General features: G+C 34.9%; 17 protein-coding genes and 1 non-coding gene across 24 annotated transcripts; 9 read left to right on the top strand and 9 right to left on the bottom strand.

Moving 5' to 3' along the window:
• On the top strand, positions 6,604-9,904 carry LOC18606377 (ACT domain-containing protein ACR8). Its single transcript, XM_007039953.2, has 7 exons — positions 6,604-7,019; positions 7,629-7,674; positions 7,830-7,944; positions 8,065-8,132; positions 8,235-8,801; positions 8,891-8,995; positions 9,100-9,904. Exons 1-7 carry the CDS (start codon positions 6,958-6,960, stop codon positions 9,460-9,462), a joined length of 1,326 nt encoding a protein of 441 aa, XP_007040015.2. The 5' UTR covers positions 6,604-6,957; the 3' UTR covers positions 9,463-9,904.
• Positions 22,577-27,489, top strand: LOC18606376 (AT-hook motif nuclear-localized protein 1). Of its 2 annotated transcripts, XM_018118338.1 has the most exons (6): positions 24,309-24,354; positions 24,429-24,485; positions 25,126-25,193; positions 25,407-25,538; positions 26,492-26,653; positions 26,832-27,489. In XM_018118338.1, the coding sequence occupies exons 1-6, from the start codon at positions 24,324-24,326 to the stop codon at positions 27,057-27,059; spliced, it is 678 nt and encodes a 225-aa protein (XP_017973827.1). In that variant the 5' UTR covers positions 24,309-24,323; the 3' UTR covers positions 27,060-27,489. The 2 variants fall into 2 exon arrangements, with proteins under 2 accessions (XP_007040013.2, XP_017973827.1); XM_007039951.2 differs by lacking the exons at positions 24,309-24,354; positions 24,429-24,485 and adding an exon at positions 22,577-23,367.
• Positions 33,727-36,954, bottom strand: LOC18606374 (ATP-dependent Clp protease proteolytic subunit-related protein 2, chloroplastic). Its single transcript, XM_007039948.2, has 9 exons — positions 36,619-36,954; positions 36,483-36,526; positions 36,299-36,371; positions 35,635-35,755; positions 35,198-35,335; positions 34,968-35,084; positions 34,547-34,615; positions 34,362-34,457; positions 33,727-34,072 (listed from the first exon to the last, which is right to left on the bottom strand). Exons 1-9 carry the CDS (start codon positions 36,660-36,662, stop codon positions 33,935-33,937), a joined length of 840 nt encoding a protein of 279 aa, XP_007040010.1. The 5' UTR covers positions 36,663-36,954; the 3' UTR covers positions 33,727-33,934.
• Positions 37,203-38,119, bottom strand: LOC108660422 (RNA polymerase II transcription factor B subunit 5). Its single transcript, XM_018116706.1, has 2 exons — positions 38,036-38,119; positions 37,203-37,552 (listed from the first exon to the last, which is right to left on the bottom strand). The coding sequence occupies exons 1-2, from the start codon at positions 38,068-38,070 to the stop codon at positions 37,375-37,377; spliced, it is 213 nt and encodes a 70-aa protein (XP_017972195.1). The 5' UTR covers positions 38,071-38,119; the 3' UTR covers positions 37,203-37,374.
• Positions 37,203-40,873, bottom strand: LOC18606372 (pentatricopeptide repeat-containing protein At4g22760). The gene is made up of 3 exons (XM_007039946.2): positions 38,609-40,873; positions 38,036-38,113; positions 37,203-37,552 (listed from the first exon to the last, which is right to left on the bottom strand). The coding sequence occupies exon 1, from the start codon at positions 40,413-40,415 to the stop codon at positions 38,685-38,687; it is 1,731 nt and encodes a 576-aa protein (XP_007040008.2). The 5' UTR covers positions 40,416-40,873; the 3' UTR covers positions 37,203-37,552; positions 38,036-38,113; positions 38,609-38,684.
• On the bottom strand, positions 41,332-43,962 carry LOC18606371 (probable protein cornichon homolog 2). Of its 2 annotated transcripts, none has more exons than XM_018116703.1 (4): positions 43,612-43,962; positions 42,873-43,054; positions 41,766-41,888; positions 41,332-41,667 (listed from the first exon to the last, which is right to left on the bottom strand). In XM_018116703.1, the coding sequence occupies exons 1-4, from the start codon at positions 43,681-43,683 to the stop codon at positions 41,631-41,633; spliced, it is 414 nt and encodes a 137-aa protein (XP_017972192.1). In that variant the 5' UTR covers positions 43,684-43,962; the 3' UTR covers positions 41,332-41,630. The 2 variants fall into 2 exon arrangements, with proteins under 2 accessions (XP_017972192.1, XP_017972193.1); XM_018116704.1 differs by having other exon boundaries at positions 43,342-43,838.
• On the bottom strand, positions 44,452-45,727 carry LOC18606370 (uncharacterized protein At4g22758). Its single transcript, XM_018118590.1, has 2 exons — positions 45,180-45,727; positions 44,452-44,785 (listed from the first exon to the last, which is right to left on the bottom strand). Exons 1-2 carry the CDS (start codon positions 45,577-45,579, stop codon positions 44,628-44,630), a joined length of 558 nt encoding a protein of 185 aa, XP_017974079.1. The 5' UTR covers positions 45,580-45,727; the 3' UTR covers positions 44,452-44,627.
• Positions 48,160-50,215, bottom strand: LOC18606369 (uncharacterized protein At4g22758). 2 transcript variants are annotated; one of them, XM_007039941.2, is made up of 3 exons: positions 49,646-50,215; positions 48,844-49,057; positions 48,160-48,577 (listed from the first exon to the last, which is right to left on the bottom strand). In XM_007039941.2, the coding sequence occupies exons 1-3, from the start codon at positions 49,976-49,978 to the stop codon at positions 48,438-48,440; spliced, it is 687 nt and encodes a 228-aa protein (XP_007040003.1). In that variant the 5' UTR covers positions 49,979-50,215; the 3' UTR covers positions 48,160-48,437. The 2 variants fall into 2 exon arrangements, with proteins under 2 accessions (XP_007040003.1, XP_007040002.1); XM_007039940.2 differs by having other exon boundaries at positions 48,160-48,685; positions 49,646-50,212.
• On the top strand, positions 60,698-65,339 carry LOC18606367 (methylsterol monooxygenase 1-1). Its single transcript, XM_007039933.2, has 5 exons — positions 60,698-61,286; positions 62,065-62,387; positions 64,158-64,305; positions 64,409-64,441; positions 64,899-65,339. Exons 1-5 carry the CDS (start codon positions 60,957-60,959, stop codon positions 64,977-64,979), a joined length of 915 nt encoding a protein of 304 aa, XP_007039995.2. The 5' UTR covers positions 60,698-60,956; the 3' UTR covers positions 64,980-65,339.
• TRNAK-CUU lies at positions 65,606-65,678 on the top strand. Its single transcript has one exon. It is a non-coding gene; the product is annotated as a tRNA-Lys (tRNA).
• LOC18606366 lies at positions 71,504-76,591 on the top strand. 2 transcript variants are annotated; one of them, XM_018117295.1, is made up of 2 exons: positions 71,504-74,134; positions 75,755-76,591. In XM_018117295.1, exons 1-2 carry the CDS (start codon positions 71,830-71,832, stop codon positions 75,796-75,798), a joined length of 2,349 nt encoding a protein of 782 aa, XP_017972784.1. In that variant the 5' UTR covers positions 71,504-71,829; the 3' UTR covers positions 75,799-76,591. The 2 variants fall into 2 exon arrangements, with proteins under 2 accessions (XP_017972784.1, XP_007039994.2); XM_007039932.2 differs by having other exon boundaries at positions 71,504-74,180.
• Positions 86,838-90,341, top strand: LOC18606365 (deoxyribodipyrimidine photo-lyase). 2 transcript variants are annotated; one of them, XM_007039929.2, is made up of 9 exons: positions 86,838-87,315; positions 87,701-88,041; positions 88,122-88,362; positions 88,535-88,623; positions 88,699-88,735; positions 88,924-88,982; positions 89,389-89,470; positions 89,558-89,629; positions 89,892-90,341. In XM_007039929.2, the coding sequence occupies exons 1-9, from the start codon at positions 86,992-86,994 to the stop codon at positions 90,063-90,065; spliced, it is 1,419 nt and encodes a 472-aa protein (XP_007039991.2). In that variant the 5' UTR covers positions 86,838-86,991; the 3' UTR covers positions 90,066-90,341. The 2 variants fall into 2 exon arrangements, with proteins under 2 accessions (XP_007039991.2, XP_007039989.2); XM_007039927.2 differs by having other exon boundaries at positions 86,839-87,315; positions 88,466-88,623.
• On the bottom strand, positions 90,501-98,393 carry LOC18606364 (SNARE-interacting protein KEULE). The gene is made up of 21 exons (XM_018117296.1): positions 98,166-98,393; positions 97,129-97,187; positions 96,922-97,003; positions 96,665-96,743; positions 96,114-96,164; positions 95,914-96,010; positions 95,675-95,707; positions 95,329-95,454; positions 95,068-95,256; positions 94,892-94,975; positions 94,705-94,803; positions 94,366-94,442; positions 93,894-93,990; positions 93,165-93,290; positions 92,990-93,085; positions 92,706-92,825; positions 92,512-92,589; positions 91,255-91,445; positions 90,979-91,069; positions 90,793-90,882; positions 90,501-90,706 (listed from the first exon to the last, which is right to left on the bottom strand). Exons 1-21 carry the CDS (start codon positions 98,236-98,238, stop codon positions 90,653-90,655), a joined length of 1,992 nt encoding a protein of 663 aa, XP_017972785.1. The 5' UTR covers positions 98,239-98,393; the 3' UTR covers positions 90,501-90,652.
• On the bottom strand, positions 101,672-103,655 carry LOC18606363 (IRK-interacting protein). Its single transcript, XM_007039923.2, has 2 exons — positions 103,444-103,655; positions 101,672-103,269 (listed from the first exon to the last, which is right to left on the bottom strand). Exons 1-2 carry the CDS (start codon positions 103,531-103,533, stop codon positions 101,917-101,919), a joined length of 1,443 nt encoding a protein of 480 aa, XP_007039985.2. The 5' UTR covers positions 103,534-103,655; the 3' UTR covers positions 101,672-101,916.
• On the top strand, positions 109,690-113,502 carry LOC18606362 (probable protein S-acyltransferase 14). Its single transcript, XM_007039922.2, has 7 exons — positions 109,690-110,103; positions 110,656-110,902; positions 110,990-111,081; positions 112,230-112,353; positions 112,432-112,517; positions 112,604-112,669; positions 113,072-113,502. The coding sequence occupies exons 1-7, from the start codon at positions 109,909-109,911 to the stop codon at positions 113,198-113,200; spliced, it is 939 nt and encodes a 312-aa protein (XP_007039984.2). The 5' UTR covers positions 109,690-109,908; the 3' UTR covers positions 113,201-113,502.
• LOC18606361 (myeloid leukemia factor 1) lies at positions 113,936-116,551 on the top strand. The gene is made up of 6 exons (XM_007039920.2): positions 113,936-114,108; positions 114,582-115,180; positions 115,263-115,343; positions 115,442-115,517; positions 115,634-115,726; positions 116,038-116,551. Exons 2-6 carry the CDS (start codon positions 114,602-114,604, stop codon positions 116,241-116,243), a joined length of 1,035 nt encoding a protein of 344 aa, XP_007039982.2. The 5' UTR covers positions 113,936-114,108; positions 114,582-114,601; the 3' UTR covers positions 116,244-116,551.
• On the top strand, positions 116,864-119,972 carry LOC18606360 (peptidyl-tRNA hydrolase ICT1, mitochondrial). Of its 2 annotated transcripts, none has more exons than XR_001927194.1 (7): positions 116,864-117,416; positions 117,744-117,803; positions 117,902-117,984; positions 118,933-118,997; positions 119,085-119,232; positions 119,340-119,410; positions 119,567-119,942. XR_001927194.1 is itself a non-coding variant. In XM_007039919.2 (7 exons), exons 1-7 carry the CDS (start codon positions 117,122-117,124, stop codon positions 119,655-119,657), a joined length of 699 nt encoding a protein of 232 aa, XP_007039981.1. In that variant the 5' UTR covers positions 116,881-117,121; the 3' UTR covers positions 119,658-119,972. The 2 variants fall into 2 exon arrangements, 1 of the variants encoding a protein (XP_007039981.1); XM_007039919.2 differs by having other exon boundaries at positions 116,881-117,416; positions 119,085-119,118; positions 119,567-119,972.
• Positions 120,268-121,358, bottom strand: LOC18606359. The gene is made up of 2 exons (XM_007039918.2): positions 121,133-121,358; positions 120,268-121,031 (listed from the first exon to the last, which is right to left on the bottom strand). The coding sequence occupies exons 1-2, from the start codon at positions 121,190-121,192 to the stop codon at positions 120,441-120,443; spliced, it is 651 nt and encodes a 216-aa protein (XP_007039980.1). The 5' UTR covers positions 121,193-121,358; the 3' UTR covers positions 120,268-120,440.

The raw sequence follows: 124,798 nt of genomic DNA, 5'->3' as shown, positions 1-124,798 counted from the left end.
TTTGAGCTGAGCCTAAACCTTAGCCTGGACCGAACGTTTATTTTCCGGCCCACCAACCATTTTTGTGGGTTTATCTGAACAAAGCTCATACTCTTGGGCAAGCTTCCCTCCTTAATGCCACTTTTAATTGTACCCGACATTGCTCGTGATCAGAAGAATCTCCCCAGCGACAGAAGTAAAAGCGGAAAGAAAACCAAACCCCCTCTTAACACATCCATCATTTTCAGGTTTCAAATCACATGTAGTGCTTACTACCCATTGGGGGGAATCCAAAGTTGAGTTCCTTCCCCTGTACCCAACCAAATTTAACATTCTTATGCCGCCAATTACGTTGGAGCCGCAACGTAGATTAAGGGTTCAAAAAACGAACATCTTCCCCCCCCTTCCCTCCCATGTTGTCTAAAAAGATAGTGTGTTATCTTCTTTAAGACATGAATTCATTGATAAACAATGTGAGATGCTACGTGATTAGGCAGCAGGTGGGGAGGAGACCTAATCAAAGATCTTAAGGGAACCACTCAAGCTTAATCAAGGTTCAATTTTGTGTGCCGAAAAAACACACCCTTTCTGTTGTCATGATTTTGTCAATCTACCCACCTGATCTTATACAGTTGAGAAAAAAAAAAAAAAAACCTTTGAAGGGCAAGCCGCAAGTGCCAACAGCCTTTCCCTGTGGGACTGTGGGCTCCTTCTCAGCTTCAGGCCTGCCTGTACCGCACCAATTGAAGAAAAACTGTGAGCAATCTAGTGGTTCCCACTTGGGATATTCAGGCCTGTTAACTGTTTAGAGGGAGCTCCACAGGCTTCAAAAGTAGCAGGGAATGTTTAGGCCGGTTGGTCAAACTGGAACTAGAAAGAAGGCTATGTTTTCTTCCTTTCGCTCTAAACTAAGAAGATCTTGGAGCTGGGTAGGACAGCAAAAATCTGCTGCATGTGCAGCACCTACCAGATCTCGTGAATGGGGCCCTCTTCACCTTTGGACGTGTAATTTCTGCTTGTCATACATACATATAATTATCGAATTTCATGTTCTTTTTTCTTTCGTATGTGGGATTCGGGATGACCTCAAAATGCCCTTACTTAATACAAGTTTAGGTAGATAGAAAATCAGGGGATATCTTCCTCTTCAAGTAGAATTGCTACTTTCAACAATTACAGACAATATTGTCTTCATCACACATCAAAAAGAACATCTGGCACAAGTGTTACTTACAAAGTGAGTTATCCTAGTAAATGCAATTAGTTGCACCTGTCTGCCAACCTGTTTCCCTGACGGCTATAAACACCATATATAACAAAGCCACGTAGCAACAATGCATTCCAGATTAAGATAATAACTAGATTAATTAAATTGACCCAAATATGTTATCATTCCAGTATTTCAATTTTTTTTATATATTGATTAAAGTATAATACCTCCATGAGCTAAGCAAAAAAAAAAAAAGAAGTAAAATACAAACTTGGTTAAAAAGCAACTTTACCTAATAACGAACCTTCTCTTAATTATAGTGTGAAATTACGTATTTTTATGTGATTATACCAACTCAATAAATATAAGTCATCGATTTTAAATGAAGGGTTATATCAGAAGACATTTTTCACTAGTTTTGCAATCAAAATTATGTAATGAGGGAATATCCTTGTTATTCAAATTAAACTAAAATACAAAAATGTCAGCCTTGAGGCGGTGGGAAATTTAGTTGCATCCGTAGGCGGGGGCGTGAAAGCATGACCAAAGGGAAATGAGGATCGTCTTAGGTCATTCTCATGTCACTGCATGTAAAACATTATTAATGATTGCGCCTATCAATCAAGACATATGAACACATAGCTAACCACTCATTGCTTCACTTTCACTCCTTGGAAAAATTTTACAAATTAAGTATGGTTTTTACCCCCTTTTTTTTCACATTTTACTATAATGATATGGTGTATTGTCTATTTTTACTTTGATTCAATTCCTTAGTATTACATAAACAAAAGATAACATCAAATCAAGCAATTCAAAAGAAAAATTCTAGTGGGAACAAAAAAAGGTATCTTTGCTACAAATCTTTTTTTACAACGAACAATGAAGAAACTTGTCACTTTCATATCACCCTATTATAATTACTTAGTTAAAAAAATGGTGGGACTTGTTGAAAACTTCATGCCTAATCATTAAAAAGGAAAAAAATATATATCAAGATTTGCTATTGGATGGATTGCCCAAATATTGATCAAACTTTGTTGTTGGTTTTTTTTTTTTTTTCATTTTGAACTTTTCTCCTAAGGGGTACATCATGAGTAGGCTATTGGATTCGATGCCTTGTGAAAGGGAGCCAAAAGGCCCACATCCCTCAAACCCCTTAGGACAGGGCAAAAGTCCCCATCCTAAATTGACTTGAATTTGCAGCATTTTCTTTATGGGTTCTGCCTCTGCCTCTGGCTTTGACAAATCAGTTTTCCTCCCCTCAACAACCAGATCTTTCTTCTTTTTTCCAGCTGGCCCGACTTGATGTAATAACTGCCAGCATCTATCGACTATCAATGAATGAACTGTTCTACACTATGGGATGCAAAAGAAATGAAAACATGTTAATAACCCCTTCATAAACATGAAAGTGCCCATTTATTTGCATTTATTTTTTCTTAGTTGTAAAGCTGTATGCATCTTGATGATGAGAAGCTAACTTATTCACAAGCTTCACCAAGAGGCAAGAAAAAAAAACAAACATGTCGAAAAAGTGTGGTGTTAAATGTTAATGACATTAATTTCATTAGGGTTCATAATAAAGAGTTAGATTCATTGTTGAGAAATTAGTAAACATTTGCATTTATTTTGGAAAAGAAAGTAGAAACTAGCGTTAATGAAAAATAAAATAAAATAAGAAGGAAAATAAATTGATTTTTATGCCTTCTTGTGTCTTCCATTTAGAGTATGTGACAAAAATAAATCAAAAGAAAATTGTTATTACATTGCTATAATCATGCAATTCACCTTTTCCCTCTTTTTTTTTTTCCCAATATAATGTCTATTTAGGTGTTGGTAACACAAGATAACATAAACTAACATTATACATAATTAATCACATTTGAAATAAAAGAAAAATGATTCAAAAGAAAAAACCCTTTCTTATCAAGTTATAATCAATGTAACAAAAGCTTCTCTGGATGATGATAAGTGATAGCCAACCGATTAATAATTTTAAACACACAGTCAAAACGTGGAAGTCACCATCCAAGGAGGCTTAAATAATGTTGTAAAAATTAAACCATTTCAAATCCCCCCCAATGCCCTAAAGTGCTTCAACCTCAAGAAATCAAAAGAGCTTGGTCCTAATCAATTTAAAAAAAAAAAAAAAGTGGGTCAGTTGAGTCATCAAGTCAATTGACTCAATTCCATAGATTTTTTCCATTTCTAAAATGTTTTTTTCAAATAGGTCAGTTATATATATTACAAACCAAGACTTGCAAGGCAAGCCAGATCCTGTAAAAACTTTGTTTGCTTTCTGTTTAAGTTTTCTTGGGTCTCTGCTGTCGCTCCAGTGCTTGCTCCGAAGTGGAAATATTTGCCCCCCGATTCAGATCAGACGGTGATATAAGCAATCAGTTGTTGTCCGAAATTGTAGTGGCCTTATCAAGCAAACCCTCCGTCATCATGGGGAATCTTTTTCAAGAGCATAAGAATATACGCCAGCGTGTTTAATTTTTTAATCAAATGGTCAACATTTTTTTTAATTCACAGGTAGCCATCAGGATTACATAAATACCCATGTGCTCCATTTTAGATTTTTTATAAAAAAAAAAAGATTGTTCTTTGATTCAGAATTTACGGGCTTTTTAATTAGAATTTGTCTCAAACTCAAAAAACACGTTTGATAGTAACCATAAGTGTTAAAAGTGATTGAAACGACCTAGTTTCAGAAGAACAATAAATGAATGTTGCTGTCTTTTGCTTTCCATTCAAGTAAAAACCGAACCAAATAAAATCCACGTGTTCTGAAATTTCTTTGTCATACCTTAAAACATGATTTTTGGGAAAGTGAAAATATTATTAATGGATACTACTGCGATGCATCTTGTGTGAAGGATAGAAACGTGCAACTTAATCTGCTGGATGATTAATAGTACTATTTACTTACTAAATCAGATTATGTGATGTTAAATATTTATTTTTATATATTCTATTGATTTTGTAAATTTTATATCTTTAAAGAAAGAAAGACAATGAAGCCATCAGCCCAGGCCATTGCTTAAAAATAATGGCCGAAGCATGAACTGAGACTAGTACTGGAGCATCACATGCACAATGTATGACCAAATCATTTTTTTCTTAAAACAGGAACCTAATTTGACGGCCAAGATCTTTTGGTTGAGAGAATTTAGAAGCCTTTGACTATGGAACGTGAAGAAGCATGCAATGTCCCAAAATGAGTAAGAACCATTCCAAATTCAATGCTCAATCAAATTAAAGATTTGGGCAAATAAATAAAATAAAATAACTATGATTTGTTTCACAAATATCGATTTTTTTTACTTGGAACTAGTTTAGTCCTACATGTTTAATCACGTCACAAGAAAACATGCTTGGAGTGTCTCACGGAGAGATCTGCGGCGCCGCTGTATCTAATCCTAACCCACGTCCCACTTAACTCCCGCCTCCAATGTGTGAATCCCATTTCGAATTTAGCGCCAAAAAGGTTCCATAACGGTCAAAAAGGCCAGGCCGTCCCCGACCACCACAAAAAAGAAGAAAAGCCCGAATTTCCTTAAAAGATTGAATTTAAATTTAAAAAAAAAATTAAGAAAGGACCCAGCTACCGACGTGCTGAGCTGTCATCCACGTGTCTCTTCACTTTCTCCTCGTACCAGACCCTTCGTTGCTTCAAAAGGCCACCAACTGTAGCCAATTTATGCTTAGAGTTATTCGCCCTTCCTAATCCTACGTACTTTTCCACGTCAGGCCACGTTGGGCCCCTTTTGCTTTTTTTTCTTTTCTTCCACTAATAAAATAGTTTTTCTTCCTTTATCGATGTGGATATCTCCGCGATGACGTGGCCCCCACTGCCGTCCCCAGTTTGGCGGGAACGTCACCGGTTTCCCGCCAAACCCGAACCCGAAGCTGGTCCCCTTTGGTTTTGGGGATAGACTTTTAATTCAAGTTTTAACCGCCAACAACTGTCACTTTTAACTGACGCGTCGTTTAGTACATTAACAGCTGTCGGTTTTCGGTTAGTGCAACGCACGTTTGGAGGGAAGAGACTCGAAAGTATTCAATGCCCTACTTGCCACGTGGCAGCGTCGTGAGGCAAACGTGGTTCAATGATCGTGAGGCGTTAAACCTTCAACGGAGAGTTTGATTTAAAAATGACGGTATTATTTTTTTTGTTTTTGGTGTGGCCAACGCTTCACTGTGGAGACGGCCACGTTGGAAGCGGTGCGAGACACGGTCTAGCTAAACCGGAGAACATGTTTTCTGACAACCATGCACGTGATTTGCAGACAGTGGGCCCTATGTGCGGGATGGGGGTGTTGGTTATGACAGCATGTCGTAGGACATCACTTGTATGATCGACAAGTGTCAATTCAACAATTCAAAAAATCAGTTTTTTATTAAAAAAGAAAGAAAAATAAAAAACCCTCAGTTTAAGGAGCAAGACATAATAAATCCGAAAGCGTGCCTCCACGACTATCTCTAAACTCATGCGCGCAGTTTTTGTGCCTTCCGACCAATTAAATGCGACCACGTGAGATTTACCTTTATATTTTTCTTATTGGACTAATTTGCCCTCTCAGAGATCGTGACCGTACTAAAAGTTCTTAAAAGGAATATGAATATGCTTAGTGCTTACGGTCGCCTAATACGATTTGTTCCAGCGTATGGGGTCGGAATCTTCGATTTCATAGCTTCCTTCTTGGAAAAGTACGATCGATCCAAACATTTTCTTAACGAATCAGAACAGTGAAAAAGACGGATGTACCCATTCAAAAATGAGCAAAACAGGAAAAAGTAGGGGTAAAAAGGGGAATCGAGTGGAATTATAAGCCAAGGTAAAGATCAAAGATTACATTACACCGAGAAGTACAAGAAAACCGGCCCAAAAAAGTGACAGAGAAAAAGCCGATTCGAGCGGGGTGTTGTCACGTGCGGACGTCATAATTTCCGTCGGTAAATTAAAAACTTAATTATCAAGCTAAGAAGGGTCCCATGTTACTAACGTGGATAGATCCATCACCGTTTATCAAAGAATTCCCTCCTCCTTTCATTCTTGAGTCGAAGACACGCAAAAGGGCAGTGGCCTCAGTACAGGTGGCATCCGAGCTGGACTTATGAACTACCCCGATTGGGGATCAAGCGACACGTGGCAGTAATTAAAGGTTACCAGCGGGAGTGTGTAGAAGTAGAACGTATTTGGATGTAAGAAAACCTGGTCAGCGCGGGCAGACTCATCGGGCAGGCGTTACTCACGCCATGCGACCCTCCCCTCTTTCATTTTTTATATTTTCCCCTCTCTCTTTGCGTATAATAGATGCGTGGTTTCGGTATTATATAAAATTAAAAAAAACAAAAAATAAAGAATATTAATTAATCTAAAATATATATATGTATATAAAGAGGAGCATAGAGAAGGAGAGGGTAAAGAACAAGGCGTGCTTTGCGCTTGGTAACTCGTTCTTTTTCTAGAGGAAACAAAAACAAGGAAAAACAGAAAGGAGAGAAGGAAGAGTTTGGTAGGGGTTGTTAATAGCGATTTAGTCGAAGGTATACAAAGTGGAAGAGTTTTTAGAGTATCTGGCATTTGGCTTTGTTTGATTCAGCCAAGAGCGTTGTTGGTTTCCTAGGTCTTTCGTGACATATAAAGGGTTGTTTTTTGAAGCTGTTTCTTTAGTGAAGTTTTCAATCGTTTTTGGGTTCTTCAAGAGACAGCAAGCCAAGCAGTAGAAGAACAAGAAAGAAAGAAAGAGTACAGAAAAATGGAGTGGCATGCTTGTCTTGATGAATATGAGAAGCTTGTTAGAAGGATGAGCACTCCCAGGTTTGTAGTCTTCGTTTCTTCTTTTCAAATCAAACAAAATTTCACAACTTATTTTTTTCTTGTGAGTCAGTGATTTTGCAACAAAAGGAAACAGTCGTGGGTTTTCCCGTTGGTTTTGCCTTATAACTTGTGCTTCCTGGGAGTCTGGGTTTGAGCTCTTTTTGGTTTCTGGATTTTCAGCATGATCATATGTTCTAAAAGCCAACAATTTCTTTTCATTTGTTTCCTCTTGCTTTCAGTGTTCTCCTCAGTTCTGGATTCAAGGTCTCTGTTTTCTTCTGGTTTTTGAGGTTTCTCTTTCCTCCTAATTTGGAACAATATCTCTCCAAACTTACCGAAATTAGTTAGCAAACTTTAATTTCTAAACCTTAACTGATAGTCACAAATTTTAATTTACAAATTTACAAATATTATCATTTCACAAAATTTCATAATAATTCTTTGACATTTTTTCCTTAATATTTTCCGGAAACTTTCAAAATCTTCCTTCCTTAAACTTTTCGAAGATCTCTTTCATTAAACTTTCTTGCTTCTAAAATTTGAGAAAACCTTACTAAGGAAATGAATTTCCGTGACTTGACCTTTCCTTGCTTTTTATTGTTTTTACAGGGTCGTGATCGACAATACCGTCTGCCCCACTGCGACTCTTGTCAAGGTTAGCTTCCACGAAACCCTTCAAATATGAACGCACCGAAAAAATTGTCGTCTTTTCTTTATTATTGCCCAAAATTTTGACTTATGGGTCTCTTTTTTTCCCTTTGATTTTTCAAAGCCTTCGACTCATTCTTTCCTCTTGCTTTGATTTCTCAGGTTGATAGTGCTAGAAGACACGGAATTTTGTTAGACGCTGTTCAGGTTTTAACAGATCTGAATCTTTCAATTAAGAAGGCTTACATTTCATCTGATGGCCAGTGGTTCATGGATGGTAAGCTAACTTTACTAAAAAAATTGATTTTTTAAATCAAGTTTGTTCTTTTAGCATGTTACTATTTCTGGGTCTTACTTGAAATTTCTGTTACTAACATTTTCCTTTTGGGGTTTGCAGTTTTCCATGTGACTGATTTAAACGGAAACAAATTAACGGATGAGAGTGTTATTAGCTACATTGAGCAGGTAGTTATTACACTTAAATTTTATTTTATTATTAATAATGGGATGCCCTTTATAGTAGATTAATCTGCCATAAAACTGATTTTATTTTTGTCTGCTTTGCAGTCCCTTGAGACCACTCAGCCCGATAGAGGCCAAGGGTTTAATGGCTTAACGGCGTTGGAATTGACGGGAACGGATAGAGTTGGTCTTTTATCAGAAGTATTTGCAGTTTTAGCTGACTTGCAATGCAATGTGGTAGAAGCTAAAGTGTGGACTCATAATGGTCGAATCGCCTCTTTAATTTATGTAAAAGACTGCAATTCAGGGTCCCCTATTGAGGACTCGCAGCAAATTGACAGAATCGAAGCACGATTAAGGAATGTTTTGAAAGGAGATAATGATATTCGTAGCGCGAAAACTTCAGTTTCTATGGCGGTAACACACACTGAGAGAAGGTTACATCAAATGATGTTTGCAGATCGTGACTATGAAAGAAAGCCTATTTTGCAACATAGGGCAGATTCTCCTGTGGTCACTGTACAAAATTGGGTGGAAAGGGGTTATTCAGTTGTGAATGTTCAGTCCAAGGATCGAACCAACCTTTTGTTTGATGTAGTTTGCACATTGACAGATATGCAATATGTTGTGTTTCATGCCACTATCAACACAGCTGGGGATAATGCATATCTGGTACTTAATTGTTTCATTATTTATCTTCTTTAAGACTTTGGATACATGACTTCAGTTTATTGACTTCAATTTGTTTAATCTTGTTGCAGGAATTCTATATTAGGCACACAGATGGAACCCCAATTAGTTCAGAACCTGAAAGACATCGTGTGATCCAATGCTTGCAAGCTGCAGTTGAAAGGAGAGCATCTGAGGTATATTTCTATTCCAAGTCATTTCCCCATTTGACTGTTGAATCTTTAATTTTTAATGTTTGTCCAATATTCCAAAGACTGATGCATTAGTTGTGTGATTTCAGGGAGTAAGGCTGGAGTTATGCACTGATGATAGGCAGGGTCTATTAGCAGATGTGACCCGAACGTTTAGAGAAAACGGTCTTAACGTGACAAGAGCCGAGATATCAACCACGAGGGACATGGCTAAGAACGTTTTTTTTGTAACAGACGCAATTGGAAACCTAGCAGATCCCAAAATCATTGAAGCAGTGAGACAAAAGATTGGTTTAGGGAAGTTAAAAATAAAGGAATTGCCATTGATTTATCATCAAAAGGCAGAAAGGGAGGAGCAGGCAGTAGGGGTTGGTGGGACAGTGTTGTTATCACTTGGGAGCCTAGTGAGAAGGAATCTGTACAATTTGGGTTTGATTAAATCCTATTCTTGAAGTGGAAACTCCAAGGCAGCAAATTGGTAGGAGATTTGTTCACTGCGCTTTGGTTGGCAAGTGGCATATTCTTTGCTTCAGGTTTGGGCTTTGGCCTTTGTGTACATATGAAAAAGGTGGAATTTGGTGATAGTTGTTGCTATAGTTGGGTTTGGTTGGCTGAATAGACAGAACCACACAGAGAAGATTGGGAGGCAGCTCCACCAATTTTTTTGTTACCCCCAATGCTTGGTTTAGGGGAAGGGAAGATTTGAATGGGAAGAGGGAAAACACAGGAAAAGTTAAAATGATATTGGTGGGGTTTGTGAATTGTGCTATAGATTTGTTGCTGTCAGAGAGAAAAGAAGATTAGGTAGAAGAAAAATATGGTTTATTATACACAACATTTGTACATAACGACTTTTAAGTATTAATTATAATGGTTGACTTGATTTTTTCTATATACTTCTGTCTACTATTTTCTGCTTGGGTCCATTTGTTTGAAGGGAGAATCTAGTGTTTCCTTTGATTAATATTATGCAGACATAAGGTCCTACCCTTGTAGATTAAAAGGAATCCTTTGCCCAAAGGGTAATCCATCCAGATGCTTCTTCTTTAATCACCACATCTAGAAGTAACACCTAAGCAAGTTGGAACCAATCAAAGCAAAAAAACACTCGGAACAAATGGTTGATTTTCAAATGGACAAAAGCATATTTTTATCTCAACTGGTTTTTACTCATGATGAAGGTAATTACACCTCTCCCACCCAAAAATTGTAAAAATATTAGTGTAGTGGGGGAGTACAACCAGCACCTGTCCACCCAAGCAACTACTAAGAACCAATCCAAGTGGCCTAAAATCCCAAGTTCGAACGACAAATGTAACTAGGGTCGAGCTGGTTCTTTCATGCAATTGGCCAGCCATTCAAACAGGTTGGGGAAGGTTAGGTCTAGTGTGCCTAACTTTTTAGATGCGGTAGAGTTACTACAAAGCCTTCAACAATTTAATAGCTGCATAGAATAGCAGTTATGGAAAGAAATTTATTGGTGGATGGTCTTTAATTATGAAATCCTAACGGTTTGTACCCGCTGCCGCCCCTATTACCTCATAAAGTCTGGTTAAATCTTTACATCTTTCCCGCTACCAAGTTAAAGAGTTTGCCCACCATAAAATTCATATCAATTGCCTTCAATATTTAACCACCATAAAATTTTAGTGTTACTGCTGTCCTTATCATGGTAAACTTGTACTTGTTGTATTCTAAAATGTACTATTAACATAGATATAAGCCATTAAGATGATTAACTTCTTTTTGTTGTGTTGCTAAAAAATCTAAAGAAAATTTAGTTAAAATCCCATTTTAATAAAGGAGGTTGACAGGCAGGGCAACCAATGGTTGAGTCGATTAGAGGTTCCCCATATGACACTTTAGATGATATTTATCTGATAACTTCTGAAAAAAAATTCGATCCTAAACTTCGGAGCCTATGGCTACTATCTAGCCCCCTGCATCATTTTTGCTTTAGAAAATTAGTAGTATTAATTAAAAATGAATCAAATTGGCAGTCAAGGAAGGCAAAAGTGCAAGGGGGAAAGACGGCTGGTTGTCTTTCCCATGTTTTTATCTGTCCAATGAAAACAACACCGTTCCCGACACTCAGTCGATCCCCTAAAGTGGAAGGTTTCTTGGTTGTAGCTTTGGATTCAACTCCTTTTTTTTTTTTCCTTTGTTTTTAATTTAATATTCCAAGATATTCCCTACAATATAAGATGTTAAATTCTGTTTAAAGATGTCATCTAGCTAATTAATTGGACAGCTTATCTTGGTTTGATTAGCAAATAGGAAGAGGCTATCCTAGCTTCTTGTAGTTTGGCCAGAATCTTATTATCCCATAACTAAACCACAAAATGTTGTTTTGTCAAAACTAGAAAATTCACTCAACACATGCAAAGAAACGAGCGCCTCAAACAGCTGTAAAGAATTTGGCAGTTTCAGAATTACAGAAGAAAATCAAATCTTGTCTTTGACCCGTTAATGTACAGGGTGTGAGTTGTCCCTCTCCTTTCCCATATAGAGAAAAATTTTTCTTCCTTTTTGTTTGTCAAACAGAGTACAAGAGACAATTTCTTTCTTCATCCCAACCCCAAAGCTTACGTCCTTTGGTTCAGATCCCTTTGTGGTCCACAATGGGAATTTGAAGAAAGAAATGGAAGTTTTGTCAATTTTAAGAGTGAAGTTGGTGGTGAACAACTAAGACACTTTGACCTTCCAAAACAAAGATACATGTTCTTAGCACATAGAAACTCGGGGTTAACAGTTAACCGCGTGAGCTTCGGGGTTAGAACTTAGAACCCCCCAAACTGGCTCACATGCCGGCAAGTGCGCCGGTTAATGTGGGTAGCTTAGCTGGCCCCTTTTGGCTCAGGGAAGAAATAAAGAGACACTGACACTGTTGGAGTCACATGCCCTCAGTGTGGTGCCCTGCCTGCTGACTACCTTCGACCTTTCTTCGCCTTTTTTAGTCTTATAGGCTCTGCTTTTTATAGACCTGTTTTTCTGTTTGGTCTCTCTTTCAAATTCTGTGGCTTGGTCTCTCGTAATTTGATGAAATTTGCGCATGAAATGAGGATCATTCTTTTGGTTCGTTTTAGGGCTCAAAAAGTAAGATAGTCAAACATTTAAGCTATTGCTTTTCATAATGTGAAGGGCTCTTTCTTCTTTCGTCTTCCTAGTTTTTGATTAAGTTATACTGGTCATTAGCTACCTATCACATTAGGGAATGATTTGAAGTTTGGTCGACTCCTACTTTCCAAATTCCAATGGAAATGCATTAAAGGTTGAGGATAGAGGGAGGGAAATATATTGACATTGTATTTAGAAGGTTCTTCTTGGGCTAAAATCAAACGAAAATGCTCTAATTTAAGTGAGGTAATTAACATGTATAATGATAGCATATAGTGACATTTTGGTATAATCAATAAATAGTTCCTAAATCTTTTACAAACATTCCCTAATTATTCTTGTTACTTCCTATAAGGTCGGGAATTAGAACTGAACATAAAAAATCCAACTTAGTTAGAGCTTTTTTTTGAGCTTGTGTTTTAATGGAATAAAAATAAATAAAAGAAGCCAAGCCTTGTTTATGAAGTGATTGTAAATCTTGCTTAAACATGATGCATGAATATATGATTGCTTTAATTTGTCCATTCCCTTAAGATATGTATATCCATAATTTAGGGATGGAGAATTTTGCTCAGGAAAGGAAGTCTAGTCCATCCATCTCATAGAATTTTATCATCCAATGTCCTCTTATAAGCCAAGCCAAGATCTTATATTATTGCCTGAAAAACACACCGATCAATGCATATAGAATTTTCAATCGAGCAGCTTGCATGGTGAGTTAGCATCAATTCATATGGTTTCCAATAGAATCAACTGTACATAGTTGTGGCCAGCTAGCATCAATTCATCCTCCATGGCTCCTTCCTTTATGGAATTTCTTAACACTGTTCGTTAGAACTTTTCAATTAGCATCTTTACACATGCTTGTGAATTACTTGTTATTTGTAAATACTAACATTAAGTATTCGGGAAAAAGATTCTCCCACGTGTAAAGTATTAATTTCAAATTAACTCATTGTGTAAAGTATCAATCTATTGGCTTTGTGTAAAGTATCCAATAGATTTATAGATACTACCTATAACATAACTGAGATTGATAGTGAATTGCATTGCATTGCATGAAACTTTATGCTAGGTTGAGTTTTTTTTTTGGCCCAAACGTGGCATAGAACCATCCTCGAATCTCATCTTTTGTAGTCCATTTTACACAAAAGAACCGCCATAATTCAATCTTTTAAGATGTCAAAATGCTTCTCGAACCATTATATTCCAGTCAATCAAAAAGTAAATATTAATTTCAAATTAACTCATTAGATTTAAAGGTCGTACGGACGGAATGATTATTAGAATAAAAGTGTATGAAAAATTTGCAATCATGATATAAGATTAATAACTCTTTTACAGATGATAAGGAAAATTAATGGTTAGTATATCCTTTAGCTAGTATTGGAGAAGTTTAAAAACTTTTCACAAGCATATTTATACTTCTATCACCCATTTAATTATTATTTAAGTAATAATAAAAGAGATGTCGACTTTTTCTGAATGTAAAGAAGAATCTAATTTCACATCCCGACAAGATAATTTCAAATAAAAAACAAGACAGTTTTGAAATAAAAATTCAGGAAACGGAAATTCTCCATCCCTTATAGATCCTCGGGAGGGCAAGGTTGGGGAGAAAATTCCTTCCTAAGACAGGGACGAGAATAGGGAATTCACTTCTTGCTCCAAACCAACCTTGTTGACATCCCTGTCGGTAAATAAATGGGTTAGGTTTAGCATAAACAAGTCGGAGGGGGAAAGAAAATTTGAAGTTGGCAAGCATTGATTAGATGCTAAGTTAACAAATCATGACATATATGAGGACAATTCAAACCATAATCAAGTACATATATATATATATATATATATATATATATATATATATATATATATATAATTGAAAAAAGAGACATTCAAACTCTACTTTTTAAATAAAAAGATCATACACTAATTAATAAATTAAATATTTAAATATATATATATATATATATATTTAAGAACTATTTATATAATTAAAGAGATTCTTCTACGTTCGACCTGCCAAAACATATTTAGTGACTAGTAATGCAGCAACTACGTGCCTCAATTGTAGCCACTGCATGGTGCAATTACACATATTAAGTTTCCTTTATTTGATATTTTTATTTTTTTCATAAAAATATAAAAATATCAACCAATTGAAAAATATTCCCGAACCCCTCCTGCCAGCATTTGTTCCAAAACGTATTGCGATTTTAAGTGTACCAAAAAAAAACCAACTACCCATGTGAAGTTGGACAGCAAAAAAGGGATGCCTCATGATCCCATTTCTCAAAGGACACTATGTATTCTGTTGGTTCTGTGAATGCGCTAGGAAAACTTAGGCAGCCCTGTCTAGTACCATTGCAAGAAAAAAAAATGGTTTTGGTTTCATGAATTTTCCCTTTCATTGCACTACTTGAATTATAAAGGTAATGTGTTTTTGAGGCTAGCTTTATGCTATTCGCATATATGTTTTCAAAGTTTTCAAAGCTTTACGCCTCAAACATTTCCTATTATGTATATGCCTTGCACATGGGGATTGAAATTGCTTTATTTCTGCAGCATATCCCTTTGTCAATAGAATTTACATAGACCCCATTTTTGTACCCTAAAAAAAAAAAATCAAGCCAAAAATATATTATTGAATGCTAAGAAATTTACATGGTTGGTTTGTATTGTTCTTTTCATCATTTATTACAACGAAAAGGATCCAGCTAATCCCACCCATGTCTCTTTTGAGTTGGTGTCTACTTCGAACAATATTTGCGGTTATATATCCTATTACCTACCTAGAAAAGACAGGAAAAAATCCAAAAGAGTAGAGTGTACGAACGGTACCAAAGACAACCTAATTTGTTTTAATGCAATTTACGTTGTTTTTTTTTTTTTTGGTGTTGTTGTTCTTTTTTAAATCTTTGTATTATCCACTTCAAATTGCAGAGTCTTTTATCCAGGTTTCTTTTATTTTGTGGTGGGGGGTTATAGATGTTTAATATATCAACAAAGCGAATGCTTTGTAGGCAGACTTGTTTGGATATGATTAGCCCTTTTCTTTCGTAATAAGATTCTTCTTTAATTTTATGCTTTAATTCGTCCATGGCTTTTCCTCAGATCCTGTTCACATAGTTTTGAATTTCTTTGTTTTATCCCACATGTCTGAAAGAAAGCATTTTACGTAAAAGGAGGTTCTTGGCCTCATCGACTTTGTTAATTAACTAACTGAAAATACTACTAATACAATAATGCCACATCTCCAAGAACATTTAGCAAAACCATATTCCAATTTTGTTGGAGACTTCTCTCTCTCCCTCTCTTCGATTTTTTTAATTTTTTATTTCAAATTTTTTTTTTTTTAAAATGACATTATCTTGTTACAGTAATTTTTTTTAAACATTTTAAAATAAATATTCTTCTGATGGGGCATAGTCAAGTGATCAGATAGGTAGGATGCGGGCGTAAATTTATTAACCAGCCTACATTAATTTCGTCATGAAAATTAGGTGCCCCTCAAAGTTTTGAGTCTGCGGGATATGTACTTTGAATATGGTAGTAGCTTGTTTTTGTTAATATCACATTTATAGTGGCAAGGTGGCGTTTGGTTCCCTTGCCTGCTTCGTGTAAAGTTGTAAATGCTCTTCATGCTTTTATGCCCTGCTGTGATTTACTAGTAACATTTATTGCCACCAGGTAGATAGGAATCTCAACACTCACTACCCCAATTGTCTACCTTCCAAACCCTCCTAATTTTAACCCACTGGGACAGTTCCTTGCCATTGATTAGAACTATCCAATAGAGCCTACAATTCTACCTACTTCAATGGCAGACCTCTTCTGCAGATATCATTTGGTATTACTGATATATGTAAATGAATTGAGTATTTAATGTCTTAAAATGTTAGTTCCAGTGGCAGTTCTTAAAGTATATATGCTACTAGTACTTTATAGGCAGGGGGTTCTCTATGTTAAACTATTGAAAAGGAAAGACTTTTCATCATTTGGTAATGAACTGCAACTACCATCTGATTAAGACCGACATATCTTACCACTTCTATTTAACAAAGCAAGTTTTATTATTGTGGAAATAAGCTAACTTGAGATGAGATATAGGCCTGCAAATGCGAATTAGTCTAGTGGTGTGGATTCAATTAGGACCTATGAATTGCAAGTGGTGCAAGGTTTAAAAATTTTAGCCACTGGGATTTCTTGTGTCAGGAAAGAAGATAACAAAGGGTCCGGCTATCAATTACCAGATACATTGGTGTGCATTAGAAAAATAATTTTGGAAGTCAAATGGCATAGTTAATTATCTGTTAAAGTGCATGAACGCTACGAGGATAACTACTCAATAGTCTGGGCCGGGTGCAGGTTACCATTGCAAATAAAGTTAATTAGCATTTACCCTAATTAATTATGCATCCAAATATGAACAAAACAACATGCCAAAAGGACAAGACATTTGGGGTTAAGGGCAATGTTACTGTCTAAAGGAGCAAAGTTGTTCTACTCATTAATTCGTTAATTGTTATTTCAAATCATACGGAGAAGACGACTGTATTTGTACTTCTCCAATTTCATCGGATGTCCCAATATAACTACATACATGACTATAAAACTAATATAGTTGTTTGTTAATTTTTATAATATGTAGTTGCCGGATTTTGACCAAATAATGGAACTAGCTAGGAGGACTCAAAGGAGCCTTGTTTCTGAGGGGAATCTTTGCTGTTAACAGTAAAGCTTGTTAGTTGTTTTCTGTTTGTAAGCAGAATCTGTAAGATGCTTGTGTTTGGCATTATCTAGTTGTAATAATTCAGGCATAGTTGAATTTTTTTTTTCAGCTGATGCAAACTTCATGACAGCAGGATTCAATTAATCGAATGTTGCCAACGAGATGCTTGATCAGATAAGTAGACTTTGGGGAAAGAAGATTCGGATCGAGCCATATTGTTGTCTAAAGCTTTGGACTATCCTATTAAAATTTACTACTTGTCTGATGGAATGTCATTACTCTTATGTCAAGTAGGGTCTTGACATGTCTTTTACATAAAAACAGGACTCATGAGAATGATCGGACTAGTTGATCCCCCAATGTCACAATTTCTTGTCTAATCTAATCACAATTTGAACTACCTGTCCTTTAAAATATCAATGTAACATGATCCATGTCTTTGAGCCAGAACCAAACTATGGGTTCTTAGTGAGGTTGCTTGTGGGGCAATTGGGCTAAAACTTGCAACAAACCAACCCATTCGAACTGCTGTAGATTGGTCTGAGATTGGGCCTCAAAGTTCAATATGAATATAGCAGATTAAAGCAGCAGTGTTGAGAGACGAAAAGACCCATCGTCATGATCAACAAGCCTATAGTCCGATTTTGCAATCTGGGTATCCCTCCAAGGCCTTTAAGAATAGATTTGGAATGGCATAGCTCAGCTGGTTAGGCCAGTGGCCAAGCACTTGGGCTTAGTGGATTGGCTAATATCAGGGCCTTTGGAATTGATAACATGACGGATTGTCATATACAGGACCTGCCCTGATACATGTTCTTGGGTTTTTGCTGGATGATGGACGTGATGCCGGGCCATACCTAACTGGCTGTCAATCCCTTGCGGCTGTTATGCCGCAACCAAATCTTAATTCTGAGTATCTTATCTTGTAAACCAGTACACTACTATTATCTTTTGCTCGAGTGAACTCTAAAAACATTCTTGTTTCTTTAGCAAATTTAGCATTCTTTCACTCTACACAATCAGGACTAATTTATAATATCTTAAGATATTTTCATTTTATCATGTGCTGTTCAGATGTTAGACTCATGTAATGTAACTCCTTCAAGCGATGAACGTCTCAAAAATTTCAGAATCGGCCAAGCTTTGAGCCAAGTGTAACAGTTTCCATGATCAAGGAAGTGAAAAAAAAATACAAGGGGGACGAAGGAACCCCAGGGAGTCACTCCGATGTTTGACCCTTACTGATTTTGACTCGCACAAGAAAGACGAACGCCTAGATTCGGTGTTTGTGTTGATAGGTGAGAATGGATTCCTTACTCATTTATAAACTGGGGTCAGACGACATGAAACTCCGAAACCAATTAAGAATCTCATGGCAAGGGGACAAGGACCCATCTGATCATCTGCCACTTTTGACTGATATTCCACTCCTCTTGACCGCCAAACAGAACTGCTGTTTCATTTCCTTTGGAACCTGCTTTCAAACTAAGATTCATGCACCATTCCATACGCAAGATCTTTGTGTTATACCAATATTTTAATGAATTTCTTCTTTTTTCTTAAAATTTCAAACTCATTTTTTAAAATAATAATATACATATATTTACTATTAAGTCAAATTAAATGATGATATAAATCTTTTTTAATTTAAAATTTTACAAATTAATTATATGTCTACAATATTCTATATTTTATTGGTTAAATTATTTAAAAAGTCCCTCTATTCAAAATACTAAGTATTTTCTTTAATTTAACTCATCTACTTAAAATCGAAATATTTTAATCTCTTAATTTTAAAAATTATTTTAATTTAATTTTTTAAATATTTTTTGTTTAAATAAATCGATGATAACATGACACTACCACGTCACCTTAAGACGTTGACATGGCACTGTAGGTCACACTTTGGATCCAAGATGTCATGTGGCACGCCAAAAAGCTGCCACATGGCACTCTTATTCTTCAAAACAAGATGTGTTCTTGCTAAAGTTCAACTTAAGACCTTTAACAAATATGTCAAAGGCATTACCACCGCACCCAAGATTTCTCTAATGATTATAACTTGCTTGTGTTTTATTTCTTTTCTGCTATCTTTTTATTTTTTATTTTTTTCTTTTTTTTCTCAAAATTACATCGTTTTGAAATATTTGTACACTTTTAAAAACTCTAGCTATTAAAATTGTTTGAAGCCTTATTCTCAAAAAAAGAAAATTCCAAAACGATGTAGTTTGAGAAAAAAAAAAGAAGAAAATAAGAAATAAAACACAAGCAAGTTATAACAATTAATAAGGGCTTGGATGTGGTGGTAAAAGCTTTGACATACTTGCTAGAGGTTTTAGATTTAAATTTCAGCAAGAGCATATCTTATTTTGAAGAATAATAGCATCACTGCCACCGTAACAGTTAATTCAAACGAAAAATAATTGCCATAGGTTGGAGTCTAAACCCTAAATCCTAAATTTAATTTAAACAAAAAATATTAGAAGGGTTAACTTGAAGTAATTATCAAAATTAATGTAACAGTTAATTTAAACAGAAAATAATTGTCATGTGACTTTTTTTTGATGACATGGTAGTGCCACAGTAACGATAAATTTAAACATAAAATATTAGAGGGATTAAATTAAAGTAATTCTCAAAATCAAAATAACGGTTAATTTAAAAAATATTAGAAGATTAAATTAAATTTAAATGAACTATATTAGAGGGATTAAATTGAAATAATTCTCAAAATCAAGGTAATGATTAATTTAAACAAAAAATAATTGTCATATGACTTTTTTGATGATGTGGCAGTGCCACTGTAATGATTAATTTAAGCAAAAAATATTAGAGGGATTAAATTGAAGTAATTTTTAAAATTAAGAGATTAAAATGTTGATTAATTTAAATGAAAAATATTAGAAGGATTAAATTGAAATAATTTTTAAAATTAAGGGGTTAAAATATTATGATTTTGAGAAAATGAACTAAATTGAAAAAAATATCCTAACAAAAGACTTCTTAAGTATTTTAACGATATTTTATTTCAAGAACGGTTTGGTTATTACTTTTTCATTATGAACATTATATTTTAAAAAGGTTGAAGTGCCTTAATTTAGTAGTAATGGTTTTATATAACTTTTCTTTGTTTAAGGGAAAACACTAGATATGTTTTGATCTTCCGAATTAAAAAAATTGTATTTAAGAGAAAAAAAAGTCAGTATCAAATGATACTCAATTAAGTTAAATTGAAGAATCATAATGATAAAAAATATGGGCAATCAAGTAGCCATATTCTGAAACTTTATTGGTAATGCCGGCAATTAACCTTTATTGATTAGTAAATTCATGCTGGCAAGGCTATTTAATAAATATATATTAAAAAATTAAAAATATTATAACATGAAAGTTAACTACATAAATAAATATATAAATATAATAATAAAAATTATATTTTTCAGCTTGGCAATGAGATTCCCAGTATTCCACCCCCTGACATAGACATGCAATATGAGCACCACTTAGCTTTAACCTCAAGTATTAATTTTTTAAGGAAAAAATTACAATTATTTTATTCTTATTTTCCCCTTTCAATGGGTTTGAAACCAAAAAAGTTAGGTCTGATTACCGACCAAAAATTTAAATAAATTAAAATAAGGTTGTGAAATCCACATAATTGTATTCAAATAATAACGACAATTATTAATTAATTAAACAAAAAATAATAAAAAGGAAATAGAAAGTTGTGGATGCTTATGTTCATCGAGCTCATCACCGATATTTATAAAATTTTCAAATTAATTAAATAGTATTTAGCAAGTTTGTTCTTATCTTTAACTAATTTCTTTAATATTGTTTTCTTGTTTTTGGTAACTTACCTTTCAAAATTTTGATAATATTATAATTGAAATTAATTGCATTTTTGTTGGGTCAATGCTTGTGGTCCATGCATGATCACAAGATTAAAATAGTTTTTTTATTTGAATTATGATTACTCCCATTTTCCATTACTTTTTTTTTAATAATATTTTGTTGGAAAATATATTTTAATTTTTTCTCTCTCCTCGCCTTTATTAGAAGAGAGAGAGAGAGAGAGGAGAGAGAGAGCGGTGGGGTTTGATTTGAATATTTCACAAGAAAGCCCTGCCGTTTCTTTTTTTTTTTTTCTTTTTGAAAAAGATATATTTGGCCTAGCCGTTACGACTCACCTATTTGTTGCGCATAACGTGTTGGTGATTTTCTTAATCAATTTCTTTTATTAATAAATCGGCACATTTTACCAATAATAATAGTATTTAATACACAAAAGGTGAATTGAATTATTCAATGAAAACAAAGTGATATAGGATACTTCTTCTGTACAAATAAAAAAAATTCCCCTCAATGTGAAGGAAAAAAAAAAGAAGAAAAAAGGCTGAAAGAGAGAAAAATATGCTTATTTATTTAGTCTATTTGTCTCAAATGAATTTCTCATGAAGCTAGATCTATTCTAGAAAAAAGGAAAATAGAAAATTATTAGCCCTAATTTTAAAACTATTATATATTCTCCCATTTCTTTGTCCTCTTCACTCTTTCCACAACTTGACCAAATAAAATATACTAAATACTAGTAGATGATAATATATATATATATATATATATATATAATAATAATATAGCCCATGAATAAAATTATTTACACCAGGTAGGAGGTAACATGATATCAACTAATAGTGTGATATTGTCATGCCTGTAAAAAGCACTTTTCACATGGGGGTGATGTTTGCTGAGATAATACTTGGTTGTAGAATTATGAAATGATCTTTTCTTCATTCTGACAAGTGAGATGGAGTTGTAGCTCAAGCATTTTTCAGTGTAACTTTCCTGCTTCTCTAACAAAGTGATGCTTCCTTTTTTTATAAAAAAAAATTGGGAAAATAAATGCTAGTGCCACAAAGGCCCAGAGTGGATAACAACATCTTTTTACTCAAGCAATAAATTGCTCTATTTCTTCTTCCTTTTTGTTTTTTTCTTCTATTTAACTTTTTTCAATTTTTATTTTTCCAATGATTTCTCCATCCCCTGAGTGGCCAAAGATTATGACTTTCCCATTCTATTATATTGTTTTTGCTTTTTCTTTTAATGCAAAAATAATTCAGAATTGGAATTAGGTTTTTCTTTCAGCTTTCATAATTTTAAATAAGGCAATACATTACATTTCCAAGCCCCACAAAAAAAAAAAAAAAGGGTCATGCTTTTGCTTTGCCTTAGCCAAACCCCAAAAATTTGCCTTTTCTAGGCAATTCCTTGAAGCCTTGGCAACCTAATTTTACTTGCCATTCACTCAAAATAAAAGAAAATAATTAACTATGGATTTAGTATAATATATAATAATATACACCCCCACTTTCATTGTCCTTTAAAAAATATAAAATAAAATAAAAATAAAGAAGAAAGAGAAAGAAAATCATCTACCCACTTTCATATTTTCTTTTTAATTTATAATTTTTTATTTACCAGATTCCAACCAAACACAAATATCAATATCTTAACATAGTAAAATAATTAATCATTACAAATAATAATATTTCATTAAAGCCCCCATTATTGAATAATTTCCTTGTCCATTAATTTTTTATTCTCAAATTCAGACAGACTTAAGGAAAGTTAGGAACCTAAATTAGCTCAACAACAAAAACAAAAACCTCTCTTTATTATATCTCATCATTTTTCTCTTTTCTCAAAAATCAAAAAGAAAAAAAAAATTCACAGAGAGCTCAAAATCAAATTCTTTTCCCTTTGTCCCTTCTCAAATCTCATTCTATCCTCCAAAAATAATTTACAAAAAATGTTTTCAAAAAAAATTAGAAACCCCTCCATAGCCTCTGTTTGAGTTTAACAGAAAAAAAAAAAACCCAAGGCTTTTAGCTTCAAAATCAACTCCAAAAACCTTCTCTCAGTATCAAAAACTCAATCTTTTCCTGGTTTTGAACTTAAAAGCTCTTCTCTTTCTGCTTAGTCTTTTCTTTTTCTTCAAAAATTTAATCTTGTTTTTAGTTGTTGGAGCTTAAAATCCAAATGGGTTTCTGATAAAACCTCAAAAAAAGTTAATTTTCTTTTATAAAGGTTTAAGCTTTAACTATGGAGTCAAGAGAAGCTGTAAGTACTACTACTACTACTACTGCCACTGGTGGGGTTACGGTGGTAGGATCCGATGCTCCATCGGACTACCATATAGCTCCAAGGTCCGAAAACTCGACCCAGAATCCGAACCCGACTCCTGGATCCGCTCCTCCGCAGCAGCCTCATCCGCAAACGGCGGCGCAACCAGTCCCGCCACCGGTTTCGGTGTCGGGCTTGCCGGTGAAGAAGAAGAGGGGAAGGCCTAGAAAATATGGACCTGATGGTTCAGTCACTATGGCGCTCTCTCCGAAGCCTATATCGACGGCTGCGCCCCCTCCGCTGATCGACTTCTCAGCCGGGAAGAGAGGGAAAGTGAAGTCACCGACGTCGGTTTCGAAGGCAAAGTATGAGCTGGAGAATTTAGGTGAGAAACAATTAGCCATTTTGATGGATACCCTTTTGAGTTTCAAGTGATTTGGTGGCTTGTATTCACGTTAAAAGTTGGATTCTTTGGTGTTTTATGGTGAATGGTTGTTTCGCTTTGTTTGTGATGTTTTAAAGTGTTTTTAGACTGTAGGGAGAGAGGAGGTGTTGAGTTTTAGGTGTGTGATAGTGTTGGGTAGAAGTGGGACCTTTAAGCTGGTGACTAGATGCCCCTAGTTGAAAGATCTCTTGATATGTGTGTATGTGGTAGTTTTGGAAGGATAGTGGGAGTTTTTATGGGTTGGTAATATGGGAATGATGGAATCTTCTTGTTACGAGTGTCCTTTGCCACTTGGCATCCTTTATGGGAAGAAAAATTTGTGGAAGGTACCTGCTTGAGGGCACCTGCTCAAGTCTGCCAAGTGATGGTGAAGAGACTTGGATAGGAAACCTGTCTGCTATTTGCTGGCTGATCTTTCTGCCAGATGGAGTAGCAGGAAGTTGCTTTTATGCTTAGGGTTATTGAGTTTGGATTTACTTTCTTGGTTGTTGGTTTCTAGGAATAATAACTCGTAAGCTTTTGATATTTTGTGGCTCTATGTCAGTTGCGTGATTCTTTCTACCATGTGGGGTAAGGATGAATAGCTGGGGCTTCGGTTTTGATTACTTGCATCTACTTTCTTTGATTTCAGCTGTGCTCATATATTTCGAGTTGAGTTTTTGAACCTAAAGTGAAGAATATATCAGCATATGCATTATTACTAGTTTAATTCTTTAGTCTGTCCTCCCACTGAATTCAGTGGTGGGGCACGTAGATCGAGTGCCTTGCTCTTTATATTAGCAAAGGAAGCAACTTCTAGGTATTGTAGTACACTGTTTTTGGGATATCAACTTGCAACTGAATAAGTTTCATGAATTTCCGATGATATTTATTATTTTCTCACATTGAGCTAGGCAATGACAGCTGAGGCATCAATGCTTGGCGTTAGTAAGTTTTCCATTTTGATTAAAATGTGCCAATTATTATACTTCCTTGAAAACTTCCTATTGATGCATTTTAAGGATGTAGGATTTCCTCTTCAATGTGTCCATGGCAGAAGGGTGTCTTGATGTTTTTTGGTACAATTTTATTTTCTATTACACCAGCTACATTCTACATTGTTTCATTGTTCCGTTACACTGTTCTCTTTTCCCGTTTCATTCAATCTGATTGTGTTCCCTTGAAGGATGCTTCATCTGCATCCATCTTCAAATAATTATTGTTTGTAATAAATATAAGCTGAAAAGGAAAATTTGAGATGGCATCATTATTTAGTGGTTTTACATACTACCTCTGAATAAAGAAAGAAAGAAAGAAATTAAATTTATCTACTATCTGTCATTTGTAATAAATATAAGCTGAAAAGGAAATTTTGAGATGGCATCATTATGTTAGTGGTTTTACGTACTACCTCTGAATAAAGAAAGAAAGAAAGTTTATCGGGTATCTACTATATAGAGTATCAATAGTAGTAAGAATAATGATATGCGTTTATGTTTTAAACTTTCTAGTGCTTTGCCTTGAGTTCCCTACTTATTCATTTATTGGGATTAAGAGCTTAATAAGGTGTTCAGAGGTCTAAATTTCCTAAAATTCCATGTGATAATTTTCCAGTTTGCTTTATGCAGTGTTTGCAATTGTTGTATGGTGATGGAAGATCTCTTGCAGAGAGAACTCCTACATCCCGTTGCTGATTTTATAAGACTTTGCTCTTTGTAGGTGAATGGGTTGCATGCTCTGTTGGTGCAAACTTTACACCGCATATCATCACTGTTAATGCTGGTGAGGTATGTTGTAAACATAACTGTTACCTCGAAGTCAACTTACGTTCTGCAACAAGGTTGCATGGTATTATATTTTGCATGAATGCAGGAACTCTGTAATTTCATTGCTGGAAAATATGGTTTGTGATTTCTGTGAGTGTCATTCTGATGTTTGGCCAATGTGAGGAACAACTCTTTAATTCATTATATCTGTGATTTTCTTTTTGGTTGTTTTAGGACGTCACAATGAAGATTATATCATTTTCTCAACAAGGGCCTCGAGCTATATGCATTCTCTCTGCAAATGGTGTGATCTCAAGTGTCACTCTTCGTCAGCCTGATTCTTCCGGGGGTACATTGACATATGAGGTAATGATCTATTTTTCTTTAATTCTAGTTCAGTTATGGTGACACTTTTGAATTATGGGTCTTAGCATGGATACTCATTCTATGCTTGTGCCTTTTACATTTGTTCATTCCCTTTGAAAGTTCAATTCCCTAGGAAAATGTAAAATTTGTTTATAGATTGATGCTTAACACTTTAATACATAAGACTCAATTTTTAACTATGTTTCTAGATAATTTCTTGATCAACATTTGTGAGCCGTTGCATGAACATCTTACTGACTCATGTGCGATGTGTGTGCATGTGCAATTTGTTTGCGTGTGTCATTCAATTTACTTTTCCTTATATTTCTTTTTGGAGTTAAAAAGTCATCTGAGCATTCATTTCCAAAGATTACATGTGTTAAAAATGTAATATCCCTTTGAAGGTATACATATAAAAGTATTAAAAGTTCCAGAAAGACCAACATTAATATCCTTGCTTTTACTCTCTAAGTTGTAACATATCCCCCTCTTCATAATAATTCTGGATTTTCAACTCTGATGTTCATCAATCCTATTTCTTTAAATTAGAACTGTCTTATCCACATGCTGGACATGGAATTGGTATTTGAATTTTTAGTTTCACTTGAAATGCGAATCTTAGTGCAAGTTGTAAGAAGCAATGATAGGCATGTTCTGTTTATGCTGAGGCTTTATTAGTGCAGGTTTCTTTACTTTGTGAGTCTTAAATGATTTGTTAAAAATGAGAAGAATTAGGAGTAAAATGTAAATATTGACCGATGAGTGTAGCCAAATGAGGCCATTGGAATGAGTGGCTGCCTGAAGAAAATGCATGTTAACAGGAGTATATCATTTATCCTATAGGGGTTTATCTACTTCCCTTAATCTGCCTATTTCTGGGGTCAAGTTTACTTTCTTTGTTTATTTTATCATTCATCAGCCGACTATCCCATCTTTTCTCAAACTTCTTGTAGGGTCGTTTTGAGATACTTTCCTTGTCTGGCTCATTCATGCCCAGTGATAGTGGAGGAACAAGAAGCAGATCTGGTGGGATGAGTGTTTCATTAGCAAGTCCAGATGGGCGTGTTGTAGGTGGTGGAGTTGCTGGTCTCCTAGTAGCTGCTAGCCCTGTGCAGGTTTGGCTCCTATTTTGTCAGAGCTGCCTTCATCCCTGTTTTTCTTCTCTCTCTATACCTCTGTTGTTTTACCCTCGTTTGGGTTTTTGTAACTTCCTTTTGACCAAATGGTTGCCTCCGCAAACCCTGGTGAAGACTGAACTTCCAAATTTCTTTCTTTCGGTTGGTTTTGAACCAGGTTGTAGTGGGCAGTTTTCTGGCAGGGAACCAGCATGAGCAGAAGCCTAAGAAACAGAAGCACGAGCCCATATCAGCTGCCACACCAATGGCTGCTATTCCCGTTTCTAGTGCTGATCCCAAATCAAACCTCTCAACCTCATCCTTCCGCGGTGATAGCTGGTCTTCATTGCCATCAGATTCAAGGAATAAGCCCACTGACATTAATGTATCTTTGCCTGCAGGCTAATCTAAATTATCTACCTTACCTTATTATCCAGTATAAGGTTTGATACTGACAGCACTGGCAATCGAAGTACAATTGATGAATCTCATTCTCACCTCTTGTTGTTGTTTTATGTGTAAGCTTATTGACCTCTCACCAGTACTGGCACGTTCATTTTCACCTGGGGTTTCACCCTATTTATTTTTACCAGTAGTTTAGTTAGTCAGCTGATTATGATTAGTTAGGCTTCTGCTGCTGTTTGTGTCATGTAGAATATTTTGAATGTAATGTTTACTGAGAGAGTTGGCCTTTCTTCCAAGTGATGGATTGTGATTTAGTAGACCACTGTCTTTTGAACATCTCAGCTTCATTCCTAATGGCTTGTTTATGTAGCTTCAGGCTCAGCTATGCGGTGTTGTAACTCTCAATTCTATTTATTATCGGTTCAAATCTTTGTCTTGGACTCCTAATCCCTATTTCAGACCCGGTCAAGTGACTCAAGTCCAAATGCATTTGCCTGTTTTCGTACATGCATGACAGTTACAAGTCTTTATCATCAAACATTCGCACAAGTGTATGATAGGCTCTAGTCATCAAACATTTTTTCTCAATCGCTTTGTAAGCAGTTAATATAAAGAAAAACCTCCCCATGTAACTTACCTTTCACTTAAAGTCTTCTGACATGTTGACAGAATCTAGTCGAGCAATATCCTTTTCATTCAGTTTATTACTTTGTTTGGTCAATTGGTTAAAAAGAGAAGTGGGAAAGTAATTGGCAAGCTGAGCAGCATCTGAATATTCTTCCACTAAACAAGTCAGAAAGAAATTTGAATTTTCAACCCAAACTATACATAGAAAGAAATAAATCACCTTAATACATATCCCTATATGTATTATATATATAGTTAAGAAACGAAAATTATGAGGATTAGTCTTTTTTAATAAAAATATTTTAAAAATAACTATCAAAATAAATTTAACTGTTTTTAGTCATATTAAGTCATGACTTGATAAAAATATCATTGAAACTATTTCAAATAAATTAAAACATTCATCACAATTTCTCTCTATTTGTGTTTCTGATTTCTCTTTCTCACCATCCCAGTCTCTCAAATTTTATCGATTTTTCTCTTCGATATTCGTCTGTTATGCTTTCGATTTCTCTCTCTTGCATTTTTAGATTTCTCTTTCTTGCGCTTTCAAGACACCAAACAATGATTTTGATGTGCTTAGGCGGGTGACTATTTGGAAAATTTGATTTTTAGGTATTTTGCATAAAACTAAAACGGTAGAAATGATCACAGATGTTTGAAATAACTTTTAATTGAATCAATTTGGACCTAGACACCAATAAACTCAAAAAATTGAAATTTATAAACTTAGGTTTTCAAAAGATTTATTTTTTTTAGTTGAAACAGGTGTTTCAGATAAGAAAATTTATATTTTGATTTATGAAAATATGTTAGAAACACTTTAATCGGTGCTAAATTGTCACAAAAACAAAAAAAAATAAAGAGAGTTGAGAGGATTTAAAGTTTTGGTTAGTAAATAAAAACATTTTAGACATTAAAGTGTAACAAAATGTTTTTAAATATGGCGTGTAACAATAATATTTTTTCAATATGACATGTAACAACAGTATATTTTTTTCAACATGACATGTAACAACTTTTTTTAACCATGACGTGTAATATGTTTTTGTACATGGCGTGTAACAACAGTATTTTTTTAATATGGCGTGTAGCAACCTAACCATAGCGTGTCACATGTTTTTGTACATGGCATGTCCCATATTTTTGTACATGATGTGTCACATGTTTATGTACATAGTGTGTAACAACCTAAGCATGACGTGTCACATGTTTTTATATATGACGTGTAACAACCTAATCATGGCGTGTAATATATTTTTGTACATGACGTATAACATCATAGCGTGTAATTTTATTAAGAGTAATTTTATCAAACTGGATTAAAAATAATTAAAATTATAAAAAAGATTATTTTTAAAAACATGTTATCTTTAAGGGTTATTTTTAAAAATGTCTCTATATAGAAAGAAATCTCTCTTACCAACATCACAAGGTTCATTACATGAATATAATAACTCTCCATTGCTCACCCTATAATTAGGCAAGCTTATGTCCAGATCATTGCAGTAAATCTGCTTGTATATAAACCCATTCTACATGAAAGAAATGAGAGGGAAAATTTTCAATTTCAAACCAACAACTTCAAAAATTCCTGCATTGCTTCTGTTTTCTTTTGTTCTCTGTTCTGATACTTGTATGTTAAACTGATTTAATGCTGGTTTGTTACATTTCATCATATTAGAGCTCCAGGCCCTTCTCCAATTGGTTCATTAGTCGAGGATGCTAGAGGGAAAATGATGGCTTTCCAATAAAACGAGATGGAAATAGAGCTGCTCGTAATTTAGCTCATGGGTTGCATATTCTGGAAGATACTTACTGGCTGGAAGAATGTCCTGATGTAGTTGTGTCCTTTGTTACTGCTGATTGTAGTACTGGTTATCTTGAATGAAATTATTTTCTTTTAAAAAATTAAAATGAAAAAGAAAAAGAAAATACCCACATTAGATCAACTTTTCTTTGAGCAAAGCCTTATACTCGTGAAGCAACCTGGGATCGTTTCAATCTTACTGTTTGTTTCATTCCTGCCAACCATTTTAAATCTTCTCTTATTCTACTTGTCACCTTTTATATCTGAAGTTCACTGCTACTTTCACGATTTTTTGCATCAGTTTATAGTCAAATCCGGGTTGATGTTCATTGCCTTTCAAATGATCATAGCCACTATCCTAGTGTCTAGTCTGTCTCATGATAAAAGTATCAGCTGGTTACATAACTTATGAGGAGAAAGAAGAGAGCAGGAATGGAAATGTTGATGATGCTGAAGAGTTTTCAATGATGGAAATGATACAAGAGGTAGTAGAAGAAACTATATGAAATTAAGGAGAATGATGCTTATACAAAAGATGATGACGAGAAAAGAAATAATCTGAGAACAATGGTGTTTCAGGCAACAATGTGAATGGTCATGGTTTTCATAAAAATCCTTCAGGGCATGAAATGAAGCAAAAGATCGAACAAGTGAAAATATGTGGCATTCGTGATCCTCTGGTTGTGAAGAAGATGCTGAAGACAATGGTGGAAGCGTGGAGAATGAAGATGTCAAAATTTAGGAGAGGAGGATCGAGGAGCTTATTGCCAGGAGTTACGATAGATGGAAGCAAGAGTTGCTAGAGGAGAAGTTGAACCTCTTGCCCATTGTGAATGACAGTTCAATATTATTTTAGAAATCCAGTGAGTGAAGCTCAACAAAGAAAACTCATGCCTACAATTTCAAGGCTGAAGGATGCCAATTAACATCATTAAAAAGCAAAGGCTTCACACCATCCGAAAGCTGTTAAGAGAATATTGCAAACCAAGGCCAAGATGGATCAAAATGAGGGGTCATCCAATTAGCTGAACCGCCTTCCTGTGACATTTGTCATATAAAATTTCCCCTTTTTTTCTAGTGGTCAGCAGGATTGAATTAAGGAAAGAAACTCGTTGCATCTAAACACCTCTAAGGATTCACCAAAATTGAAAATATATGACATAATAATTATGTAGTTATAGGATAAACATTGAGCATATACAAACAAGTATGTTATTAATGAGATTGAGTAAGAGATTTAATTAAACTTTAAATCTTTTGATAGATGATTTTACAAGGTTGAGTGATATGTATTATCTGTAAATTTCTTTGGAATGTAAAAACTCATAATACAATTGAATTGTCTATTTGTAACTGATCTACATATATATAGTAGCAGCGGAATGCTATTTTTCTTTTTAAAATCACAAATTCACTAATGGACTGACATTTTGGTATGACCAAATTAATATCAATTTCTCAAAGCTAGTCAATCACATAACTTCCTTGAAAAACTATTAATCATTCGAGTTGGATATTCCTTTTTACAGTTTTGATCACGATATTGACCAGTTCAACAACCAGTTTCTGGATTGGACTAAAGCAAAATGAGCATATTCACCACCCCAATTGGTGAATATAGAAAAACCAGGGATGTATTGTTGCTGTCAAAAAATCATAAGCTGATGAGCCTCTGAGAGGTGTGATGCTTGCAGCAGACTCGTGAGTGGACATCGAATAATAAATAAATACTACTAACAAAATCCAACTCACACCCAAAAGTCAGCCCCTGTCGACATCCAAAATTCGCCATGATTTGGACAAAGGCATTAGCTTATCAGATGCCAAGCACCTTGATCAAGTAATCCGTAATTTTGATGCCAGCTGAATGCTATGAATATACTATTAAGGAATAACTAAAACATTCTGCGACCCTTTCTCCGTTTAATTCTGTCACCGGCAACCACGTCAATGGCTCAGACTTTTTTTTTTTCGAAAAGCAGGAATATTATTACTCATAGTTTCTCACAAAAGAGAAAACAAAAAGCAAAGTCCTCTCATCAGTAGGACTTGCAGAGAAACACGAAAGTCGTCAGGATTGAAGATAGGCTTGACATCAAGAGTGAGAGACCTGGTGGCTCAGAATTTTTTGGTAGATTAGCCTTAAAAAATAAAAATATTCCATTCCCCTGTTAACTTCAAATCATCCAGGGATCCTATATTATTTAAACTGAATAACTCACAGTGATGTGATATAAATTTGGTACGCGTAAAGCTTTGTTTGACTTGGATGGCAAGTTTGATGCGAGGAAATAGGTAAGCCATTTTTCCTATATTCTTTTCTATGTTTATTCTTTTGTTTGGTTGATTTTTGAGGTGAGGAATAGTCATTCTAAGTAATGGCTATTCTTTAAAATTTTGGTTTACCCATTTCTCACCTCTCCACGTTAATGGCTATTTTATAATTATGAAATAGAGTAAAAAATTTATTAGACAAAAATGTCCCTATTTATTAAAAATAATTACAATCTATAAATAAAAATAAATATAAAAAATAAAAGAAATTACAATAAAACATTATATTAATTATTTAATAATAAATTTTTAATGTTTAAATTTTTAATGAAAATAGAAATTTAAAGATTGAAAATTCAAATAGAGAAAAAATAAAAATCATATTAATAATTTAATAAAAAATTATTAATATTTTAAATTTTAATGAAAATAAAATGAAAAGATTAAAAAAGAAAAATATTATTAAATTATAATGATTAGTAATTTTGTTTAATTTATTAAATTATAATCAAGAGTAATTTTGTAATTTTATCATTTATTCCTTAACTATTTCAAAATATGTTCTTACCAACTAAACATCACGAACCAAACTGTTTAATAATTATTTTATTTTATTTTTATAAAATAATTACTATATTTTATTTCATTCTACAAATTAAGCATACCGGTAGTTCTTTAAAACAAGTATATCCCATCTCCTTTGGAAACCTTAAGAGAGTAACCAAACCCTGGGTTTGGGATTGTGGTTACCGCAGCGTCCAGTCAGGTCCAAAAGTGTGAACTAGCTAAAGCTGGTTTGGGATCCTAGACTCGGACCAGGTCCGAAAATTCGTTCGTGTACATTACGAAGAGCAACCTGAACAATTTAAACTAGCCTTGCAAGAAACCAAACCTAGATAGTGTGTTAAAATGAGACATTGGTTTAACTAAAATTCGGGGTTACCAGGTGACCATGTCTAGCCTACTGATGCTCGGCGAGGTTTCAGATTGTGTTTTTTTACCAGGTTGTAGTCTTAACAGATTAAATAAAAGAAAACTTGCCTAGTAACTTCAGGGTTATCTTATCTTATGCTTGAAAGTCGTCATTGCTTGAAAAGAAGAAGAGATTGCTCCATTTCTTTCTGACTCATTGGAGCATAATATTTTAATAAAATACTCCGTTATATTTTCTGGGAAATCACCTCATCTTCTTAAAACCGACCCAAAAGTTCTATAAAATGCAACCCTCCTAACAAAGGGAGAATCAAGAAAGAATCGAGTATCTGTCTCTACACACCTGGATGAAGCTCGTCCACTCGCCGATACCAGCCCGCATAATTCTGTGTGTAGTTGCCCTTCTAGTCCTGAAATCTTTGTCAACCTCAATTTCTGAACGCTGCAATCCTGAATTCTCATACAATCCTCTTTCCCTATTTATATTGTTTAACGCCATAACCGTTGCCGTTATTGTTGGGAGCCATAAGCCATCTATAGATGAAATTGATGGATTCTTCCTATATTCGTGCTCAGTATATGGAGGACCTTTTATTAATAGTACTGAAAAGTATAGTGATGTTGATGACTTTGAAGATGATACTGCTAGTTCCGATGGTTACCACGCAGATGAGGATGATGACGATGGTTATCATGAAGATGAGGCTGAGGATGACAGTTGCAATGATGAAGGAGAATATGATGATTTGCAGAAAAGAATTGAAGCTTTCATCGCTAAGGTCAATAATGGATGGAGGGAGGAGAGATTAAGGGAGAGCTTGTGAACAGCTATGGATTGGGTAACTAAACGAACCACCAGACTGTTTTCATTCTAGAGGGTTATTTTTGCTTCATTCTTTTTTTTTTTTTATCAACTTCCTTTTTGTTTTTAATCGTTCCTCTAATGATATGTCCAATATTAGGGACCATCAGAGATATGTAGATAATATAAAAATAAATGTGTACATATGTATCCGTGACAGAGTTTTCATATAATAGCTTGTATTAACAAAGTTTAACTCTTTCAGAAAACTTCATCAGGAACATTAACTTCAAAGCATTCACATACAAGACTTTTTATGAAAAAACTGTAAATTGAATGCCTTACCGTAAAAGTGTGCAAATAAACTTAAGAAACTTACAAAAATGTGTTACAGCCATCAGCCCATTTTGATGGGGAAATAATAAAGAAACTAACCAAGGCCTGTTCCTGCATCCTTACGAGGTGCATCTGCCTTGATACGGGGAGGTCTGACAACACGATCAATGAGCCCATATTCAAGAGCCTCTTGAGCATTGAAGCGTTTCATCCTACTTAAGTCCTTGTTAATCTGCATGTGCACATTCAATATTAATTCTGTTTCTATACATAAAAAGATGAACATATCAACAACCAAGGAAAAAGAAAAACAATGAACTTTCTGCAGTGAGAGAAAACAAAAATTCACAAGGGAGATTTCTTGTTAATGTTTTTGTTTAGCCACTGCTCAATAGCTGTTTAGATCTGAAGTGCGAAAGGGAAAGCTGGCCTACAGCTGGCAATACTCAAATGAATCAAAAAGAATTACAGAAAGAGATTGTCGTAGTTCACTCTTGAGCTTGAACTATTAACATACTCACCTTCTCAACAGGCTGGCCTGTATTCTTAGCTAGCTCACTGAAAAGGTAATCTCTGATTCTAAGAAGCTCATTTGCTTCATTACGGATATCATCAGCCTGTCAACATTTGATAATTTCACAATCATCAGAAATTTTATAACACTGAAAAGTATAATATAGTTCACCATGACAGCATGCAGTCATACCTGACCACGAGCTGCACCAGCTGGAGACTGCAGAGCAATTCTTGAAAGAGGCATTGCAAAGCGATTACCCTTCATGTAGCAGAAAACAAGAAGAGAATGTTTTCAGGTTTCAGCTTTAAAAAACAAATGCATTGCAAAAGGCATAAACGAAAAATTCACAATCTAGTGGTAGGCAACAAAACAGCAATGATCTTCCAAACATTGGTTACAAAAGCATCCCAATCAGGTCAGGGGCGATAGCAGTTTTTTGGTTGCTAGCATTACATTCAGACCAACATAAAAGAAAATTTTAAGAATCGATACATAAAATTCTTAAATAGGGATAACTTCATGCATCATGCCACAAGAATTTATAGCCTTCACTTGCAGTAATAACACCACAAAGTCTATAGATTTAGATGGAAGACAAGAGAAACATTACTTTTTCTCCAGCTGCAAGAAGGAAGCCTGCTAGATTGTAGGCATAGCCCACACAGTGGGTGCCAACAGGACTCTTCAAGCTCTGCATGGTGTCATAGATAGCCAAGCTCGGAGTAAGCTGTAAACAGAGCCAGTCCATATCAGAATAGTGACCAAAAGATAAGAAACTAGAAATAGAAATATATTCACCAGCAAATCTTTAAATTTACCAAAAAAAAAAAAAACCCTTACATCTCCACCAGGACCATTAATGTAAAAATAAAGCCTTTTATTGTCATCAATACTGTCAAGGTATAACATTGTTGCCAATATTTGGTTGCTAAATTCCTCATCTATATGTTGTCCGATGAAGATAACTCGCTCTCGGTACTGCATCCAAAGTATGTCATTAGCCTCTAGAAGGCACATAATAGAATTTAAAGCTGGTGTGAAATTACAAGAAAACAAAAGATGCATGCAATAATCCAAATCTAGGAAAGATGCCAAGGGATATCTATAACAAATTACCAAGCCACTTTTAGAAACTAAAAGCAATTAATATAAAAGCAGGACAGTAAAAGAAGATTCATAAGAGTAGAAAGGGTGTAACACTTGAACCATCTCCTATGTGGTGATACAGGAAACATGACCCCAAACAGTATGATGTAAAATTAGTTAAGCTTACTCACTAGGGCATTCCATATATCAACCCATTGCCAAGTTCCTTCACCAGGGACTCTATAGGGAACTCGTGGAGTTCCTATAGGCATCATACCTACCCGTGACCTTGTTGGTTTACAATTTCGTGTTCTGCAGACAAAGAAATGCACAATGATCAAGAGGTTTAAAGAACGAATAGAAAACTTGAATTCCAAGTTGTGTATTATTCAATTAAGACTATATCAGATTAAACCTTTCCATCTCCATGAAAAAAAAACCAACAACAATAACAAACATGGCAGAAATCACAATCAGGCAGGCATAACAGATACACAATAGTCACCAAACATGCTAAACATCAAGGATGCTCAAGGGTGCAAGCTTTGAATCAAGCTCATCAAACATAACACTTAAAAGATGCCCTTTCTCTTTTCCTTGGAACCAAAAATAAAATTTAAGATGATACAGACAATTTTTACTTGCAAGGTGCACACTCTAAAATTCAAAATTCCAATTTATACTGCAAAGTGGCTCTAAACAGGCCCATAATCAATCTAAATAGGAACAACTCCAAATCTCCAATGACAAGCCAATTTTTGGAACTACCCTTTAAACCATTAAGCAAGATTAAGCTAATTGGAACCGATAAATAATGATCCAAACCACAGACTAAGACTATAAACAAATAATTACCCGCATTGGAGGCTTTTATTAACTCTGCTATAGAAGTCTGCACTCAAGTTCGGTCTCCCAGTTGCAAACAAACCTTTGAAAAAATCAAAATTGAGAGAGAAAAAAAATAGGGGTCACAAATTTAGAGTAGATAAAAGAAAAAAAGTAGTGGGATTACACTATAGAGTGCAGAACACGAACATACATGGAGATTGAAGCCTCAACCCAGAGTAAAGCTTAGTCCCACAACTGCAAAACAAGGAAAGAAGAAAACACAAAACACCCATGTCATATACGTATAAAAACACACCATACTTATTATACAGAGATAGAAAGCGAACCTGAGAGAAGGCTGATGAAGATTTGTATTAAGTGAGATTGCCATTGTTTTTTGGGGTTTGCAGAATACGAAGAAAAGTTATTAGGCAGAAGAAGAAGATTGAGAGAGGGTTGGGTGGTTGAGCAAGAATCCGATGCAGCCGTTACTATCTAGATATGTTGGATTAGATTTAGATAATAGCAAGAACGGACATGGGACCAGCAGATAGCTGCCTTTGTAAACGCACGAAGATTCGTATCTCTCGTTCGAGTTTGTTTTCGTTTAGGATAAATAAAGGGAAAGATCTCTGGAACTCGAACTCCGTTCACTTGTGTCTTCGTTATTTTTTAATTATTTTCTAGAATGCTTAGAATTTGAATTGGGCTTAACCAACCCGGTTCCGTACCTCTCCCTTTTTCTTTATGATTATTTGAAATATTAGAATCGTTACTTAATGCTTTACCTTAATTAATACTATGAATTAAACCTTTTTAGTACATATTTACCTCTGGTTAATAATCATCTTAATATTCATAAAAAAATCCATCTTAATCATAATAATAATATTGGATTAAGCCAAGAAAAGATCTTGGAATAGCCTAAGTATACTCGAAGAAAACCCAAATCCAAATATAGCCCTGAATTACCATATCAGGATTTGATATGAAAATGAATATGGAAGGTGAGCAAGTACTCATAGTGAGACATAGATTTTTCGTTTGGTTTCGTATCTAAACTCCATTAAAGAAGAAATGTATAACAGGAAAAAGAAGGGATATTAAGTTGGTTTCTCGTAGGAATTCTGGTCTCTGAACTCAGATATGGCACTCCGTATCATCTCAGCGGCGTGAGGTTGCACGAAGAAGTGAGTGTTATCCAGGACATGTATAATAAACTTCTGTGATGCCGGCATTGAAGCATTCAAATTGACGATGAATTGTGCCATGGGAATGTCACTGCAAGAATTAAGGAACAGAATCCTCTTCAGCTACAATGAGGAAGTCAGGGAGAAAGAAGGGAAAACCAGATGAAAGACATGATGAGCAATAAACAAATGGACTTATCTATGCAACTACTTTAACCATTTAAACTGACAGGCCATTAATTTCTTTCAGCTATTGCATCAGTGAGTTAACAAGTGTCAAGTGCTATACAAATAACATAATCACCAGGCTATGCACTTTACACAGGATAGTCTCCATTAGATCCTCCAATTCACTTATAGGATTTCTAGTACCGAATCAAGGCCTTAGAAACAGTACAGTCCTCATAGTTCAGTTGATGTATCTTAGAGCTTCAAAATGAAGCAGATGTTGCAATTTAAAAATGGACCGCCCATGCCAAAACTAACTACATGTAGACAACAAAGTTGAGGAAAAACAGTAGAGACAAGAATCAAACATTGAACCTTAAAATATAGTATAGTACTAATATCTTACCAGGAAATGAACAGTCCTTTGGTTGCGTTGACCATGACGAATCAGCACCTTAAAATCTGAACTGCTACACAGACCACACTACAGAATAAGAGCAAAGCATAGTTATATCATAGCTATCCATGGCTTGCACATTAATTTAAAATAAAAAAGAAAAGGAAAAAGAACAAGCATCTACTCTGATGCATCACACATGAAGAGTTTCATTTCAGAATTATTGGAACTAAAAGTCAAGTTCATTCTCTAATTAAATAAAACCAAGAAGAAGAAACTTCACATTGAGCTGCATCTCAAAAATGAAAAAGAATAAAGAAGAAAAAATACGGTGAAAAGGATGTATTCTATATCTCCCTATGCAGTTGAGGAACAAGAAGAACCTATATCTCCTGTTTGAGATAAACCACTCCTTCACTAGAGCAAAACACACAAACATAAAATTTTAAAACAACACTGAAGGATGTGATTCTGGGGTACATAAGAAAAGGAATTGAAATTCAGCATTGCCCTTGCACCCAAATTATGCAGTACTCCGTGCATCTTATTGAAGGAAGAGCTGGACATGCAATATCAACTCACCACTCCCAAACCATATTCTGAGTTTGATAGCCTCTATGCTAGCAGTATTTGCCTGTTCCTGTCAGTGGTGGAAGAATCAGGTTGATTCTGTCCAACTACAACCAGGTATCTTGGCCAGCTTCTTCCTTTCCATATTCTTTCTCAATCTTCTGGCATCGCGCCACCTCCCAACAGAGGCATAAATATTGGCAAGGAGAGAATAATAACCAGCTGTACCAGGCTCCAACTCAAAGCAATGCTGAGCTGCAATCTCTCCAAATTCAACATTGTTATGTAAGCTACAGGCAAGAAGCAAACCTCCCCAAACTCCAGTATGAGGCTTCATCGGCATGCTCTTTATAAGTTCATATGCATCTTCCAATCTCCCTGCCCTGCCCAAAAGATCAACCATGATTGCATAATGATCAGTTGAAGGCACAAGTCCATTGTCCTTCATAGAACTAAAGCATCGGTAGCCCTCTTCAACCAGGCCAGCATGATTATACGCAGTTAATAGCCCGGTGAAGGTAGCCAAATTTGGTTGAATTTGAGCATCCACCATTTTTTGGAACAACATGATGGCATCAACAGCCTTACCATTGATGGCACATCCCGATATCATTGCACTGTAAGCAACGACATCCTTCTTTCTCAGACCATGAAAGAGGTGATATGCCTTATCAATACTCCCACACTTTGCATACAAATCGATTAAAGCTGTAGCCATATGATCGTCCATTTGGATTCCAAGCTTACTTATGTATGACTCAATCCATGAACCAAATCTCAATTCTCTTAGTTGTGAACAAGCAGATATCACACTTGCCAAAGTTATCCCATCTGGCTGGATACAAACACCAGCTTTTAGCATCTCATCAAACAACTTTAGGGCTTCTGTTGGTTGGCTGTTTTGAGCATAGCAAGATATCATGGCATTAAAGGCTAAATGATCTTTCTCACCCATTTTATCAAAGAGTTCACGAGCAGACTTGACTTCCCCATGTTTAGAATACCCAGCAATCATTGTAATCCAAGAAACATTATTTCTTCGATGCATCATGTCAAAAAAGCTCCGAGCTGATTCTATTTCTCCACGTTCCACAAAACCACTAATCATCGTATTCCAAGAAGCCAAGTTTTTTTCTGGCATCTGCTGAAAAAATGAAAGTGTCTGATCCATATTTCCCATTTTTGCATACGCCGATAGAATTGCATTCCAAGATATAACATCTTTCTTTGGAATATCATCGAACACCCTATGAGCCTCTCCTAAATTCCCAGCTTTCAAATACCCAGATAAAATCGAATTCCATGAGACTACATTTTTCTCGGGCATCTCATCAAAAACCTTTTTTGCAGTATCCATATCACCCAGTTTCGTGTACAAATCCACAAGAGCTGTTTGCACAAAAACACAGTTGCAAACCCCATATCTATGAACCTGAGCATGGATTGAAATTCCTCCCGTTTTACATTCAGTCCTAGCACATGCTCTTAAAGCAGATGATATGGCATGTGTGGTAGGGTACAATCCTAGCTTCTGCATTTTAACATAAAGAGAAAAAGCTTCTGCAAACTGCCCATGCTGGGATAAAAACCGTACCGCACAACCCCACGAAAAAGCATCGGGCTTTTGCAAATGGTAAAGGATTTGTCGCACGTATAGGAAAACACTTGAAGAGTAGTTGTTAGTTGACAGAAGGAACTGATGAACCAATAGGGGCTGGAGGTGGTTAAGACTGCTAATAAGGATTTGAGCATGAATTTGTTTTGCCTGTTTGATAGTCAGCTGGTTATTTAAGAAGCTCTTTAGCCTAGGAACCAACATCAAATATACAAGGCCGATTAAAACGGGCACAAGTTAAACCACTTGGGTTTGCAATCTTAAGTTTCTAACCAATCAAAAGATCCTAAGTATGCTTGACCTATTGGGTGGCTCTCCTTATCAAACCAAAAATACTGAATACCAAAAGTGTTTAACACTTTCACAGTTTCATTTCGGTCTACACTCTGTTGAAGTGACAATTCAGCAGATTGTTCGATCAATTCTCGAGATAATCCTAATAAAAGATTAAACATAACAATCAATGCAAAAGAAAAAATTTTCCTTTCATACTTTAGAAAGTGATGAAAACCCTTCTCTAATAGCCAAAAAAAATCCCCACAGTGAAAAACAGTCAAAAATCAAAGCACTTTAATTTGTAATAAATAGGAACCCTATTATCACACATGGAATGCTTTTCGACCAAACAACGTTGGGTTCTAAAATTCGAGTTATGTAACAGAGACATACCTGAGAAAACAGAATGGAAAGTCAGTTTGAAGCAAAGGCTTGCGAACTTCGCTGTGCTTTAGAACTGGTTGAAAACCTTAAATGCGAGGCCTATGACGGGTTTCGTGTCGGGTCGGACCGGGTCGAGTTAACTTGTTTGTTTCACCTCGTATACAGTAAAATACAAATGATGTCGAACTATTTTTTTTTCAGTGGTAAATAATTAGTAGCAATGTGTTTTACTCTACAAATGAAACATATTTCATTGTATGATTGAAGGTTATTAGACTTTTGTTGTTCCTTTTAAACGTAAAGTTGGGGTTTAGCAAGCAAATTAAGAAGGATACATCTCCATCTGTTGTCGATTTGCCATTTTCTTGGATGATCAATCCATGTTCTAAGTGTTTCCAGTTCAGTTCTCAGGAGGAATAAAGTAAAGGCAAAAAGCAGCTAATTTCATTAAAAAAAAAAATGAAGAAGAAGCAGAGTTTGTTCTTGTTAAATTAGGAATTGAAAAGGCTCATTGTTTGAGAAATCCAAGCACGAGGCAAACTGAGTCCTCAATAACAAATACCGGATGCCTGAAAAATATATTTCACTAAAAATCAACTGAAATTCTCACAATCATACAACCCTGAAATTTATGCTATAATATATCAGTTACAACAGACACAGCTGAAAAAAGATTGAAAAAGAGCAGTGTGAATGGCCGATGCACGGTAGCAGTTTAGAGCAACAAATACTTCAAGTTCAAAAGGCCATTGTCTCCCATTACTCTTCTACATCTTCTAACGCGGACCAGATCATCCTAACAAATACAGATAAAAGATCCCATGTTAGCAGTTACTAAAACTAAAAGCAATTTGTTTAGAGGAAGCAACCTGTGTGTTGTCAGAAACAAATTACCAGAATATGGCAAAGAAGAGGAGAACAACGAGGTAGGCGAGTTTAAATAGGCGTTGCTTCTTCTCCCAATGGAGCAAGTTAAATATCTCTGTGACATCCACCAGGTGCTCTTTCCGTGTGTAACTGGTAACAAGAGAAACTTAGGAACCAAGCCCAAAGCATATACAATTGGAATAACGCTTGACAAATTATAATCCTTAATAGCAGTATAATATTTCTTTTTCCCAAGGAGTCAATTTTAATGCTTTAAGAGTCTCTATGCCCTGATCCATGATCAATATGATAAAAGTAAAACTTCATTCGAAACAAAAAAATACTGCAATTATGCAAGACTCATGCATGAAATCTTCAATAACAACAGAGGAAAGAAAGCTAATTTTAACCATAATGCAATTCTCAAATCCATCTAACTTGGCAGAAGAGATAGATAATATTGTTTGGAACTTCTGATAAATGTTGTTACTAAATTAAACTGAAAGTCATTACGATGCCCTCCTCCCCTCTCTTTTATTCTTCTCTCTCTCATGAAGATCATTACAACATTCCATTGTTTCCATTTATTAATATAACATTGTCTATATATATTACACTCTTAAGATAAATCACAATTTTCTTAACAATTAGTACTATAGCATGAGTCTCTAACCTAAGAGAGGTTAAAAGATAGCCAAAATCAAAGGCAAATAATAAGCTATTTGTCAATACCCAGGTTCACTACAAGGAGGTTAAGGATTCTGGCAAGTCTAGGGCTTTAGGAACATAACAAAATTTCCATTGTCATAAAGTTCCAATGCTACCTATATTAACTATCCATTGATGCATGTCTTTGCACAAGTTAGAAGTTATAAATCTTAAGAGCCAAAAGGCCCACCACTCATCACTCACATTATCAATCAAGCTCTTGGAACAAAATAGAATCAATCAACCAGATAAAGGCTTATTCCTACTGGACATTGGGTTGCAAACTCAATATAAAAGGGAGCTGCAGTGAAGAAATTGGAAATCAACCGTGAATCCAAGCTAGTGAAATCTATGATCTGACATTTTCCTCAAAACAGCCTAAACTAAAATTAAAAAGTAGAAAAAGAAAATGAGAGAATAACTTACAGTCTCACATTGTAGTATAAATATGGAGCACATAAGAGTGACATGGCCCAATGCCCCGTTAACAGGTAGAATAAGCACAAAAATCCTTGCAGGACATATTCCGGCAAGACCACTTTGTTTATCCTTGATGAAGAGTCATAAGGATTGATGTAATCAAACTCTAGATCAGCCAGGCACATGAGCTGCAGCAAAATTATCAAGCTGTTAAATTCTATTTTTCGTTCTCATATAACCTGGACATTCTACAGATGAACAATAACATGACTAAAGATCTACCCAAAACCCTAACTTTCTTTAGCCAAACTTCTATTTGTGTTTAAATCCAGAACAAAGCCCCAAAGACATTGAAACTAGTCTTTCAAATCAAAGGCAGTGAGATGACAATTTCAGGACTTCAACACCAGATTCTACTTTGACAATTCATAAAAATATCACTCCCGCAACAATTACAAAACTAAATGCAACATACCCAGCTAGCTGCAATCTGAAAATACTAGTAATTCTTTATCCCTTTTTCTGAACACAAAGACAAATTCTTTAGCATTTGTTGAGTGATTTTCTTGAAACTAAAATGAAGAATCAACTAAACAATCATTACCCACCAAACCAAGCCAATAGCAAAGCATCTTGGGCTTATGATTTTAACCAAAAGAAGGGATTGAAACAAAAATACAAGCAGACCCAGCAAAGAAAAAACAGAGGGAAACAAAGATTCTAGGGTTTAAGAGGGGAATTTGACCTGATAAACAAGGAGAACGAGAAGGGCAATGAGGATGAAGAAAGAAATAAGCCATATAAAGAGATCTCCCATGCCTCTCTTTCTCTCCCCCTCTTCCTATCTCTTCTCTTTTTCCTCTTCCCTCCCTTGGATTAATTTTCGTTTTGGTGATAAGAGGAGGAAGGCGCACTTGACAGCAGAGGCGAGACGGGATTTGGCTCTGCCAGGTGGGAAATGCGCCCTGTTTCGGATAGTGCTAGGAAGAGAAGATGAGGAAGATTTGGCACGATGAATTTCCTAAACGCCTGAAAGATCCGACCGAAAGCAGCAAAGCAAAAGTACTGTTTTGAGTTAAAGACTTGAAAGACTTCCAGTTATTTAAACTTTCTTACGACTTTTTACTGTTTTACAAATAAAGACAAGTACTGTACTCCCACCAGAACACAATTTCTTGGGAAAAATAAAAAAATTATGAATATTTAAATTAAATAAAAATTTTGTTTTTTTATTGTATTATTATTACCAGAGTCATGAAAAGAACGGAAAAAAAAAAACTATAGAGGCTAATGATGCATTCTTTCATTGATAAAAAGAAAGATATACTATTTCTTGGCATTCACTTTATAGAGGTACCACACTTTCTATCACAGCAAGAAAGGTATTCTTCATACAAACGAGAATTATGGTTGTTCATTCTGTCCATGGGGAAAGAGAAAGATGTTGCAGTGCCATTTTTTTGTAACTTTTCTTTCTAAATTTGGCTGACTTAGGCTACTCTCCTGCAAAAAGAAAATTAAACAAAGCACATGCCTTATTCAAATGTTACCCACTGGTGATATATGGTTACCCACAAAACCTATACAATATAATAAATAAATATCTATTGTTGAAAGTTAAGTGTATTTTTTCTGGACATATGTGCAAAGGGGAAATGATATTCTAAGCCTTAGTAAATATGAGAAAGAAAGGAACATTAACCATTCATGGTTAAAAATGACAAAAGTCATGATTCTATACATTCGAAAAAGTGAAAAGAGCTATAGCAAGAACTCCATAAACTTTGTCAATGGACTCATGGACTGACATGCTATCTTGGCCTCCTCGGAGCCGCAGGATGTGACAGAGGAAGAAGGCTTCAAATACAAGAAGAAATTCCTGGACCCCAAATTTATCAGCTTCTCCTCTGGCTCTAAGCCTGCACGTACCACAAAAATAAGTACAAATAATGACCACTAGAAAACGCAAATGCAAAGTGGCAGCAAGAATATTTTGTTTTTAAGAATTATATAATTTTATTGATTAGAATTAACTATGCTTTTTTCCATAATTAGAAAGCTAAAATGTAGATGCTGACCAATATTTTCCCAGTTTCTTAACATACTGATTGCTTATTCGCATTTTAGTGCAGCTCCCCTTATGATTAATTACTACGAAAACAACCCAATTAAATGAATCGATAGTAATTCTTTGCATGTAAAGATTATCAAACTATGACATGATTATGAAGTTTGTAGGGCAGAGAAAAGAGAAAATGTTTTAGATTCACAAAAACCTTAAGAAAACAGAGAAAAAGAACGAAAGAAACTTACTTTCCAGGCTGAACTGCGAATAATGAAGCTGGAAAAACTTAGGATTAGTTTCCTCCAGCAATGGCCGTCTCTTCTCTTTCACGTAAATTTCTACAGCAGCTTTGATCAAATCATTCACTGTATTCTCCGCTGGCATCACCACATGCACTGGCCCCAAGCTTCTGTCTATATTCACCTTCAGCAACAACTTTGACAGCCTTCGCTGAGATCCATCATCCACTGGAAACCTCGCCGGTGGCGACGTTGTCAGCCTTGTGGTTGAGGGGACTGCATTTAGGCCTCCTCGCCAGTTAACGAGGCATGAATGATGCTCCGGGACGGATGTCTGTATTGATCTTTCGGAGGCTGAAAGAACCCTGATTGAGCAAAGTCTCCGGTTACCTGAAGAACGAGGAACCATGGTGATCGCAAACGAGAGAATGTGACTTTGGCTGATATGATTGTTTTGAAAGGTTTTGGATTTTGTAGCATAAAGCAGAGGGAGGGCGAAAGTTCCAGGAAATTGTTCAGTTCTGGGACTGTCCCTAGAGTTCAAGCTATTTTGAACTCGCCCTGTTTGAAAAATACGGTATCCGTGGGATTTTAAATCAATTACCAATCCCTGTGAAGAACATTGTAAAGAGACTGTACATAGATGGATAGTTACCGATTAATTATTGATTAGTAGGTGCATTAACTCTATGAGTTGTATATTACTGTATGATTTGCATTGATAATCTATACTCCTCATCAGTCTTACGCCTGGCATGTCATAAATTTAATAGATTTTTACTTTCCAATGCACTAGAAATAGGTCCACATTCCTGCATTAATGACATGCAGTTAATAACATTCCATGTGAAGGAAAATTAAAAGAGGTGCATGAGAATGAGATAAGAACAATAGTCCCTAGTGAAGGAAATTGATTTGGCCTAAATACCGAAGGAGATAAAATATCTAAACATGTCACAATGGCAAAATCCATTGAATTAAATTTGAATGATAATTTTTTAATTTGATGTGCAAAGCAAAAGTAATTGAATGGTTTGATCTGATATTACTTGAAAGGCAGATGATATATATATATAATCGAATTTAGATTTAAAGTACTTTAAGAGTAATACTCGAACTCGAATTGAGTATTAAAAATATTTTTTAAATTTACTTCATAATTGAATATAGGATATCTGAATCTATATAATTGAGTTGGATACCCTTACATCAATAACCCATTTACAATAAAAGGTCTTCGAAGGAGGAGTGCTGTGTCCCTTTATCATGTTAAAAAGGCCTGTCCAGTCCAGTTAAGCAGCCTATTGGCTTATCATGAGGGGATTAATTTATTTAGTATGATTTGAGCATTTTTGGGAGTGTCTTCCCCAAGTAAAGACGGTCCAGGTACGTGGCTCACTTATTGTTTTTGCCAATAGTAGAAAGTAGAAACAAATTCGGACTTCATAGCAAGTTAGCAACAGTAGCAGCCATCTGCTTCAGGCCATTATACTGCAAAGTGCAAAGGGCATTGTTCCAGTGCCCATTCCCTTACTCCTTAGAATGACATGTGAACTGAACGAACCCAAACAAAATTAATCGACTAGGACCAACGTCTGAAACGTCCTTATTACAAAGAAAAGGGATTTAGATTTGAGAGTGCTAGTTTTCGGAATCTAAGCATTAGACTAACTCAAAAAAAGTGGGGAAGGGAAAGAGAGGAAGAGTAGATACTTGTATAAGAGTGTGACATTTATTTAGTAATTTTTTTTCAGTATTTGGTTGTGTACTTTATTTGCCAAGTAGCTCGAAATTGAAAAATAGAAAATCCTCAATATCTTAGGTTTTTCCGCCTTTGGTTACTGGAATACAAACCCAGCAACACATGAAGGGAACAGCTAGGATTTGGAATCTAATGCAGGCCACAACATGCGGGTGACACTAAAACGTAGGCACGTACCAACACATTAAAGATCCTTTGGCCTCCTTAACCCCTTGTTGCGAGCTGAGTCAGTTGAACTCTCCATTGTGGTCCGTTAACCTAACAGTTTCATCTTTTTTAAATGGTGCCTAACATTTCTTCGTAAATCTAGAGATTTCTTCTTAATATGGCCAAATCATAATGCAGGCCATTTAAGCCATTACGCACATTGATGATGGTAGGCCAAAGCCCAACGGTGTTCTAGCATCCGTGGAGGCTTCTCCCTCTTTTTGCATGAACAATAATAACAAGTCAAAAGGCTATTAGCAATGACTTTTTAGATGATGGCATCCTAAAGAGAAAGACAACCTAACTAATCCTCGTCCCTTCGTTCAAAAGAAAAAGGGAGTTAAATTCATTGCTTTTACATTCAGGTGCTTTTCCTGTTGGTTTAGATGGAACAGTTGAGGCTCAGCAACCCAACTCTGAAGAAAACCCTAAATTATTGACTTAACCTTCGTGCCAGCAAACCGACCAAGTCCTGAAAGCCTTTGCCGGTAGTAATGGTCAAATCCTTTCTTTTTCAATACAGGCTCACTTCCACGTGTAACATTTTTATTGCAAAGAAGCAGAATATTCGCTTATAATCATGATAAATTTATTCCGTCCAGGCTTAGATTGAGCCCATAATACATGATTCTGGTTCAATGGATTGTCAGAAAAGCCAATTTAAAAGACTATTACATTAATTTTTTAAGTCATCCTTATGGTCTTTCATGCAACTTTACCTATCTTTCATGTTTCTTTCTTTGATTCACTCCTTGCATCCATATTAACAAGTCCCTTCAAAAGAAAATGACTTTTCAGACATTGATTCATTAAAACCTGATGAAGAAACCATATGCAAGTTCATAACCAGTCAGAGAACAAACCCAAACTTGAATTCAGTTAAGATGAATGGTTTCACTGATTCAAATATTTGATGCTAAGCTGAAACTTATTTACAGGTCTGTCAATTTCCTCTGTAAGTACTGGAGCTTGAGATTCAAGTCATGTAACAACAAGAAATTATCAAACTTCAAAAGAAAATAAAATAAATTTTCCTTTTTCTTTTCATTTTTGAATATTAAAATGAACAATCAGCATCGTGTCCTAAAAGAAAATTGGGAAACCACAAGGTAATACTTACATTTTTACATGACATATATGACTGATGATGGTAAATAATAGAAAGCCAATCCCGATAAAAAAAAATGGGAGGAAGCAATCAAAAAAATGAGAAAATGGAATTACGAATCACCGTTGTTAGAGCAGCATGATAACATATAGGTTGTCTTACTCTAACAATGGTATGATCCTGGATATCCTCATCGCAAGCAAACCAATACCTTCCAGAGCCTACGCGTTCTTCTTACAATTTTGCTGAGTTTTCGAGCTATGAAAGCTGTAAGTAAATATGTTGGAGGTGGAACAGCTGGAGGAGAATTCGCTCCTTCTAAACCAATTTCTGAAACAAAAGAATTAGATGCTACATTGCTACTATTGTCACTGCTACTTTTTCTAAGATAGAAGCTCCTGCTACCAGCGTCCCCAATTATCAGTGATTTATCCAAACCTACTCAACCAAAAGCATCGAAATCTTATCAAATAAGTGTAACCAAAGATGGAAATCAAATAGAACAGCAGCAATTCATAAAACTTGAACAACATAATCAATCAACAGTTATCTGCAACCAAATGGATAGAAAAGAATGGAAAAATGAGACCGCTTACTTTGCAGGCTAAAATAGGACTGATGCAATTCCAATCCCGAACTGTGATAAAGCTTAGGAGTTCTTCCTTCTTCAGCATACTTGTCTACAACAACCTTTATAGTCTCTTCGACACTGGACCCCAATTTGACCATGGTCCGTACTGGTCCCGGACTTCCTTCGACTGATACATTGATTACAACCTTAGCATCTTTGTTGTACCCCTGCATCCCAAACTTCACAAACAATCCAAGATTTCAGTTCTTAGACAATTGCTAATGGTCAAGCAAGCAATCACAAGCCATAATATCTAAATCAGGTCATTGGATTTGGATCTTAATTGACTAATGGACTCTGGATTGGACACTGGACTGTTTCATGACAGCACAAGGGAAAATGAAACGATGAAATTCTCACTTTAATTACACCAAGTACAAACTTTAAACAAGTAATAAGTTCGCATGATATTTCACGAGCAGTTAAAGTGAGAGAAACGCGCATCCTAATGTCATGACTATTGATAGTTTGATAAAAGGATATTCTATTTCCATTTATTGAATATCTAAAATCTTCGAAGAATTTCCTCCAATTTTATGATTAGTTTCAAGGGTGTTCTTCACGGACTCATAGGTTTCGATCTTCATGAAAATAGTACCATAACTACCACGTTCAAATTCGTGTTATGCATACATTGTTACTATTCCATTGTTTTTAAAATCACTCAATTAAAATCAACACCGTAGGCAAAAGTTAGGCCATGGAAAACGAAGAAGAAAAAGAAACTACAAAGAAAAAAGGGGATCAAGTTTGACCAATGAGCATACCTCAAAACCCTGCTTTGGAGAAGAAGAAGAACGAGGAGAACCAAAACCCAAAATACAAGGAGAAGAACCAAAGACGTCAGTACAAGTTTGGGGCCTAAACAAAGCCCCTTCCACTTCAGACCCCAACAAATTACTCCTTTGCTGATCTTCAGCAACACTGCTCCAAAGACACGGCTCTGACGCACATCGCTTCAGAATCCTACCGTGCTTCGACGATCTCTTCGCTGATCGCCGATGCGGAGGAGGCGTCCGTAGCCTTGGTGACGGTGATGGATACGGCAGCCGTGGTCGCCGGCCTCTCGGTAGCCGTCGTCGAAGACTCTTCTCGGACATAAAAAAGGAAAGGGTCAAGATCAGTTGCTTTGTTTATAGGGCTCCTTGTTTCTCGATGTTGGCTTTGTTTTTCCTTCTTACTAGGAATTGTCTTGAGAAAGAAAGGCTTCTTGTAAAGAGGGAAGGGCAGTTGGAAGAGGTAGTTGGTTGTTTGCGTGGGAGTGAGGGATAGTTTTCCAAGTATCTAACTGGTTTGGTTTTTGTAAAGTTGCCCACTACCTTGTATTTGAATTGGAATTTTTTGAAGCTTGGGTTACTCGAATACTTTCCTTTTTGAAGACTTAACGTTACAGCTTCGCCATTAGCCATTCTCCTGTGAGGTGGGAACCACTTTCCAGTCCGGCCCACAGCCACTATGCCAGGCTAGCCAACCCACCCCCAAGATTATTATTTTTCCTTATATGCATTTATAAATAAATAAATTGATCGAATTTGAGCCCAAAAAATCCAATTTAAATACTATCGCAAATTAAAAAGGAGAAAAATAGTATTTGTGCAGGACTCTAGATTCAAATATTTAAGTTAGTAATAATAAAACTAAATATTTTTCTAATTACTTGTTGTTATTTAACTCTCTCTCTCTCTTTCTCCGTTTGATTGAATAAGAAGTAAGAATTGGGTAATATTCGACTTGGAAATGTCATTTTCAAGTGTCTTTGTTGTTTTGAGTTGCACCAATGAAGTCCAAACAAATTGCATGATTAAATATATAATCAAGTGTGATTCATTACTTAACCCTTAAAGCAAGGGAACCTTCCTCTTTTGTTTTGGCCCCCCAAAAGTCGTCCTTAGTGGCACCTCCATCTTTTGATTTTTTTTTTGGCCAAACCATCTTCTGATTTTCAATCAACATGCCATCAATTAAAAACAAACATTAGTATTTAAATTCTAATCAACGAGAATACGTATGCAGAATTCCTGTTGAATGTCCTGAAACTTACTTCATCCAATACAAATCAAAGTATTACCTCATCAACCGTGCCCTATATATAATATTCTCTGCCCATAGACTAAACCAAGGGTCACCATAATCGCTTCTTCAGAAAATAAAGGCAACAAGGGAAAACAATATATTATCTTTCTCTCTCTTGTCCCAAATCTTTCTTAATCATTATGGGCTTGTTTGGCAGTCAGCAAATTCCGTGGGGGTGGGTTTTCAGTTTCCTGCTTTCTACGATGGGCTGCAATGATAGATATTAGATACTGTCTTGAGCCTATGAAAACCTTTTCCTGGTTTGTAAACGTTTTGCGGACTTTGGTCTGGAACTGTAATAAGCCCTTTCCCTCGCAACAGCCCACTTGAAGTTGGGCCTTTAACCTAGTTGGTCCCTTGGACTTTGGGTCCTAACTCTTCAGACTCTTAGGCCATTGCCCATATTTGTATTAGTTGGCGCAAAGTTTATAAAAGGGGTTTGAAAAGAATAGAAAAGAAAAGACATTGATCTAGAGTAAGAAAACAAAATATTTTTACATCTTCATATAATCGTGACAGTTAAAAAAATTTAAGAAGAACAATTAATTTAATGACGAGTATGTTGTAAAAGAAATAATAAAAACAGAAGAAAATAGAGATATTGAGAATATGTTCTTTTAAGTATTACTGAAGCAATACTTAGAATGAAAAATAACTATGATATAAAATAAGCGTGGGGTGACCCCCTATTTATAGTTGAAGCCCTTTACGAATCATTGGCTATCACAATCTTCTACTAAGATATATCTCTAAATTATATTATTTTCTTAATAAATCTCACATTATCACTTAAATAAGAATTTTTCACTTAAATAATATCCACATGTAAATGAATCTTGAAATGTCTAGAATATGGATAATACATTTATCATTTGTCAAATTTACTTCAATTTGAATTGGTCTAATATGGTGTGATATGTCTATATTCCATAACATTCCCCCTTGAACGAAACACCATTGTGGTGGCCTAGTTGGATGTGCTATTACTGCCTTGTTAAAAACCTTAAGGCGGAAAAACTCAGTGAAACAAAAAACCAAACAAAAGGGAAAAAATAGTACAGTGCACTAAGTCTATAATTGCTCCCCTTCAATTGAACCATATTGCCATTTATGGGATCTACTGCTTCTGGGGGCTTACCACTTTTGGGGTAATTGATATTTTGCTACTTTAAGGGCAAATCAATCTTTCGTTGTATTCCCATGTCATATACTAATTTCTCAAATATTGACATTAGCAATGATTTGGTAAAACGATCTACAAGATTATTTGTGAAGTGAATTTATTCAACGTCAACTTGTCAACTTTTTTAAAGTTCGTGAGTATAGAAAAACTTTGGCCAGATATGCTTGGTCCTATCACTTTTAATATATCCTCCCTTAACTTATGCAACACAAGCAACATTATCTTCATAAATAATAATAGGAGAATTTGTAACTAGTGTTAAACAATAAGAATTATGAATATGCGTTATAACGGATCTCAACCAAACACACTCTCTTCCAGTTTCATAGAGAGTGATAATTTTGGAATGGTTGGATGATGTAACTACTAGCGTTTGCTTATTAGAGCACCAAGAAATGGTGATTTTGTTATAGCAAAATAAATAACTGGTTTTAGAGTGAGCCTTGTGCTGATTAGATTTATATCTTGCATCAGCCTATCCAACTAAACTATAATTAGTGGAATCCTTCGAATAATATAATCTCAAATCTATGGTTATTCGGAGATAACAGAAGATATATTTTATCTCATTCCAATGTTTTCGGATTGGCTCAAAACTAAAACATGTCAACAAATTTATCGTAAAAGTAATATCTGATATCGTATATTGTGCCAAGTACATCAAAGCCTTAATTCCATTAAGATAGGGTACTTCAGGACCAAGTATCTCCTCATTAGGTTCTCCAAGATGAAACGAGTCCTTTTAGGGATAAAATGACCTCACAACCATAAAGGTGCTCAATAGATGAGCCTTGTCCACGTAAAATGCATAAATAATCTCTCAATATATGTTGACTAATGAACAAGTATTCCATTTGCTTTGTGCTCAAGTTATAGACCAATATAAAATTTGGTTTTACCAAAGTCTTTTACTTCAAACTCTTTTTCAAATATTTAACAGTTTTAGATAACTCTTCTGAAGTTCTCATCAAATTCATATCGTTGACAAAAACTGCTACCATAGCATATCATGTTTTCAATTTCTTAATAAACACACATAGTCAAATAGGATCATTCTTGTATCATTCCTTAATTAGGTGTTCGCTTAAGCATTGATACCACATGCGATCGAATTGCTATAACCTGTATAAAGATCTTTGCAACTTTATTGAGAATAAGTTACGGGAATGTATGCTACAAACATTTTGAACTGCTCGAGAATTTTCATATAAATATCGAGTGTATGTAATATCACACTCGAGAAAAAGTGCTTGCTACAAAGTATGCTATATATCGTTACACTATCAAGTAAACAAACATCTTCCTTTTTCTTAGTGTTTCCCATTTACACTTGTATTAACAACTTCAGGTGTTAAAGTATCATAAAAATTTGCAAATTAGTCATGCAATTGAAAATTTCAAATAATAAATATGGAATCAATTTCATATTGTTTTTCATTGAGAACAATCAGCCAAGGGTAATATATAAAAAAAACAAAGAAAACAAAAATCCTTAGATCTTAAGTCTGGGCTATCCTCCACTATTTTAATGCCTTACCCTGGCTATCAAGGTCCTCGAAAAAATCAACGACTTCCAAGGATGTTCTTACTTCTACAGGAACAAAGGGAGTCATCTTAATGGAGGCATTGTTAACTTCGACGTTGGTCATAGCAGTAGAATTCTCAATGGCGTGAGTCTCAACACGCTTGCCCTTATCCTTCAAAGATGCCTAATATAGATTAACAAAGTGCTTTAGCATAAGACAAGTACGTAACCAATGTCCAACCATGCCACAACAATGGCAGATACTTTCATCATGCTTTTTCACGGGGTTCTTGCCCTTGTCATGATTTCATAGCAGTAGAATTCTCAATGGCGTGAATTTCAACACACTTGCCTTTACCCTTCAAGGATGCTTGGTATAGATTAGCAAAGTGTTTTAGCATACGACAAGTATGCAACCAATGTCCAGCCATGCCACAACAATGGCAGATACCTTCATCATGCTTGTTCATGGGCTTTTTGCCCTTGCCATGATTTGGGCAAAGGTTGGATTGCTTAGGGCAACTAAATCTTTCGCCATTTTTAAGTGGGTTATGCCATTGCTTGCATTCACGGCCCTTAAATCAGCTTGTTCTCTTACTAGAGCTATCATTTGCTTCAAGAAATGCTTTCGAGCCAGCAGGTTTAAAATCATAATTCTGAAGCAATAGTTCATTAGTCTGTTCTATAGTCAAGATGATAGAAATCAACTCTAAGTATGTCTTAAATTGATGTTGTTGTTATTGCTGCTGCAATGCAATATTTGAAGCATGAAAGGTGGAAAAAGTTTTCTTTAATAGCTTTGATTCAGTGAGCTTAACACCGCATAACACCAATCGAGAAATAATATCAAATAAGGTTGAGTTGTAGTAGAACACTAATTTGAAGTCTTGCAACCTAAGATACTGCCAGTCATATTGTGCTTAAGGAAGGATAACTATCTTGGTGTGACTATACCTCTCTTGAGCCTTGTCCATAGGATCTCAAGGTCTCGAATGGATAAATATTGAGTCTTTAAGCTCTCATGTAAATGACAACAAATGAAGATCAATGCATTCGCCTTATCTTTGTCATTTGATTTCCCGTCTATAGTAAGTGCATTAGCAAGACCTTGCCCTTGGATATGCATCTCCACATCAAGGCATTAAGACAGATAATTGCTTCCACTCACTTCCAGAATGTAAAACTTATGATTTTCGATGTTTATTATGATAATTTTTTTGAGGGAAGATGCACTAAGACAGATAAACCCATAATATTTTCACTAAATGAAGTTTAGCAAGGACTACTTGAAACAGCTTAGTAGTATTTAAAAAAAATTATTATCACTAAAGAAAATGAAGATTTCTTTTGAGGGAAGATGCAGTGCCTGGGCCTGAAGTGCAAAATTTGGTATGCTATGAGATTTTGACATTAAATCATTAACGAAACAATTAATGCGCAGTAATGTAAGAGTTTCAAAGTTGAAATGATGCTTGTAAAATAGTCCAGGCCGCCGAAAGAGATATTGGCCCACAAACTCATGGTGAATGCCGACATGCCTAACAATACAACAACCCCACATCACAACTTCAACCCCACGATACAGTTAAAGTTAGTACATATTGCATGCATAATTTCGAATATACCCTTTTTTTGTTGTTGAAGAGTTCTGAAAACCCTGAGTTATCCTTTGAGGCCAAAACGTGCAGATTAATAGTAGCAGTCACACTAAGAGCACCATATTCATCTCGCACGCTCGTCATTAGTAGTGTGTATGTATATACATATATATATATATATATATTTCTTTGGCACATTCTAAATCTATGCAGACTCATGACTCATCATAGCTGTACTTATAGAAAACGACAAAGAGAGGGAATAGGTAGGGGAGCGGGGGGAGGGCAATGGTTTTGGTGTGGTGAGAATCCAAACACCGAATGATTTGCACACGTCACATCATCATGGCCGCTGATCAAAACAATGGTGGAGGCAAATCATCAGCCTTCAAAGTGAAGTGGCTTCGGTCCACCCGCATGATTGGATTTTGATACGCATCCCCTTTTAACTTTTCCTTTTTTTTTGGCTCAAATCCAACACTGTTTTTACTGAAAAGATTAGGGTATGTCCCATTCTCAGAGGAAAATGATTACTGTTAATTTATAGTTAAAAATTAAAAAATTAAAAAAAGAAAGAAGAAAGAAAATACAGGGCTCACTCTGCCATGGCTGATGGCTTTCTACTTTCAAGTTGGTGAACTTTTATCATTTGGTCACTTGCATGATGTCACTGAAATGATCAGCACAGAGACCCATGCACACTGACCAGTGGACATCTGCTAGTTCAAACTCACTGTCTCCACATCCTTTGCACTGTCTTAGACCCGGTAATTAGCAATATGTTATTTTTCAATAGGTAATTCGTTATAAAAAATCAAAATATAATGGGTTTAAATTTTAAACATTTATGAACATTTTTGTTGTTTTTACCAATTTTTTCTTCAAAGTTTAAACTATTCAACACAGTCCATACTAATTAGGAATGAAGGTGTGAAAGTTCAAGCAACCAATGAACAATTTGAAACAATCATTGGGTTGCCAGGGTCAGTGACTCAATAGCAAAAGAATTTAGCGTGAAATGACTAATGATGAGGAAAGGGAATGAGAAGTAGAAACTGTAGATGGGAACTTATAATAATGGCAGTCTGGTCATGCTTCCTTATTTCCTCGCAAAACTCAATATCTATCTCTATCGATCGATATGTTCAAAAGTTATGAAAACAAAGATAAAGCACGACGTGACTTTCATCTTAGCTTTCCCCTCCCTTTTTTTTTTTTCTCTTCTACCACTTTTAATTACTACAACCCCCCCATTCCTATGACCAGCACTTTCTTCATGATTTGAAAGTCTCTTGGGACCCCTATTAATCATTTATTATAACAGTTGTCTCTTATTAATGCTTAATAAGTAATCGTGGGGGAAATCTATCACTGAGATATCGAAGGAAAAAAAAAAAACAAATGCAAGTAGCATAGGACAAAAATGAATGCCAACTCTAAAACCTAGGTTAGAAAGTCCTGCTTCAGAGATGGATTTGTACTTCAGATATAGCAGCCTAACAGGCTTGTTTCACATAAATGACGATAAAAAATAGAACTATTAAAAAGCGAAGCCAAATCCCCTGCCTCAATCTATGCCCTTTCTATGTTTCTTCTCTCACAGAGCCACATATGTCTAATTTTTTAATTATTAATTAATACATGTTTGATTTTAATATTTTATATTTTATTTTTCTCTCATATTTTCATTTTTTTCTCACAAAAGGAATGTGATCTCTTCCTTTATTATACTGAGAGCAAAATTTGAGTTTTTATTATTTTTCTCGTAGCCAAAAAAAACTTATCTTGTATTGACAAGGATAGGAAAAAACAAATTCATATATATTTTTTAAAACAAACAAGCAGAAGATCATCATTTATCAACTATATGTAAATAGAGAAAGAGAAGAGGAAACAAGAGATAAAAAATTAAAATTAAACTTGTATTCGTTAGTAATTAAAAAATATACATATGACAGTTTGTAAGAGAAAAGGAACAGATTTGGAGCAGAGGATTTGGATACTTAAAAAGCAACCAAACCGGTTTGACCCCAAATAGCAATATAAGGGAGTCCATTTTTCCATTTAGTAAACCCGGAGGAATTGCTTTGTGATTTTCATCCCTAGGTACAGTGGCACCCATGTTCTGCAAAAGACCTTTTCACAAAAGATGCCTTGTTGTCGTTTACATACTTTAATAATTTTAATGAGATTATTTCACTTGTTATTTTTTTATTTTAATTTTATAATTATTTGATTATAACAAAAAATTATATAAAGAGTTCCTCACTTATAAATATGAATTTTATATAATATTTTAATAATTTTTATATAATTCAAAATTATAGTTGATTTAGTATAATGTATAATTGTAAGTGATATGCTTTCAATTTCAACAATTTTGTTAATCCAAAGTATCTAATAACCATGTAAGTGTAATAGTTTGTAGGGAGAGGCGGAGGGGAGGGGGGCTAATAAGGGTCACTGCTCTCCAAAAATTTTAAAATTTTTTTTTTTTTGAAATTTTATAATTTGTTTTTATAATAATTTTATAACATATTTTTATTTTTTTATAATTTTACCTTACAATAATTTTATAATTATATTTATTATTTTATAAATTTTATAGCGTATCAATATATCATTTGAATTTGTATTTATCATGTATCGTTGTTGGAGATGAAAAGCTTTACAACTTAAATCTTAACACATACTAAATGCAATTTGTTTAGTATTACTTACTAAAAAAATCTCCAACAATTGAGAGAAGATGGATGGAAACTTTGCTTGTGTTGGTGAAGAAATTTTGTAAGAAATATGAAATTGAGATTCTTGACATAGGTATTATATATAAATTAGGTATAGGTTATCGTCAGAAGGATCATGTGTCACAATTGATCTCTGTTGTCAAGTTGACTTGTTTTTAGTTGCTATTGACTCACTCTTACAATAACTGGATTATAGATAAAATACATTTAAGCTATTAATTTGATCTATTCAAGTTCGACATTTTTCATAATCAGGTTTTCAAAAATGTATCTACATTTTTAAGTTATAACTATTTTATAAACATTGTCTTCACTCTCTCAAAAATGAATTCTTAGATCCTGTCACTGTTTGTAGGCAAAGGAAACTCCAACATTGATCCTTAAAATTGTTAAAGCCAATAATTCAAATTTCAGTTAAAGATCTGATTTGTTTAATTCATTTAAAATTAAATAAGCTATATTAAACACACTAATTACTTAATTAATGATTCGGGCAATTCCTAAAATGAGGGTGGGCATACTAATCCTGCTAAAGTAAAATCAAAACACAATTTCGGCGGGGGAGGGTAAATTAATTAAATTAAAACCTAACTCAGTTAAAAAAATGGCATTATTTTCTAACAATGGACTACAAAGGTAGGTATCGGTTTGAAATAAGGGGGTCTAAATTTCCCCAACATAGTTCTCGGTTTGGCATAATATCATCATCATTTTGATTGGAAACCCAGTCAAAAGAAAGCTGACAGCTAGTAAAATAAAACTAAGATTATTTGCCATTTAATGGAATACTCTAAATTCCCATTGTAAAATTTTACTCAACGTTTCTGGTACTCATAGTTTTTAAACTTTAATCTTTTACAAAAAGATTTTAACTTCTTTTTATACACAAAAAGATTTTAATTTAACGTGACTTAATGCATTATTTCAACGATTGTGCTACTATTTCATTAGTGGAGTGTTTTATTACGTGAAGATATGATTTAAGATGTAAATTTAATTTTTTAAATATGTTTATATTAATAGAATTTTATTGGATTTTGTTTATATGATTTGTTTTGATCGTATTTTTAGTTTTATTGAGATTTTATATTAATTTTTATGATATTTAATATAATAATGAGATTTGATAGTGATGATTACATTTACTTTCTCCCTTGAAAGCAAAAGGAAACATCAAAAAGAAATCTTTAATAAGAAAAAAAAAAGATATAATATTAAAAAAAAGTTTTTAAATTATTTTAAAAAATTTAAATAAGACTTCATATTTTTATTACTTTCAATCAAGTCTTTATTTTTTTATTTTGACCAAAATAGAGATTTGTAATTTTATTTTGAGTCCAATAACTAATGATTGATTTAATTAAAATATCATTTGTCATTTTATATTACATAACGTTGATATGATATGTTAATATATAATAATTAATGATGATATAGCATATTAATATATCATAATTGATGATGACATGATATATTAATTTAGTATGATAATATAATTATATGATATTTTTCATATTTCGTATTAATATCATGTTAGTACTATATAAGTATAAAATGATAAGTGATATTTTGATTAATAATAATTAATTAATTATTAATTATAAAAACTTATTTGATTTAAAATAAAAATATAAAAATTTAATTAAACACAATAAAAAAATTTATTTCATTTTTTAAAATAATTCAAAAATTTATTTGAGTATTATGTTTAAAAAAAATGTTCTATGCATAGAAAGAATCTCAAAAACCCCAATTAGTTTATGTAGGAGTGATTTATTTCTATTCTGGACGGCAAACAATTATCTTTTGGCTCTTGATTAAACTTCATAAGCGTTTATTTTGTTATAGAGAAATAATAAAACTTTGTTGTTTGTTTTGATCGGAATGTTGGTTTTTTAATGCGATAAATGTAAATAGAAAATTTTAAAATAAATATTATAAGATCATTTTACCAATAAAATAAAATGCAATCACGTGTTCCTGGCCCAGGATGGAGCGCATAAGGCCACCCACCATGTGTCAGGTCACGTGCTAATCTCACCACCTGGAAGAAGAAGACAATATTATTCTAACTAGTTGAAATGGGGATCAGATCCCCTGCTTTCTTACAAATAAATATTAGTTTTTTCAACTCTTTAAATACAAAAATTAAAAAACAAAGAGGAAATGGGGAAGAATACTCAACTCAAGTACACTATTTTTAACATTCAAAGAAAGTTAATTTGTATGCTTCCTTTAATTTTAAATTAATTAACTTTTTTAATATAATAATTATATCATATTACATAATATTATTTTGTATTTATATAGATACTTTTATAAAAAAATTAACTATGTGTGCTTTTGACTGGTCCAAAAAGTTGGATTCCAACTCTTTTTAACAAATAAAAAATAAAAAGAATAATATTTGAGAAAGAATGAAAACTTTTTGCCACTAAATTTAAGAAATTGTTGTATTATCATTAACTAATCACTACTATTTTCAATAATTTATTTATTACTATTATTATTATTCTCATGAAAAAATGTTAAATTCTTAGTATTATTTATAAAAATAAAATTTTTTACTCACACTATTATATATTTACAGTGTGTTTTAAATGAAAGTTATGAGCAATAATTAGTATTGTGCTTAATTTCGGTGAATAAAGTATAAATACAGCTAATAATCTGAAACCAAACCAAGAGAAAAAGGCATCGCACCACATTAACAAAGAAAGAGCTTTAACCTATCTCAGCATCTCCATGCAAACAAACAACGACCGTAAATAAGAAAAAAAAAAAATACTGACCACCCGCTATTTATAAATAAGTACAGTTTCAGCTCTTCAATTCTTCATTTTTTCATGCAAGGTACATCCGATTCCTTTTCGGGTTTCCGCATTGTTTGACTACATTGAATCCACACTCTCTCCTCCACCACTCACCGCCGCCGCCGCCGCAACATTGAAAATGTTGCCGTTTGAGACCATCGAGGAGGCTACTATATTCCTCGGACGGAACCTGACGGTGGCCGAGACGCTGTGGTTCAATTATTCGGCTAAAAAATCGGATTACTGCCTTTACTGCCACAATATTTTGTTTTTATTTCTGATATTTTCTGTGGTGCCTGTGCCGCTTGTTTTTGTTGAGATGATGAGATCTTTGGGGTTCGATAAGTACAAGATTCAGCCCAAAGTGAGCCTGTCGTTGTCTGACATGTTCAGGTGTTATAAGGATGTAATGCGGATGTTTGTTCTTGTTGTGGGTCCTTTGCAGTTAGTGTCTTATCCTTCAATTAAGGTAAAAACTCTTTCGATTTTTTATAACTTCTTTTCTTGGGTTGTTTTTAAACGTTTGATTTTGATTGTAAAGTTGGGATTTTCGGTGAAAGTTTTAGATTTTTGGGGATGCGATTTACTGATAGTGGGAAATTTATTTAATCTTGGGATTTAATTGTGTAAATGTTGGGATTTTTTTCAACTTTGGGAATTAGATTTATGTGGGGCTTAATGAGATTTCCATTGTCATCGAGGTGGATGCTGAATTTTTTATTTTTTGAAATGCATTGATTAGTTTTCTGGGAAATTGTTCTTGGTTGCGTAATAAGTATATTTTTTTTACAGTTTTAGTACACTTTTTTTCATTTTTTGTAAATGAGTCATTTGTGAGGAACTTTGTAAATGGGAAATCATTAGTTTATTTGCATTTTGTAAAAGACTAGAATTGGACTTTGTAAGATCAGTTCTTTTTCAGAAAATTGAAAACACGAATCATGTTCACTGCTCAGTTTTCGTTCCAAAGCTTTGAGCTAAACATTGCAGTTTTTCTCCCTGGTGAAGGGAGTTTGACGATTTGTACGGGTTTTGTCATGTATTCCTCAGTCTCATTACTGAGATACTTGGGGATTTGAACATTTGGATTTCTCTGTTTATTTATACGTCTTTGTAAGGCATTTCTGAAACTTTCTACTCCATAATCAGATTGTTGCAACTTATACAATTACTTGTTTGTGTTTTTTCCTAGCAGCATCTTCCTAAATCATTTGCTTTATCTAAGATTGCATGTGTTTTCTTGGCAGATGATTGGGATTCGAACGGGGCTGCCATTGCCATCAGCGTGGGAGATTCTGGCACAGTTGGGGGTATATTTCATGATAGAAGATTATACCAATTACTGGATTCACAGATTCCTGCATGGTAAATGGGGCTATGAGAAAATTCACCGGGTTCACCATGAATTCACTGCTCCGATTGGGTTTGCTGCACCATATGCGCACTGGGCGGAAGTTTTGATCCTCGGCATTCCATCTTTTCTCGGGCCAGCAATTGTTCCAGGGCATCTGATCACATTTTGGTTGTGGATAGCTTTACGGCAAATTGAAGCAATAGAGACACACAGTGGGTATGCATGCTACAGCTACACCTTTTTGTATTATTTTATTTTTCCAATTTGCTCACTGCCCTTTCCTTTAGTTCTTGTGACTAACTGATTCCAACTTTAGAATTTCTTTCATTTCTTTTCTCTCCTCCTTTCTACATCAAAGTACTTGGGTTTTTGAAGGATCTTTCAACAGTGGCTAACTTTTTCTTGAAGTGGGCAAGGATCAGGCCTTCTCTCTTTTCAACTTTAGTTTTCCCTTCTATCTTTTTCATAAGTTTAACCTTTTTTGCAGGGGATTACTAATAATTACCACATCAAAATCGCTAATTACAATTGCGTGACCAAAGCTTAAAATGTGGAATGCGATTCTCTAAGCATATTATAAGTTGCTCATTTATTAAAATTGGAAAAAGTAAATATTTGATTTCGTTCAATGGTTTCTTTTGCCTGCCACTCTGTTATTTTGTCATCAGTTGCCATTTCTATTATATATGTTGATTTTCTTTTCATTTTTTGAAAATTTAATAGCTGAATGCTGTGCGTTAGAGATTTGAGAAACTAAAGGATGACTTTAGTTTGTCAGTGGATAGATGCATGGATTTGAACTCTGATTATTACTTATCACCACATATTCTTGGAAAATTTCTGCTTTCTATTTGCCCTTGTCATGTCATGGAGATTAACCTAGGTGTGATGCTGACTTAGCAACTCATATTTGGATAACGTTTTGTTGCCACAGCAGTTTCTATTTTGCCTCCTCGATTTTGACATTTATGCACAGCTATTATGTCTGCTGGCTAAGTTTTAGCTGAAATAATGTAAAAAAAAAAAAGCCCATAATGTCCATAAATTGATCAAAATGAGGATAAGGAAACGTGAGCTATAGTTGAAAATGATTATGTGTGTAACAATGACCACTATGTTTTCAGGAAGAGTGGTCATTTACTCATTTTTTGAGTTAACAAAGGGGCTGCCCAAGATATCTATGATTACTGTTGATATAGGAGCTCATTGTAGGAGTTTCTGTGAGGAAACTATTTTAGTTAATGACTAAAGCAGAAACTACTGGTTTGTCATTTTATCCAGCTTCATGGGGAGAAGATAACCCCTGAATTTCTGTTAATATTGACTGTCTCAAAGCATATGGTAGAATATCACATTGCATAATCCAGTTCCGTATCAATCTACCACTAACACTAATGTCTGAATATTTACTTCATCTGTTATAAATTAGTTTTTGGTCTATTCTGGCAAACAAATCGTTTTAAGGCAACTTGCTTTGTTATTTTTCTCAGTGTGATCATCTTTTGCCAGTGTAGAGTTTTATTTTTAATATAAAGCCTGCATGCTGGTAAAAAAAGGGTAGCTAAGATGCCTATCCTCATTCCTTTTCCGGTATCATGAATTTTTGAATTTAACAGATGACTATCGGGGTGAGAGCTTTGGTTCCCAAGAGTCGTTAACCTCTTAAGAGTTAGTGATTGAGTGAAAGTTCTAGAATGGTTGGGATGTTGGGTTTAACCATAAGCGCAAAAGAAAGCAAAATGTCTGACCTGCTGGCATCGTTATAAGGGCAGATTATGCAATATTTCTTGAGAATATTTGCTGCAAGTGATTTTGATTGATGAAGAAACCATGCAGATTAAATAAGAAGCTATTACTTTCATGCTTAGAAGTGGTAGCTTATGCATTAAGGCTTAATGCAGCTCAGTTGGTGATATTTAGGATGAAGCTAGTAAGTGCTTTCAGCTGTATAAGTTGGAAGTTCACAGTATAAGTTGTGTAACGCAGGTATGACTTCCCCTGGACTCCCACAAGATATATCCCATTTTATGGTGGTGCAGATTACCATGATTACCATCATTATGTTGGTGGACAAAGCCAGAGCAACTTTGCTTCGGTGTTTACTTATTGTGATTATATCTATGGCACTGACAAGGTAATGAAACAATGCATTATTTTACTCTTCTTTTTTTAAATTTGATTTTATTCTATCAGCTGATAATTCTTTCCTGCAATAACTTTCTTTTCTGTGTGATTAGGGCTATCGCTACCATAAGAAGGTCCTAAGGAAGGTAAGTTGCTGCACTTCTTTTGTTGTGTATCCTTTATTACTTGACAAGGCATCTTTTCTTGACAAATTTGGTTTAGCAAGTGGGTAATCAGGACTATCTATACAAATACTCTAATACTGATAGAGAATGTGATTGGATCATTTGGTCTAAACTGAGTGATTTCCAACTCTTAAAGTTACTAATTTAACCTTAATGGAAAAGAGTAAGGATATGGATAAAAGTTAACTATCTTTATCTTTAAGCATTTGATCTTACTCACGAAAGATAAGATTGAAAGAAAAGCATCATCAATTCAATCTTCATGAATGATTGATAGACAATGTCCAATGCATAAACTGTTAATTCTGTTGTTTCCAAATGTTTTTCATGCTTACTATATGCCTCACATATCATGTCTTCCAGCTTGAGAGTTCTGTTTCTTTGCTTCTGCTAACTATTCACTGCTCGTGTAATTCAGTTGAAAGAGGAATCTAGAACCAATGGTGCTCAGAATGGAGGCTCATACTACGTTCCAACGCAAGATCTTAAATCTGAATAGCCGCGTCAGTGGAGCCATTCTCTTGAGCGCACCTCTCACTCGTGACAAACTCTTGGGAATCTGATTTCTAGTTGACATCATTGTTAGTGGTGATAAAAATAGATGTCTTAAGTGTTTCAGATGAAGATTAACTTGGCCTTTTCCAGATGTGATTTTGTGTTAGAATGAGGAGATGTCAGTTATGGTTGTTTAGGTTAAATGTCTGTCCTCTGTTTACATCTTTTGTTTAAACTGAGAAGCTATAAATCAGAGTCATGGTGTGAATTTTCAGTTGTGTCCCACTATTAGTTAAATGGTGAAAGTATAGAATCTGTATGTTTTGATCTCTGGTATCTTATGGCACTTGCTATTTTCTAGAGATAGCGGAAGAAACGTAGTAAATTTATATGCAAGGTTGAAATGAAGTTTGATGCTTGCAGGCCTCCTAACATTCTTTTCTTTGCATAGGCAAATGCCCCAACAGTTCAAATGTAGCTATAACTCCTAATCTTGATTGATAGCGGAAAAGGGGTGTCTCTAGTGACGATCTTTGCTTGTCGTGTACATTGATTTTGTGAGCGGTAATTTATTATTGAACCTTTGTGTTACAAATCTCCAAAAGATGTGGTGATGACGTTTCATCAACTGCCCGTCTAGCTCAGTCGGTAGAGCGCAAGGCTCTTAACCTTGTGGTCGTGGGTTCGAGCCCCACGGTGGGCGTTTCCATTTTTGTAAGAGGAAAGTATGAGTCAACACTAAAACATTCCAAACTTTCAACCCATTATGCCTGCTTAATTGTTCCTGAAGTTGGGTCTCTACCGTCAATACATTGATCATTGGGTTTCAACCAGATTGGGTTTTTCGTAAGGGTTCCTAGTATCCATTTTGCTCATAGCCGTGAGACAAGCCCAAACCTTTTTCCAGGCTCTTCCACATGATTGAGATGATCATAAATGGCCCATGATAAGTCAAAGAATATACATGGTAAAAATCTAAACAGCTTTATTTCATCTAACAGTGCACTTTGAATTACACCATGTAAATAGATTTTAAAAATAAATTTAAGTTCCCCACTTCAATTACTATTAACTAAATCCCAATTTTAATTAACTCCATTCAAATGTATGGGATAATATTAATTAAAAGATAATGGAGGGAGCAAGACCCTACCATTTCTCACTAACTACCATCATCGTTTTATGAGACCACCATTGATTTATTCCATGTGTTGTGTTTAACCAAATTCGCTCGTGACCTTCGATTGATTGTGCCATATAATTTGTTCCTAGCCTTGCCCTTCCATATTGAATGAACAATAACTCAGACTTAGCAGTAGTCACAATAAGTTTTATATATAACCCTAAACAACAACAATAAGTAATATTAGTTTTCGTAAATGAAAATTTGAACTCAATTACGTAAATAGTAGAATACGCACACGTATCATTAAATGAAGTGTTGAGTCAAGAAGAGTTAAGTATGTTATTATAGCAATGGAGAGATGTTGAATCCTGATTTCCACATCCACGGGAGAAGAATGAGACAAAGAAAAAAGAGCAGGAGCTGTAGCTCTTGGAGAATTGGTATGTATCATTGTCCAATCTTGTCAAGTTTAAGTGAGCTCCAGGTGGGAGTAAAACCACAAGGGTTTCACCAAAAGGGTGGGTCCATTAATCATGTGGTTGATCAAGCCAGCTGGTTTGTAATTTGCAAAAACAAGTTTCTGCTTTCAATGTTTTAAGGTCTCTCTCCCTTCACCCTCCTTCTTCCACCACCTTTTTATAAAGGGAGGGAAATTGCAAATGACTTTTCTCATCATTTCTCAAACTTTATGGCTTTCTTTTCCGTGGCATCATTGGGGAATTGTTTTTCCTTCATCAATCCACGCCCTACACGTGGCTTCAATCACGAGGGTAATCATGGGCCCTCGGGTTGAGAATGGGTCCTACCCCATCCCCCCATGATAAAACCAACCATGGTTATTCATTTTGGTCCACATGAGAATATGGAAACATTACTAATTTTGTGCTATACATGCATGAAACATCCAAACAAAAGAAGTTCTTAATGATAACTTGGGCATATGTTTGTGTTTGTGAATATCAAAGGGCCATCCCACTTTAATGAGTTTTCAAAGATATCTTCTAATTTAATTAATTTCATTAATGAGATGGATTTTTCCCAATTTATAAATTATTAGAAAGATTATGAATTTGAGTTGCTTAGATTGTTAAATGAGAATAAATTTTCAATTCTCACGTCTATGGTTTTAACTTCCTTTTTGAAAAATCTTACTTTATACATAATTTCTCTCATAATTCCTCGGCATTTCAAATTAAATACAATAGGAAAATACAGCAAAACAAATAATTTTATCCTTTCTTTTAAGAAAAATAAAAGGGTAAATTTGGTGTGCCTTATATGGATAAGATGCAAAAAAGAAAGTCCAAGAGGAAGAAAAGGGATGTAGATCATGTATGTCGAAAGCTTGGAATCTAGGAAAGGTATCTGTGTTGGGAAATAAATAGCAGCAAAACAATGCACCTTAAAAGGAAAGTCATGTCTTCATGCAGACAAAGATGTCTTTGGTTTCCAATTTTTTTAGATGGGTGAAAAGATATAATTTAGAAAACAAATAAGATCAATGGTAATTTTTTCAATTAGATTCTTTTTATAAGTAAGTTTAAGATTGTAAATTCAATTTAAGCAAGAAGTATGACGATAAAAAGATGATAAACAATTATTATATTTTGATCGATTTCGTATAAATTTAATTAAAAATAAAACGCATAACAAAATCATTGTAATATATTTGATATTTTCAGAATATTGCACATGAAATGTTAAGATATATATATATATATNAATATTATATATTAATATATATATATATATATATATATACTGTTATTTTATTTAAAATATCCATAAAAAAAACTTGAAAATTCTTTATCATATAAAGTTATAATTGTAGTAGCCTACTTATATGATTTTCGGTTGTACTACCCATTCGAGAGCATTTGAATGAAGATGGTAGCAGCAGCCTATGTTGCACCTGATAAGATGAAAATGAGTAGAAAGAATCAGGAAAAGAGAATGCCTCTGCCTTTTGCCCATACCAAGCAATTTAATTTTCCAGAATAAAAGAGCAATCATACCCATTATTCCTCCATGTTTGTCAATCATATTTTTGTGGTTAGCACTTAGCATTCATATGAACTACCTCCTCTCCCATCTTTGACAGCAGGCTAGCTGCAGCTCACACATAATTTGCTGGTGACCAAATTATATGTCGAAGGAAAACAAGAAAAGAAATTACGTTTAGAGATGATCAATAATATTCTTCAACCCTCACTTTGTTAAGTAAAAGTATTGGGATTTTGAATTCAAGATTAGCTTGTTCTTTGAACTTCAAAGAACTACTCAGTTCTTAACAGTTCAAAGTTTAAATTGATGATAAGAAAAATGACACAATTATCATGGTTTTTTTAAAAGATTTATGGCCAACCCTAATAATTTGTGCTGCAAATGTGTTAGAATCTTGAAGATAAATGTAGTGGGTTTGGTAATGGGAACATCAGTATAAATGAAAAGAAGCTCACTATTAGGTTTGAGTTGACGGGTATTGTTATCATTTTATGTAGAGGGGTCGATCGACAATGTGTTGGTTTTCCTTTGACTTTTTATACAATAAAGGAGGAGAGGCAGCTAATGGTTTTCATGGCCTACTCCACAGTCCCCAGTAGTTTTACTTTATAATTTGGGATTTAATTTCTTGTTTGTATGCATCCCTTATATGTTGTAAGTGATCATCATCATCAAAAGCTTTTATCCTCTTGTACAATTCGAATTATACTTATAAAAGCTAAAGGCCTGTCTGGCCATCATTACTTCTATGTATATAGCCATTGATACATTCGATATGCTAAAGATAGTAATAAAATTGGACCCTTTTTTGATCAGATTAAACTTAAAAATTTGGGAAAGATAAAATGTGTTTCCAATAATTTAGAGAGAGAAGGGTTTATGTCTAATATTGCATTAGGCAGTTCATTAACGAATTACAAGCAAAGTTGATAGACAACATGTGACTTTCACCAAATCTGCTAACTGCTAAGGAGGGGTTTCTCTAATAAGTCAATTCAAACCACCCCAAATATACGTTGGGTTGATGATTCCAGCGAGAAGGAAAAATGATTAAAAATATAAACCTGATTCCTTTGCTGTTGGAAAGATAGAGAACAAGGGACAAAGACCTCCAAAGAGGCTTTCAATTCTCATATAGTAGGCGTTAAAAAAAAGTTTCGACAACGACAAGCTTTGCCAGAATTTTCCTTTGTGGAATTTCATCCAAATTTCCTAGACTTTGAGAGCTTCTTTTTCCTCAGTATCTAACTCAAAAACCCAGTGCTTAGAAAAAATCCAACACCCCATTTTCTTAAATTGTTAAATCTCTAATCACCCCTCCCTTTCTTGTCCTAGTAAAGAGAGACCCACTACTAGAAACAAAATGGATTGGTTTTGTAAATTTTTTCACTCTTTGAAGCATGCACTAGAATTTCTAGGTAGAAAGTCACTTTAATAATTTTCCATTTGCATCCTCAGAATTGGTATGTAAAAAAAAAAAAAAAAAAGGTCATTATTCTTTCAAGCCAAGATTGAACTTTTATTAACTTGCGGTAGTACATCTTTAATCATGGGATCTATCCTTTCTTTTTCTTTCTTTTTTTTCCTTTGGGAATTGGGGTAGATTTCAAAATTGTTGGCTCAAGCATATATGGATTACCTTCCTTGTCTATGGGTTCAAAACCCTACAGTCCGACACTAAGGTGGATGACAGTTGGGTGACATATGGTAATTGACTCAATGGACATTGACAACTAAGGCATTAAAAACTGACCATTTCTTTCATTTATAGTACTATGATATAAAGCCTTGTGCTCCATTTAAGGATCCCAACTAAACTTCACTTGACAATTTAATCAACTCTTGCCCTTCCCAACAATCCAGATTTAATTAGTAATTACCTTTGTTCCAGAAGAGAAGTAGCAAGCTTAAATATTCTCTCCCCCCCACTAATGGACAAAATAAACAGAAAAACAAGATAAATCTTTTCCATGTTTGGAAAGAAAGTTTGAACTTGCAGTGTCTAACTCAAAAGAGAGATGTTATTTTCTTCTTCTTCTTCTTCTTTTTTCTTTATATAGATAGAGATGTAATTCCAAATTATTTTACATCAAGTAGAATGAAATTTTAAAGAAGCTTCGTGCGTTTTTAATTTCTTAAGATTATATAATATGTATCATGAACTATTTTAAGTAAAAAAATCATTTTCTATCTTCATTTTTATGACGTAAATGATCGATAATAAAAGAGTAATAACTAAATTTGGAAAACCCTTATTTTCCACAAACCTTGAAGAGCAAGTTTGTAAAAAAAAAAAAAAAATTGTTCTTAAATACAAATAGGCCAATTGGGTGGATATAAAATATATTGTACATGGAACACATTGCTGTTACTAATGCTTATTTTAAGGCCAGCTGCTTGGGTTAATGACCTTTTTTTTTTTTTTTTTCTATATCACAATCTAAAGGAATGATGTGTCCATGATATTAATTAATGTGTTTGCCATGATTAGCTTGACACAATTAGTTGGGAAGAAGGTGAAGATTATTGTTGTGATTAAGAGCTAATTTGAATGGCTGGATTTCTTTTGATCTTTGTCAATGTCTTAAGTAGCCGCTTATTTGATAAATTAATCAAAATCAAATCAAATCAAAATAAAAACTATTAGTTGTATCTCCTGCATTTAAAATTTAGTAAAAGAATGGGTTTGATTGCATATGGTGTTTGGTGAACTTTTTCAAGGCAATTTCTTTTGGATGTCTTTGGTCAACACTGCCGAAGAAGAACTGGTTGAGGGAGGGGGATTCATTAAATTCCTAGGTTGCCCTTTTTATGTCCACATTCTGATAAAAACCACATGAACAGCAGGTCACAAAAGGAAACTCCATTTAACGAAACTCTGCTCTGTCTGCCAAAAAAGAAAAATAAATCCCACCCATATATAACCAATAAACAATTAGAAGATGAGTTTTTTTTTTTAAAAAAAATCCTGAAATTCCAAATCTAAAGAAAAAGAAAAGGAAGGGAAGGAAACAGACAAGACAAACAAGACCCCAACAACACAAAAGAGAAAAGAAGGAGAAAATGGTTGGGGAAAAAAAATTAAAAAGAGAAGAAATATTAAAGGCCGAAGCATGAAAGCGATACCAAAACTAGAACCTTTTGAGGCGCGTGTCTTGTACTCTCCAATCACCTGTTCCTGACAACCTGTGTCAGGTAGTAAATGTTTTCGTACGTGGGACTCTGGTGTTACCTCATTGCACCAGTTCCCATCAACATGCTCCCCCCTTCATTCTCCCCCACGCTCGCCTTGACGGGGCGTGTCAGCGCGTCGAGGCAATACCCCCTCACACTCTCTCATGTCCCCCTTATTTCTCTCTTACCCTACCCACTCCGCTTTTCTCTCTCCCTTTCTCTTTCTTTAGCTTTGAAATTTCTTCTGCTAAAAAAAAAATACCGAAGACCCAATAACAAAGACCAAAGAAAAAAGTGGGAAAAAAACTCTGCATGGAAAGTCGCCGGGAAATCAAGATCCGGCCAGCGCCGGCAGATTTTCCCGGCTAAATGCAAGAACCCATAGAACGTCTTCGTTCACATAATCCACGGGAACAAGGAGAAGAAAAAGATGACAAGAAAAACAACGACATCAACAACAACGACAACGAAGACAATAAGCAGAGCCTTTCAGTGAAACTCCAAAAAGAGTTGCCAAATTTTCCATTTTTTTCATTTAAGTCCCCCTGTAATGGCTGCCACGACTAATACGACAACGACTCCAGTGGACGCAGTCTCAGCCGACGAGTTAACAGCCAAGGCCGTACACAAAAGGTACGAAGGGTTAGTCATGGTTCGAACCAAGGCAATAAAAGGTAAAGGAGCTTGGTATTGGGCTCATCTCGAGCCCATGCTCGTTCATAACACTGATACCGGGCTCCCCAAAGCTGTAAAGCTCCGGTGCTCTTTGTGCGACGCTGTTTTCTCGGCTTCTAATCCTTCAAGAACAGCTTCAGAACATCTAAAGAGGGGAACTTGTCCCAACTTTAACTCTCTTGCCAAACCCATTTCTTCTGTTTCTCCATCTCCAACAACGGTGGCAACAGCAACCGCAACTCAAAGTAATAGGAAACGAAGCTCTTCTTCGGTTACTGTAACTGCCACTGGCGGTGTCCTTGTTGGTTCGGGTTCTGGTTCTGGTTCAGGTTTGGGTTGTTCTTATCAGGTTACTCCGTTGGCTATTGTTGATCCTTCAAGGTTTTGCGGAGAGTTAGCTTACTCGCCGTCGCCAGGGGCGGTTGTGACGGCGAGTGGTGGAAGTTTGGTGCCGCAACATCAGCAGCATTTGGTTTTGTCTGGAGGGAAAGAGGATTTAGGTGCTTTGGCTATGTTGGAAGATAGTGTAAAGAAGCTAAAAAGTCCTAAAACTTCACCTGGGCCAACTTTAAGCAAGTCCCAGATTGAGTGTGCAGTTGATTTTTTAGCTGATTGGATTTATGAGTGTTGTGGGTCGGTTTCGTTTTCGAGTCTTGAACATCCAAAGTTTAGAGCTTTTCTTAATCAGGTCGGGTTGCCACCAGTTTCAAGGAGGGAACTTGCTGGTAGTAGATTGGATGTTAAGTATGAAGAAGTGAAATCTGAATCCGAGGCAAGGATTAGAGATGCTATGTTCTTTCAGGTTGCATCGGATGGGTGGAAAGCTAAGAGCTTTGCTAGTGGGGAAGAGAGCTTGGTGAATTTGATGGTGAATTTGCCTAATGGGACTAGTTTGTATAGAAGGGCAGTTTTTCTTAGTGGTGCTGTTCCTTCTAAATATGCAGAGGAGGTCTTGTGGGAGACTGTAACGGGAATTTGTGGGAATGCTGTGCAGCAATGTGCAGGGATTGTTGCTGATAAGTTTAAGGCTAAAGCATTGAGGAATTTGGAGAATCAGCATCATTGGATGGTTAATCTTTCTTGTCAGTTTCAGGGTTTGAATAGTTTGATTAAGGACTTTAGCAAGGAGCTTCCTTTGTTCAAGACAGTGACAGAGAACGCCTTGAAGCTTGCAAATTTCATAAATAATACGAGTCAAATTCGCATTAGCTTTCAGAAGTATCAGTTGCAGGAGTGTGGGAGTGCCGATTTATTGAGAGTGCCCTTGCGCGACCATGAAAGCTTGAATTTTGGACCTGTATATACAATGATTGAAGATATATTGAACTCAGCTCGGGCACTTCAGTTGCTTTTGCTTGACGAAACGTATAAGATGGTATCCATGGAGGATCCAGTTGCTAGGGATGTTGCAGAGATGATTCGAGATATGGGGTTTTGGAATGATTTAGAGGCAGTGCATTCATTGGTTAAATTGATCAAAGAAATGGCTCAAGAGATAGAGACAGAAAGACCACTGGTTGGGAAATGCCTGCCACTTTGGGATGATCTTAGAACCAGGGTGAAAGATTGGTGTTCTAAATTTCACATTGCAGAAGGTCAAGTGGAGAAAGTGATTGAAAGGCGGTTCAAGAAGAATTACCACCCGGCTTGGGCGGCTGCATATATACTTGATCCACTTTATTTGATTAGAGACGCCAGTGGGAAGTACCTTCCCCCATTCAAATGCTTGACACTTGAGCAAGAAAAGGATGTTGACAAGCTGATAACCAGGCTTGTATCTAGAGAGGAGGCTCATATTGCTCTTATGGAGCTTATGAAATGGAGAACAGAAGGGCTTGATCCGGTATATGCACAAGCTGTGCAGATGAAGGAGAGAGATCCAGTCACTGGGAAGATGAAAATTGCTAATCCCCAGAGCAGTAGGCTTATTTGGGAAACTCATCTTACTGAGTTCAAGTCCCTAGGAAAAGTTGCAGTTAGGCTTATTTTCCTTCATGCAACTTCATGTGGATTCAAATGCAGTTGGTCTTTGTTGAGATGGGTAGGTGCACATGGGCATTCAAGGGTAGGCATGGACAGGGCTCAAAAGTTGATATTTGTTGCAGCACATTCCAAGCTCGAGAGGCGGGATTTTTCCAGCGATGAAGAGAAGGATGCGGAGCTTTTCGCATTGGCAAACGGTGAGGATGATGTGCTAAATGAGGTTCTTGTTGAAACATCCTCAGTGTAATGTTTTTTCTTTTCTTTTCTTTTTTCCCCATTTCCTTAGATATTTGAAAATTGTAGGATTTTTTGAATTCGTTTTACTACTTTTTTCCCATTTTGTACTAGTTTACTTACTCTTTAGAAGATTTTGGGACAGTCAGGTGGAGGAAAAGGGCATTGATTGGGATTGAATATTGTATTCCTACCACTGCTCAGCCTCACAGTTTGAGCATTTTCCCATCTTTTACCCTAGCATGATTTTGGGGCTTTTGGATTTGCAGAAAGAGTCTTCTTGTTTGTAAAGATAGAGAATGCTGCATGAATAGAAGTTACAGAACAGGAAGAACATTGTAAATTTTTTGTCCTCTAGCATTTTTGATAAAAAAATAATATCTATAAAGGGGAAAGATTTATGATTTCTCTTTTGGTTTTATGAACATATCTTGACTCTATATTTTTTTATGAGGTTTACAAGCAAGTCATATCCTTTTGAACTTGAAGCACTTAAGCACAATGTGCTGTTATCTTGAGTAATATTGAAACTTACAGTTTCTGATTTGGCTTGTACTCTACCTTCCATGTGCTTTTTTTTGTTCATGGAACTGATGATATAGGTTTAGGACAGTAATGCATGTGTGTGTATATGACATTATTTACTGAAATTTCCGTATTCTGTTAACAATCTTGCTTTAAGACTTATGAGCCCTCATTTGTGTTCTTAAGAATCCAAGAAAGCAATTTCTCTTGTAGTCCGGTTCTCCATTTTATTGTTCTTGATGAAGTAATTAATCTTCTAAAGACAATTACCTTTCTGTCCGAAAAAGCTTGTTACATGGTTTCTTTATTTAGTCCAGCTGAACTTTTGGAATTGATATAATGTACAGCTGGTCCCTTGCTTTCAATATTATATGAAGTGTGGAATTATGGATCCTTTGCATGATCATCTCAATTCCTTTGTAAACAAGCGTGATCAACACTCTTTCTTTGTGCAATTTCACACATGTCCAATTTGGATATCATTTGCTCTTTGATGTGTGGTAAAATGATTGGGGAGGTTTTGCTGAAAAACCTTTCACTATTTCTGGTCTTTGGTACTTGCATTTGGCTGCTTGGTGGTCCTTCATATGCCCATCTAGACGGTCTTTCCGCAAACTGAAGTTGGAATGAAGTTCCAAGTTTAGGTTCCTTCTCACAGCCCAAACAGGTAATTGCCTGGACCATGTTGTATCTGTACCTCGGGAGATACCAAAACTCGATAAGATTTCTGGCTCTTGTGCATCCACTCTGTTTAGTTTTTGTGACTTGTGATGCAATCAAGCGCTTTGACAGGTCGAGAACCTAAATCACATCTCAAGTACAATCTATACTTCTCCGAAACTAGTAGGTTAAAGTACATTTTTATCAGAAATGTTTGGATAGGCTCATTTCTTAGTTGTGTTTATTTGAGTTACCTTTCTTGGTGAACATTAAACTGTTGAAACATATGTTCAAGAACTTGGAGTTGTATGTTGATAGAGTCAATTATTGTAAGTTGAACTTTCAACTGAGCAATGAGCTTATGATAATTATGCTAAATGTCTTTTTTTTGTTGGCAGAAGCATGTGACAAAGATATTGTCGGACTGGAGAGACCACCGTAAGATGGTTGGGCGTTAGTATTGTTGGACCATGATTAAAGAGGAATTTGCCTGGAGGATCCAAGGACTCCAAGTTTTTGGCAGATATCTGTCTTTTTGCAAGAGGATCCTTGAGCCGGTTGGGTGGATGGCTAGCCGAATTTCAGTACGTGGGTCACCAACCTCGGAAGGACCTGAGACCAGGGCTTTTCTAGCTGGAGGAGCACTTGTAACTGTTTCCATCTCATCTATCTCTCCTGTTTTTTGTGTCTTTGGGAGAGTGGAGCCCCACCATGAAAGAAGTGGAAGTCTTTTTCCAAGCTTTGGTTGTCTGGGAGAGAGATCAGGTTTTTCCCATCAAATCATCTTTGGGGGTAACTTATCTTTTAAACATTCCAAAGCTCATGATGTTCATGCAGAGTCATTGGTTGATGCCCCCCATGATTGCGAGAAAGGTCTTAAGAGGACCCAAAGCAAAGGAAGATTGTCGGCATGAAGCGGCACACAAGATGCTTGAGAGTGATCCTACAACGATTTCAAACTGATTCATTGGTTCCTGATGCCTCGGCAATTTTAAAACACTACTGCAACTTAACAGCTGCTCCAAGTTTTTCTTGATGGATTTCCCTACATTCATCTACCTCAAACTCCAAGGATTTATTCCTCTTGCTCCTGTTTGATTGTTTATCCAATATTTATTTGTATTTCCCGTATTTATGTTCCAGTATATTATACTATGATACAGATTTGTTATTCATGACTGTAAAATGTGAAATTGACTAATATATACCATCTTCTATACCTCTTACAATTACTAGTACTTTTGTTTTTACTGATATATATATATCCATTCTATAATTACTAATCATGTATAGGATAACTCAAAGCATTCAAGATTTATTCATACAACTCTAAATCTTTATTCTAGAAAACAAAAAAAAAAAAAAAACAAGAAAGAAAAGCTAGGAGGGAAATATTCACACATGCAGCTTGAGTAAAAAAGAGGAAAAGCAAGAGAAAAAGGAAAAGGGCAATGAATTGCAGAGCAGTAGCTAGTTATATCCAAGAGAAGCGGATAAGGAGTCATTTGACAATGGCTGGTCATCCACCATTGCACTTTCTGCCAATCAGAGGAAGCTATCACTGTAGCATGTTGCAACCCTTTATGGTAAAACCAAGCCTAGAAATTTCAGGAAACCATCGGCTTTCCGATCTTTTCCCTTCCATCATATATATATATATATTTCAATATATATATATATATATATATTTAAAAAAAAAACCCTTTAAAAGCACTTTGAACTTTGAGCTCTCCTTTTTGGCTTAATGCCTCGATGGAATTAGATGCACCCACCCATCTCCACCCAACAGTTAAAAAGGTTAAAAAATATATATACATATCAAGTGGTGATTCACCTTTCTGTGGGGTGAAATCGTGACGATAGTAGAAAAGTGGAGTGAATTTGTGTTGTTCTTTTCTTTTCTTTTTGTTTATTTTTTTACCACTCTTGGGTCTCCTAATGACTCATTTAGTGGAGAGACAGAATTTCCTGTCGGCAAGACTTGTTAATGCTGACTGCTCACCAAACTAAGCTACTAATCTTTTCTCTCTCTCTGCGTATGGTATGCTTCACTCCACTCATTTTGGTTTGGTTAAAAGGAAAAGAGATATAATGATTAGTATAGGACGACACTCTCTTTATACAAGAATCTTTGCCTCTTCCAATGCTTCTCATCATACAACTTTTTATTTTTCTCTCTTTTTTCTTTCCCTTGTTCTTGGTTTCACTCATGTAAGTTCTCATTCCCCTTTGAATGCTCACTAGCAACCTCCATTAATAGAACGCCTGATATATTTCTCCTTTTTTGTCTGCATCACCATTTCTTCGGTGCTTTTCATTAACGTTGTTATACTCAGAATGGAACTTGAAAATGCAAAATCAGACCTCCCGTTCACTGTTTCACAAGTTTCCACTAACTTCGCTATGAACTTAGTGCATGCATGGATCGTATTCTTAGAAAAATTTTTATATGAATTCCAATATTGCATGTTCAAAAATAAAGTTATGTATTTGATATTCGTAAGTATATAACTAATTAGCATAGTTAATGAAGCACAACTTAAGTACTAATTAACATTTATATGCATGCTAAGGATGTGTTACTATATTTATTGGCATTTACAATAGAAAAAAAAAACATTGGTCTTAATTTGACTCTGAATTAGAAAGCAATTTGTTTTTTTTTTTATATTTCCAATCTTAATCACAAATAACATATAGAGTAAGGTCCCGATAGAGAGAGAGAGAGAGGTAGGGTTANTATATTTCCAATCTTAATCACAAATAACATATAGAGTAAGGTCCCGATAGAGAGAGAGAGAGAGAGGGGTTCTTAAATATAAATACTACTTGAGACCAACGTGAATGCTAAATATTCTAAAAATGTGTGCTTTACCATGCATTGCTAAAGTCTAAATTTGTATGTTTATTATGACCGAAGATGGCATGGTCATGGACCACCCTATATTTATATGTATTGTTTCAAAGAAGTCAGCTCACTGCCAATCGAGTTCACCCATGAAGTTTAAAAAGATATAAAATACTATACCTTTCACTGTTAATTCACATGGGATACCATTCTTTCTCATTTCTCCCTTTTATTTTTGAGTAAATTAGAGTGTCCTACACTCTATGCTGCCAAAAAGTCTTACCTCTTTATGCTTCTTTTTACCAGACCCTTAACTTTGGTTAATTTATGTCTTTATCTGTCACCATATGAAAATTACTTGCTTTTTGTGGTCCTAACTTATACTCTCATTAAATATTAAGTTCATAAGGAAATGGTCAGAATCTTCGTTTTTTTTTTGAAAAAAAAAAATTGATTTACATATGGGTATTAAGTATAAGATTCAAATTTATACACAAATTTCAAAGGTGGCAAAGAATTCATTAGGGATGATATTTGTTTACGCTCTACCTCTCACCTAAATCTTAATTTTAAATATTTGTATATGTTTTTCAATGCAGACTTTAATTTTAAAATCTATAATCAAATCTTATCGTACGAATTAAAATGATTAAAATTAAATTTGATGAAGAGTAAAATAAGTAAACAGTATAGTATATAAATCATTATTCATTCAATTAAATGTGATGAAATTTTTAAATTAAATTGTAAATGAACCATGGTCAGTGGGCAAGAATAAATCGTTGAAGGGACTAATGGAAGTGTGGCAACTAAACTATGATCCTTGTTTCTCCCCCTCTTTTCAAATGATAAAAAGCCTTACAACCCAAAAAAAAAAAGAAAAAAGAGGACTGCACTTTCTATCATTTCTAAAATTTTGGAATGACATTATTCAAGAAAGGTCAAGATCACTGATTTTGCATTACATCAACAACAAAAAAGTGCTCAGTCATTTCATATTTTCAACCCATAAAAGTCAAACACTCTGGAAATTCAAACAAGAAAACCCATGTTTATCATTTGTATTCTAAGCAAAACTTCAAGGAATTAAAGCATTATAAAATGAGAAGTTTTCTTTCTTTAAAAAAAAAAAAGAGAGGAGGAAAATAGGGCAAATTAATATGTGAATATAAGATTAACTCTTGACAGAGATGTGTCCAAGTCGTTAAATGTGCATAACATGTTTTTCAAAGCTTAGTAAGTTTTAGTTCTGAATCACAGCTCACACTCTTTAAAACAAACTTTAAGTTGTCAACTCTTAGATCTCAGTTATCCAATTGGAAACACACGTACATTACGAACCTTTTGAAAATTTAGACATTAAAATAATACGTGTCACATCATAAACAACTCACATTAATCAATTATGTACTATTTTAAAAGCAAAAAAAAAAAAAATAGAGGGAAAGGGGAAGAATAAAATTTGTTGTCCCAAAATTGGTGCTAGAATTTTGGACCACAAAATTACTCAACATAAAATGAAATAAAACCGGTGGTGGTACAATTTCTTACATTCAAAATCAAAGACAAAAACGCTGTGTTTTAATGGAAATACAACTGGGCAACAAGCTTTGGTTTGTGTTGCGCATAATTAGGGGGGTTCGAGAAAAGAGGCACGTGTCACAATCATGGGCATTGTATAATGCTCCCGTTCGTACGGTAGGGTCCATGGGCAAACACAATTATGTCTTTGATTCGAACCATCATGATTTCGGAAAACCCAAACTGGTGATGAGAGATGAGCCGCATCAATGCCGTTCAAGGCTTGGATAGGGCCACGTGTACGGTTTTGATGATAAAATTAACATCAGATATTGACTGTCGGCACGATGGTTTAAAGTGGGGGCCCCCACCTCAACCCCCAGATGGGTTAGGAGTTTGGAGGGACGTTTTTTTTAAAAAAAAAAAATTGGGAGACCCCATCGGTCGTTGCTTGTTGTTTGTCTGGTAGTGCCTTGGCAAAATCAAAACGAAGCGAGTGGAGAGAGGGGAGAGTCGAGGGAGGGGAGGGTTCAGACAAATTCGAAACTGACAATTACAACCTTGACGCAACTAAAAAAAGACTTGAACATATTCTTTTCCTTGGTCACGTGGTCAACTACTGTGTTTGGATGATGATTCATGGGAGCTGGATCTCATTGGTCAATGTCCGTACTCTTGACGTAACGCTTTCCTGGAAAACCTTACGTCACTTTTACTATCATTAATTATTCTCAATTGTTTTTTGGATTTTTCAAATATTTTCTATTTAATTTTAATTATAAAATACTTATAATTACCTCGAGCATTTTTTTTTATCTTTTTTAATACCACGAAATTGGCTATTTTTTTGACATATTTGTGACCAAGATTACTAAGTGCTTTCTATAATATTGTGTAAAATGATTTAAAATTTGAAAAAAAAAAATATAAATAATGACAAAATAATAGTATAAACTTTAAAAACAAATATATTATGATTTTATAAATTAAATATTTGATGTTTATCATATATATATATATATATAATGCAACACTTGAACATTCGATTCATTAGTTGATATATTATTTTTTATTTAGATAATAGAATTCGATTTTTTTTTTAATTATAAAATATATATNTTGATATATTATTTTTATTTAGATAATAGAATTCGATTTTTTTTTAATTATAAAATATATATATATGTATATATATACACACACACAATATATATACATATGTGAAAAATAATGAATATCATGTAAGTATAGAGAATTAAGATGCTTTTTGTTTTTGTGAAATTTCTTGCAACAAATATCAAAGATTGCGAGTCTTCAAATAAAATTAATGAGATTTTGCTACATTATCACAACAAAATTACAATTATTTTGATGTTTCGTTTGGAGTTTTTTTTATAATTTTATGTTATATGTCTAAATTTATATTATTAATTAAGAATTAAAAAATAATATAAAAATAAATAATTTTAAAATAAAAATAAAAAATAAAAAATTTATTAAATACGTAATGTAAAATTATATAAAATGTAACAAAAGAAAATTTAATAAAACACGTGAAACATTAAACAGGCACAAAAAAACTTGTATTCACGCACAACGTACGTAGAGAATACCTAATTTTGTGAATGCCGTTAATTTTGCGCAAAAGGTAGAAGTTAAATTGAAATCATGTGCGGTTAAGGAAACAAGTTGTTCAAAGGGGACTTTAATTAATTAGGTGAAGAAAACAAGAATGATTTCAAAGAGAATATTGTTGATTATCTTGAATGTGCTAAAATTAAAGAGACTCATCATTCTGTCCCTAACGTATGAGACCAAGTATCTCAAGTAGTTTCACGGGGACAATCGTTTCAACCATTACATTTAACCTTAACCACTTATGTAAATATTATTATTTTCATTTTTACATCTTGGCGTGCCACACGTATCGATTACCCACGTGTCTAAACACAGCAGCACGTGTTAGCATCCGACTGGTTCCAAGTTTGGAATCTACTGCCACAATACTCATATCACATGGTGGATTGGAGTTGTTTATACCATAAACAAAAAAGAGTTTCAGTTAAAACTACAACGAACGGAATCATTGCCCTTTTTTCCACTTATTTCCATTTTAATTAAATTTCTTAACCGTCTTCTTGTGGTCCATATTTACTTAATTAGTTGTACAACATTAATTAATCAAACATAAATATATGTACGATAGGTGTTTTATTTCAATTAATTTTAGTTTTAGCTTCACTAAGCGAACTACTATAATTAATTGGCTCACGGAAAACGGTCCATAAAAATTCAAATATTAAATAGAAAAGTAAGAGAAAGAAAAAGAATAGTTTAAATTTACTTAATAGTAGCTAGGAAAGTGGGTTCCATGACTTGTTTAATGGGGTGTGTTGAAAAGTGCTTGGTGTTTTGGCTTTGTTGGTCTTGTGGGGCAAATCTCCAATTAGCATTATTTGATTGAGAACCTCTTATTTTACTCTTTCTTTATTTTTTTTTCTCCCCTACTTTTCAAGCGGTCAATCTTGCTTTCATTTGATTATTCCTTCTTTAAAGAGTATAATTATTTGTATGGGTGCCTATATATACAAATTCCATTGAGGGCTAGGATTTGGGCACCCATGATTTTCCTTAGACTTAGACCTACATATCCCTTAAAGCACCCAACAGTCGAAGCTACCCTTTGTATCTCAAGTTGAAATTCCTTTTACGAGGGCAGATTCATCATTTCATAGAGACTGATATGCCGGGTTGTGACAAAGAGTTGAACCATTGATCATTGCTAAGTACTGTATAAAATCTCGAAAATAAGATTTGGTGGGTACGTATATTCCTAGTTCATTGGCTTGCTTACATCAAACGAAATTTGATTAGATTGGCTTAATTACTTTTAAGTCATTTCATTTTCTTTATTGTTTTTAATTTCTCCACATTACGCCAATTGGGGGTAATTTATTTACTAATAATGTGTTACATGTGACTAGACACAAACAAAAAGAAAGTAGGAGTTGCAGAATTTTAAAATGAAAAAGATTAAAAAACAAAAAGAAAAGCATTAATTTATTTGGTGAAAGTGGCGGATATAGTTAAGCCACAAAATGTGTAGGAGATTCTTATGGATTCTTCTGCTCCATCGGAATTGATTTGATTTCTTTTAGTTATATACTCTTTTAGATTAAGCAACTTGTAACAACTAAAAAATACCTTTAAATTTTAATAGTAATAAAATAAAAAGAAGATTAGCATACAAGCAAAGTGAATTAGCATATATAACAATATGTCATCGGCATTAAACCCGGTTTGATAAGTACAATAACAGCTAGCAATCAAGGCAACTATGTACTTTCAGTTAAAACTTAGTGAAGAAATAATATGTGGAGTTCATGTAAAAATTACTCAAATTTCCATGTTTGGCACAAAAATGGAAATACTTTTCCAATGATTAGCAGACTTTTGTGATGTGGGTAAAAATTTATGCGTTGATTGGGGCACTGAAATTGGGTTTTTCCATGATTCATGAATTCTCCTTTTGAAAAATTAGAAGAATAATTCAAAAATGATTATAGTCGAGGGCCAAACGAATGTTAAATTAGACATGGACAAGGGATTGAAAGGGGTGACTATTATAATGGTTTGTTTGTGCATAAAAGAGCAGGAAGAGAAAAAAAAAAAAGAAAGAAAGAAAAAGGGAGGGCCTTTTTGTTCTCATAATCTAACCATCAGAATATCATATTTAATTTGAAAACAAAGTTTCGTGACTTGGAATTTAAGGACAAAATGTGTATCATGAGGGTCAAATTCTTTAATCATGGGCTCACTTTTTGAAGGTTAAAAATAAAAATAAAACAAAAAAGCCATGAAAGCTTCATGTCCTCACATGGGGCAGAAGCAACCAGCAGACATAACAAGGAGAAGCGTTCAATATTATACTCTAAAGACTGCCAGCCATTGCCACTAATTTCCCCAATTTTTTTTTTGGCTTGTTTGGTTTATGGGAAAAAGTGGAATACTAGAAGTTGGATTTTCCTCGAAGACATTGCTTCTGGTTTGCTCAACTTGTTAGGATACGATGCACAATATTCTTTGCGGAAAGTCAACAATTCGCTTTATGTGGGTTCTTTTTCTTTTCTTTTTACTATTACTTTATGTCCTTCGGATTTGCGTCACAACAACTCTCAAGCTTGACATCTAGGCTTTTAAATCTATGACTCAGGGCATCTTTCCAGCTGAGATATATCAGTCATTTCTTGCTAAAGCCGATTGTAAAGATTAATGTCTTCGTTTATCAATACAACAACCAACATATCTTATTTTGTGTACAACCACAGACCAAAAAGTTTTTGTTGGGAGTAACTGGAGAAGATATGAGTTTAATTTGGAAGGTGGTAAAATCAATCAATAGCCATGCAGATATATGTTCACATTCAGCTTCATGTTATTTAGGCCTTCACTGTATAAATGCCAATGCATTGGAAGCTTCTTTATTGACAGATTAATCTTGAAAAGCTAAGGCCCACAAATTTTGTGTTGGGAGTTACTTAAGATAACGTATGGGTGTTTAGAGACGGAACAATATCTGTCTGGCCCTTGCAGCTGCAGAAAGAGACCAGTTCCTGCAGGGTTTGCTGGTGTTGAATTAACAAATTGAACTTGAGATGGACTGAGTCATTCAAGATGTTCAGAAAATGATCATTTCACATTTCAGTGTCAACAGAATGTAATTATGCAATATTCTTCTGTCTTCTTGAGAAACTAATATCCATCTAGTTTGGTCATTGGTCACAAACAGTTTCGGGGCCACACGTGAAGTTCATTCTTCTTTGGAGATACTGATGATTTTCGACTACGATGAAAGGTTTTAAGTATCATGTAAATCTTTCTTTCATGTTTTCCTGATATTCTATAGTTTTATGAGCTGCGAGTAACTGTGAATACTACTCTCGGCAAGCAGGCTGGCTTTCGAACGTGATGGAGACAAAGAGATTACTTTAAACAACACCTTCATTAACACAACCTATCTGTATCACCATATTTTTGTCTTCAGGAGCATAATAAGCCCAACATTTTTGACTCGTTGTAGTTTAGTGTTGGTAGGTTGCCTTGAGTTTCAACACCCTATAGGATTACCAGGGGAAGGAACATAATCTCTATCTAGTTTAAATCTGACAGGACTTAGGAGCACTTTCAAGAGTTTCAACAGAGTGGTCATTTAGCAACGACCTTATCTGACAATTTTGATGATGTGACCTTAGCTGTGTTGTTTTCGGGTTCGGGGGTTTTATCGGCATCGAACAGGAAAGGAGCAAGGAAATTAACCAAAATATGAATACTGGAACCCGAGAATAAAGCCCAACTAGGAAATAAGTAGAACCAAGTCCTGCTGCTTTCCTCGTAAATGGTATAGTACGTACTTTCACTTTCTTCAGGAATTCCACAGAAGATGGGGTGAATTATGATTTATGACTTCGTTTGCTTCAAGGTAGACATCAATAATGAGTCGGGGGAAAACTAGATTGATGGCTAATTACGTTTCTGTATAAGAAAAATGAACAAATGCAGAGAAAGTTTGGCTATGTGTAGACTTTGGAGCATTGAAGGCTGTATCCTACGTATATCAGATGAACAAAGACAGTTTCTAATGGTCCCTATTCATACAAGTCAATACCCGGAAATTAAAATGGCTTAATGAAAATATCACCAACAGGGAAAAGTTGTGGAGACACATTTCCACCTAAATCTCATAATTCTTCCATGGACTAAAAAGCTTTTGACTGTTTCCTGGCAAACTCTGAGGTGAAAGTAATCCCCCAGACAAGACAACAGCTTAATCTTAAGTTTCGAATGCTCCCAACATTTTACAGTAACTCCAACGCTCCATGCTGCCTCTTAATCGGCGGGGCGGGGTCTGCAGGTAATTGGCAATCATGAAAGATGAACTCGTCAATAAATCCATCATCTGCTAATTAATTCAGGACTCGGTGGTTTTTAGTCAAGGGAAAACTGACAGTGAATCTAACAAGAGAAACCAGAAAGCAAAGCAGACAAAAGAACAGAAACTAAAATAATAACTGTAAATAGTATCCACGAATCATGATTTCGTTTCATCGAAGGAATCAAGAATGATTTTGAAAAACCTCTCAAGCCCAAGTGCAACCGACAAGAAGATCAAATGTGGACAGGCTTGAGAAATATCTAGCAATTTGAATGTGACTGAAAGCTATATGTCTAAATATAAATGCAGGCACCTAAAAGCATGAGATCTTTAGCGGTGAAGCTCAAGAATCAGGTTTTATTCATGAATCCGCCTTTTTAGTCAACAATAGAAACCCACACTTTAACCGCTTTCATCAAATCATTCAAAATAGGTTATCATGTAAAAAATTGAATTGTTTCTCGCCAATTTACCCAAGTTGAAATCTGTCTTACATCTAAGCTGAATGCTTGACAAGTGACAACATTAAAAACCGAAAGTCCAACCGACTAAACAAAGATGAAGACAAAGTTGGGAGCACCCAGCAGTAATGTTAGCCAAACATATGAATTTCTCTCTCTCATTTCATTGCCGTGAGCTGTATGTGTGGGGCTGTGAATGCCATGCTCAGCTATGCAGTATCATTACTTTTTTTAATTTCTGCGGCAGTGGTACCGCCATTATTCTTTTACAGCAGCCTTCAGATTTAGAGTTGCAGTGCTAGTTAAGGACATCGCTTTCATTGAAGATGAAGAGTTTACGACGAAGAGATCCGTTTGATCGCTCTACTACTAGCTGGAGAAGAAAATGCATGAACTAGAAATAGATAAGAGAACCCAAATTCATAAATTCAAAGTAGTGTTGGTGCGTTTAATTTTGGGACCTTGGCATATCATTTGTGGGGTGTTATGAGGGGAAGACATCAACATATTGGACATGAGCTCCACTTCCGATTAGTGGTATGTCTTGCGAGCAAAAACCATACGAATATTTTAACTTCATCTTGAAGCAAAAACTCATAAAGTGGAAGCTCGAAAGGAATAGGGAACTTTCTTGGGCCGCCACTACAACAGCCCATAAAATAAAATAAAAAATCAAATGGGTTCCTGAAACGTGTCAAGTTTTAAACTGGTCCATGTATCTCATTTCAAAACCACAACCTTCAACTGTTTCTGGTTGCCTGCTTCCCTCCAATTTCTCTTCTTCCTCAAACCCCCGCTTTGTTAACCTACGCCCTCCCCTCTCTGGCGCACTGTAGTAAAGGCCCTTCGCTTCGCTTTCTCTTCACCCTCTTCATGGCTTCTCTATCTTCACCATCAACCGAACCAAAATCTCTACCCCCGGGTCGGATCCGGGTCCTGAAGGAAGGGTCACAGCCATTGAAAAAAGGTCCCGTGGTGTACTGGATGTTTAGAGATCAACGGTTAAAAGACAACTGGGCTTTGATACACGCCGTTGATCAAGCCAACAAGGCAAATGTGCCTGTGTCTGTAGCTTTCAATCTTTTTGATCAATTCTTGGGGGCTAAAGCAAGGCATCTAGGGTTCATGTTGAAGGGTTTAAGTCAACTGCAAAGAAGTATTCAAGACATTCTTCAGATACCCTTTTTTTTCTTTCAAGTAAGTTTTTTTTTTTTTTGCATTTGAAGATAACCTATGTTTTGTATTTGCTTTTTTTCCTCTTTTTCCTTTGGGTTTTACAATTATGGTCGTATTTAGAAGAAAGTGTTCACAAAGAAGAAACTCTTATTGGAATTATGGGTACCAATTTGTTTGAATGTTCAAGGAAAAGGTGAAATTTTGAAAGTTATATTAGTTAAGTGATGCTATTAATCGTGGTTTAGTTTGTGTAGGGATTGTTCATTCAATGAAACGTATGAAAAATTGTCTGAAATGGATGACTTTATTAGCATTGTTCTTGCTTAATGAGAATAGAAGCCTGTGAAATACTATGTTTTTCTGCTAGGTACCAAAACTTAGCTATTTCTGTGTGCTGAATTTTTAGGGAGAGGCTGAAGAAACAATACCGAAGTTTCTTGAAGAATGTGGGGCTTCACTTTTGGTTACAGATTTCTCACCGTTAAGGCAGATTCGAAAATGTAAAGATGAAATTTGTGAGAAGGTGAGTGATTCAGTGACCATACATGAGGTTGATGCCCACAATATAGTTCCTGTTTGGGTTGCATCACATAAGTTGGAGTATAGTGCTAAGACGATAAGGGGTAAAATAAATAAACTGCTTCCCGAGTACTTAACTGACTTTCCTACACTGCAACCGCCAAACAAGAAATGGGATGCAATGAATCAGTTGATTGATTGGGACAGTGTCATTGCCGATGTTTTGAGGTTAGATATTTTATCTATAAGTGGGTGTGGAATTGAGTTGAGAGTATTTGGTTTTGTAATGCTGATTTTCCTGTGGCTAGGAAAGGGGCAGAAGTACCTGAAATTGAATGGTGTGAACCAGGAGAAATTGCAGCAATGGAAGTATTGATGGGAACCAAAGATGGATTCTTGACAAAAAGGTTGAAGAATTATTCTACAGATCGGAATATTCCTTTAAAACCCAGAGCTCTTTCTTGTCTGTCCCCATATCTTCATTTTGGGCAGATTTCTGCACAGAGATGTGCCTTAGAGGCACATAGATTTCGAAAACTTCATGCTCAGGTTTGTTGCAGTTGAATCTTAAATCATCCTGTGGCTTCGTTTTGCTAGTTGTTTGTTACATCTGATGTATGGTTTAATTTTTCATCTACTTACTACTCTGAAGGCAGTTGATACCTTTCTAGAGGAGTTAATCATTCGCAGAGAACTAGCTGATAACTTTTGCTATTATCAGCCTCATTACGATTCATTAGAGGGGGCGTGGGAATGGGCACGGAAGACCTTGATGGACCATGCCTCTGATAAGCGAGAACATGTTTACACGTGAGTGTTATTCTGTGTAGTGCAATATTGTCTATATTTTGCTGAGTGAAGCTCAAATGCCTGTTGAATGTGTAGGATGGAGCAATTGGAAAAGGCACAAACAGCTGATCCTGTAAGCAAATTGTTGGTGAAAATTTGAATTACATGGTTCACTTTGAAAGTTTCCATATATATATATATATTGCGGATCATTTTTTTGGCTTTATGAGATAATGCATAAAGTGAATTTCAAGTAAGCAAGCTCTTTGCTCATCCCTGTTGTCATATCTAATTTTTTATTTATTGTATCACAACTTTCAGCTCTGGAATGCTTCGCAGCTGGAGATGGTTCACTTTGGAAAGATGCATGGTTTTATGCGGCAAGTGACTTCACAATGAATTTAACATTTTCTTCTTTTCAAGTTGAGAATGTTGTTTGCATTCTTGCTCTCTGTTATTTGACATGGATAAGAGTTAGCAATGAATCCAATAATAAGATAAAACTGGAAGGCACTACAAAATCAGTCAATGGGCAGGATAAATTTTGAGGGAAGCAGATTAGCGGAGTAAACATGCAGCATGTCCTGAAAGTTAAACATCTTTAATGCATTCATTGTTATTTATAGGAATCAACAGCCACTCTTTTAGACTTACATGTGCCTTTATGTTTTTCCTGGGTTTCTCAGTATGACTAAAGTAAGCATTGCTTGATTTATGTAGCTCATATTCTTTAAGTTTTATTGTTAATAATAATCCCCTTGTTGAGAACTTCAAAATCATGAGCAGTATGTACTGGGCTAAAAAGATTCTTGAGTGGACAAAGGGACCTAAAGAGGCCATTGAAATATGCATATACCTGAATGACAAGGTAAATTAAGTAAAATGCTATATTTTGCTAACAAGATGTTAGTACAAAAGTGCCATCTTCTTTATTGACATGAACTCTTAATTGCAGTATGAAATAGATGGGAGAGATCCAAATGGTTATGTTGGTTGCATGTGGTCAATTTGTGGCGTGCATGACCAGGTTTGTCTTTATGGTTTAAGTTATGTGTCCTATCGTTGATTAGAGTATTATTATCTTAGGTAAAGGTGGCTTTGGTCATTTGGACAAGATTTCATTTGGTTCGGAAATATCAAACCAATGCAGTTAAAAAGGCTTTAATGTAGATCTGGAAATGAAAAGAAGTAGGAATTAGAAAAGCATGGTTTCTTTGTTTGGAAAAAGAGAAATTGATTATGAATAAAAATATTTCTCATGCCAGCCTAATTTTCATATGGGTCTTCAGGGATGGCGAGAGCGACCTGTTTTTGGGAAAATACGGTATATGAACTATGCTGGATGCAAAAGGAAATTCGATGTTGATGGATACATTGCATACATCAAGAGGCTAGTGGGTGAAACTAACAAGAGAAAAGCACAGAGCCAGCTCAGTCAAACGACGAAACAGCTACGCCGTTAATTAACATCTGCGAAATTCGGTTTCTAGGTTTTCCACTCCGCCTGAATGTTCGTCCTGGAAGGAGTTGGATACTCCCAATGGTGACATTGGTTTAGATTAGAATTAAATTCCACACCTATATCCAACTAACCCATGTATTTTGGATGACGTGCAAGGCATTGCCGTCCCCGTAATTGTTAAAACTTTTAACAAATCGTTGATCTCTGCATATCATCGGTTGTACCAAAGATTTGTTCAAGGGTGAACCTTAGCTGCATCAGAAATCTTTTCTCATCAGAGGTGGCTTTCATAAAAGATTCAGTTAAGGCTTTCACTATGTTTAAATTTCAGAACCCAGTGAGTTGTTCCCCTATCAATTACACTAATATTGTACACGTGAATTTTGGTGGCTTCCGCCACATCAGTTACGATACACAACCAGAAAGAAGAGCCACGAAAAAATTGCGACGCTGATCACAAAGGGCATGGCCACTACAATCAAGAGGCAGATATTTTCCATTGAATGCCAAAAAATGGGTATTAATAAAATGACATATCTATGTTTACAAATCAGGATGGAGCTTCCTAACCCCCCCCCCCCCCCCGGTTTATATCTGCAGATCATCCAAGGAGAGTTCATGTGCTGTCAGCAGCTTCAGTTTCTGCAGATCATGGCAATACCAAGTTAGCTTTCCAAGAATTCTGTAAAGTTGAAAGAGAAAATCATAGGTATTGGAAAAATTAATACTGTGATAAACTGTGGAGGATCATCTAGACTTGTTGAGCCTAACACAACTTCCCTGTTCAACTTTCCAGTAAGCTTGTGACACACTCTTAGCTGTACATGAAGAACATTTCGGGAGATCAAAGTATCAGAAATGGCAATCATCATATAACCTCATGGTCTTGGAGACAGATCATAAAATTTTTATACCTCAGATCTTGTAGCTCCACCTACAATAAACACAAAAATGCGTTTGCCCATCTTCTTAAAATCACTGGACGCATGTTTTAGTACCGAATCACTGAGATAAAGTGGGAAAACAAACATTAAAATTGAAATAGCATAAAGGATAACAAAGCACTAGGATAATGCATGCCAGTTCTGACAATGGAATTGATGGATTACAACAGTCATACATCACGGTTGATTGATACAGCACGCGAGGAGAATGAATATAAAGGTAATTGCTAGGTATATGGTCAGGACCTTGAATACCCATCGTCTGAGCCCCGAGGCCGAGCCCACGTTGGTGTCCTCCTCGATCTCATGGAATGAGCAACTGGAGCTTCATGTATAGATGCAGCTTGAGACGTGCCATGGAAAGTCGGACTAGGATCATTCATGCAAGGATAATCATCCTTTGATAGTTCTCCTTTGCTAAGTTTTTCAACAAGCTCCTAAAATGGAAAACAATTAACATGTATTAGCCATCCATTCTGCCAGGAACTCTTATAATGATAGATGCAAAGTTGCAACACTATCTTTTTACCTCTTGAATAAGTTGTTGCAAGATGTAGGAGTAACTATATGACAAGACAATTGCAATAATAATCACTCAGTGAAGCTTAGTTATTACCAATGAATTAACATAAAATCCTTCTCACAATAAGAGTGAATCCTATGCTTCATTTTACTCCCTATAAGAACCAAAAAGTTGAAGGATAAGGAAAAAAAAGAGCAATATTAAATTGGTTTGAAATTCCATGTAGTACTGTTGTATCTTCTCAAGTATCCAACATCATGGTCATATTTAAAAACAATACAGGACTTAGAAAAAGATTATGGCACAGCTACCCTGGCTTATAATTGCATTTTATCACATATATTTAATTGAAAACTCAAACTTTCTCCTTAACAATATAATACTAACTATAAGCTAATGCAAACCTGAATCACTTCGAAATCAGCTCAATGATTTGTGTGTTAAAAAACAGATGCCATCAACAAAGAGTGACTCAGAGATCTCATTCTCTTAAGTTGAAGCTGAGAAATTTTTAAAATCCTAAGGCAGTAACTTAGTAACTTACAACTAAACGGAGAATTTAGTCAACTCTCTAATGCGCCGAGAAGGAGATAAGAAAACTGCTTAAAGATTTGGAAATACATGGAAAATAATAGACCTCTTTAAAAAAATAAAACTTGGAATCAGGACTTAATTGAGTTGAGTTGAGATGTACTATTAGTTGTTATGTAATATTTTGGAGGTTTGGACTTGGTATAAAACTAAATACAAAAAGAAGGTTGGATCATTCTCATAAACAAAAACCAGCATACATAAAAAATGATAGTTTTCCCACCAATGCCTCCAAAACATGAACTTCCCCAAAAATATCAAATGATAGTACATCATTAATTGTTCAAAACAAGATATAACATCTAAGTTATTCTAAAGGGCAGATATTATGCCAGTCACCAATATAAAATGAAATGTTCCCTAAAGAACGAACCTAAGTCTAAACATACCTCTATTATAGGGTAAAAGCGTGATAATTGCCAGGTTTCTTGCTCACCACTACGATCTTTCCTAGCTGCACGCTTCTTCTGGCAGATTCATGAGCAAAGGAGCAGAGAAAGAAGAAAAAGAACCCATGTTTATTAGCAAATAGCAACACCAGAACAACCATCATAAGCAGATTTTGGACTAGAAAAATATTTACCTTATGAATATCAAACTTCAAAGAAAAAGCCCCCGCTGAACTTTTTTTGGCATCTGATGACGGCGCAAGCAATCTCATATTATTCACAGCATTCATATCGTCAGGTGGTAATTTTGCTAACTGAAAGAAATTAAAGCATCAGTTTGGAGAAACATAATTAGAAATCTGCTTGAACTCAAATCCCTAAAGGAACAGAACAGTGTTGTAATCCTGTAGGAGTAGGAAGGGAGGAAGGGAGGGAGGGGATGAAACAGAAAGAAAAAAATGAGATAAAATGTAGCAACCTTCATCAAATTAAGACCCTTCTCGCCCTCAAACTTCTCAGGGTAAATGGCTGCAAGAATCATTAACAAGCGCAACTTATTTTCACGAGATGCTTCCTGCAAAAAGTGGTATTTATAGTTTTTAGAAACATTGACAAAGTAGAATATACCCATTTATACTAGTGAAATTTCTTACCTCATTTGTAGTCAAAAATTTAATTACATCCTTCATTCCTGCATCACCAAAAACAAGGTCTTGCTGCAGTTGCCCAAGCTCTCGAAGCCCTTGATCCCTGATCATTCTGTTGATTTTTCCAGCAATCTGCAATTATAAAACCAAATCTGCATGAAGTAATGGAGCCTATAATATATCTTTGATAATGAGGTACATTTCTTTCAGTTATCAAATATCATAGTTCATACATCTGAAATTGGTTAGTTACACATGAAGATTGAAACATTAACCTCCATCTTATTTAGGCAAATATTGGCTGCTTTTAGACATTAATAGAAGGTAAATTATAAGTTAAGTGTCTAATCATGTCAACAGAAAGAGATAGTATCAGTCTGGTAAAACATGCAGAGCTTGAACAACAAAAAAAAAAATGAAAATTCCCATGAATCATCCAAAGATTTAAAATGTTTGCTTCACTTATTTTGAATTAATGAAAATTGGATATCAGACTGAGGAAATATAATATAATAGTAATAATGGTGCTACAAAGCTAAACATAAGTATCAAAAAGTAGTATCTAGAAATTAAATGAAAGTATGGCAAAGAATCTGATCATTCAAAGGAATAAAAAAGGCTGGTACCATAGAGAAGAATAACAAAAATAGATAGCTTCTTCTCTTTGCAACAGAGAGTTGAGGGTAGAAATCTGTGGCAAATAATTTCATGCTTTCACACAGACAAGAAGCTAACCTCTACGTGAAGGGAGAGCTTGTCAATTTGTTCACTGTATTGTGGCAAAGCTTGAACCATTTTTTGCAACTCCCTTGTTGAGAGTTCACCGCCATCTCTATAAATATGTAGAATTTTAAGGTGAGAGAAGTGATTGGTGACATAGCTAAAAATCCAAATACATTCACTAGGCACAACATATATAGCTTCCTCATATGTAAAATATTTCACTCAATCTTTCAGCAGTTGCATTTCAGTATCAGTAACTACTTGGCAATTCTATAATTAAATAACGAATAACAGAACCATATGATAGAGTTTTCAAAATCCGTTGAAACAATTTTCTACAAAATGGATCAAATGATGAATAACTTTTTCATTTTTTCAACAATGATGAAACAATCAGAAGGTGCCAGGTGAGAAGACCGTATATTCCCTAGAATTTTCATGCATATCATGAATAAAGTAAAGTAAAAACAACATTTACACCAACCTTGAACCATGTTGAAGTTGTGCAGCTTTATTCTTTGATACGAAATTGGTCATCTTATCATGCAACCGCTCACTAGCCTAAGAATACACCCAAGGGTCAATTAGCATTCAATACTAAGTGCTATTTTGCTCAGATTCAGGAGTACTGGACATGGGTATGGGTCTGACATAGGTGCATTCAATTTTGTTAAATTTTTTCCTTATATTTGGCAGTCAAGACCTCATATCCATGTCCAATTTGACATGTCTGATAAGAGTCCAACATGGGTAAGGGAAATGAAGAGTCAGAGCAACATAGAATTACTTCTGTGTATACAAGGTATAAAAGCACCATACTTACATCTGCTATATGTGCATGCCGAAGCTCCACCCATATTGGATCATGCTCCTCCAAAAGAACCTCCTTTTTCTCAGGAGGGCCTCCTGTTTTGCTTGGAACCTATACAGTATATTTGCTTAATATACAAAAAAAAAAAAAAATTGCAGTGAATTCAAGAGAACACACATAATCTAATGACGGAACATACCTCATGCACATATTTATTCCCCTCCATATTCAGTAAATCATGGCACATGGCATCATAAGTCCACTCATGTATGACAGGAGCAATCTAGATATGTAAATTATCCATTTATCGTAAGCAAATTGGACAAGTATGCAATGCACATTTCATTAGCTTACAACCAACATTAACATGCAAACCTGATCTATAGATCTATCGAGAATGAGCAACTCGCATGTTTCCTTCTGAGGGAAGTTAGGAATTGATTTATATTTCATAAGACAATTCCAGATTCCAGCTGCAAGCTTGGTGGGAATTAGATCACGGAAAGTAGTCATGGTCATTGGATCAAGAGACTTGGCAGCCCGGTAGCGCACCAAAGGAAACTCCTGACAAATAAACACATCTCAGAAACTTTTCAATACATTAAAGAATCAAGATTCAAAAACCGTGGCATATACCCTTAATGAAGCAAAAACTGTAGCAACGCGGGTGGCCATCACATTCAAACACGCATCACCTTTGCGAGTATTTTCCTCATCACCGAAAAGGTCCTCTAGAGCCTTCCCATTATCAGTGATGAAACCCTGTGGTGATAAAAATCAAAGTGAACATAATGACAGTGCTGATAAGCCATTACCATCAATTGGAAAAAACAACTAATCAGACAAAGTTTGTCATATAAGCTCAAACTAGATAGAGATAAAGAAACATATAAGCTTGATCGTATGCCATGAGAAACCTAGCTTAAAACTCAAATCTTCTTCCCAAGATAGGAAACATGAATGGTTATATGAAATCATATACCTGGCCATCTATCGCAAAGTACTCTAAGTTCATCTGCATATGCCATCACAAAAAAAAAAAAAATCAGCACCTACTGAAAATTCAATAATAATAAAAAAAAAAAGGACAGACAGAAAAGAAAAAGAGAAAACATTGTGAGTAATTTATTGGATGCAGATTGCTTCAAGCACAATGGCCAATCTACAAATAAATTCACCACAAGTCAAATAATAAAAAAGCACCACAGCAAGCAAACTAACCTCACTCAATGCACCTATGCGAGGCAAGACACTTGAATCCTTCTTTACATAAGCAACCAATTCTCTTGAAATAGGTGAACTGAAGTAAACAAATGCCCTTCCACATACCAAACAAAAACATATACATATCAGAAGCTGCAATTGACTCTGAATTCAGAAGATATAACCACACACATTCTAAGTAAAAGTCTTTCACATACTTCTTATATAAGGGTGTCCTTCCAGACATGTCTGACAAGAACATAACAACACTGCAAAAGTAAATAAGTGAAGATATAAAGGGTGAGAGGAAAAACCACAAGAGAAATAGGATTATCTGACATTTTAGCATATACATATCACATTAATGATTCTTTTGAAACTGATTAACAGAACTAAATCTTGTGCAAAAAACATATATTAATGCATACATCTACGCTAAATGGGAATTTAAGTAAAAAGTAGAATAAAATAAGGCTTCAACGAGGTTAATTTCTGATTTTGGAAGGATGACTTGAGGCCATCTAGCAAATAGGTAGACAAGTTATAAATGTATGCATAACAAGGGAAAATGCTCAACATGGTGTCTGCAACTGTTGAAAAGTGGATAATTTTTTATGCTCCTGTAAATACAAAATAAGTATGACAAAAGATAAAAAAAAAAAAGAATACAATGCAATCCCCACACAAAACCCCAGCCCAAAAGGGAAAATACCTCCACAGCTAAAGAGTAACTTAATAAGTGAAACTCATTAAAGGGAAAATATATTACTTCTCTTTGGTTGGTTGAATAAAGTATATAGCATCCATTGATGGCAATGGCTGCCTACGTCTGTATATGTCTTCTACCACTGCAAAACAAAACCAGAATCACTAAACTTACAGAAAAGAAAAAAAGAAAGATCCTTCAAAATTTAAGATGATGATGTCCCTAGTGCAGCTTGTTCATTATTTCATTCTCCACCCTGTTAGATCAATTTTTACGCAACAGTAGACAAAATAAAAGATAAAATATGAAGCTCAGCTTACAAGAAACTCCTTCTGATGTGATGTCGGCCATCTTACAAGAGTAAGACATTATCTTAACTGTAACTTTGTCCATGATGAGCACCTACTTAGAAGATTGAACAACATGAGAAATAAGAACAGAATTTCTAGCAACTGATAAACAGCACAAACAGAACAGATGCCAGCCAATAGATAACAAAAAATAAAATCACAACATGATCAACATACCTTCCAAGTTGATTTTGAGTCCCTCGTTTTTGCTGAACGAAGCATTTCATATAATAATCCTAATACATCCAATATATATCATTAATCAGTTCGACTACCCAAAATCAGTCAGCAATAAGATCATGCCAGAGAGATACATCAAGCTATTGATAAAAAATAAAACCAAACTCCATATAAGAAGATAACCTTGGTTTTAATAAATAACCAAAAAAAAAAAAGGTATAGTAAACGCTAGATGAAGCCCTAGGTATAAAACTCGTGTGCCTTACTAAAACCACCTTGCCTAAGGGCAGTGACGTGCTCTTACTGACCAGCACCTTGCACACCTTGATTACACTAGTCAAAAGATCCCTAAACTTTCACAATAAGCACAATTCTCAACTGTTTTTAACTTCTTCTTTTTCTTCATATTTCTCATACCTATTTTGGATAATTTCATATCAGAAAGCAAACGAGAGAGTCCTATACGGTACAATCAACTATAGCTCGTACAAAAAGTTTCTCTTCTAGTCATCAGAAATGTCATTCTTACAATAGTTCTAATCGACAAAAAGGAAGATGCAAATAATGCAGAAACACAGTCATAGCACTGATTTTGGTTTTTCAGTTAGCATTGTTGAATGTCGAGGTCATTTCGCATTTTTTCAGTCGTGTTTTGTGCATCAAAATAAAAAAAATGTAAAAAATACAATCAGTCATGCAGATTAGTTATGGAAAGATCACGTTTATCGTTTTCTCCCTTCTTCCTTTTGAAATAAATTTCTTATCAAAAAGCAGAGGCTTCCTAAAAAGCATAAACTTCAGTCGAGTCTGAAAATGTTAGTTGCTGAAATAGTCGTTGAGAATATTATCAACTTAACTGACAACTTAATCACGAATAAATTCAGTTGAATTTCACGATTAACTTCAAAGAATTACTAACGATTATCAAACGAGAAAGATCATTATCAAAATGATTAGAGAAATATTAATTAAATTTAATCCAAATTGAACAAGAAACTTAAAGTAAAGAGAGAAGGAGAGAAGAGAATAGTTACTTTCACGGCTGATTTGCCTGAAATTCTTGTAGTCGCCGGCGCCAGAGGAAGAGTCGGAATCTGAATACGACATCGTCTTTCAAAATCTCCGATTAACCGATCCAGTAAAAAGGAGAACCGGAGAGATAGAGATCGTGGAGTAATCAAAGCAGATAGAAAGGGAAAAAGAGAGGAGGAAGGAAATGGAGCTGTTATTTTCCCTTTCTTTTTCTTTCTTCAATTGGAAGTTAATTATTCAGAAAAAAAAATAAAAAAGGGGAAAAGGGAAATTATTGTTAAGAAATATTTTCTTTCTTTTTTTCTTTTATGTAATTTTCAATTTCCTGTGACGTGTTGACTGTAGACAAATGTTGAAACGGCGAAAAGAACATCCCGTTTCCGTCTCGGACCTGGGAAAGGTCATGGACTGTGGTCGACGTGGAGTAAAATTACGTCTATAACCTTGCTCTCCATCTATTTCATATTGACGTAATGAATAGGATCGTAATTGTATTTCCTTGTTCGGAAATTTCATGATTTCTTCGGTTTTACGATATTTACCCCTTTGGAAATGATCTATTGTTGTTTTCTTATTAATTATATATATATATATATAAAGAAAAGAGGCTTCTACTCTGATTAAAATGCGTGTTTCATTTTGCTTTAACCTTTTTATGTTGTTTTAGTCAATAACAAGTTTCGATTTACAACTGTCATAGAAACTTCCAATTTTATGCTATTAAAATCTCATGTCATTTAGTCACATGCCATATTATATATATTGTATAAGAAGTTTTGTTGGTCTCTGATTTGTTTTGGGTCGGGCCATGAACAATGTTTGTCCGAGTAAAAATTGTTGGGGCATATCTGACTTGGTAGGGAATTCATTATACATGGAGATATAATCCAAAGGAGAAAAATTTAAAAAAATGTTATTTAATTTATTCATTCTATTGTTTAATTAATACAGTTCATGCAAGTTGTACAAGGGCGACTTGACTTATGCAAGGCTAAATACATAATTATACTAATAAAGTTGGAGGCGCGGAATCTGGATTAAAAAACTAAGGTTAAATAAATGTCAACCTTTTTTATTTTTTATTTTTGGGTTTAACCTCAAAATTAGTAAAGTTTTTTATATATGCTTTTAATGGGCCACTTCTCACATTGGTCTTCCCTAAATGGGCCCATATTTTTAGCTGGCTAAAGCCCCCGAGAAAAAAGTCCTCATTGGAGCAGAAGCCCATTTCCTACTGTAAGTATTTTGACCTATAAAGGTCTCCAGAGCCAACGTCCAAAACAAAAGAAAAATAAAAGTTTTCGTTTAGTTAATATTTTTATTTTACAAAATAAAAAAAAAGAAGTAAAAGAATCAATTAAGAGAAACTCAAAGAAATAAATATTCATGGATTTATATTTAATGCACTAATACTGTATAGTTTTAATACATTGTCAAGTCATCAAAATGTATCACTTCATTAATGAGGTAAAATTAATTTTTTTTTAAATTTTAAAAATTAAAATTAAAACTGAAAAAAAAACATATAAAATTAAATATTAATAATTTTTTAAAAAAACATAAATAATAATTTTTTTTGTCTCTCCAACTGCCTCTCAATGTTTTTCTTGTTCTCCTCTTCTTTTACCCTCTCCAACTCCATCATCTTCTTCTCTTCTTTTTATTTTTCCATTATGAACAAATTTGGTAAACTTGTGTAACTTTTAAGGGTAAAAGAGCTTAGGAAAGTCTTAGCTTGACTTAATGGACATGGGTTAGGAAAGTCTGGGTTCTGAGAGGGCGTTTTTGCTGCTTGTGTAATGGCAGCACTCTCCAGGTAAGATTTCATTGAATGCTTAGCCTTTCAAAATAAAAATGCATTGAATGGTTTTTGTCTGTGCTTCTTGATTCTTAAAAAAAAGCTTCAGATCCTTATCAATACATAAAATCTACTGAGCCCTGGTCAAGGGAAACACACTGACTGAACAAAAATACAAGCCCAACCATCTAACTTTTTTCCTCACAATAATTACAAGGCAGCAAGACATATCAGTCAATTAAACTAAAAGGCCACAACCAAAGTTAAATCATTATTTTCAAAAATCAAAATCAAGAGACCATAAATATTAAAATCATGGTGTCAAGTTTAGACTCGAGTTCAAATTAAATTCTCTCTTATTAATCAAATAGGGGATTATAAATATTAGAAAAGGAAAAATAGATTAAGAGAAAGAGTGAAATAAATATTATTTTTAAACATCTTGGATTTCTTGTTGTTAAGGGAGAAAGAACAGGTGAAGAAGATTGGGAGATTGGGTGAGAGGGAGTTATAGAGAGAGAAAAATTTTGTTTTTATTCTTTTTTATGAAATAGTAATATTTATTTATAAATCTTTCAAAAGTTTTAAATTTATTTGTAGTAAGGTGACATCATTGGATGTCCTGATAGCATATAAAAACTACACACTTTCAATACATCAAACATAAATTCAATATTTATTATCCATGTTCTCATTATGTTACAAGTTCTAACGTTGAATTTGACTTTTTCTCTCGTTGCCCACTTTTTTTGGCAGCTCCTACTTCTTGAGTATTGTCCCAATCTTAATTTGTAGCTAAGATAAGGAGTGAAAGACAAAGAGCAAAATGGACAAGGGGAATCTCTAAAGCTCTATCTACTCATGCAAATTCTCTATGCTAGTCTAAATCCTTATGTTACCACTATTTAAAAGCTTAGATGTCAAAACCTTGCAACAGTAGACCCAAAAAAGACTAACACTTCTGAGCAGGCAAAGGCATTCACATTAATCAATTTAAGACTCACTAACACTTGTCATGCATATAATAAACTAACAAAAAAATAGCATGTTTGTAAACATTATATTACTATCAAAGCTCAACCCTGTTATGATATGAACTCAAAACTGATGGGAAGTATGGACAGACCCCAAGTCACAGCCAAAGAGTAAAATGAGGAAATACGTCCAAACGGGGGAATAATCAAACTCTTGGTCTCTTGCACTGCGTCGATAGAGACAATGTTCTTCAAATGGGGAGTGGTCCTCAACTCTTTGTCCTATCCTTCACCCTGTTCTATTTGGTGCCCTTTTTCGCCCCCAGAAAGATACCACCACCTTGAAATAGTTAATAATCAATTCTTTTGCTTTTCGTTTTGGGGATTGGAAAATATCTTGAACAACACCTTATATCCCGATAAAATTATGAGTAAATTAAATGGTATATGAGGTTAAAAAATTTTGTTGAGCACAAGGCTGGCACTTGGCGGTACCTATATCCCACGGGGAGAAGGGAATTTGACAAGAAATTGCTCATATAAAAACGAACCAACAGTAGAAGATCCAAAAGTCATTCACAAGATAAGCATCCAATCCACATGTGACATTGGTTTTCAGACTTTTCTTCTTTCCCTTTCATGTCTTCTTGGGATAATTCTATCCACATAGCCAAGTCCCACCAAAAAATTCTTGGAGAAAAATGGTAAAAAATGTTCAAAATAGATAAAACAAAGAGAACAAGAAAATGCCAATTCTTTACTTTAATCCAAGAACCCCTAGCACTTAACTGTGCTGGGGAAAAAATATAATATATAATATTATTATAATATATATATATATATATATATCCCTACCCCAAAAACTGAAAAAGTACTCTTGAACACCCATTTATCACATATAAACTAACACTAAAATATTACAAAGTGCAAAGTAATCAAAAGAGATTTCAACTTTGAACTCAACCCAATTAAGTTTAAACACTAGGGAGATGGGGTTAAACCCTTATCAATTAAGCTATTGTCCATATTGTTGTAGTACCTGCAAATAACCTTGCACTTGACCACATTGCCATAGACATAGAACCCTGGCGTGATCATGAGCCGAGCCACGCTTGGAATCAATTTTCTGGCTCTTTCTCCACCCATATCCTCCATGTAAACTGAATCAAACCTCACCCCCTTATCCACCCTGAAGATGGGCAAGCCAGGGTGCACCGAGTTGGCCAAAAGGTGCAACAACCACACACTCTTTGACGCACTGAAAAAGGCTTGCAACAATGGCTCAGGCCAGGCTCTGTTCCAACCCAACATAGCCACAATTTCACTCATTTTCCTGTCACAAAACTTGCTAAACTCCTCACTGAAATGCCTTGTCCCCTTATTCAGAACCTCCTCCCATGTTAAACCTTGTAAATCATTGAATGACCCATAATTGGCTGCACAACGATCAATAGGGTTCAATATTTGGTTCACTGCATTCTTATGAAACCCAATTGATTCAAAATCTTCAAAGAAAGCCTTATTCAACAAAGCTTCAAGGTAAAGAAGGAGGGTTTTGGGGTTCTTCGAGTAAGAAATCTTCATATCATAAGGCTGTAAAAGGACAGATATTCTCTCACAAACTTTGCTACCCATGTGCCTTAATTGCATGGTGAGTGATCTACTTAAAAGCCTGATTGAAGATCTAGCCTCAGAGACAGAAACCAAAAATTGTTGAATCACTTGTTCATTAGCTCCAATAACTCCATCTCGATCCTTCACTTGATGAATATTATGACCTTTACCAATTCTGTAAGGAGAGTTGCTGTTACATTCATCCAGACCAGACTTCAGATTATGACAGTACACTTCAAGCTTGTTAAGCTTCTTCTCAAGCTCAGCCATGGAATATTTCAACCTTGAAGCTTCCAGCAATGCTTCATCTCTCTTTCTTGTAGATTGAATAAGCTTGTTTGACAGTTCAGCAACAGCAATTTTCCACTGCTCTTCTCTGGCTGTAGACATATCAGTAGATTTTGGACTCTTTCTTGTTAAAGAATGGAAAATGGACTTGAAAATCCCATTAGGACTTGCCATGGAAAATGAGTGCTTGTTAACTCCATTGTTGTCCAAAGGAACCACGGAGATCTTCTCCCTAGAGTGTGGCCTGCACTTGTTGCAAGAAACCGAACCATCTTCGCCGCCATTTCCCCCAGATTCTTGACGTTTCCTGGCGTTGGCTTTTCCAATGTTTTTGTTATGGAGGGGTGTTGCGAGGTGCTTTGGCGTCATCCCTTTGTCCGTGCTTACACACGGGGTAGCATCTTCTTGTTCCTCTCTTTCACATTCTTGAATCTGTAAAAACAAAGCAAGAAAAGAGCAAAAGAAACAAACATTTTCATCAGCCAAAGCTTCAAAAAGGAAAAACCCCAATTAAAAAGTAATTATTTATTCCTTTCATTTTGTTACTTTGGTATCATTTGTTTCTCGCAAAACAAACAGGGAAAACAGAATTGCAAAGGAACTTACAGGGGTGAAAAAAGGAGACTGGTGAGGGAGAGGAGGAGGAGGAGATTTGGAGGAAGAAGGAGAACAAGAAGAAGAAGAGGAAGGAGCCATGCTTTTTCGGTTATCTCCTATTTTGGTCTCTTTTATTTGGTTTTTACTGACACGAGACACACGATCCAAATACGTAGGATTTTTTTTCTTTTTTCTTTTTTTTTTCACCCTGTTTCATCGTTTTCTTTTATTTTCTGAAGGGTTTGCTATTTCGTCGTGTTGTAATCATGGTTATGAATCAGAGGTTTGCAGAATGAAAAACATTTTCGGTCAATGAAAACCTTTTTTTTCCTTTCTACAACGTGTGAAGGGGATATTACCATGCCCGGTCAAAGACTCGTAGAAGTGGACAGTGCATTGTTTTAGAGTTAGATTTTTGTGCATGAATATCCCTACCTTTACACAACTCTTCTCTTGGCCCTTGAGCCACGACAGAGACCACCATGGGAAAAGAATAAAGACCCAGCAAAAGGCGTCCCTATCCTCTCTATAGGATTCAAAAGTTATTTTAATTAAATACCCTAATTTTACCTTTCATTAAATATCACAGTAAAATTGCAAATTCTGCAATAATTAAGGTGTACAATGGTTCAATATAAACCTTAACCAACATAGCCACCTTTTATTGTGATGTGAGGACTCTCCCCGAGTTAGATATACTATCACTTTCAATCTGATTAAACATTTATTATGGATTTAGGAAAGGCTTCAGTAAGATAGGAGAGACCACGAATTAAAAGATAATGATCAAAAAAATGAAGGGGAATGATATGGATGTGCATGCCAAGAGTCCAATCTCATGATCAATAGTTGAGAATCTTGTTGCATTCATTTACGGCACTGTTAGCTAAGATCACCACGCAACAAATGATGAAAGATATTTATTGTTTCCGGTTTAAATTTAGGTTCCAAGTACAAATTTAAGTTCAGAGATTCTAATGGAATATACTCAACTAACTTAATATCGCTTAATGAAAAGAATCAGAGGATGACGGACGAGAAAGAATGAGAGAAAATTTGACTTCAATGTGATAAATGTATTGAATTTTAATATGAGAGCTATAATTTTTTAGACCGGATATATATATCTAATATATATTTTTTAGACCGGAAATATATATATCTAATATATATAATTTATTGATTTATTACCAACTATGCTTAATTATTAGATCTATTTTGATTATTATCACGATAAAATAATTGAAATCAAATGAATTCTTTAAAATTTGAAAGGTAATAATCAATAATTAAGATTTGAGCTGGCGACTATTTCCCTTGGTTAGGAGAATAAGGTTAGAAATTCCAATTCCGTCTCTCTTGTTGGGTACCGAAAGAATAGACAGAAAGGTAAGAATTGAAGTCCCCTACGTTGTCTAGTTTTCCGTTTTATATTCCTTTATTAGTATTCTCTTCTAAAAAAGGTTAAAACTTCTATAGTAGTGAAGGTAAAGCTTTATAACCCTGTATCCCTATTAATTTAAGATTGGCAAATTCTTTAATTTTTCCCTAATGAGGCTACTGGGTTTTGTTTCCAATAAACCGAGTCGTCTAAATTCTAATGGCAACAGCCGCAATGTCAGAGATTAATCGCCCATGATGGCAACAGTTTGCCTTGCCCCTTTGAAAAGGCAAATTGGCCAAACTTTTACTGGTAATGATGCAGCAAGTGAAAATAATGGCGCACCAATCCTTTCAAACTCAAAATCAAACCCACTTTATTCTTGTCTAAATTAAACCATTATCTCTTTGGTATTCTTTTTATTAATGGTTTTGTCCTTATCATTGAGGCCTGATTACAAGGACACGCAGAAAGATAATTCATTGATTAAATTTCTCTCATTGTAGAGAATTGTCATGGATTGTGGATAGACTTGTGTTACTTCTTTATTTTTTAAAGTAGAGTGATAAAAAATTAAGGTTTTTTTAAAGGTCTAAAGGGAATCAGATATTTTAACATGTAGCAACAATGTGCAGTCATTGTTTTTTACAGATAGTAGAGACGTTTGGCGAATAAGTTGCTAGTTACTACAGCAATAGTGTTTTTGAACTCAACAACAGCAACATTTGTCCTTATGAAACCTAAAAATCAAACATTTTTTTTTTGTCTTTATTTACTAGCAAAGATTTAGGTTACTACAACTATTTTAAGAAACGAAAATAGGAAGGGAAGAGAAGAAAGGCTAGAACAATTCTAAAAACCAAGTCATGAGTCATGGTCCCAACTCCCAAGAGGCCCACGCCATCCATGGTCATGGTCATTATTAAAAATGCCGGCAACGAAAGCGTGCACCAGGATTTGCCCTCTCGAACACGCAGGGCAACAGGCCAATGGGCAAAAGCCAATTTCAGTTTTAGGGGCTTTTCTTGGGGAGCGGTGCACTGTGGCGTCTACCAAAAATTTCTATACTCAATAGTTATATTGGTTATTTACTCTACTTAACCTTCAAATGGTCAGGCTCCGCTGGTCCATTCCCAATTTCTTCGTGAGACCTTAAAATAGAGGCTTTCCAATTTAGGTCGTAACAGTTTTTGTGGAAATAGAAAGACTATCAATGGCTGTATTTATATAACAAGAGTTGGCACCAGGTGGTTAAACTCAACTCAAGCAGTTGGAGTGGGTGCAGATTGGGATAAGGTGCTTGCTACCAGATTTAATTAATTAAAGTTCTTCACTTTTGAGTTTTTTACCTCAACAGAAAAGAAATGGGTCTTTGGCTCTAGGAAGTACCCTAGGGGATATAAATAAAATTTATTGTGTAATAAATGTTAGAACTGTCTTCAAGCGGGTTCATTTACATTCAAGATATCAAAGGAGGGTGAATTTGAATGCAAACGATTCAATGAGAATGCTGGTGTGTTGGATTGTTGCTTACACTAATTAATAGTGCTGAAGTTAAAATTTCGTTTTTGAGATGAAAATAAAAAATTTAATATTTATAGAGATAAAATTATAAATTTTTTTAAAAAATAAAAATAAAAATAAAAAATTTTAAAATTTGGGGGCCAGGGCCCCTACTAGCCCCCTCCCTACACCTCTGCCAGTCAGTACTTCTGCATTCATGTTTTGGTACTTTTGCCGAGTTTGCCAGGCACCAAGTAATTAATTGGTTGATCTTCAAGGCCTTCTATTTTTTTTAAAAAAAACTTTTTAAATATATCTTGCATTATGTATGTATGTACATGTACATACTAGACATGTATGTCTCTTTTACGTATTGATTTGATGAAAATGCTACCTTTAAGTTTTTGTTTCTCATGTTATTCAATCGCCTTGATCATCATTTTGGAAACTCATCTGTGAGGGAAACCAAAGAAAGAATATCATGATCAATTTACAATTATTCTGGAGACCTTGAACAAGACTACAGACTGTTCGTCAAGTGCCAACTTCATGCGGAAAGCATCTTTCATAATTCCTTACATTAACCGTTTTCTACCTTGTCTTCTGGGAAAGAAACAGTGAAAAAGAAAATACACTTGGGAATAGTTGAAGGTAAAGGGAAACTTCCGGATGGGACCGACATCGCAAAAATTATGTAGGCAAAAATAGGAAGAGAAATATGTAATCTTCTCAAATTTATCGAAAAAAAGTATAAAACACTCGATTCTGGTGCACCAACCTCAAACATTTATTGCAAACTACGTGAGAAGGCGTCACAGTTAACACCCTCTTAAATTCCCTTATCTCCATTTTCTCGAATCCTCAACTACTAGCATTTAATGGTCTCTCCCTTCGGTGGCCCTGGAATATCCACCAACCAGGTCGCCCGCCCCATGGACCCGATCAGGCTTGCATGTGAGGATAATAAATGGGGCAATGGGGTTCAGAGAGAGAGAGAGAGTGGTCCTTGGCTGCCTGGCTAGCTAGGCTGACAACAGAGCTGCTACCACTGTTTGGAAGGCTGACTTGGGTGATGTGTCCTCCGTAAAATGTCTTTTGTATGGGATCACGTGTACGTGTCCGACGTTTGTCTTCCTCTGCATGGATTGGGGACTCATTTTTGCTGGCTTCGTCGGCCTTTTAGTCCGTTTTTGGTCTGTGAGCACACGGGTGTGAACTGTGAAATGATGTACTAGTCTTTTTTTTTTCCCTCTGTTGGCTACTCCTTTTTATATCATTCCAGCTCTAATGAATACTATATATTTTGAATACAAATCTTAAATAATTAAAGAACTATATCGAAGAGTTTTATCAGTTAACCAAATTAACCACCTTTTGTATATTGATCCAAATATTCCAATAGAAATAGTAATCTATATCATGAGGCTGAATTATAGCAATGGACTAATAACGTGTATCTATCATCTAAGAGGATAAAGAGCAACACCAAGGACAATGCATATAATATGTAGAATAAGCAACCACGATAGTCATGCCAATAAAGGGTCAAAAAAGAATTGGGGTATTAAATTAAGACATGATTAAACACTCTCTCGAGCAGGGGCGGAGCGTCTTTTTATAATGGGGGGTTTTGAAATTTTTTATAAATTATATATTTTTTAATAAAATTTTAAAATATTTCTTTATTAAATAGTTAATATAATTAAAAAAATAATAAAATAACTTTACAAGTCTAATTCAATTTTACTCAAAATTTTAAATTTTTTTAATTTTTTAAGTTTCTCCACCCATCTTTTTCTCTTTTCTTTTCTGTCCTTATATTTTGAAACTATCAAGAGGTTAAGTTTTTATTTAACTTTTTATATTTTTATTATTATTTATATTTATTTATTTATTTCAATCATATTCTTTTTCTTCATATATTTTAAGTTTTTATAGATTTTCTTTTTTAAATTTCTATGAATCATCAATCACATTTTTTTTGTTATATAGATTATATCTCCTACTTGTCATGGTTTTTTTTTATGTTATTTGAATTTTATTTTTAATGATTTTAATTTTTAAAAATTTAAAAATTATTGTATATGTAATTTTCAAATATAAGTTCTAGTGTTGCATTATTGGTTGTTGTTTAAAATTTCACTAATATATTATTTTTTATTAATCCTAATTATATAAGAAAAACTTATTTTGAGTATATGTTTTTAATGTGCTTTACGTTTTATATTTAATTGAAAAAAAATTATCTTTAGTATAAGAAGAAATTATTAATTTTGTATATCATATTTAATTATTTCTATTTTATGCATTATAGTTTAATATTTAGTATTACAAACTTAAATATAATAAAATAAGAATATTGGATGTTGACTATATTAATTTTTTAGTCATTTATATTGAAAAAGACAAGACTTCGAAATAAAATAAATGATAAGTTTATTACAAATAATTTAGTTATTTATATTAAAAAAGATATTACCATCGTCATCAAAACTTTTTTAGAGTACTATTATAAGTTTTTTTTTTGTTTTTTTTATTTATATATTATATAAAATTATTATTTATTATAAATTTTTTAATTATTAATAGTTAAGTTCAATATATTAATTTAAATATTTTTATTTTTTATTTTTCTTAGCTTTTGATCTCCTAATAAAAATTGATTAATTCTGCCTCTGTCTTTAAGTACTAAGAGAATAAGAAAGAGAAAGTTTCAATGAAAGCAAACAATTAATAAATCAATATACTGTTCCCGTTGTAGAGGGGTTGTACCTTTTATACATGTACGTGTTTTTCCCAAGAAAGATGTAGTTAGCCTTTTTGGAAAATTACAAAGTCTTGGTGCTCACAACATTAACGACGAACACAAAAAGTACTTTTAGTTTATCATTTGTGGAAAAATAAATTTAGTATAGGCGTAAATATTGTTTCACACTGCATTCTTCCTAATTTCTTAATTAGACAAATTCGATTAAATGGCTAAAAAAGTCTTGATGGGTAACTGGCTATCGTGTTTGTTGGTCCCTCTTTCTTATTAATTGGAGCAATGAGTATTACCAAAATCTTAATAGTTGTCCGAAGGGAAGGGGTTGTTTAATTTTTGTCCAATTGTTTAAGAAGGCCTGGTTTGACTCCACGACTTGCTTTACTATTCACTGAAATTGGTTCGCTAGGCCCAATAAGATACTGAAACCAAGATCCTTGATATCCGAGCCAAGCCCCGCCAATCCTTATTCGTTGCTCCTGATCCAGTCCCAGTTACAAATAAATCTCGGCCCATCACCTCCAAAATCATCTTGCTGGTGGTCTTCAAGAAAAAAACGTGTTGGAAAAAGATTACAAAATTCATTTTCTTATTCAGTAGACCTGGATTTATGTTATTTATGATGCAATCCTTACCTTACTGGGTAAAAAACTTGAAAGGCTGACTCCCAATTCAAATCTAACATCAGAAATATCAATCTCATCATTTTAATTATTGACCCAAACTCGGGGAACGGAACTCCACCGCCAATCGGAATTCCAAATTAATCTCTTAACTGTTGTTGTTGTTTTGCCCGAAAATTTCTTCTTTGTTCTCCAAACTCAAAATGAATATGGCATGGAACGTGTTCAAATTCTGTACGGCCCTACGTGCCCTGGGTTCAATTATGATTGTTTTCGTTCTTGGGATCGTTGGGGTTACTTACTATGCTGTGGTCGTTTCTCATTATGGCCCAAGTCTATTTCTTGGAGGCTTTGATGCACTTTCCGCTGTTGCAGTCATCTTCTTGTTTCATTTTCTGGTATACCCTTTTCTTCTTTTGCTCTCTTTTGTCGCTTTTTTGATGGCTTGTTTGTGTCGGTGGTGGTCCTACGGGGACCAAAGATTTTAGCTTAGCTGTTTCTTTCTTTATATGGTGATGAAGTGTCGTATTATTCATGATAAAAGAGAGTGAATATAAGTGGTTTTATGATTTATGAGGTTCAATGCTTCAATGTAGTTGAATTTTGCTTTTGTGGGTTTTGCTGGACTTAAAAGGGCAAAAGGATTTTAGTTTTAGCTTTAGTTTTGATTGGTGATGAAATACAGGTTTCTTTTGTGATGATAAATGAGATATGAGAACTTAATCCTTGTGAATTTTTGTTGTTTCTGTTTGCAATGAAGATGTAAGAGTATATTATGTGACTTTATGAGGTTTAGGTTTTCCTGAACTTAAAAGGAAAAAAGAGATAAAACTTGGAATTAGTTGTCGTAGGATGGCAATATTTATGGTTTCTTTTCCTTGTTTGCATTCGTAATTAGTTTTGTTAGATGGCAGTGCTGCATTTTGAATTTTATTTACCTGGTTTTTTAGCTGGTGATGGTAATTTGGAGTTACTTCGCTGTTGTTCTAACGGATCCTGGGGGAGTTCCACCAAATTGGAAGCCTCCGAGGGATGAGGAGAAAGGTGAAGTTGATCCTTTGGTGAGTTTTAGTTATGGAAGTCCAGAATTAGGTTCAAATCAGTCAGCTGTGCCTGGTGATTCTCCAAACCAAGACATACGTTTCTGCCGGAAGTGCAACCAATTTAAACCACCTCGCACCCATCACTGCTCTGTTTGTGAGTTTTCTTGACGAATTCTTCTGTGGTAACTTTGTTGTGATGCCATCTTTAGTGAAAGAACCCTGGTTTATTAATTGATTTCAGGTAAGAGGTGTATATTAAAAATGGACCATCACTGTGTTTGGGTCGTCAACTGTGTCGGGGCATTGAACTACAAGTATTTCCTTCTTTTCTTGGTATGTGAACCTTAATGTATCCATTACAAGTCTCATGCAGCTGTCATTTATTTGATGCTTAATTAGGCTGATGCATTCACTTTTAAGGCCATGGAAGTGGACGGTTTAATACATTTTTCATTATTACCTGGATTGTTGATTAGTCAAAGAATTGTAATGTAGTTATTGTCAAAATCTAATGCCTAAAATTTCCTTGCTTTAGTGCTAGAGCTGAAAATCATCTTGACCTGGTGCAGTCCATCAACATTTAACCTAGGAAGTTATGGTGACTGTCATTATGTTGAACAAGCCACAACAGGATACGGGAAGGGGGAAAACAGAAAGTAAAATAGGGTGGTTGAACTTATGATGCACCAAGTAGGGTCTTCTCTTCATGTTGTTAGATGCATAATAGATTATTCTTCTAGCGGCCTACTAACTAGAAACCTAAATTTGATTGTTCTCTACTGTACCTTTGTGCCTTATGATCCCCTAATTTGTTGCTCATAACATCAATATTTTTTATTTCAAAAAGAATATGATATCACCATACTTCTTTAATCAGTTTTACCAGGCCAGAGTAGGAAAGTTGCCATCGGAGTGAATGCTCATATCTGACTGTTGTGTGCGGACATTGTCCACAGTTCATTAATTTACATGTGAACCTCAGAATGATGAAGTTGTCTTCTTTGGTGGCCATTAAAATCCATATGATCCTTATATTGAGCAATTGAATCCTTGCATTGTCCCCCATGCTCATAATTTATAAATGCTATGATTGGAGAGTGTAATGAGAAAGAGTGGTAGATATATGTATAGAACTTAGATAATTTTGGGATTTGTATATTTTTTGTGGGATAGCACGTGCACTTGAGCTTGTATTGACCAGTCATCATAGTGAATGATATGCTCCATTTCTAACTCTTAAAATTTTGCACTTTCTCATTCTCAAAAAAAAAAAGAAATTTACATTTTCAAACACTTCTTTTCCTGCTACTGCTGGATTTCTATTGGTTGTTTCTCTTGGTTTATTTGTACTTATGTTAATGATTATCCTATTAAATAGATTCTTATGCGAGTATGTATCACTGTTAGACACATGACCAACTGGCATCTATAGAAAGGAAAAAGATGTGAGTTGTATTTTGTTTTGCTTAATTTTGATGCAGTTTTACACATTTCTGGGGGCAACACTTTCCAGTTTATCATTATTGCGGGTTTTTATTGAATTTTTTAATGATGGTGAGATAGCTGAAACACCGGGAACACTTGCAGCTACTTTTATCACTTTTGGTAAGTTTCTATTTGTTTAAGTTTTTTCTGTCTAATTTGTTGTCTTTATTTTAACCTATTCTCATTCAAATCTTTCAGTTTTAAACATTGCATTTGCACTGAGTATTTTGGGCTTTCTGATTATGCACATAACACTGGTGGGAGCCAATACCACCACTATCGAGGTAACTTTTTTCACACTTATGTTTCCTTTTGTTGCCCATATAATTAGTAAAGGTCACATTTTTGCTTTGCTCAATTTTATTTTCAGGCATATGAGAAGAAAACGACTCCTAAGTGGCGTTATGACCTTGGTTGGAAGAAAAACTTTGAACAGGTTGCCTCTTTTTTCTTTCGTCCCAACCTCCCTTTGGCTCTAATACTTATCCAGTGTATCCAGTGTCTTTGAGGCAATTGTCTATTTTATAAACGTTAGGCATTGATTAAATTTTACTACCATAATACTTTTTTGTTCTGGGAATGATGTTAACACATTTCCATGCTGCAAAATGCATATCTTATCATTGCTGTCATGGAGTCTAGTTAAAAGACCCTGCTGGAAGCAAATTCAAGGACTTATATCATGTAAACCCTTAAATTTTCTATAATAGTACGTCTTTGAAAACTTCCCCTCAAGTGACTTCAATATCGTAATGTATGACATTAATTTATGCATCCCCGTGCATTTAGATTTCAGTGTTAATCATGATATCACATTTTTGCTTTTCTGAATATTCAGGTGTTTGGAACAGAGAAGAAGTTCTGGTTCATCCCAGCGTATTCAGAGGAGGATTTAAGATGCATGCCGTCCCTTCAGGGTTTGGAATATCCAACAAGGCCTGACTGGGAGCCACCCCAGCAGCATTAACTAAAGGTTTAGCAAAACAAGCTTGAAACCACTCATGAGAACTGGGGTTGCATCTTATGTACATGTTGTATCTTTGTCAGTTGATGACATTGTCTCTAACAATTGATTGAGACCTGCCCTTCCTGATGTAAGCCCAACATTGTCACTGCATCTCCCTCTTGCCATGTAATCTTTCCATTTGAGCTTGTATTCTTGTTTGTAATGATTGAAAATTTGAAAAAAAAATTATTTTTTTACCCAACAGGACAACCTGGTTGCCTGTAATTTGAAATTGTATGGTCAGTGAGTTTGGTTGCTTCTAATTCTTCTAATGTTGAACATACTAAATTACTTGGAAATATTCTTGTTAAATGAACTTGAAAAAACTCAAAAATGGTGAAGATTAGTCGTGATAATAATTAATAAGTAAAGTTAACAACGAGAAATATCAGTGATTTATCTATTATATGTTTGACGTAAGGAAATATCGGTAATTTCAGTGCCTCATAAACCATAGTACAATTTGATTCTACATAAATTATGGTAGAAAACTTCAAAGTGAATGCTACAACTTAAAAACATTTTGGCTGATTTAAGTAGAATTATTTAATGAAATAAAAAAGTTAACAAGTGGTTTACGGAATTAAAAATAAGATTATACTGTACTTAAATTTATAGGTAGCTTTACACGTGCGGATTGAGGCGTTAATATTGCGGAGAACTCCCGCACGTACTAGTACCTTCCATTCTCTTCATTGCAAATTAGGCGGTTTCACTCACGTCTCTTATTTTTTCGCTCTTTTTAACCCGAAATTCGCGTAAAACCCGATACACGTGAAAAGACCCCCAAAACACATTTCGATCAATTATTGGAGCAATTAGGGTTTCGATCCTCCCCAATTTGGCTCAATTCCCTCTCTTTTTCCAAGGTACTGTCCCCCGCTCTCCATTTTTAGGGTGTAATTTCCATTGAATATGAGCGTACATGTTACGATGATCACGTTCTATCCAATCACTGATTAGTTTATTTTCGTAATTGTTTCTTACAAAATTCTTCCTTTTTTAAATAGAATAGAATTTTTCTTTATTTATTTTTGAACAATTTATTGTCTTTGATTGTTGTTTTAAGTGAAATGTTTTTCATTATTTTTGGTTTTAGGATTTTGATCGATCTTTGCTTCTGAAGTGTGATACGATCGCTTTTTTATATACTTTTCTATTTAAATAAAATGTAAAAATTATTGACTTGGAGTGTGATTACTGGTGTTGCTTTCTTTGTTATATAATCGCTAGACAAAATTGTATAAACATTTAGATTTATTTATATATAAGTAATTGAATTTTTTTTTTTTTGGTTTTCTGGTGTGCTGAAAATTGATAATTTAGGGCTTTTTCTTTTCAGAGTTTAGAGGGTATCAGAAAATGCAGGGAGGCAGAGGTGGAAGGGATCCTTTTTTTGATTTTGGTGATCCATTCGGTGGTTTTGGGGGCTTTGGAGGCTTTGGTGGTCCTAGAAGTCTACTCTCCAATTTCTTTGGAGGAAGGGACCCTTTTGATGAACCTTTCTTCGCACGACCCTTTGGAGGCATGTTTGAATCAAGCTTCTTTGGCCCCGGCCAAAGTCCTTTCCCTGATATGCATCCAAATGGGTTTATTGAGCATCAGCCTCCGGAGCCAAAGAGATCAAGAGGTCCAATTATCCAAGAACTAAATTCTGATGATGAAAAAGAAGAAGCAGATAAAGAGAAGAAAGAAAATCCAAGAAAGCATGGTAGGTCGAATGATGAACCTTATGTTGAGGTTCCAGATGATGAAGCTGGACAGTCTGAGAGAAGGAACAGGCATTTGCAATATATGAATGGTTACAATAGTTTGTATGATAGACAACAGCAACAGCCTCAAACTCGTAGCTTTGCGTTTCAGAGCTCCACTGTCACTTATGGTGGTGCTAATGGAGCTTACCATACTTCATCCAAAACAAGGAGGACTGGAAGTGATGGGGTAAGTAGTTCTGACGTTAAAGATGTGTTCATTAATAAGCCCAAGTTTGCTATGCCTCTTACATCCCTCAATTGTGGAATAGGTCACCTTTGAAGAAAGCAAGGAAGCTGATACAACCACAGGGCAAGCAACCCACAGGGTTTCTAGGGGACTTCATGACAAGGTAGCTTTAAAATCTTGTTTCTCTTGTTCAATATAAATTTTGACTTTTGATTAGAGGGTGAGTGTAGGGTGTATTTATGAGTAGAACTTTTGTTGTAGGGTCATTCAGTCACAAGAAAGCTGAAATCAGATGGTAGGGTGGATACAATGCAAACCTTGCACAATTTGAATGAAGGTATACACATGTTACATACAACAGTGCATTTTGTGCTACAATATATATGTTGGTATAGGTAGATTAACAGGTCCATGGCAATTAAAGTGAATGTTTTGAGTTGGTGAATTTTCCAGATGAGCTTTCTGGTTTTGAAGAAGCTTGGAATGGAAATGCTAGAAAGCATTTGCCTGGCTTGTCTGGGAATTTTATTGGCCATGATAGCATAGGTAAGATTTTCTTACTATTTAATTTAGATATGCTTCTTTCTTTGCATGGTACATTTTGCATCACTTGTTATAGGGAGGAGCAAGGCTGTGCTTCCTCTATTTACCTGTGCAATTGGTCCAAGCCACGCTTCTTGTTAACAGTATGTTTTTGGTACAAGCTTTTACATAAAACCAGGTCAACTCTTTCAGAATATATGTCAATAGTGGATGTGTTAGGGTACTATGGGGCAGGAAGAGGGTAACTCCGTCCCGATGCTTTTTGACACCTTATAACATCAAATCATATTTGTTGCTGCAATTTTTTGTCTCAGGGGCTGGTCGCGGTGGACAGAATGGGCAGGCAGGTCGGGGAGGATGGGCACTTCCTTCTAATGAGTGTTCTCAGCAGTCAGGGAGAGTGATGCTGGGTGCCAGAGACGGGGCAGGGCCCTCAAGTAGCCAGCAGTCTATGAGGATGAGAGGTTCGACTGTTTTGAAAGATAAGAGTTCTTACTCACAGGGGAAGCGAAGGGGCTAAGTTGGAAGACACCGAGTAGATCTTGCAGTGAAGAGGGCATTGCCTTTTCTCATACAGCATTCTATGCTTGGTCATAGCCATCTTTTCTAGTTTAGAGCACTTGTTTTTCTTATTAGTTTTCAGCTCTACGGTTGCATATTTTATCAGGTCTGTTGTAGCGGGGTTTTTGCTTTCGAGGTGCTTAATGCAGAGAGGTTTATATAGTTGCTGCAAATGATACCCTTCTAAGTTTTAAGTGTGACACATTATGATATCGAGTTTTCCGTATATAAAGTTTGCAATTTGAGATGATTGCGGATTTCATGGTTTCTTTCTTATGCTTTTGTTCACTTAGTGATGAATTTTTTAACGGTGGATCCTGTTTTCTTGATCCTTGTTTGACATACATGGAGGACAGACCGCCAAGTATTGAACAAGGCATGTCATATTGTTATTTATATGTTGATGATTGGAATGAGAACCTGAAAACTGGATTGTTAATCTGGGGTCAGTCTTTATTCAGTAATTTTCAAATGTTGTGGTTAAAATCCGATCTCCCATTTATACAAAAGGATTATATTTGTTTTATTACAGTATAGAACTAGTGATTCGACTATTGGCTGAAGAGAAAATGGTCAAGGCAGCCTTGGCCAATCCGTAGTCCGATCAAAAAGCGATCTGCCACCTGGCAGGCCACATGAAACACAGAAATAAGGAGGAACCCACGCCACCGATTTCACCGGATGCTCCAAAATCCAAGTCGCAATTTCCCAAACTGGAAGAATAGCAGAAGTTTTTCGAACCACCAAAAGCTAAAATGCAAAAGTTGAAAACAACAGCTCCAATCTTGTTGTAAAACTTTTAAAATTTAGGGTTACAAAATTCTAACAGAATCTAATATGGCGGTTATTAGGACAAGCGCAAACATGATCCTCAAAGAAATCCTCTATCATTCACCGCTATCTTCCATTTCTTTATCATCCTCGGCTCGTGCGGTTCTGCCCGGTTTCTGTGGGACCATCCGTGTGACCCCCAGCCGAGGAATCAGTTTCAGCCGGATTCGCTGCGCCGCGTCAGACGCCAGTGCCGAGAGAAAAGTCTCTGCTCGCCTCTCGCAAGTGCAACAGCTCCTGCAGGAAGCGGAAGAGCGAGCCAGCTCCGCCGGGAATGAGCCCACCCCACAAATCACTCTGGGTAATTATGCTTTCTGTTTTCACTCTTTTTTTCTGGTTATTGCGAATACCACGGAGAAGTAAAGGAAATAAATTCTTTTGTTTGGTAGCTTTTTTTCTCTCATTTCGGTTTTTTTTTTTCTTTTTTAGGTACAGATATAAATCAATGGAAACCTGTATAGAAACTTAAAAAGTAAATGAAAATAAAGCGTGAAACTATTGCAACAATGCTGTTATCTCTTTTTTTTTTTTCTGAGCTGAATGCACAGTTTAACAAAGCAATTTAAGGATGCATTATGCGGAAGTTATATGCTTCTTCCTCTCCTTTACACTTATAAACTCTTCGCAGATCATGTTACTGTGAGTTTTGCAAGAAGTGGTGGCCCTGGAGGTCAAAATGTAAACAAAGGTACTTGTATCCTCTTCATGTTTCACAATCCATGTCATTGTAGACGCTAAACCCTGGCTGATAAGACCTGTAGATAATTTTCGTTGCTGAATGTACAGTTAACACCAAGGTGGACATGCGCTTCAATGTAAAAAACGCATATTGGCTGAGTGACAGGATCAGAGAGAGGATTATGCAACTGGTTTGTCGCTGCCATCTATTAGTTGCTTATCTTTAAATAAGTTATGATATTAGAAAACATTTGCCATCAAAACAAGAATGATATGTCTTTATAGGGATCTGACAGATTGATTTTACATTGTTAGAATTACGTTTCAATGCTATGATTCTATACTGACTTCTTTCTCACATATTAAGAATTGAAAAATAAAGCTCTAATAAAATGTGTCATGGTCGAACATTGAGAATGTTTCAAATAATGTTTTGCCAAGACTGGCAGAAGCATGAAACTATTATGTTCTCTGCCTTTCTTCTCCTCCTTCTGCCCCTCCTAATAAAATCTACTATTGGTGTGCTTGTCTTTTGAGTGCAGTTATACTAGTCATGACAAGCAATGTAACTTGTGGTTTGTATTAATTTAAAGTTGTTTTGTCAAGATCACAGCAAAACCAACATAAGCGTAAAACGTTGAAATCCATAGCTAATTCTGGATTATATAAGGGAACTTAAATGGTATTTTTGGTTATTTCACACTGCAAACTTGTGAAAGTACCAATGAAGAGGAGTGATAAGATATGAGTGGAGGCCATAAAAGTGAAGAAAGAAGACCTTGTTGCATGGGCTGAAATGGGAAAAAAGGACACTTGAGTCTCTAGGCATCTCCTCTGAACTTGAGTTTATATTTTGTTGATATTTGAAATAAATGAAAATGAACTAAAAATTAGCACCAACATGGACAGAAGTGCTTTAGTTTAAGTAGTCGTGATGCTCTGCTGATATGAGATATATGACTCTGATCCTATTACTATGAATTAGGGTCTTCCACTGGGGAGTTTAAACCAAAGTTACATTAAATCCACATGTAGTACTGCCCCAGAATGAATTAGCTTACAGTTTAGATCTCCCTAGATCTGGTTATGTCTAGGAATTCTCATTTTTCTATGACCTCAACTATTCTATTTATGAACAGGAAAAAAATCGGATAAACAAGGATGGTGAAATTGTGATTTCTTCAACGAAGACTAGGACACAGAAGTTTGTTTCTCTCCCCTGTTTCTTTTGTTGTTCAATTTTCTTCTAATGTGTTACCAATGTAATTCGTTTGAGCTGTATTCTGTTCAGGGGTAACATTGATGATGCTCTGGCAAAACTACAGGTGCTGAAATACTCCCTCTCTCTTTCTAAGAATTATGTTTTGCTGCTATAGTGTGCCTAGCAGTTGGTTGTTACCCATCAAAGATGCAATTACAAACATATCTGGTTTGTTATGGTATAATATGTTTGCAATTGCTGGATTATGCTGTTTGTTTGATCTTTTGATTTCTGGATATGGTGATGACCTAATCATCTTTTCGTCCTTTTTTCTTGACCAAACAGACAATCATTGATGCTGCTGCTTATGTGCCACCACCCCCATCAGAAGAGCAAAAGAAGAAAATTGCAAAGATGTAAGAGTTCACCAACATTTACAAGTGGACACTGCCAGCTGCTTTACCTGTTTTCTTTCTGTGTTGTTTTGGAGGCAATATTTGAATTTTGTTTCAATGATATTCCTCGCTATTGGCTCTGGATTGCAATTAATATGTGTTTCCATCCTTTTACAGGGCTGCAATTGGGGAGCAAAAACGCCTTAAAAGCAAGAAGGCCCTTTCAGACAAGAAAGCATTTAGAAGAAGTCGGGACAGTTGGGACTAAATTATGGTGTCATAAGTCATTAGGTTTATAGCGTCTGAAGATCATCAAATCAGTAAGGGAGTAGCCAGCTGGAAGGGAGCTTAAAGAAGTGTTTTGTCCATATTTCTTGTTAAAGTTTTTGATGGGTGGGAAGAAATACTACTCTCTCCTGATGTAAAATAGCCATTGATCCATTATATTTATAGGCCGCTGCACATCATTCTTAAAGATATTACGCACCAAAATCTTGTTACGTGTTCATGTTTGTCACAGCTAATCGTACAAGGAGGATTTATTGTTATGGTCTCTAGGGTTTTCAAGAGTAATTTTGTTCAAGTGGCTCTGAAATTGCAATTACTTAAAAAGGTCTGAACCTGTGTACTTATTTATTTCTTGGATATTCTCCGCAGGCTGGTTCATGGATGAAACAGGGTTCAGATTCTTGAATTCTCACTAGGGAGTAACTTCTAACGAGCATATATCAGTTTCAAAACCCACCAAAAACAAAAAAGGCAAAAAGAAGAAGAACCGGTCCTATGGGTGCTCGCTGCCCCAGATTCATAATCATTGCTCTGTACATATACAGGCAAGAAATAATTATGGATGAGAAAATAGATAATATGGTGTAAAATACCCTTGAAACTAGTAATTGATTCAACCAGGAAATTGGAATGTTCTTCTAAATAACTTTTCAGGTTAAAAATTTCTGTACAAGTACAAGTCAAGAGTCAAGAACAAAAAGGTTGAAAAGAAATGTACATACAATTGTATTCTCCTTTTCTACAGGAGTAATAGGAAATTACTCTACTTTCGTATGACATGTACTTCCCCTGATTGTCGATCAACGTGCTTGATCCACCGGCTTTCGCCCTTGCCTGAACCTGAATTTCCTCCACTGGTTGCTACATGGGCAATATCCAAGCCTTTCCCCACAGGGAGAAACACAGAACGCACGAGCCGGCGTGATCCATCATCGATAACACTTCTCCATCTGAAACTTGAAGCACTTCTGGAATTAGCATTCTTGCATACCAGAACTGCCCCCCTGTTACTCAGTTTTGCCAGCCTTAAGACCCTGGAAAAGTCCTTTCGCTGGCTATCCACCACCATGAAATCTATGCCATTTAATCCATTCATTACCTCCTCAGGTTCTCCAACAATGACTTCAGGCGACATTCCGGCTTCTTCCAGGGCCTGGACGTATTCTAATCTTGATCTTTCATCAGGGACTATACAGACGTGTCTTCCGTTCGTATGGCTGCTAGCAACCGCCAGGCCGATGCTTGTTATGGTAGCTCCGCCCTGTGACCACGTCTCCACAATGAATCTCGCGTTCCAGCCTGCAGCCATGGCTGAAACAAGCTCTGCTACACCAGATTCATGATAAAGTTCACACTGCAGACAAAACAAGAAGAACGAGAACCGATTAATCAAATGAATAACCAAAAAGGAAAGGAATTAGGCATCAGGGTTCAGAACGGTTGCTCGGCGCTTACAGATTTAACAGTATCAATATAAGCCTTGGATGCTGTCTCTGGAGACCAAACTAGCTTCATTTCTTACTTCAGTTTTCTTTCGTTTCTCTCTGTCTCTCAGTCTGGCCGTTTTCAAGTTGTGCTTTTCTTGGTAGACAAGCTGAGAAGAGCAGTTGGCGTTGGGTTTTTATTCGAGACAAAAAGATGTCCTGAAAACTGATTTGTGTTGGACCGTTGACAATGGACCCAGACAGACAAATCCTACGTGTGGCGGATTAGGATTACTATGGATTACTATTAATCTAATGTTTCCAGCACTGATGTGAAACAGTCCGGTTTTTCGGAATCTCTCAAATGTCAGTTTCGTTAATAAATTCTCTGCAAATACCCAGGTGGTCCACGGAAATTTCCTAGAATAATTCCTAATTATTACACTCCTATTACCGGTTTGGTAGCTTGCTAATTAAGATAACTGTTTGAACGGGATCGAAGCATCTACGCGCAACTGCACCTATTTGGGGAATTATTCAAAGTTTAAGCTAATGCTAACCTGGATTATTGTTGGATCAATTTACTTTCCTCTTGTAAATTTTTACTATAATTAAAGTTTTAGGATTATGCTTCCACTCTCATTTTTCATTTTTTCAATTAAATTAATCCACTTTTTAAATTTTACATGTAAATTCAATTCATATTGATATAAATTGAGTATCATAAAAATTTTCTTTTACTTTTGATTTATTAATGTGCTTATAGGTTCACAATTATAAATTTTAATGATCATGCACATGAAATTCATATGAACATCATGTTATATATACTCATTCATCAAGGATATAATTAGGAGGAGTGGTCAAATTTTATAATTTGCATACCGTCTATCAAATTATTTGATGATGCAACCATCATCATCCAAAATTTTGGTGAAGGGTTATGACATGTTATTTCTATTAAACTAAGTTTTGTTTTTAATTAATTTGTGGAGGAACTGAGGATATATATGTTGTACTAGGTTTCTAGCTTTGTAACTTGTGTCCTCCTTTCCCATAATAGGAAAAGGCAATAAGGCCGCGTCTGTCGAATCTTTTGCTTCCATATGTGAAGATAATGGCTGCCGCATTTTTGTGGCAATGTGACTCAAAGTTATAGTGTGAATATTTGATTTTATTCCAAACGCATCTGCCACGCAAAACAATCGAAAGAAACATGCATGCACCCAATTCTTTTCTTTCTTAGGTAAATTAGGTTTCACAATAAGTATAGAATAAATTCTATCGACACCTTTTATATATAGTTTTTTCTTTTTTAAAATGATATTTTTTAATTTTTTTCAATTAACACCTTATTAATATATTTTTTTATCAATTAACACTATGTAAATAACTTCCATTCCTATAAAGAATTAAACTACTGGTTTTACATAATAAAATTATCAAGTATTATCAATTAATAAATAGTCTATTTGTTCACACTTATTAGTATTTTTGTAATTTTACTAGATAAAATTAATAGTCTAATTTTTTGTGAGAATAAAATTTATTCGTAGCGTGTAAATAAAGAATCACAAAATTCACTGGATATTAAGTATATACGTGTATATATATATATTAAACATGGTGTAAGAGAAAGCTCATAAATCATAATTAACTCTTGTATAAATACTAGTACTACTTGTTGGGGTGGGGGGACTAACTGGAGCTGAGTCTAGGGAAAAAATTTGTAATTGTTATTGGTTTTATAAGAGAAGTTAGATATGAATTTATGATGTTTTATGAATTTGTTATGTTAAGTCAAGATAAAGATATGCTCTATGCTGGAAGTGGGGTTCTTCTTGAAGAGGATAATTTTAATTGAAAGATAATGAGAAGGATAAACTTCCCTGAAGTTGTATAGACTAAAGTTCAATGATCATGGACTCATTTGCAGCATTCAAGGTAGATGAATATATGGTGAGCCATTATGGTGTTTTCATCTGTTTCCCCAACTCCTATCTTTTTTGGGTTGAGTGGATTTCAGTGCCACTAGCACGCATTCATGTGATTCTAAGATTATTGTCAACTCTACTGTACCCTTTTACAATTTTTCAGCATGTCATACGTAGAAATATTCATAAATTATAGAATTACTATTAATAATATTCGAAGTCAAAAATTTTCTTATTGTTAATATGAAGTAATTTATTGATTAGATCAATTGTAATTAATAATGATATCTTAATATACTTTCACTTTATTACCCTAAACCCTTTTTCTAATAAGAAGAAGGGATAGAACTTATGAAAATTGCGAACTTGATGGTTTTAATTTTCAAAGTGTAGAAGGTGAGAGGTTTAAATGTAAAATGAGTGTCAAAAGGAGTGCAATTTTGGTAAACAGAAAAATTGAATATTGAGGCAGGGGCAGGGGGGCGTGTGGTGAATGTGTGGGGTCCAGATGAAACATCCAGAAGGCAAAGGCGAAAGTCAAAACGCAGACGGGTTCCCATATGTCTTGTCCGTGATGTACAGAAAGACCGGCCGTACCAATCCCCTCCCTCGGCGCCTCTTCATTTTGACTCAGAACCACGCACATTAAACATTTTAATTTTGGCCCGCTTGGTTTGCCACGTCGGAAAATGTAACTCATTCTACTGCAGCCGTGGAAAATATGCTTGGCTACGCCATGGTGATCCATATACGAAGAAACAAAGACTTCACGTTGTATTTGAATAGAAATATGATCCGCTGAGTTTATTTCAAAGTTTAAATTACTTATTATTACTAAATTTATTTTAATTTTTGTTTAATTAATTTTTCATTTTTAAATAGTTATTATAAGTAAAAATAAAGGATAAAATATAAAATTATAATTAACATGATCAATTTATAGAAATAAAATTATGTGTTTTATCATTTAAAAAAAATCAATACATTTGTAAATTTGTATTTTACTATTGATGTTACAGAAAGAGTTTTACCATGTCTTTAATATAAATATAAAATAAAGTCTTGTCCACTAAACTATTGGACGCTTATTTATACATATAAAGCTCAAAAAATAACGTATATTATCATAATTATTTTTATTTGATTGTCTAAATTGTGAGTTTTAATTAAATGGCTTTAAAAGATAAGTAAAAATGTTAATATGACCATTCGTACTGGGTCATTTTCATGGTTTTTTGTCAACTCACAATAATTTATAAACAGCTCACAGGAATTTTGTTGGGTAATGGTACGGAGTCGGCTTCCACCAGAATAACCAAAAAAATTAGGTGATGAATTGATTAAGGCAAAGTCCCAAATATAGTAAATAACGTATTTCGATGGACATTGATTGGATATAGCTTTGACCAACTTGCATGAACAAGCTTTGCCAAGTCAATAACTGAATATGGACTGTAACATGTCTTTGCCACCCTCTAAAACATCAGCAAAATTATTTCTTTTTCTCCTTCAAAGGGCAACAGTCTTTCTTGAAATCAAACAATTTGAAATAATCAAATATTTTTTCTGCTGATTTTCACCGATGGTTTTAATCCAAACTATGGACTTTCGCGTGTGTATATATATTGAAAGTTAATATTAAAGTTTTCTAAAGTCTTTTGCATCGTGTTATCTAATATATGTGAACATGCACTAAATCACATGCATGATTTCTACTATATGATATTTGAGTTGATCTTGGATGACATGACAATGTTTATTTT

Source organism: Theobroma cacao, chromosome 3 (genome assembly GCF_000208745.1).
Source record: "Theobroma cacao cultivar B97-61/B2 chromosome 3, Criollo_cocoa_genome_V2, whole genome shotgun sequence".
NCBI lineage: Eukaryota > Viridiplantae > Streptophyta > Magnoliopsida > Malvales > Malvaceae > Theobroma > Theobroma cacao.
Note: the sequence above shows the minus strand (reverse complement) of the source record. Positions and strands in the feature narration are given on the sequence as shown.

What these genes read in the sequence shown, in the direction of transcription:
- LOC18606377 (XM_007039953.2), top strand. Translation starts at nt 6,958, where the DNA reads ATGGAGTGGCATGCTTGTCTTGATGAATATGAGAAGCTTGTTAGAAGG. An exon ending in CCACTGCGACTCTTGTCAAG is followed by an intron (nt 7,675 to 7,829) that starts GTTAGCTTCCAC and finishes TTGATTTCTCAG; the next exon opens with GTTGATAGTGCTAGAAGACA. An exon ending in TTGAAAGGAGAGCATCTGAG is followed by an intron (nt 8,996 to 9,099) that starts GTATATTTCTAT and finishes GTGTGATTTCAG; the next exon opens with GGAGTAAGGCTGGAGTTATG.
- LOC18606376 (XM_007039951.2), top strand. Translation starts at nt 22,962, where the DNA reads ATGGAGTCAAGAGAAGCTGTAAGTACTACTACTACTACTACTGCCACT. An exon ending in GGGGTACATTGACATATGAG is followed by an intron (nt 25,539 to 26,491) that starts GTAATGATCTAT and finishes AACTTCTTGTAG; the next exon opens with GGTCGTTTTGAGATACTTTC. An exon ending in TAGCTGCTAGCCCTGTGCAG is followed by an intron (nt 26,654 to 26,831) that starts GTTTGGCTCCTA and finishes GTTTTGAACCAG; the next exon opens with GTTGTAGTGGGCAGTTTTCT.
- LOC18606374 (XM_007039948.2), bottom strand. Translation starts at nt 36,662, where the DNA reads ATGGCAATCTCACTTAATACAAATCTTCATCAGCCTTCTCTCAG. An exon ending in GTTGAGGCTTCAATCTCCAT is followed by an intron (nt 36,372 to 36,482) that starts GTATGTTCGTGT and finishes ATTTTTTCAAAG; the next exon opens with GTTTGTTTGCAACTGGGAGA. An exon ending in AATAAAAGCCTCCAATGCGG is followed by an intron (nt 35,756 to 36,298) that starts GTAATTATTTGT and finishes CTTTGTCTGCAG; the next exon opens with AACACGAAATTGTAAACCAA.
- LOC108660422 (XM_018116706.1), bottom strand. Translation starts at nt 38,070, where the DNA reads ATGGTCAACGCAACCAAAGGACTGTTCATTTCCTG. An exon ending in AAAGGACTGTTCATTTCCTG is followed by an intron (nt 37,553 to 38,035) that starts GTAAGATATTAG and finishes TAATTCTTGCAG; the next exon opens with TGACATTCCCATGGCACAAT.
- LOC18606372 (XM_007039946.2), bottom strand. Translation starts at nt 40,415, where the DNA reads ATGTTGGTTCCTAGGCTAAAGAGCTTCTTAAATAACCAGCTGACTATC.
- LOC18606371 (XM_018116703.1), bottom strand. Translation starts at nt 43,683, where the DNA reads ATGGGAGATCTCTTTATATGGCTTATTTCTTTCTTCATCCTCATTGCC. An exon ending in TTATACTACAATGTGAGACT is followed by an intron (nt 41,889 to 42,872) that starts GTAAGTTATTCT and finishes TCTTGTTACCAG; the next exon opens with TTACACACGGAAAGAGCACC. An exon ending in CTCTTCTTTGCCATATTCTG is followed by an intron (nt 41,668 to 41,765) that starts GTAATTTGTTTC and finishes TGTATTTGTTAG; the next exon opens with GATGATCTGGTCCGCGTTAG.
- LOC18606370 (XM_018118590.1), bottom strand. Translation starts at nt 45,579, where the DNA reads ATGGTTCCTCGTTCTTCAGGTAACCGGAGACTTTGCTCAATCAGGGTT. An exon ending in TTCGCAGTTCAGCCTGGAAA is followed by an intron (nt 44,786 to 45,179) that starts GTAAGTTTCTTT and finishes TGGTACGTGCAG; the next exon opens with GCTTAGAGCCAGAGGAGAAG.
- LOC18606369 (XM_007039940.2), bottom strand. Translation starts at nt 49,978, where the DNA reads ATGTCCGAGAAGAGTCTTCGACGACGGCTACCGAGAGGCCGGCGACCA. An exon ending in CTCCAAAGCAGGGTTTTGAG is followed by an intron (nt 49,058 to 49,645) that starts GTATGCTCATTG and finishes TTGTTTGTGAAG; the next exon opens with TTTGGGATGCAGGGGTACAA. An exon ending in GTCCTATTTTAGCCTGCAAA is followed by an intron (nt 48,686 to 48,843) that starts GTAAGCGGTCTC and finishes TTGGTTGAGTAG; the next exon opens with GTTTGGATAAATCACTGATA.
- LOC18606367 (XM_007039933.2), top strand. Translation starts at nt 60,957, where the DNA reads ATGTTGCCGTTTGAGACCATCGAGGAGGCTACTATATTCCTCGGACGG. An exon ending in TGTCTTATCCTTCAATTAAG is followed by an intron (nt 61,287 to 62,064) that starts GTAAAAACTCTT and finishes TTTTCTTGGCAG; the next exon opens with ATGATTGGGATTCGAACGGG. An exon ending in ATATCTATGGCACTGACAAG is followed by an intron (nt 64,306 to 64,408) that starts GTAATGAAACAA and finishes CTGTGTGATTAG; the next exon opens with GGCTATCGCTACCATAAGAA.
- LOC18606366 (XM_007039932.2), top strand. Translation starts at nt 71,830, where the DNA reads ATGGCTGCCACGACTAATACGACAACGACTCCAGTGGACGCAGTCTCA.
- LOC18606365 (XM_007039927.2), top strand. Translation starts at nt 86,992, where the DNA reads ATGGCTTCTCTATCTTCACCATCAACCGAACCAAAATCTCTACCCCCG. An exon ending in AAGCGAGAACATGTTTACAC is followed by an intron (nt 88,624 to 88,698) that starts GTGAGTGTTATT and finishes TTGAATGTGTAG; the next exon opens with GATGGAGCAATTGGAAAAGG. An exon ending in GCATATACCTGAATGACAAG is followed by an intron (nt 89,471 to 89,557) that starts GTAAATTAAGTA and finishes TCTTAATTGCAG; the next exon opens with TATGAAATAGATGGGAGAGA.
- LOC18606364 (XM_018117296.1), bottom strand. Translation starts at nt 98,238, where the DNA reads ATGTCGTATTCAGATTCCGACTCTTCCTCTGGCGCCGGCGACTACAAG. An exon ending in TCGATAGATCTATAGATCAG is followed by an intron (nt 94,976 to 95,067) that starts GTTTGCATGTTA and finishes TTACATATCTAG; the next exon opens with ATTGCTCCTGTCATACATGA. An exon ending in CAACTTCAACATGGTTCAAG is followed by an intron (nt 93,991 to 94,365) that starts GTTGGTGTAAAT and finishes ACATATTTATAG; the next exon opens with AGATGGCGGTGAACTCTCAA.
- LOC18606363 (XM_007039923.2), bottom strand. Translation starts at nt 103,533, where the DNA reads ATGGCTCCTTCCTCTTCTTCTTCTTGTTCTCCTTCTTCCTCCAAATCT. An exon ending in AGTCTCCTTTTTTCACCCCT is followed by an intron (nt 103,270 to 103,443) that starts GTAAGTTCCTTT and finishes TTGTTTTTACAG; the next exon opens with ATTCAAGAATGTGAAAGAGA.
- LOC18606362 (XM_007039922.2), top strand. Translation starts at nt 109,909, where the DNA reads ATGAATATGGCATGGAACGTGTTCAAATTCTGTACGGCCCTACGTGCC. An exon ending in AGTATTTCCTTCTTTTCTTG is followed by an intron (nt 111,082 to 112,229) that starts GTATGTGAACCT and finishes ATTTTGATGCAG; the next exon opens with TTTTACACATTTCTGGGGGC. An exon ending in CCAATACCACCACTATCGAG is followed by an intron (nt 112,518 to 112,603) that starts GTAACTTTTTTC and finishes TTTTATTTTCAG; the next exon opens with GCATATGAGAAGAAAACGAC.
- LOC18606361 (XM_007039920.2), top strand. Translation starts at nt 114,602, where the DNA reads ATGCAGGGAGGCAGAGGTGGAAGGGATCCTTTTTTTGATTTTGGTGAT. An exon ending in CTAGGGGACTTCATGACAAG is followed by an intron (nt 115,344 to 115,441) that starts GTAGCTTTAAAA and finishes CTTTTGTTGTAG; the next exon opens with GGTCATTCAGTCACAAGAAA. An exon ending in TATTGGCCATGATAGCATAG is followed by an intron (nt 115,727 to 116,037) that starts GTAAGATTTTCT and finishes TTTTTGTCTCAG; the next exon opens with GGGCTGGTCGCGGTGGACAG.
- LOC18606360 (XM_007039919.2), top strand. Translation starts at nt 117,122, where the DNA reads ATGGCGGTTATTAGGACAAGCGCAAACATGATCCTCAAAGAAATCCTC. An exon ending in CACCCCACAAATCACTCTGG is followed by an intron (nt 117,417 to 117,743) that starts GTAATTATGCTT and finishes AACTCTTCGCAG; the next exon opens with ATCATGTTACTGTGAGTTTT. An exon ending in GAGAGAGGATTATGCAACTG is followed by an intron (nt 117,985 to 118,932) that starts GTTTGTCGCTGC and finishes ATTTATGAACAG; the next exon opens with GAAAAAAATCGGATAAACAA.
- LOC18606359 (XM_007039918.2), bottom strand. Translation starts at nt 121,192, where the DNA reads ATGAAGCTAGTTTGGTCTCCAGAGACAGCATCCAAGGCTTATATTGAT. An exon ending in ATATTGATACTGTTAAATCT is followed by an intron (nt 121,032 to 121,132) that starts GTAAGCGCCGAG and finishes TTTTGTCTGCAG; the next exon opens with TGTGAACTTTATCATGAATC.